The sequence below is a fragment of the Spea bombifrons genome, chromosome 1 (assembly GCF_027358695.1).
Source record: "Spea bombifrons isolate aSpeBom1 chromosome 1, aSpeBom1.2.pri, whole genome shotgun sequence".
In the NCBI taxonomy this organism is placed as follows: domain Eukaryota; kingdom Metazoa; phylum Chordata; class Amphibia; order Anura; family Pelobatidae; genus Spea; species Spea bombifrons.
In genome coordinates this window covers 89915115-90048527 of record NC_071087.1, presented here as the reverse complement: position 1 = coordinate 90048527, position 133413 = coordinate 89915115, and the positions used below count along the sequence as shown (strand labels likewise).

Genomic DNA, 133413 nt, shown 5'->3' with positions numbered 1-133413 from the left:
AGCTGTGAACTATTTTCATATTAAATCATTCTTAAGCACAATCTTTATACACTACTGTTCAAATGTTTGGGGTCACTTAAAAACGTCCTTGTTTTTGAAAGAAAAGCTAATTTTTAATGACAAAGCCTGTACATGTACGGGCATGTACGGGCTCAAAATGCATTGTTTTCAATGGGTTTAGGGGCCGCCCATTGTCTTTAAAGGGTTAAAATAACATGACATACAGTCAAGACATTGTTAATGTAATTCCATGAACCAACAAGAGAGTATGTATGTCCTTGCTGATGCCTCCCTCCTCTCATTTAATTTGCCTGCATCCAGTGAATGGAATAGCACTTGCCACTTACTGCTCCATTCAAACTGAACAGTCCTTTCCCAAATGTTTAAACCCTCTCTATTTGTGCCCTCCATGTTTCAGGTGTCCTAAACAGGATATTTCTTTTTGGGAGGATTTGGATAGTGGACAGGTGGGATCAGAGGCAGCAGTGGGCAGTCTGTATGAAAAAGGGGCCCAGAGCTTTAGTCACCATCCCACCTTACCCAGTGTCACCTTGTGGAGCTCTGCTGCAGCATTGTGAGGGGGCCAAATGGGAGTTGTGATGGAGGTCTGTACTGCAACCACATGGGCCACCATTGTCTTTACAGCTCCATGGACCGGTTAGTGATGATCAGAGGATCTCCTCAACTGGGTCATGATCCAGTGCCTAAAAATTAGGACATCTCAGGACACTTCTGAGGTATAAGTGTGCAACAGAAAAAGAGCAAGGTTTGGTGACGGGTGCATAGTGGAAGGGTCATTGAGTGAAAGATATCTGCATATTGGAGAGAGTAAACACTAAGAGTGCCTCTTGCCTTAGCCAGCTTCTGCATCCCAGAATGACATATCAAGCTGTGTGGGGTGTGGGAAAAGTGAACTCCAAGCAAGCGTCCTCAAAATGTGGAAAACTGCACATATGAATACTGTGTATTCTAAGTTTTCTGTGTGTTTTTTTAATTTATATTTTTTTCTCAGATGACGACATGTAAAGACAATTTTAAGACACTGTGTTAAACAACAAAAAATTACAACACTGTAAGCTGCTACAGCACTACTGGAATCTGATTTGTGTTATCCTCTTGAACATTGACCATGGGGAAGGGGCTGTAGTTTCTACCTCAGCTGTGTTTTTTTTATAATTTTTTTTCCATCTCACAAGAATGTATATTAAAATACTTATAAAGTACTTTAATATGCATTCTTCATTAGGAAGGCTCCCAGGGACAATACACCATTCCTTTAATAACATTAGGGAATCATATGCTTTTCAAAATCGTATCTCTTTCTTCTTGAGCAAAAAATACCTCGATTTCCACTTTCCAGTGGATTACTGCTTAATGCTTAACAATATAAGAAACAAGGGTCTAGTGCAACCCCTTCTCAACCAAGAGGGCATGGCAACAATCCCCCTTCCCCTACAGCGTGCAGTGGGTTAGAGTGCTATATTATATTAAGATATTAAGAAAACGTAATATTGATTTTTTAACATAAAATAATCTTTTCATTAAATTCTTTTCAGAATGTTTTTATTTTCTATGGCAACAAGGACATCACGGACATCAGAGCAAGATTTTTAGTGATTGAAGAAATATTTCTGGGAAAGGTTTAGGTATTCAACAGTACTATAAATGTTTATAGAGCATTTATTTATTAAATGTGTTATATACAGCAGGGTATGTGCAACAGTGCCTTTGTCATAGCAACATTTTTGCACAGATTTGCATGATTGACATGCTAGTTTTTCAGCATTCAAAAGTCAGATATGTCAGGACAAATGTTTTTCGTTATTTTGTTTTTTAATCAAAGTAGCATTAAGCGGTTTTTCATTGAATGCCCCATCTAAAAAGCTATTTTAAGAGTTTGAATGAAAATAGAAGTTTAGCCTACCTGCCACTGATAACTTTCTCCTTCTTCTCCCTCTGTGATCCTGTGTGCAGAACTGGCAACAACAGCACACACCTGGAATTTACATGTTTTGCGCGTGTTAGCATGAGACTAAAAACAAGGGTGGTCAGTTGAGATGACTCTTAACTTGATTTGACTTTATAAATAGACCCTAAAATAATTCTACTAATTCTACTAACAGGTCCCATTAACAAGACAATATTTTAGAGTATAATATAACCTCATAGCCCCTTCAGCTGGCATATTATGAAGCTACATAAGAATACTAACAACTTTTCAGGTGTATAAATTGAGACATCTCTGTTGAGGATGTGTCCAGAGCCAGGAGTGGGCAATGGCAAAAGACACCTTTTGGCCATGTGGGAGCTGCAGTTGTGCAACACCACAAACCTCTATTGATTTTACAGTGGGGAAACTATGAGGAGTCACTATCCGACATACGTTTTAATCACCACCAGACACCCTAGGCATACCACCCCCTCCGTCCCCCTTTAGGTACGCTACTGTTATACACATATAAAAAAAATTCAAACTTTTACACTATCCAAGATCTAAATTTGTTATGTCATCATATTAGCACTGCCAACTTAAGTGCTTGGATAAAGACGATCATAAAGAATAAAACATCAACATATATGACATTTATTCTGAAAAGTAAAAGGGTACATTAGAAAGTGCATGCATGTAAGATGGCGGGTTCCCTATTGACTCACAAGCATGTAATGATTTTTTGTTGCTAGCTGTAGAATTCCTTTTAACTATTATCTTTTTGGTAGTGTCTATTATATTAATCTTTACAAACTGGTATGAGGTTTGGTGCCTCCGTGTGGTACTTTGTAAGATTACAAGTAAACACAATTGGTTTTCTTTAGGCCTTGAGCCATATTTATTAGGTTCCAAGCATGGGTTAGTGGTACGCTGGCACAACACAAACCAAAAACAAAAACATATCTCTTATTTGAGTACTAAACAGGGCCAAGCCTTCCTTTTTCTTCTTTGCTTGTTCAATTCCAAGCTATGACAATTACTCAGCTAGTCTAAGAACTTGAACACAACATTGCATTTAGACACAAAAATATATATAGTATATTTTACAACCTGCAGCCTCCAGCCAGCATCTGCAGAGAGTTTACTCCTCTCAGGTGAACCAAACTTAATAATTTCAGAGCTTCCTCTTTTAAAATCCCTGACCATGTCCTTCTAGTAAATGGTAGATTAACCCTATGTTTACCAATGGCCTTTTTAACCTGTTAATAACATAGTTGTTATGCACAACTTTCGCTTTATACCTATACAATCTGTCACAATCGCATATACTAATGTATTATGACTATATTGACGATCTGATCTCTATCTGGTGAGGTAGAAAATAGGCTGTAAGTCAAAACTTACATTACTGCGAAATTTAACAAACCTGACATTTTGTCATCTGAGACATCTTCAAACCCCTAAGGAACAGTTTATAAGACTAAAGAGAAATTGTTCTTCTAAGATGAGCTATCAGAAGCAAGTTCAGGATTTGAACCTGAGTTTACATGAGTGAGGCTATCCTATGCCATGTATTAATAAAGCTAAAAAGCAGTTGATCTTATGAGTCGAGATGTCAAAGTGCAGAATACATAAAAAGACCAAAGAGGGCCTACTCTTTGCAACCATATTTAGTAAAGAATATGATCACATTTTCCAGATTATCCATAGCAATCTTTCAACCTATTGTAGAAAAGGGCTGCCACTTCTTTAGTAGAAGAACTAGGACCCTGGGAGGCATTTTATCCCCTTGTATTTATAATAATAAAAAGCAAAAAACAATATGTAGGTCTGAAGGAATGCATGAGAAAACATTTGAGTTCCATCTGAAATGATGAGAACTGAAATGCTATGTCTCCAGCAGGTGGAGACCTACATCATGCAAACCGAAAACCAGAAGGATCAGAATGGGATGTGGGGCACTATATACTGAACAGTAGGGTCCTAGCTTAGATATACATTGAAAAAATATTTACCTTTAGGATATTTGCATTATGAACCTTTCCTTATGCTATAATACATGTTTACCGGTTAATATCCAAAAGGGATATCTCATATAACAGCTAATCAGCTATTTGGTGGTTAAACATAGCATGATGAAACATGCTAAAGGTGATTTCATGTGTTAACTTGTGCCACCTGATGGAGCTGTGTGAAGCTGCCCCCCCCCTACAATTGGGACAAATAAAACAAAATTATCGTTTAGAGTGCTCAATACGCAATTAAATAATTAATTTGTTTAAGAAAGATCTGTCAAGTATGGCCTAAAATATAGAAAATACCCTTGTTAATCATCCAGGGGAATCAGGCATAAAAAGGTTCAAAAACATTAACAATTTGTTTCAAAAAGGGCAAAACATGTCCTTTATAATTTACTGGAAAATAACTGTAATAAGTCTAGACCATTAATGCATTTAATTTTGCTGGTCTTTGAACCCCTTCCAGTTTCTTAATGTCTTTTTTATGAACTGGTGCCCAAAACTGTAGTGCATAATAAAGGTCCAGTCGTACAAAGGTGATTTTATCTTCTAGTCCTAAGAATTTGAAAATGGAACATTTTTTCTTGCTTATCCTACTTCTCCAAATGGCATGACGAACAATCGATTTTTAGCAAGCAATGCATCTGTTAACTCTCAGTTTGCTCAACTTTGTCTACAGAGAACGAATACTGTATTTCAAATGTATTACCATGTATTATTTTGTATCTGAATGAGTTTGAGCTACCACATTCAGTGCCCTGCTTGAGTTCTTTGCATCTCTACATTTCTAACTATACACCAAATTATTTTATTGTATTGATCCAGAGAAGATATTCCAAAGATATTTATGACATCTTTTAGGAGACCAAATTTCATAGAGTCAGCCGTATGGGTTGTACAGCTGTGTGTCTCCAGCCAGTGGACCAGATCTGCTGCACATCAACAGTCTCTTTAGACTATTATAAAGTACATTACTTTGGCATAAAACCATGTTGACTCCTACTGATGGAAGTTATTTTAAACGGTCCTTAATTTATAAAGACACGGAGGCTCCCATTATGCTTATCTCTTTTCTTTATTCCCTCAGCAGCAAAGAAAGAGAAAAAATGTTAACAAACAAAAAATGTAAATGTACAAATACACCAATCACAACATATATATCTATAGCCAATGAGGGACCTCCAAGGATACCCCTCCTCTTCCTATATACTCGTATATATCCTGAACAGCTTCCTCTTTTCTTTGCTGCTCCCTCAGAGATAAGTACTCCAATTTTATTCTGTGGTTGCCGATCTGTTTTTTGCATTCTAGCTTTTTCCCTCCGCCCTGGTGATGGGGCGGGTGGGCTATCACAATTTCCCGTTTACTGCGTCTTTCTATGCGATTCCTGCTATTTAAAAGGTCCTTTTTCGTCCTTACCGTTCTGCGTTTTCCGCCATCTGCCGCTCTGCTTCGTCCCTCTGCGGCCTTCCCTTCTTTCCCTTTAGCTTTCACGCATGCGCGTCTTACGTCTGATGCGCGGCGGCCATCTTTAATCAGGTACGCATTAGGGCTGAAACAACTAATCGATAAAATCGATAATAATCGATAATTAAAATCATTGACCACGATTTTCATTATCGATTAGTTGAATCGATTTTTATCGATTATAAAAAGAGTTTTTTTCAGAGCAAATGCTCTGAAAAACTCCTCTCCTTATATAATCCGACCTCAAACAGAGATAGGATTATAACACCGGAATCCAGATCCCCCGCAACGCTGCAGGGGACCTGGATTCCCCTCACCATCGGCCGGTGGGTGTCCGTGCGATATGCACAGACAACTTCCGCCTCTCCCCTCCACTTCCATACACCCCTCTGACCCCCCCCCCATACACCACTCTGCCTCTCTCCCTGGTATTTTGTGAACCTCCGTTGCTGACAGGCACTTTCACTGCAGCTTCATAGAAGCCTCACTGTAAGTGAAGGGCAGTAACATTTGTTAAAATGTTTTCTCTTTCTTTGCTGCTGAGGGAATAAAGAAAAGAGATAAGCATAATGGCAGCCTCCGTGTCTTTATAAATCATGACTTTACGTCATAAATTAGTAAAATCTGGCAATTATGTTACTCACCCAGGAGTTTAATGTAGATATAAGAGCATATGCAGCTAGTAATTTGCAACTGTATTTTAGAACACAGCAAAAGCGGATTTAAGACCATTTGTTAATAAAAAAAACAGGCTTGAAACAAACATAACATAACATAACCCATGCTGTATCAATACATTTTCTTATCAAAGTTGCAAATGAAGCTGTGTGTTAATGGACATTTACACAGACACACTTAGATATGCAGGTTGTAAGATATTCCTGTCTCTTTTATAATAAAACATATCTCACACTTATTCTGCTTGGTAACAGCCAGAGCTGCCCCTATGTAATATTATGATATTTCACTATGATACTTTTTAAAAAACGTCTCATGTGCGAGCAGGGCTCTCTCCACCTGATGTATCGGTTTGTCTTAGTCTGTCAATTCTTGTCTTGTCATATCCCTTGAATTTATGTATTGTATTAAGCGCTGCGTAAACTGTTGGCGCTATATAAATAAAAGATAATAATAATAATAATACGTGAGAAAACCTCAGGTATAAATACCGTAATCTGCCCTCTTTCAAGCCCCCATTTGAAGGTTATACGTATGTGGCCAGTATTCCCAATGAACATGAATCAATGTTCTTAAATTATCTGCTTGTTGTCTGCTACCTGTCTTTCGGCAGTGACAGCAAGCTGCATGTTCTTGATGTTCTGTACAAGATAAGACAATGAACTTGAACTTGACATGTTGGCAAGTACTTTACTCAATATTTTTGTCAGTGTAAATCCGTGGAGCTGGAAGAACGTACTGTGCTCCAGCCAACCATCTACCTAACAGCAAAATATGCAATCTGGACCCATGGTATTGCAAACTGGATGAATACTTTAAATTAGAGATGTGTTCCAGTGTATTATAGGAGCTGTGAATTAACAGAAGCTGGGATGACTTTGGATACCTACATATGGCTAAACTCTATTAATGCCAAAATCCTTAGTAACATTCCAGCAGTGAATTATTTATTAGTCCTATTCAGTTGGTAACAGATTATCTTGACAATAACTTTGCCTATGTACTTATTCATAGACTTATCTTTAAGTGATGATCTTACTCAGTATCTTACGCTTCTGTCTCTCTGTTCTTCCAAAATACATTTTGAGTGCCAAAATTAATTCGACAAACAAATACTTTGACTAATTCTATAGACTCGTAACTGTGTGAACAATACAATGTATGAATAGGACTAGACGCGGGGAAGGCACTTGTAGACAGTTTAGATAACTGCTGATCCAGGTGGGTACCGTTCTGCTGTAAATCCGGGGGCACATTTCCCTACTGAGTGACCAGGCTTCCTGTTTCATCACTACTTCATGGGCCAATTTGGGAGATTAAAGATACCCCGGGTAACTGACCCATATACACTATGCAGCGTACAGGTATATGATGTCATATCCTAGCACACATCATTGAGAACAGCAGCAGCAAAGGTAAGTGGGTGGGGGCTGAGTGGCTGCCTGGGTCAGGCCTAGAACAGCACCTTTTCAACATATTTCACTGTTGATACCCTAGTAAAAGGGCCTGGCCTTTGTTGACGCTGCATTCATTTCTGGAAGCGGAAATTGGTGCTAAGTGAATTGTCACTTTAATGGAAAGCCATTTTGAGTAACCACCCACTTAGGAATGCACAAATACAAAAATGGCTTATGTGCTTAAGCTAAAAAACAAAACAAGAATTAAACAAAATGAGCTGATAAAGGATACAAACATATGAATGTCATCGTCAGTCCAGAAGCCTGCATCCTCCTCTGCTAGCTGGTAGCCGCTCGTCTGGGGGGAGGGGCTGTTTTTATTACTCCTACTAACACACACTTACATGTGCACGTGAATACAACTTTATTCCAGTATGAGTGGTGGAGATATGTATATATGTATGTTATTGGTTTCCCTAAGTTTATTTGTTCTGTCCCTGGGTTATCTCTCTACCTCTCTGCATTTCTCACCTCCAGACCTATTATTTACGACACCCCACTCAACCACCCCCCTTCTCTTATACCATCACTTGTTTTAAGTTGTAACCTCTATCATGTTGATTAGTATTGCTTCAGACCTGATGAAGGGAGGATAACTCTCGAAAGCTTGTCTTTTTAATATTATGTTAGTCCAATAAAAAAGGTATCACCGCATACTCTGCAATACTCTATTTTTTGACATCGTATATATACACATATATATATATACACACACACATACATACAGGTTTTATCGTGGGCCTGTTTTCTTACATTATTTTACAGACTGACAGACATATACATAAATTACTACATTATCATTAGCATTTATTTATAGTTACACAGTGCTTCTTACAGCACACACTTAAAGACTATAGTAAGCTGAGAATTAACTGACTGACCAAAAATATGTGGACACCTGACCGTCACACCTATATGAGCTTACTGGACATCCCATTCCAAAACAATAGGCAAAAAATGGAGTTGCTCCTTCCCCATTTTGCAGCTTTAACAGCCTCCCATTCTTCTGGGAAGGCTCCAAGAAGATTTTGTGGGTGTGTGAGAATTTATGTCCATTGGACAAATTAAATTTTGTGAGTTCAGGGATTGGAGGAGAAGGCCTGGCTTGCAATAGGAGTTGCAATTCGTCACAAAGGCGTACAATGGAGTTAAGGTCAGGGGTCTGTGCTGGCCTCCCAAGTTCTTCTATGCCAAAATCCTCTATACCAAAGATCTTTATGGCCCTTGCTTTGTGCACAGGGGCACAGTCATGCTGGAACAGGAAAAGACCTTCCCCAAACTGGTCCACCAAAATTGGAAGCATACAATTGTCTAAAATTACCTATCAATGATGGGACCTAGCCCAAACACAGACCATTATCCCTCCACCAGCAAACATTACAGTAGACACGATGCATTCCAGAGAACACCTTTCCACTGAGTCCAACTGGTGCTCCAGAGTGCTTTATAACACTCCAGCTGACACTTGGCATTGTGCAAAGTGATCTTTGGCTTGTGTGCAGCTGTTCCACCATGGAAACCCATTTCATGAAGCTCCCGACACACAATACTTGTGCTGATGTTGCTTCCAGGTGCAATTTGTAGCTCTGTAGTGAGTCGGCCCTGCCCTGTGTATGTGGCACAGAAATATTGGCCGTGCAGCTGGAATAACACCAGGATTGGGGAAAATTTGGGGGAAGGGAGTATAACAAAAATTCGAGGACTGACAGATTCTCTTGTCTAAAGGAGCTTGAGACAAGTCTGCTTTCTTTACCTCTTTTGGCCTGTGCCAGTTTACATTCAAACCGTTTGAGAGGAAAAACGCTCTGGCTAGGTTACAGCAACTAGTGCGTTGCTTACTCGAGGGGGGCTCAGATTTAAGCTTGTGCCTGTCTTGATAAAATTCCAATCTACAGCCACTCTTGGGATGAGCACCTGACATACATAGGGAATGTGCTGGACTGGATCTAGGCAGCAGGTCTAACCATCTGCTTGGCTGAGCGTTTACAATAGTGTGCCAAAACGTAGTCAGTATGAGTGATCGCCATATTAAGAGGTTGTGGGGTACGATGACAGTAGTGGCGGCATGATGATTATAGTGTGTGTATTATGAGAGTCTGAACACTAGTAAATTCCCATAAATACCGTCTACATGTAATTTCCAGGGCTGTTTTTTGGTCTAGTCCCACCCAAAATAACTTAATCTGCTGTCTGCTTGACATGAGCTCCTGTGTCCTTGCCTATAAGCATTAGTTGGCAAACTCTGCAAATAAGTAAGTTCTAATATTATGATATTAATAAAAATTTAAATAAAAATACACCTGAGATGCTTGAATGTATACAGCTATAATATTCAGGATCCGGAATGATTAAATACTTGTTTTCCTTCTTGATTTATTAGCTTCCTGTGTTGACTCATGCATGGTATCTCATTATATATATTCTTTTCTATTTATTGTGGTAGCATTTTATTTGGCAATTAACTAATGTATATCTGGAAACATAGTTGATGGCATATGACATACCTGTATTCCATTTCCAGGGCAAAAAAATGTTTATATATGTGTGCAAATTACTACTTTAGGATGGTTAAACCTTTTCTTCCATTAATTACTGTTATTTTACAACCTAAACATGGCAAGGGGATACCTCATTTCTATGTGGATATTTATCATTTATCTACGGAAATACTTTTAAGTGGACACTAGATGGCGGTAGCGATCCACAGGCCTTTTCAAATTAAGTTTTATTTTCGCAGTTTCCATCAGAATGTATTTTTCTTTACCTATTTGATAACAATGAGAACAAACATTCATATCAAATTCAATCATGGTTATAAAGAGGAGTACCATATAAGGAGAAAAAAAAGAGTCACGGCAATATAAACGCATGGAGTTATTCCGCTTGTGTTTTGAGAAGGATATCGGTTTTCATCAGTGAAGTTCCAGTCAATTAAAAAATTCATTGCACCTGATCTGGTTCAGTATGAGACAAAGTGGGTCAGTTTTGTAAGAGATTACAAAAAAAAACCCCCTAATATTTCTAAACTGTATTTTTGCCTTTATTTTCACCCATATCTCATAGAATGTGACTGGACATATTCACTAAATAGTTTACTTTCATTCAAAATCCCAAAATGCAGCAAACCATGACTAATCAGAAAATGAGCAAACACAATATGTATATCTTTATTATGCACAAACATTATTATTATCATCAACATTGATATTAAAAAAAGTCAAGAAAAAGAAGTTCATAAAATGCCAACAGTTATTCATAGCATGCAAAGATTAAGCTATTATTCTGGATGGCAATTCTAATGTATTTTTATTTTGCTATGATGATATGACCACCTTTCAAAGTTTTCACCAGCATTGCTCTATGTCAACCTGGGTAATATTTAATGCAGCTAGGGACTGGAATTTTATTAATGTGATGAACTTTGAAGATATAAAAGGTCTCCCTAGCCACCATATGCAATTTAATATGTATGGCAGCTCTATCCTTTAATTGATTGCTTTCATAGCCTTGAAAGCGTATGAGGGGTTCGTGCATCCCTATCCTAGGCTTCCAGCTAAATCTTACACACACTGTAGTTGTTGCTAGCCAGCTTTAGCTATGGCCCATTTGAGGGTTCAAGGAAGATCAACCACAAAGCACCCATTGCCACAGGTGTATACAATCTTGCGCCTAGCAATGTAGTCTGCATTTACAAACATTTCAGAAAAATGGGTTGTTCTGCAGTGCTCAGTTAATTCAAGAGTGGTACTGTGATAGGATGCGATAAGTCAGTTTGTGATATTTCATCCTTGCTAGATATTCCACGGTCAACTGTATGCGGTATTTATGAAAAGTGGAAGCTTTTAGGAACAGCCATGAAGCGGAAGACCGCGTAAAGTCACAGATAGGTCCCCGAGTGCTGAGGCGCATGGTGTGTAAACGTTGCCAACACTCTGCTGATTCCATTGCTGAAGAGTTTCAGACTTCCACTGGAATTAATATCAGCACAAAAACTGTGTGGTGGGAGCTTCAGGGATAGGGGTTTCCATAGCCGAGCAGCTGCATGCAACCCTTACATCACCAAGTGGTATAAAGCATGACACCACTGGACTTTGGAGCAGTGGAAATGTGTTCTGTGAAGTGATGAATCACGTATCTTACTTCAAGTGAGGAAAAACATTAATGCTTTAGCATACAGGACATTTTGGACAATGCTCTGCTTCCAACTTTGTAATAATAGTCTGGGGATAGTCTTTTTTATTCCAGCATGACTGTGCTCCAGTGTACAAAGCAAGGTCTATAAAGACATGGTTGGATGAGTTTGGTGTTGAAGAGTTTGACTGGTCCTCACAGAGCCCTGACCTCAACCCCATCAAACACCTTTGGGGTGTCAGTGTCTGATCTAACAAGTGCTCTACTGGATGAATTGGTGGGAATTCCCACATAGACTCTCTCTCCAAAATCTTGTGGAGAAGCTGTTATAGCTACAAAGGGGGGACCAACTACAATACTTAATGTATATATGTATATATTTGCCCAAACCTGATCCGTTTATGTTATTGCAAAACATAAAAGGCATGTCTTTCTGTATTACATACAGAAATCCCTGTAAATGGTGTCCATGGAAATGAAATGGCTGGTGGTAGCTTTGTTTGTTTGTATGATAAATAATCATATTGCACTCAAACAATCGTAAACTAGCACTACCATAGCAGTACATGAACTGAGAATGAACTGCATTATATGCCCATGGAGCCAGATAAACATTACCTCTTATATGTGAGTGATTGCCACTAGCCAATACCTCTCTGTGCTAGAACAGAAATCTATCGATAATGACACATCACTAATGCAGGGTGGACTATGTGATGTTGTATATAGCAATAATCACCCAACGTTCTAAAATCTCAATTACCTGTTATAATGGAAAAGCTGCACTTATCTGCTCTGGATGCAGCTCTAACCTTCTCATTACATTCACCTTTGCTTTTTTTTTTTTAGCTTCGTTTGTTGCATATGCTGTATTACTTTAGGACTTTGCCTCGTGCGTGCATCCTCCCTCTCACTCCAATTTATGTCTGGATTGTTAGCTGAGATTCCATTCCTAACCTATGGCAGGCAGATTTGCTTTAATTTGGTGCTGAATGGATAACAAAAAAGGTTGTGCCCTATTAGTGAATAGAGAAAATGTTTCAGGGAAATGAAAAATATCAATATTTGCCAGCTAGAAACAGATGAAATACAAACACATAGAAGAAAGCCCTGCGCTCAAACTCCCATCGCTCTTGGGCGGCAGTAATGGCTATAATATTCATCAGCCCAAAATACATAGAATAAACACCAAAAAAATAGCTACCTATGCTTATTTAGACAAAGGCTAGGTTTCCACTTGGGTTTTTGTCCGGCGTTTTTTTCTTGATGAAAAACGCCAGGAAAACTGCCAAGAAAACTGCCACTGCATTTACCTGCGTTTTGGCGTTTTTTCTGCAGTTTTTTCTGGCGTTTTAGCCTTTCTGTGGAAATTGCTTTTTTTGACCTTAGGCAGTTTTTCCAGCCTTTACAAGTTAGAAGTTTCACCCAGCTAAAAGGGATTAGGATAAATGGCAAGTATCTGCCCTCTCCTGATGTCATTTACTTGGTAGACCCTTTTGTCTCTTTTCTGTGGTTTGTAAGGCATGCTTTATTCCGAATGTCTGCTCCTCTGGGAAGATTGGCCCCAAATGATGGTGCAAATTGTTTGCTGTTGCTTTTGGCACGCAGGATCCAGTTGATGCGTTGGGTATGTTTGTTTGTAATGGCATGTTTGTTCCAAATGGTATAAAATTCAATATGAACCAGTCCAGGACTTTGTTTTGTGTGAAACTGTTGGTTTTCAGCCTATTTCTCGTAGGACACACAGATACTGGGTCCATCCTCTGCATTGTAACTGTGGAAAAAACGCCATAAAAAACGCCAAGGCAATAAACCCACATGGCTTTTTCATGGCGTTTTTTCTCTCCCATAGACTTCTATTGGAGAAAAAAAGCCGAGATTTCTTGCAAAAAACGCCAGAGTGTCAACATGCTGCAGTTTTGAAAAACTGCCACACAGCCCAAAAAAGCAGAAAAACGCCAAAGAGGACTGAAAAAACGCCAAACAGAAAAACGCCAAGTGGAAATGGCATTTTGCGATTTCCTATTGAATTACAGCTAACATCTGGCTGCAGCCGTTTTTCACAAAAAAACGCCAGGTGGCGCTATTGGCGTTTTTATAGGCGTTTTTAGCAAAAAAAAAAACAAATGGAAATCTAGCCAAATGGAGGTTTTTAGTTTCACTCCAATGGCCATTTAAGGTGGGAGCTCGCCTGCCACGTCACGGCAAACCCCTTAGGCGAGTCCTACACTGAACAATTCACCTTGCTGCTTTGAGCTAAAGGTAAAATCTCTGATGAGACAGAGAGAGGTATTCTCTAAACCCCTACACATTTATTAGCCCTTAATAGGGACCACATGGGGTGGGCGGCATTTTTATATATTGCAATGAACTTGAGACAATGTGGATTATAAGCATGATACCCCTTCACATGTCTTGAAATAGGATATCAATAGTGCCACACGTGTACTAGAATACCTCTTCTAAATGGACATATGGTTTTGTTACTGTATAGTGCTATCACAGCTAATTAGGTCAATTACATATGCAGTGCCGCAGTGTATAAACTGTTTAATAGTGAAAGTTTGCCCGGTTGTATTACTTATGTAATTGTTTTGATGTTTTAATGAACTGGCAATATTTGGAATGTCCACATGAAAACACCCAGCAGTAGGTTGAAGCCAAGTCATGGTTTTTGCTTAAATTACAGGCATGTCTTGCAGTTATAGATGCTGGAGAGAAAAAGATTTCATTTAGATAGGGATCCAACTGTAAGCTGGAATGAATGGGATGCCAGCCTATGTCATAGGTACCAATGAAACATATTCGTTCAGATTGTTTGCTAGCATATTTGTTGGTAGCATATACAGAAAGCCCTGAAGCTATCATTGCAAGCGCAGCATGACTAGAGATTGGAACAACCGGTTGTTTTTCTATTTTCTATGCTGTTGTCACCCATGTAAGCCACTGGAACAATCTATATGTGCAGCAAATATCTGTTAATATTTTATATACTGCCAGTCTTAGGAACAGGGACATTAGAAGTTACCCACTAATTAATGATATGAGGTTTTGACAGTGATTTAGGGTTCTGTACAGTCTGCTGGTGCAGTGTATGACAGTAATGAGCTGAACTATGAGCTCTAATACATGTCTGTGGAAAACTGTCACATTATAGTAAAGGGTTATTTGCATACCTGGGAACTCTCTGGGTTTGAACCAGAGAACTCCGGGAGAAGCACCGCTTCTCCAGTTCTCCAGTTCTCCAGTTTAGAAATACCCAATGTTTTTATGTATGCAAGTTATAGGGCAATAAATACAACTAGTGCATTGCTAGACTATATGGATTATATTCCGGCACAATCATGCTGGAATAGAAAAGGGTCTTCCCCAAACTGTTCCCACAAAGTTGGAAGCATAGCATTGTCCAAAATCTCTTGGTATGTCCCCTTAAGCATATCAAAACATTTTGGACAATGTTTCCAACTTTCTGGGAACAGTTTGGGGTTTGTCCCGGTGCACAAAGCAAAGTACATCAAGACATGATTTGGTGTGCAATGACTTGACTGGCCCACACAGAGCCCTGACATTAACCCCATGAAACACCTTTGTGATGAACTGGAAAGAAGATATATAGCTGCAAAGGGAGGACCAACTACATTTTGATATCTGTGATAAGTCCTTAAATTAACCCCCCATATTTTTCAAAAATAGACAACCCAGGATATTCAACTTGTGGTATTTTAGCACTTTGCATCCACCCATTTACCACCAACATTTGTCAAAGATGTACAATTTCTGGTGATTATTTTTCACACAGATTACAATTCAGCATCTCCACTGCAGACCATCAGCATCTCCACTACATTATTCTCATTCAAACATTCAAAAAACTGGAAGTGTAGTGGCTCAATGCAACGTGCTCTATTCCAACCTAGACTGCTGAGGCCTGGAGCCTATACCGATTACCTCTACCCAAACCCTTTAAATAAAGACAGACACCTATATGTCGATAAGGCATTGGCCACAGCTTTATTTCCTATGCCAGCATGAACAACCAACACAAACATTAACCAACAACCCGCTAGCTGCAGTTGCCAAGAGTCTTAGTCCAGCAGGTTCCATGAGCTGCCCGCTGGACCCGCCTCTCCAAGCCCAGTTTGGGCACCTCTTCAGGTAACAGAACTTCAACGCTGGCCAATAGGGGAACTCTTCTGCTGCTGTGCTTACAAATAACGAGAAAATAAGAAAACAGCAACAACAACAAAATATACAATACATCTGGGTGGGTGGGAGTTAACCGGTCCAGAGAGGATCCAGGCAGGAAAAAAGTAGAACCCTACCCGCACCCCCTTTATGAACCCTTTAAATCCTGAAACAATGTTGCAGACACCAATCACTAAACAGCTGGCATCCTTTAAACCGGCCCAGGCCCCTTTCCTTATTGTCCAGAGATGCTGGCTCCTGCTAACAGAGGATTGACCAGACTGTAATCAGGCATAATTTTCCCTGTAAACACAAAATGTGGAAAGGCGCACTATAATATGGATAATCATTTTACTAAAACAACTACATTCATAAACATCAAAAGAAATAAAATACGGATTTCAATGAAAAATCTAAAAAGAATAAATGAATCTCTAAATATATTCCCTAAAATTCCTGTTAATAAGGGCTCTATGTATCCATTATACTAATATAAAAGAAGAGAGCGCTCTCTCTAAGTATAAAAGACAACAATACCTATGATTCTGTTTTTGATTAGTTGCAATATCAAACATTGTGCTGTAGATTTGTCCCAAAGAATCAACACGCCTTTATGAAAAATAAAGATGTTGAAAGATGGAAGACGTTGAGAAATACAAATATAAAGAGGTGGAAGACGACCGTGGCTTATGTGTAATACGAAAGAAGGATCCAAGATTAGGGGGATGGTTAAATGAGGGATCTCTGATGTCGAGTAGTAGTCAATCTTAGCAATGTTTAATCCAGCACACTGGCCCAACATACGATCAGCTCTCCCATGTTATAAGCCACAGTGCTTTTTGCTTAAGCAATCTCAGCTGGCGTGTGATAGTAGATCTCAGTAGACACATTGTTGCAGAGCAACACGCTGGCTCAATTTACAAACAGCTCTCAGAGGTTACCACCATGATACATCGATACTTCAAACTTTCACAAAAGCAATTGAAGCAGATAATGAAATGTAACGCAATATTTGGCCATACCGTGCGACGGAATCTCCAATACATTTTTCCCTTTCTGTTTATTTTTTGCAGTTAAATGGCTCAATTGTGCACCACTTCCTCTGTTAACCTCTTGATCTTCAAAAGATAACTACACAGCACTCAGAAACTATGGGACATCTCCTAAGGTGATATCACAGTAATTATACAGCACTAAAATATGTTATGATACCAGAATCAACAAAATGTTAATACCGTATTTGCTCGATTATAAGACGACCCTGATTATAAGACGACCCCCCAAAATCTGAATATTAACTTATGAAAAAAAAGAAAAAGCCTGAATATAAGACGACCCTGTAGGAAAAAAAGTTTTACCAGTAAATGTTAGTTCATGTAAACTATGTGAACAATTGTTTGTTAATAAAAGCTATGATTGAGAAAAATATTTTGTTTTTATTTCCTTTTTTTTTTCAACCTGCCCCCCCAGTTATGCACATCTGCCCCCAGGCTTGCCACTCTGCCCCAGAAATGCCTTATACCCCATATATGCCACTGTGCCCCATGATATGCCTTTTAACCCTCTAAATGCCACTGTGCCCCATGATACGCCTTTTAACCCTCTATATGCCACTGTGCCCCATGATATGCCTTTTGAACCCCTATGTGCCACTCAGCCTCCAGAAATGCCTTATACCCCTATATGCCACTCTGGCATTTAGGGGGTTAAAAGGCATATTATGGGGCAGAGTGGCATATAGGGAGGTAAAAGGCATTTCAGGAGGCAGAGTGGCATTAAAGGGGTTATAAGGCATTTCACAGAGCACTCTGCCTCCAGAAATGCCTTACACCCCCCATTTAACACTCCCCCTCCCTCCTCCAAACTTACTGGTGCTTCTGAGTTGGGGGGGGCGAATACCACAGGAGGATCCAGGTCCCCTGCATCTGAGCCCCCGGTGCTTAGTCCGGGCAGCATGTAGAGCTCCACGCGAATCGCGTAGAGCTCTACACGCTGCCCGGACTAAGCACCGGGGACTCAGAAGCACCGGTAAGTTGGGGGGGGGGCATAACACAGGAGGATGCAGGTCCCCTGGATCCTCCTGTGTTATGCCCCCCCTCCAACTTACTGGTGCCTCTGAGTCCCCAGTGCTTAGTCCGGGCAGCGTGTAGAGCTCTACGCGATTGTATTGTGTAGAGCTCTACGCAATTGTAGCGTGTAGAGCTCTACGCGATTATATCATGTAGAGCTCTACACGCAGCCCGGACTAAGCACCGGGGACTCAGATGCACCGGTAAGTTGCGGGGGGGGGTGAACACAGGAGGATCCAGGTCCCCTGTATCACTGCGGGGCATCTGGTTCTTAGTCTCATAATCAGACCTATTTGAGGTCTGATTATAAGACAACCCTGATTATAAGACGAGGGGTATTTTTCAGAGCATTTGCTCTGGAAAAAACCTCGTCTTATAATCGAGCAAATACGGTATATAAAATTATAATCAAATTTCCAAATTATTGAATTTAAATCACACTTTGGTTAGTGAATTGTTACATGCATATTACAGAGTCTCTAACGTATCATTTAAACCCCCTGTCAATAACAAATCAAATTTATAGATCAATCAAAGATAGAAATCTAATGTTATCACTCAGAAGGAGCACTTTCAACACCCATAACTTTTTTAAATAACGTATGTTGGATCATTGTCTTGGTTTTCTTTGAAATGGCCAATTAAACTCATATTTAAACTATTCTTTATAATATTGTTTTGATATTCACGGAAACACACCTTTAACCCCTCCGTGACAATAGACATACCGGACATGTCACGGAAAAGAATCCCATTTACTTGTCTAGCATGCTATGCAGTTAAATGAGCTTAGAATGCAATCAACAATCGCTTCCTTGTTGCTGAAATGACTCGGTAATGAGGCTTTCAGCAATACCACAAAAAAATGGACAGGGGCACCAGGTGGTCACTTCTGCTGGTCAGAAACACAGACACTCCTGGGACCTCTGAGCTCACAAGTACTGCAATAAAAAATATTAAACATTTAAAAACAGTTAAAGAATAAATAAACATTTAATAAAATGTAAAAACTCCAGTTACCTTTATGATATCACCGTGATAGTATAAAGGAAATCATCCAATTCCAAGAAAATATGAAAAAAAAAAAATTACAAAAAAATAAAATGTCAAAATAGTTTACTCCTAGAGATATACATTCTTATTGCCCCAAAGCACAAAAAATAGGGTAAAATAGTGTGGAATGTTAAGGGGGTGTCTTATGCCCTTTTATTATTTACTATTTTTACTCATTGCCCTTTAACTTGCAAAAAACACATAAAACACATAAAACTAGTTAGCAGTTTTTTCATTAGCTTTTGTAAATTAGTAAAAGATATTTCAAATAAATATCAGAAATAAAAGTAAATTTTCACCATGTTTTATTATCATTTTTAAAAAAACATCATATGATCAAAATAATGGTATCTAAAGGAACCTCTTTTTGTACTGGAAAAAAAAAATTATATACCATATATATATAATTAGTGCAAGTGCAGTAAATCATCAAGAAGAAAGTTGCAGCTAAACATGAGCACCACAGAAATGTTAAAACAGCCATAGTCATGAAGGGTACAAAATTTCAAAAACAGCCCAATCATGAAGGGGTAAGTGCTCTAGATATCTTCCCCACATAATGTAAACCGCATGGACATATTACAGCATATACCACAAATTCTGTGCAACACTAAAGAATACATTTTGGTGTGAGAAATATTACCATTATCTTTTGGCTATAATTATTGTGATTTCAGATTGTATATATAACAACATGTAAGATATATAGTATGCTGACACGGACAAGTTCCTCTCCTTTTATTTCCAATTATTTTATTTTCAGTTGGATTCCCTAAATACATTTTACTAGTTTCAGAAATTTCTTTTAGCTTACTCTGGGCTGAAATATTCTTAAGATTTATTCCTTTTGAATAAATAATCTCTGGTCTATTAGGTAAAATAAATTGTAAATAAGGATCCGCTCTCAGAACATCCCCATGATGATTCAAAATACGTTAAGATCTTCCTATGTGAAGTAGAGAAAGAGGCAATAAAAAAGGCCTTTATTAAATTATTTCTGCAGACCCAATTTCTTAGACTGCACAGTATAATTTCTATTTGCTTATCTGGCCCATTCATGTGCTTTATTGATAATATCCTCATTATAACCTATATCCTTAAATTTCTTGTTTCGTACTTTTGATTCTTCTTCAAAATGGTCTACATTGGTGTAGTTTCTCCACAATCTTAAAAAGGTTTTGTACCGTGTTTCCTCAGTCTTAGAAACCGTCCAAAGGGATTGGTCTTTATCCATAAGGATTTTCTTATACTCTGTTTGACTGATCTTAAGATCTAGAAATACCAATAGTGTTCTCCTTAATATTGATAGTAAACCTTAAACCAAAGGGGTTAAAATTAACCAAATATTCAAAATATCATCAATACAATTCTTATAGAGGACCAAGTTTGCCCTCCAAGGGTTTTCAGACCAGATGAAATGGCTTTTTTCAGGATATTCCCTACTATGCAGCAGCATTGTTTTGTACCCATCATGTAACAGGTAAAGCTCTTGTCCTCTTGAACTAAATGTTTATGACATACCCGGTAGTCATGAATTACATGAATTACATCTCCCAAACCCACCCATTCTTCACACAAGAAACAACCAAAATGCTATTCCACTCCCTTGTGATATCCCGCCTGGATTATTGCAACTCACTAATAACTGGTCTCCTCTCCCGTCTTTCACCACTCCTATCTGTCTTCAACACTGTAGCTAGAATAATATTTCTCTGTCACTGTTCCTCATTTGCTGTTCCTCTTTGCCAATCGCTCCACTGGCTCCCCATATCCTTCAATTCCAAATTCAAACTCCTTTCCCTGAGCCCTTAAGAACTCTGCACCCCTTATATCTCTTATCCACATAAACCCCTATCTGCCCTCCTCGTTCCTCTCATGACCTTCGTCTCTCTTCTACCATCATTACCTCTTCCCACTCCCACATTCAGGATTTCACCCGTGTTGTACACCTTCTCTGGAATTCCCTTCCCCGTTCTGTCAGACTTTCTCCCTCATATGCACATTTCAAAAGCTCTTTGAAAACCCACCTCTTTCTAGAAGGGTACAAGATTTCCTCATAACTCAGACAGCATACTGTCTAAGACATCTGAACATCAAACAGCATCTGCAGATCATCCTGACTGAATCAACTCATCCCTATCCTAGCAGTCTTCCTCAACCGACTAGATTGTAAGCTCACAAGAGCAGAGCCCTCTTCTGCTTTTTTTTACCAGGTTTTAATTGTTATTTTAAATGTATCCTACCAGCTCTGATTGTAAATAGCTATGGAATCTTCTGGCACTATATAATTAAATGTAATGAATAGATCTAATCTGGTGGCCATCTGTATTGGCATACAGAGTTTATTGGGCATATTAACTCAGAAGTGGAGTTGTCAATCACAAAACAATTTGCAGATTCACTAAACTTTAACTGCAACTTTGTGATTAAGTGTGAGTTGAATAAAAATGTGAGCTGACCTAAAAATGTTCTCACCCCAAACTAATAACGTACTTTTTATATTACTATTTATACCAACTGCAATATATAAAAATATAAATTCAAATAAAAAAATGAAATGAGGGACTACCAGACCCTCTATTAACCAAGAGTGGCTAGACCGTTGCTTTTCCTTTATGGAGTGAGGCAAGGGTCATAAAAGTACCTTGGGGTGGCGCAGTACCCAATCTACCTCCTTTCATTCCACATGTTCTCCTCCAGGGATGAATGGAGCAAAAATGAATATAATTACCCTATGGAAGGCATCCCTTACCCTAATCTCTGTCAACTGAGGTGAGTTGCTTATACGAAACAGAATGCACAAGTCTTGTTTTTGTTAATTTAATATGTTGCTTCATTTCCTTATAACAAGATACAATAGATTTGATCAGGATGTCAGTTTTAACAGCTTAGCTAATGCACAAAAAAAAGAAAGAAAACAACACAGCGCCAAACCTATTCACCGGCTGCAATGTAAACCTATGTAACCCCTCGTTACACCTTCAAAGATATACCAAAAAAACTAAAAAGTGATTCATGCGCTTATAGTGATCAAAATAAAAATATTGAACCTGTTTCTGAAAGCAAATTCCGTTTGATAAACCGGCTCATAAAAGGAGAGAAAATAAAACAAGAAGAAACATATAGTGTAGTATTAATAGTTGATGCAGCTAGGTGATTCTGGCCAGAAAAAGTGGAAAATATGATATTAAATCTGTTTTTAGATTTCAGTTAGTTTAGGCTGCGTCATTAAATTTAAACATCTACTTGTTATCTTCTGTGTTTTATGAAATGTTTTGTATAAGGTTGTATGTTATATGAGAATTTAAACTTGTTAACTATTTATGCAACTACTTATTTTGTATAGTGCTAATATAATCATACAGTTGGTATGATTTGTAAGGTTAACCCTTATTGCAGTTCACCATAATATAGAGCTATTGTTTGTTAGGTTACAAATTAACACAATCCGTTTGTTCTTATGTCGGTATTTTTTTGGGCAGGCTATTAGGTGTTGTTTTAGTTGATTTTGTATGATGCCTATTTGCACATTGATAGAATCAGGGGTGGGCTGGCCTATAAGGAGCAGGAGGCAATTAGCCCCACCCTGGCCTCTCCAAAATTCTTTAAAAAAGGCAGGTCCGCTTTGGACTGGCCCACTCGCGGAGGCAGAAACCCAAAGGAGTCACGTAATATAATGTTACTTGATCCCCTTAGTGCGGCAGGTTGCAGAAAAAAGCCTTCCAGAATGTAAAAGGGTGGAGGTGGAGGGAGAACGTGAGAGAGTGAGTTAGGGAAGGAGTATGTAGATAACTTTATGTTAGAGTGTATGTGTGTGTGTTAGCATGGATGTGTATGTGGAAGTATCAGCATGAGTGTGTGCATGTGTGTGTTAGCGGAAGTGTGTGTTAGAATGAGTTTGTATAAATAAGTGTATCTGTCAGCATGTATGTGTTAGCATAAGTGTATATGTGTAAATGTGTATTAACATTAGTGTGTATGTGTGTTTCGTTTGTGTAAGTATGTTTTGGTGCAAAGGAGTATGTGTAAATATGTTTGCTAGTGTGTATGTTAGTTACTGGTGGGGGGATAATGGGCTGATTACCAGCCCAAGACCAAATTGGAGTGTGTGTTAGTATGAGTTTGAATGTATACATATATCTGTTCATATTTATGTGTTAGCATGAGTGTGTATGTGTATATGTGTATCAGGATAAGTGTGTATGTGTGTGTGTAATTCTGTCTCATCTGCATACTTTCCAGAGGAAATCCAAAGTGTAAAGATGTGAGAGCAATGGTTGCACCAAATGTGGTTCCAGAAATGTTTGTATAAAACATGGGTTACCCAAAAAAACAATATTATTGGTCATGAGTTTCAACGTCAGGTAGATTTCATTCAAGATTTGAATAAGGTGATTGTAATGCAATGATGTTGATATTCGGATTTTACACCAGTATTCAAGTTAATTATATCTCAGGTATGAGAAATACCAGCACTGGCTGTAGTTGGTTGGTATAGATATTTTGACATCACAGAATAAATTGCGCCAGGGAATCTTGTGAATAACAAGCCCAGTGTTCATAGCTCCTCAATAGTTTTCTGTATTGGCTTTTGGATACTGATTTACTATAAATATTGAAGTACTTTGGTGGCTAAATGACCAGGTAGACTTTAGTGAAAGAGGCCACTTCATACTACATTAAGGTTTTTGGGTTGGGAATAGAGTCCAAGTAAATTGTCTGTGGTTGGTCTGAAACGTGTGATGTTACCAAAGTCAGTGCCAATTATATAATAGAAATCCTGATCAAGAGGTCAGATGTGCAACAGGGCATCATCTGCAAAGACATGCATCTCTTTACCTACCTATGCTGTATGATAATGCTTTCAAAACAAGCATTTTGTGCCAGGATTCTGAGGAGAATAAAAGAACTGGGGAGCGATGTTCCAGAAAAAAATGGGTCAGTGAAGACTATCACAGCATCTTGGGAGAAGTGCATAGTGTTTTTATTCATTTTATTAAGAGCCTACTGATTTATTGGTGATATAGAAGTAGTAAATGGAGCCATGTTTAAACAAAATGAATAATAATTCACTATAAGTGAAAAATGTAATATTTTTGTCAATATTTTTATATACTATTAAACAGATTGGCCTGTAGGATGATGGAAATGATGTTTTCTCATCATTTTTTTAGTTTATTCAATATGTTCCCTCTCAGCTCATTGCGCCAATTTCCGTAAAGTTATTGCTCATGTCATACTTTTTACTAACTTTTTAATTTTGACAATTTATCCAAGTATTTTCTTTGGAGTATTTTTAAGTCGGTATGCAAAAATATGTCAGAAAGGAAGATAACAGATATCCTGTCATGGTTGAAATAATTGCTTTTTGGAACAGGCCTTCTGACTTTTTGAGACGGTTTTCAAATTAGCATTTTCTGTTGCAACCCATGTTGGAAATGATTGAGTTTATTTACAAAAATAGCTTTTTGTTACATGTTGTGTTATACATATTTTTGAGGTACATTTGACTTTTCTTTAACTCTGAAAAACAGTTAGTTATTTCATTAGTTAGACATATGTAGCTATACTTTTCTGAAATAATTGGCCCATTCTAGTAAGTCCAAGCATAAATTGTCAACAAAATATAAAATGATCATATAAATTTCACAAATTTGGAGCTATGCACATCCATGAGTATATACTATATACTGTATCTGTAAGAGTTTAGAATGCGTCTATATAGATTTATGTCTTTATTAAGTGCTTGCTAAAATAATTTGAACATTTGTTTGGGTATTGTCTCCAAGGTTTCAAATGAGTTAAGTTAGTCTTCATTGGCTTTCTCCCTGAAGTAAAGAAACCTCAGCTGCGGGATGACTATGTTAACCTGTTATAGAGGCTGATGAATCGCCCATCAAAAATTTCATCACGCAGGGAATGGCATATAATATAACATAGGAAACTCGGAAAAACAACAAGGGTCGCGGGAAGCTGCCAAATTTTAAATTAAAGTATGAGAAGAATTATAGCACAAGGCAGCTTATACCTGCTTCCTAAAGACTGTAACTATATGACCTTATAGTGAGGTGGCAAAATTGTTATTACTTATATGACATGTGAGCCAAAGTGCTCTGATTTAATTCCGTATTTAAAATGGCTAAGGTTAAGTTCACACTTTTTTATCACATGGTGAAAAACTGTGGCGGTGACCTTTTCCTTATGCAGATTTAAACAATGGCCTGTGTTAATCCATGGCTTCTGCTACAGTAGACAAAAATGTGGATTCAGGGGAAAAACTAGTTAACCAATGGATTTGCTGAACTTGCAGAAACTGGTATGGCTGATTTTCCACAGGTTCCAGGTTTCTATTTTGGGTCAATCACACTCACAGATATCATGGGTATAGTAAGTTTTGCCACATCCAGAAGAAATCACATGAATCCTTAGCACATTTTTAAAGATATTTAAGTCCTTTATACGTCACCATTGCCATACTATCCCTAAAAAGAACCTGGTGCAAAACAATTTCACGTTTCTGTGTTGCCCAAAGTGTAACCTTGCCTAAGCTTACATTTTATTACATTGAGGCTCCTGTAGCCATTTTGACTGGCTTGCAAGCATTTTGTAGTAGGGTATACATATATATATATATATATATATATATATATGTATATGTATATATATATATATATGTATGTATATATATATACACCCTAGTGCTATATTTGTTCCCAAACTATATAATTATATATATAAACTATTATTCCAGGATCATCCTGACATGAGCAGGGTAAAAAAATATCTTTTTTTTAATTAATAGTCTATACAGCATGTTGCAGTGTAAGGATTATATATGCAATTTTATTGTCTATAGTTAATAATTATAGTGATATGTCTATAAAACAGTGTACTTCAAGCGAGAAGTTAAAAGTGATAAATAAAGTGATATCATGTGCCGTCATCATCAGTTTCTGCTGATAGGACTTACTGCTGAGCTAGCTTTTACTGAGCTAATATATATATATTGCTTTTCGCTTTAAGAGCTAAAATAGTAACTCCCAAATCTACTGTAGTAGCTTCTGTTATATGCCCATTAATCACGTGTGTCTATAATTTAGCAATTTAAATATTTATATAAATGTGTAAATGCAAATGTGTTTGTATATATGCATGTATGTATGTATTATGTGAGCATAGATGTGTAATTGTGTATGTGATCATGAATGTGTAATTGTGTGTGTTATTATAGACACATACATGATCACACACAGTTACACATCCATGCTCACACACACACACAATTACACATCCATGCTCACACACACACACAATTACACATCCATGCTCACATAACGCAATTACACATCCATGCGCACATATATACATATATATATATATATATATATATATACACACACAGGGCCGGCCTTAGGGGTGTGCGACCTGTGCGGCCGCACAGGGCGCCATGGCAACAGGAGCACCTGGCTGGGGCTTAAATTAAAACATCTGGGTTTTTTTTTTTCTTTACTTTATTTAACATCCTCCATGTTAAATAAAGTGTTAACAAAAAAACCCCCCTGTGTTTTAATTTAAGTCCCGGGCAGGGGCGCCGTGTGGTCGCTCGTGAAGTTTTCAGCAACCGTTCGGCGCCCCTCACTCTCTGTGACTTCGTCGCGGTGCCGGCGTTTCATGCTGAGCACCGGAATTATTCTGGCGCTCAGCTGTGAAGCGCACACCGCGACAGAGCGAGAAGACGGACGCCTCCCGCTCCCACCGCAGGACTCCGGCAACAAGGTAAGCAAGGATAGGGAGAGGGGGTAGATAATGAGAAGGGGCAGGGGGTGGCAGTGAGAAGGGGCATGGAGGGCAGTGAGAAGGGGCAGGGGGGTAGATAGTGAGAAGGAGCAGAGGGGGAAGGCAGTGAGAAGGGGCAGAGGTGGTAGATAGTGAGAAGGGGCAGAGTTGGGAGATTTTTTTCCTTTCTTTTTTGGGGGGATGGGGGCGCCAGAGGAGTAGTCCGCACAGGGCGTCAGAACACTTAAGGCCGGCTCTGTATACACATTTACATTTCCCACCCCTTCTTACCTCTCACCGCTCCTGGAGCTTGCTGTCCGGCTGCTCACACACTGTGCGAGTAGCCTCGGTTTCACTGCGGGGTCACATGAAGTCACGTGACACCGATAGGCTCCTGTTTCCCCATGTCCGTTCAAAATAGTTTAGAAAGGGCCCTTCCGTCCTGGTTTAGAAAGTGCAGATGTACTTTGATAAACCATACAATAATTACACATATTGCTGTCATTTATAATCCCTAGCAAAAAAATATTAGGAATGTAGGTGCGACTGATTAAATTACTTGAGCACTTTAACCCCAAAAGACTATAAAGCAAAAAGCATTGTTTTGCATCCGAAAGCCTGATTATTCCCTACCCTTATAGGCTCCAGGAAAAAAAATCTAAAAGCACGGCAATATGCTTAACTATTTCTGAGGAAAAAACGGCAAACAATAATACATTTATTGTAATACTTAATGTAATAATACTTAACTTATTAACAAAATGTATCCATAAAATATGTGAAATGGTAGAAGTGTTGCTCAATTAGAATTATTTATATAATTCTGATTTACTATTATTATGGCTGTTAAAAATAATAATGGTGCAATTTGCAAGCATGTTTAAGCAAAAGCCTAGGCTCAGGGCTTGTTTATTAGCCAACCACCCAATGCTGCATGAGCCATGAGGAGGGTAGAGGCTTTTAATGAACACTTCCCTATTGGTGAATTCTAAATAATTAAAATGTCTACATAACATTCTTGCAAACTCTGTGTCGAGCAAAGGCTGATCCTGGAAGCAAGGATGGCGGCATGGGGCAAAGATAGCATTGCAGCTTCCACTGTATGCAAGGTGCATTGAGACCGGCTGAGGCTTCATGCAGGGTAAGTGTAAGGGTAATTTGTTTTATGTTATGTTAGTGTGTGTCTGGGTACGTGTGTGTCTGGGTCTTTGCGTGTGTGTCTGAGTATGTTAATGTGGATGTTTGGGTCTGTGTGTGTATGTTAGTGAGTGTGTCTGGATATGTTAGTGTGTGACTCAGTATGTAAGCATGGGTGTTGGTGTCTTGGTGTGTTTGGAGTGTGTGGGTATATTAGTGTGTTTGGGTGTGAAAGTGTAAGTGTCTGCTTGTGTGTTTGTTATTGTCTAGTTGTGTTAGTGTGTTGAGGTATGTTTGAGTGTTTTGGTATATTACTGTGTGTGTTTGTATGTTAGTGTCTGTGTGGTTATGTTAGTTTGTATTTATGTGTGCGTCTTGGTATGTTAGTGTTTGTCCTGTTTTGCAAGCGCGAGTTTATAGGATGTGTGTTGATGTGGGTTCTTGTGTTAGTGTGAGTTAGTATGAGTGCCTGTATGCATGTGTGTTAATGTGAGTGTCTGAGTGTGTGCTACTATAAATGTTAGTATCTCCATCATACCTCTATTAGTGATTTAAAACATAGAAGAGCTGCCATTTAGGTGTAAATGTGATTACAGGAAAGACCCTTTTTTAATAATAAAAAAATCACTTAATACAGAGCCTTGCTGTTATACATGGCTATGTGTCTGGTTGTGTGTATTAGTGTAAGTGTGTGCATATGTGTGAGTGGTGGTATTAGTGTGAATGTCTGAGTATGTTAGGTGTGGGTGTCTGTGTTCATGTGTTTTATTGTCTGGGTGTGTTTGTGTCTGGGTGTGTCTGTAAGTGTGAGTGTCTTGGTTGGCATGTTCGTGTCTGGTTGTGTTAGTATTAGTTTCTGATGGTGTGTGATAGTGTAAGTGTTCCTCCCGAGATAAGGCTTTGGGTCCACTAATGCTGTTGGGTAGATGTACCTCACAGTGTTTCACTGGTTTGTTTTATATTTTCTCAGCATGCTCTATTTCATGTTTTGTTTATGAGAAGTGCCGCTGCTAAAGTTGATACCTTTTGTTTGGCCAATAAATAAAACAATTTTAGGGTTCTTCTAGCATAGGGGATGAAAAATCAAGTTATTAAATATGAGAATAAAATATTATCCCATCCTGTGTGTGACATTTTCAGTTTTTTTCTCTCTCCCCCAACATGTTATTTAGGCTTTAATCCTGAATTTTGGTTCACAGGATAGTTTTGGGAATTCAGGTCTTATGTTTCATTTTAATTAGTTGCAGCAATACGACTTATACAATGTCCCTCTGCTGACAAATTCTGTTTGGTGGTTATACAACTGATATGTTTGCTATTTGTTAGATATGTTTTCTTTATTATCAAGTGTGTGATTAAAGAAATGAAAGTATAATATAATATTTGCATCCAGAATTCTTGACTTTCTTTCAGTATGCTAGTAAAATTGTACGATCGACAATCAGTATTTTAAAATAAATATAGATGAAACACAGAATGCCAAGAAAGCTGAGGAACGAAATGTGCTATCTAGAGGGGATCAGATAGTGTTAAGCACATTAATCTAAACGACAGAACTGCTCGACACCATTCAGCTCTGAAGAAGAAGCACTAATTAGGGTTACTGATAGTTGTGTGGCGCACTGTTTGTAATACTGTATTATGTGTACCTAAGTTCAGCATCTCTGTTCCTATCTAATCATTTAGAAGATGAAAGGGTTTAGCAAACGCTTACTGCAAGAGATATGTCAAACCAATAAATGTCATTGTATTTTCTCGTTCAAGACCAGATGGATAATGAATGGTAAGACCTCTTTGCAATCATTCAAGATATTGTTGTATTGGCCCAACAAAATATGGAATCTTCAGTCAAAGTTGATACCTTAAAGCATATTTAAGTTACATAAACTTTCAGGACTTCTGAGGTCCTGCAGGTTTCTGTAACTTTTATTTTATTATAGACTGGTAGTTATTGTCTAGCGAAGTAAAGACGCTTTAATTACATTTTCCCCCAAACAAATCTGCTTGAGCAGAAATGCCAAGCTCAGGGCACGACATGTCCACTGAGAATACATATAAATCAAAATGGAGTGCCTCAATTCGATGCACAGTGTGGGAGCACTACCAGCACTATTAGCTTTGTCCAACAGATGGCACTCTTCCTCCAGCCTTCTAAAATATCTATATTTACTGGGAGATTATTGAGCCTAACTTCCTCAGCTAACTAAAATTGGTCTATTTACTCAAAAGTTGAGTGGTTTGTCAGGTTAAGGGTTATCTCTACTGACCAGATGGTTGCATGCTTTATGCCCATCTAACGCTTGTTGTCAAAAACCACGGGACTTGAATCGGCTGCCCTGAACATGGCAGTCCATGCACCTACTGGTCATGACGCCAGGAGGATCTGTGGTTGTCTGGATTCCTGTCTCCCCTATGTCCCTGTCCAGTTGGACTAGTTTCCTGTGTTTGCCCTTTGTACCTGGTCTGATTGGGATTATCTAGATTTCGACCTTTGGCTATGATTATTCCTTTATTCAGTACCGTAGTGTTGTTCCCTCTGCATAAGACCTTGACTTGTCTGGCCTCATTTTCCAGTTTACCAGCCCACCTGCTGCCATCTGCCAATCTATAAATATGGGTACCAGAAAATTAAATGTATAACTTTCATGCAACTTATGCTTTCATTCAGTTACTCTGAAACGCAAATGCACAATGGTAGCACTCAACAATTCTTAGTGTAGAACTTGCAGTTAAGAAAGGCAGAACTGGTCCTGCAAGGCATTGCTTTGTTATTAACCCTTCTCATGTTTTATCTCTGGAAGTCCAAATAGTTATGTTATGCACGACTTGTTATACCTTGTTTACCCGTTGTACATTTCTGCAGAATACAATTACTGTCCACCCAAAGGGTGCACAACCTGTGGGAAAGAATCAACTTCCTTACCTTTTCAGGGCCCATCCAGCATTGTCAAACAATGCCATTTATTACTAATTGTCTGCTCACAAGGTGGAAATTCCCCCCCAAAAAAACAACAAATAAATAGGTGGCCAACAAAAAAAAACATAAATCCATTCTATGGATTGCATCTTCCTTCAAATGACCCCATTTCAGATTGAGGGACCCTATTCAATTCTACGGGGCCCCGCGTTATCCATATTCCAAACAGCAGTGGCTGCTTGTGCAACAACACAACATGTATGAACACAACTGGACAAATGAAATGCACACTAAAACTATCCCTGTGCTGTTTACCTGAAGCCACATCACTGCGTAGCTGTCAGATCAACTAACCCTTTCAAATTGGTTGCCATACAAAAAAGAGGATGAGATGCTTACCAGGGACAAACAGCTGCTTCATAGCCTCTCCTACGGTGCACGCCTGCTTGGGAACATCTCAAATGTTAGCTCTCTTGTGCCATTACAGAGGAATAATCTCCATCTACATATGTCTGATCTCACCCAAAAGGGCAGTCCAGAATGAAAATGTGAGGAAAATTTCCTCTGCACAAGGGAACCAAAAACCCCAGACGTACTTTTCAGCCTTTTGGGCCTCGTCAGTGGAGTACGGTTGGTACCTTTCAAATTGGTAAATTCAATTTCATGAAATGAGTGAATATTTAGAACTGTACACTCTGAAAATGCATAAAATCCAAGCACACAAAAGCTTAATCACGTATATATATATGTGTGGTATTATCAGAGGACATGCTGCAATTACAGCTAAATTCCTCAAAGGAAGGAGATTCTAGGAAAAATCGGGGGGTCATATGAGAAGGGTTGCATTGACATCATATAATACATAGTTAATGCTGTGAGATAAAATGTTTCATTTCATACCAGCTCATCTATAATTGACTGTTTCATGAATAATCCATCTTCTTATGTGTTATGGAACGAGAAGTATTATGCTAAACTAAGTGATCAATATCCATTGATATTTTGCATGTTAATTCTTTGCAATTCTCTGCAATGTAATGTAGGAATCATTTTTTTTTATGTAGGAATAATTTGCCATTTTGTTGTAACACTACTGTACAGGACTATGTTGGAATATGTGCTATTTAAAAAAAAATCATATAGGACAGTGGAATCTTTAATAATACTAACAACAATGATGTGCCCCAGTGGACAAATGTCCACCAGTGCCTCCTCCAGCCCAGTCATACCTAAAACAGGGCAATGAAGATCTGTGAAGCACTGTGAAACATTGGGAAGTGTGCAGACCACAAAGGGGCACTTTTGGAGAGGTCTATGCTGGCGACTGCACCCATATTTACCATCATTGTAGCCTAAGATCGCTCCAGGAGCCTGTTGAGGAAGCACAAGGGATGGCTGCTCTAGGTCCATAAGATAAGACTAGGCCCCTTTGCCCCATGTTAAGGATGGACTAATATTTAACTGACTGGAGCCTGTTAATCTTTTTGGTTAGTACCCTTTAACCCTAGAGCATCCACTGCATATTCAGATACTGTATTAAAAGCGGAGTTAACTGCAAAATATTTACTTAGTTTCACTTAAAGTTATTCAGGCAATTATTATCCACAGTTTTCCCATAAGATTACTTTATCTCTAGTGCTGCCTTCCTTAATGGTGAAATAAGACTTAGGTAATTTTTCCAAGTGTTTTATGTTTTTTTGAAAGCATTATTTTTCCCTTTTTTTTAACTCTTGTTCAGAATGTAAAAATAAAAACAAGAAAAAAAACACCTCCACCCATAAATCATTAAGTTCTCATGTGGGAAGTCTTCAAATAGAACAAAAAAAGTCTAATGAACATAAAATCTCTTTCACTGACCTCTTTAAAAATGTAATCAATTTCAGATTCCATCTAACAGTTTGCTAAGCTTCTCTTATAAGTCCATTTTAGTGCAGACAAGTAATTAATTTCTCACCCTCATTCTCCACTACCCTCAAACTGCTGAAATTTCAATTTCGGAGACACACATTAAATGCAAATTTCCTTGATAAAAGTTGAAAATACTAGCAAAAGGACACAGCAGAGATAATTCAAAATCATTTTAGTTTTTTTTTTATTAATGCACATTAAGGGGCTTAGATGTGAAAACCTCCATTTAATGCCATAGGAGGGATACGAGGGCAAGTGCGGTTCTGGATTTTAAAAGAGTCCAAGGTCACATTTTTCATACTGGCTTACAATTCACAGAAGAAAAAAAAAAGAAATACAGGTTGAATCCTACAAAACGACAAACAAATCTTATTAGGAGTAATGAAAATCTGTCATTTACTCTTGCTTGGTGTCCACACAGCACATGGCATCTGTCCTTGACACAATCGTTGCATTGATACCCAAAGTTCTAGATTAAGTTTTACACGGCCAAGACTGTGTTTCCTAGGATTCTGCAGTCCTGTTTGTCCTCTGGTACTCTTCCAGTTCAGTTTTTCTGTTCATGGCTATCTGCAGTTCTTGCTTAATAACCTGAATCTGTATTTCCAGCTCTGTTAGTTCCTGCATCACTGAGATCCTAGATATATTCAGAGACTCAGTTTTGCCGTTGGTGGTTAGTAATTTTGGAGTCTCCCTCCTTAATTGGGGCAGAGGCAAATCTTGCTGGTGTCGGAAAGTTAATTCATTGTGTGCATCTTTGATGATGTATTTTCTTCTGTTACAGCTTTGGTTGGGTATATTCCACACACGAGGTTGATTGTTTCCGGCATTGCACCTTCAAAATAAAACACGGTATACTTTTAAAACAAGCGTCTAAGATTACATGGCTAACCAATAGTACCAAAACTATTGATGGCCTGAAATGGATTTATAGTTTTAGAATACCCTCCCATCCATTATCTGTTCGATGTTTAACACAAGTATATTATAGATAAAACTAAAGGAATATCTTTTGAAAAGAGCTCTTGGTTGAAACAGAACTCAAACTCTATGCACAAAGAGATCTGCAGGTGCCCATCTGCCTTACTGTGCCTGCAAGATGTCCATTCCCATGCAGACTGTAAGCTCTCTGGGATAGATAGCCTTTACACATTGTCCTTGTACACTATAAATCTAAATAGCATGTTTGAAAAGTAAATGGTGCGCTTAATTGGGAAGTAATTGTGCATTGCATTTGACAGATCTGAAGAGTTGTTGGAACTGCAATTAACCTATAGTTTGACATACAGATATTTAATAATAATGTAATGTTTCAAGCAAGGAAGCAATACATATTATTTGGATTATTTGGAGAACAAGAACAGATACCTTTTGTCGTATAATCATATTTAGGCAGCAGGGATGTAATTTCATCAAACTAAACTTGAAAATGTGTGATTTCATTTTGTATGACTTCCCCTAATACATTAATAAACATTACTTTACCTTTTCTCCACTTTCTTCGTTTTTTGCTGAAATTTCTCCTCATTGAATGATGTGTTTAAAGCTCTGTGCAGACGCTGCATTTAAAGAAGAACAAAAACATTATTAGATTGCAAGGGGTACTTGTGAGTTGTCATCTGGCTACTTGCATTTCCTCTTGGTGACAGCATAAGCACAACAATGCAAACCAACTACAGCTCCACAAACACTTACTAATGCTTAACTCCACACTCATAACTATTAACCCCTTAATGACAAAGCCCTTACATGTACGGGCTCAAAATGCATTGTTTGCAATGGGTTTAGGGCCCGCCCATTGTCCTTAAGGGGTTAAACCAAATAAAAAACACAACTCTTGCAGCAGGTTACTAATTAGAGCGGACGCTTTATGCACTATGAATTTTAACTTTTAAACATAAAATATAAGGGAAGATAAGAACCATTTAGCCCATCTAGTCTAATTTTTCGGGATGTAAAAGAAGTCAAAACTTAACCGGTCCTTGGTCTCATCTTAGGGTCAGGACAGCCATATACTATACGATGTATGTTTAAATTCTTTTAGTGTATTAGTCTCCACCACTTCTGCTGGAAGGCTGATCCACTTATATATGAAAAACTTCCTTACATTTCATCTAAGCCTCTGGCCTTCTAGTTATATATTATGAGCCGTGAACTCTTGCAGAGTATTTTGCAGAGACATTCTAGAGCAGTGGTGTACAAATGCAGACCTCAGAAGCTGCCCACAGGCCAAGAACTCTGTTTTTGTATCCAACAATTGTAGCCTGTTTGTGGCCCTTGAAGCCTGGAGTTGTACATCACTGCTGTAGAGCATGGCAGCCTGTAGGGATTGTTAGGTCCTCTGGGTATCACTCACAATCTCCAGGTGATGCGGTGCTTCCCTGAGTCTCCAGGCAGGGGCGTGGTGTTTGGTCACGATTACTCCCCAATCCTATTCCCCACCAATTTAAGGTTTAGCTAGCATCAAATATAGAGCTAGCTCTGCCCCATCACGAAGCTCAATGTACTCAGCCAAAGACAGAGAGCTCCAGGTAGCCTATGGGTTGGCAGATCTTGATTTTGTTCAGTTTTTTGTTTGTTACTCCCCTTCTTCACCTTGGAATGACATTGTGTCTTTTTTACAGCATACAAAAGCATTTTAGTTTGGGTTTTAATCAAAATAGAAGAATATAAAGGTGTTAAGCATCATCTCATCACCATTAACACTATACTGTATGTAAGTATATATTTCTCTAAATCTTTTTAGCCAAGATAGCAGTCTAGTAAGCTGAATTACAAAGGCTTGTTTGTTGTTACTAAAGAAGCATTTACACCCAATTACCATGCACATTTCTCCAGAACAATAATGGTTTTTGTGTTATTACAGAACAATTTGAACTCGCATCTTTACCAATCAATAAGCAGTATAAGAGAATAAAATGTAGCACTGCATGATATAGGTAACAAAAATAAAGGGTAACGATGATTCAATGGCTGGCGTTAATTGTCCATTTATAAACAGAAAGTGAAGCCATGAAAGCTTTTGACAATAGATTAGGAGGAAAAGTAAACATTAGCCAAAAGCTTAGAAAAAGAGATCAATGCACAATGGAAATGTGATGTTTTATAGGCTTTGTATATTTTAAATGGTAGCTGTGTGGTCCCTCTAGAGACTTGTTAGGCTGGACACATTTTCATCCGCAATAGGAGTGCTTGCCTGCCACTGATTGGTTGCTTTAAGCAGCCAATGAGTGGCAGTTGTCAGACCACTGAAAATTAGGGCAGCTGCAGGGCTTCAGCTTCTGTCTCTGGTAAGCGCTTGATTTATATATGTATTTGTTTTTGAAGACTACATATTAAAGTACTCGCAGAGTACTATAATATATCGTTTTCAGTGGGGATGTCAGGGACAGAAACCAGCATGTACACGAACAAAGAAAAGCAATCCCAGCACTCTAAACAGCTTCCAATGTTTAGGATACTTTATTTAGAGAAAGCAAAAAAAAAAAAAGCAACGTTTCAGCCACACAGGAGTTTGGCCGAAACATTGCTTTTTTTGCTTTCTCTAAATAAAGTATCCTAAACATTGGAATGTTTCCTTTTCTTTGTTTGTATACTTCAAGATGGTTTATGCTGTCCCTTTTTTCCTGCTAGCACCCAGCTTCCTGGGAGTTGAGTGCAGAACCATTTTTTTCTTTTTTAACCAGTATGTAAGCACACTTTATATTGTAATTAAAAATATCCTGATGCTATTTGCAATGGAGCAACGATTCCATAACCCAGTAGGAATACACCCCCAAAAAAGAGGGACACCGCAAAGAAATGACAGCTTAAACCTTTTGTCCTTCTTCATCCTTCTCATAAAGGATCTTGGTATTCGTATTCGTATTTCACAGTCAAAACTCAAATTAGTGTGCATAAAACTGCAATTGTGTTTAAAAATGTATTTTTTTAATAAAATACATTATTCTTCTAAACATGGTTTGTTAATACCCCGGAATGAAATAATAATAGAATAATATTTTCAGATGATTGATGTATTGAAAGGTATGCTTTCTTTTAAAACCAATATTTCTGCAGAAAGGCAGCATGCAGACTAGCAATATGTAAATAAGGTATGAGAAGTTGTGGCACTTCCATATAAACAGATTAAACAGTTGCTTGAAATCCCCACTTGTCTAAGGGGTCCGATCGAGTTATGGAAGGGGAAGATTTTAAATAGAATTATAATTGTCTTTTCATCAGTCAAAATAAAAGCAGAGCCCAAAATGATTTAAATACGTACCTGGCTAGTATGAAGCCAATATTTCAGTTTAGATTTTTTTTTAATTCTTGGTAAGACCAATCTAAACACAATGTGTTCTCCAATGGTGGTAAGGAGAGATAAGCCAAATCCTACGCAGAGCATCACAAACAGCCCGGAGAAGTGTTTTATACCCATTTGAAGAGTCTGTGAAAATAATGTGCATGACAAATGAATTAATGTTCTAGAAATAACATTGCATTATTTTCAATAGTTTGTGGTTCGGCAACACTTTACTCACTTGAAAGTCAACTTGTTGAAGCCGAAGGCTTTCTCTGTGATGAGATGAATGACAGAAATAGTAGCTTTTCAATTTATAACCCAAACTATTGCAATTAATTGGAAATTAAATGATAGGAAAAGTTATAGGTAAAATGTAAATGTAAAACTGGAAATTTAACCCTATGTATCCAGTTGTTTCCCTGGCCTTTCAGTCTCTCCTTTTTATAGTACAAAGCTTTGTTGGATTTTTTTTTACTAATTAATGTGTACTGCTAATTTGGCATTCTCACTGTTAATAGTCTTGGATCCAAATTATCCTTCCAGACTGAATTTGTTAAAATGAGAGGGTAGGGTATTTCCTTGTCTCCAGTTCTTTAGCAATGCCAACGCAAACCGTTAGGACCCTCTTTACCTTTGGACAGTAGAGGTAGATGCCCCACGCCAATGTACATTACAGTAAGCCACATAGGCAGCACACACAGTACTGTTTAATTAAGGTGTAGCCACTGATTCTCTTGAGAGGAAGATCTAGAGACAAAATCCCATGAGTATACGCTCCACAGCCCCTCTTCAGACATTTCTACTGAGTGGTGAGCCATAATCTAAGGCCTGGAAGAAGCTACTGTGCTTGGGACATATGCATGAGAAAGTCTTAGAAGATAAAGGTCTCAATAGTTATGGTATTAATTTGGTCCATCAGAGTTCAATCAGAGGCAGGTATGCCCTGACTCCCAATTGTACAGTAAAATCTCGGGTATAACACGCACAATTTACCCCTTGTTCAACCATCTGGAAAAAGGGGGGCACATATTACACCCATGCCTAGGACTTTTATGGCTCTGGCTACCTAGAGCCCTCCCTTGCAGCATGCCGGCAGGAAGACCAGCTAATGTCAGTGGGGGGCCGCTGACTTTGTGTGTTCCTGACATGTCATGGGCGTTTCCGCAGACGTCAGTGGGCATTTTGGCTGACGTCGTTGGACACACAGATGTTTAACTAAGAAATGGACGAGGAGTGAGGAGACTTAGAGAACCGTAGAAGTGGCACGCCCAGGCATGATTATAACCGCGTATAGAGTGCATATTTGTTGAAATAGGCTGCACAATTGCCCCCATGAGACTGATTGTGCTGCGTTAACTCCATGATCACCCACAAATGTGGAGCCCATGTCACTATTAATGATGTGCACCTATAGAACACCAACATTAATGGAGTTAATAATAACAATAATACTACTACTAATAATATTGTTGTCAGTCAGGCTGCTGCACAACCAAAAGTTGGCTGGTGATGATCTGAGAGAGAGAGTGGATTCATCAAGGTCATACAAGTAAAAAAGAAACACATACACATTATTAGTAAATATATATATTTGTGACGGAAGCCTCCATCACTGGGACCACTGGAGAAGCCTGACCGCCAGCCTCCTCCCTATTGACTATGGGCCCTGGGTTTGTAAAGGCTTCTGTGGCTACCCCCAGCAGTATCATCTCATCACTGGCTAAAGGGATTATCTCCAGCAGACAGCCAGGATCTGCCACCAGGGAGTGACCACCATTGTTTCAGTTTAATGTTGTATAAATCAGTCCCCCCCCCCATTGTATTGTTAATCCCTTTACTTCCCTTGTTGTCTCTGGGAGGCAGATTAAGGGGGCCGTTTGTGTCCCAATATCTTGTTTTATGTTAATGTGTGTTTTGCTGGATATATCCAGCTCTGTGTGTGAGAAATAAATCGTTTGGTTTTACCCTACACTGAGTCTCGGCTAGTGACTGGGGAACCGGGGAAAGTGTGTTGTCCCAGGCTAAGGGAGCACAAGACAGCGGAGGTAGTCGGTCGGACTAGCCAGCTCTGTGACAATATTATTATTTAACTGATCATTGTCTGATAAGTGTTTAATGACACTGTAGGTTGCACTGATCAATGAATATTCAATGTATAAAAATAGATAATGCCTCATTGGAGTTAAGGTAAGACATACCTTTTTCTTCTTTTTGTGGCGGCGGTGATTACATATGGCCAACATTCAGGCATAATAGCGGGGACAGTTATCTTCAGTTTACTACAATGATATTCTGACATGTGGTTGTTATATTATGTAGTCTCAGAGCCAGTACTTTATGAGTGTTGGTGACTGATACCATTGGACATTATGATGTTACAGGTATCCTCTCCTAAACGATGGTGGCTTTACAAGAGAATATTTATTTTATCTTATTTTTACTATTTTGTTTGGAGTATACTGTGAAATAAAGAAGACATTTATGTTGAACTAAATATATATAATTATATACACACAAATATATATATAATCTAACAATAGGAAAGTTAGAAATTGGCCCAGCCTCCAGGGTCAACCAGCACAAGTAAGGGTTAAATATACTTTTCATCCCACACTGGATTCACTTTATCTTCTATAGTCATACAAATCTAATTTCTGCTTATAAGAAAATGTGCAATGGATATAGGATGTCAAAGTATTTCCTAATCTCAGAGAAGAGATTAAGTGGCATTGATCTAAAAAGTAGACCCGTTATAGTCATTAGCCGAAGTTGTAGTTTAGAATATCACATTAAATAGGCTGCAGGATGGATGGATGGAAATATTCTCCAAATATATAATTCAATCCAGCTTTATCATCATATGAATAATCTTGGTACACTAGGGAGACAGACTCAATTTGTCTGTCAAGCCCTCACGGGATATTACTTTACATTGTAAAAAAAAAATAACATTCCCAATTTTAGTTTTTTTTTTTTTTAAATAGCACATTTTTCTAGATCGCTACTGTCTACCATAAATATGTATAATATCAGACTTCAGGGAGAACATAAAATATGGTATTTTGGCCGCTATGGATTCACACTATTTGTAATTTAATCTACATCTTTTCAAGTAGTTCTAACTTGGTGCTGTTTCTTACAGCTCTTTTTCTTCTCAAATAAATTAGAGGATTGATTTATAAAAAAAAAGTGGGGGCAGGGGGCATTGAAACTGAAAACATGCCTACAATGTACAATGACATCATCGTATTGATAGTGTTTGCTCAAAAACATTAACAAATGTAATGTTGGCATTATACAAAGAAACATACTTATTAGCAAGAAAATAACACAAAATTAGCAATTCAGCATGCTAATTATACACGTACAATAATAATAATTACAGGCTGGCTAAAGGACTGGTCACTGTGACAGCAGAGAAGGCGAGAGCCCCCCCAAATTTAAGCTATTGTGAATGTTGCAAGGGAGTGATCAGTCTTTTTGCTGTATTCGTTTCCGCCAGATCTTTCTATTTTATATTGATGTTTCAGAGCAGTAAACAGAGAAAGCATTTTTCAATTGTATTTTTGCACACAAAGTGTTCTCACAAATATATGCGAGGGAAAATTGGCCCATACATCACTTTTTATAATAGTACATGCAGTTTCAAATACATTATGTTCTAGGCAATCAGAGGCAATCAGGGTCTCATTACAGACCTTGTGCTGCTAAAACGGGGCACTATAAAAACCAGTTGAAACTGAATTTTAACAAAATTTATAAAACAGAAAATGCTATGTTCACAGGTGATTTATTTCAATAACGTACGTAAGAAGATTATAACCAGCATTTAATGCTACATTTATATGTGTCATAAGAAACAAATATGTTTCATAAAGTCATAAATCCAAAAATAACGATTATCTAATATATAAATCTAAAAAAAAAATATGAGCCAAACCACTACTGAGTTATATCTAGGAATACGGTTTCAAATGAAAGCACAACTTGTCCTGGAAAAAAAACCCCAATAATTTCTTTGAAATTACATATAAAAACATACATACAAGGCCGCCATCAGGAATTTTGGGGCCAAGTACAAACGTATGTGTTGGGACCCTCCCCCATCAGTGTTGTTCGCTGAGACCATTTCTTTATTCCCAGTCACTAATTAATTTTTCTTATCCCAGCCTCTCTTCCCAGTGTATATACCCCTCTCCCCTCCTTCACCATCAGCTTCTGTACATATCCGCCTTCCTCTAGTGTCCATACCCATCTGCCCCTTTTCTCCCTATGGACCTATTTTCCCTCTATTGTCCAGCCCCTGTGCCGAATTCACCCTGTGCCCATCACTCCTGTGCCAATACCTCCCTGTCCCCATCACCCCACTACCTAACTTTCATGCCTGCTGTGGGCCTGGTGTGTAGAGCAGGGCCCAGCAGCAGGAAGTGAGGGGTAATCCATGCGCCATTTTGAGTTTTATCTTGTGCTTCCTGCTGCCGGCAGTGTTAAAACAGCATGAAATGAAAGAAATAAATTGAGCTATCTATGTATGAGCACTTGTGTTGACCTCTGGACCTCACTTTATGCTTGGATCTTATGAAACATCACGTCTTTAATGGCGTATAGGCTTTCAGTACACAAATAAAATTGATAATACAATGAGATACAAGGAAAGGAACTATCATTATTCTACAAAACATTTTATTCCCCAAGCAAAACATATTTTCTTTTCAGCTGTGGAATTTTGCTACAGGCACTTTTGTGAGCTCCCCCATTGCTTCCAAATCCGCCCTCCTGTTCATTTAGCATATAACCATTACTAATGACTAGGGGTTCCTTTGTTAGGATTTAGCCTTTTCATTTTAAGTGGCCTCATTTGGAACATTTTCTTCAAATGCAAGTGAGTTGGCTCTAAGAATGATTGTAATACAATTCTAAGCATAACCAGGAATAATAACTACAAAAGATGCTATGATTATTATTATGAATTATAAGTAGGCTAGGATGGCGACTTTCATTATTCACCGGACGGGTACATTTTTAGAAATACCATGTCCAACTCAACTCATTTACAATCACTGCTTTGTAGAGTTATTCTGAATTGAACACACATATATTGATGGTATGGTAGCAAATATATATATATATATATATATATATATATATATGTATATATATATGTATATATACAGTACGTACATATACTCTAGCTGTCATATGCATCTTCATACATATGACAGATCTCATACACAGGGGGCTTCATCTCAATCATCCCTATGCATATGCTCTCTTTATTTGCCCTTTATTTCAGTGGGAGCAGCCTCAAGGTGATTTAAAATGCATTCTTCTTTGGTGGGCTTGTACGGCACAACATTTTTATAAATACCTATTTTTGTATGCAACTATGCCAATTACTGTAATTCTTTCAAGTACACTTTGCAAATAAGGGAATATTTTCTTTCTGTCTTGAATTTTTCTCCGTTTTCCTAATCCACCATATCCGGGAACATCCCAGGCAGCCTACCTGAACGCTCTCCTTCTTTTGAGGGAGTGGCTTTGTGAAGGGGTGGGGCTAGCTGCACATTTGGGTGGGGCTAGGTTTGCTACTTATATGAGATGGAACTACCATAGTGTATGAGGAGTCAGAGGGAAGTGGTTGGAAAAATGCAGAAGGCGGCCATAGCCATAGATAGCTCCACTGCCTGGAGAAATGAAGCAGGGTTCCACCAGATGGCTCAAACCCAGAGAATTCCCAGGCATGTGACCCACATTAAACGGTTGCCTGAATCAATTAAAAACAACAACTTAACAACGGAAAAATAATCCTTAAGAGGAAAACAGTTGTTATATAACTTGTTACTTTTAAACTTTCTATAAAAAATGGATGCTGCCACTAGGTACCAGGAAAAAACAGAATGATAGAACACTGGCCGGTTTTGCTTTTGTACCTTTAAATATGATGTACTTGCATTTAATACTAGATATTAAATACTTAAATAATAATATCAATTATTTATAAATGTCAGACTTATTCTATTTCATTTCTATTGCCCTGAGATTTCTGTGTGTGCAGAATCATTTATTCCATAAGATTCTTCTTTTTCTTTTGCAGAAGCAATATTTTATTAAATATCTAATCCTATTCCCTTTATGATTCAGCATGTTTTTGACAACAGACATCAATTGAGTATGTTAATTGATATTGATGATATCCTTCTATATGTACATAACAGTACAGCAGAAGATTTATCGAATACAATACAATCACATATAAAAAAATAATAAAAGAAAATATTTGCCGCTTAACCCTACACCAGTCGCAGGTGAACCAATGTGACTTCCCACACAAAAACATAAACCATAAAACAAAATATATATTAAACTTATACAATATATATATATATATATATTTTCATTTATTTTTTATGTTGGATCATGCCACTATTATTCACACAGAAGATCCACAACACTTTTTTTGAGGAGCCTTTTCAACAAAGCTATATGTGACTGCAAAATTTATATTTTCTACTTTTCATAACGCTTATTTTGAGGGGCTTCTTTTTCAACAAATATATGAGAGTGCAATAATTAAAGACGCGGTACACCTTTATTATGGAACACTACACAATAACTATTGAGAAATTGAAGCTTCAACTTCTCCATACTGATTAGGAAATTGACTTCCACTTTGAATAGAGCAATTATAAGGTTATGGTGTAAAAAACCCTTTTTTTAGAGGGGAAGAGGACGTCACCAAAAGCGCCAACTGAAGGTAATATGTCTCACCTCTGTGACAGCAAAACTTCTTTTTCCACATGGTACAACTTTATACCACTTGTCATGTAGCGTGTCCATGAATCCACTTGACTTATACTGACTGATCAATTCAGAGATGTTCGATGTCAGTGGGGAGTTTGGTGGGAGACCGATCCCGTAACCTAAACAGAAAAAGAATTGTGATTTTGATTGGATACTGAAATACATGTATAGTAACATAAATACGCATTAATATAAAAACACTATGCTAAGAACTGATTGCTCCAAACTAAGCTCTTTGTGCTAGATCTGCCCTTCAGTAACAATGCCCATTTCTCAATATTGAACTCCAAATGAGTTAATGACTTTCCAGGTCATTTTACACAAGCTGCAATCTTTGAGGTTTTGTCACTAAACCAAATTGACTACAATCACAAAACATCTCAGATTGGTGAGATATAACTCAAAATAAATAAAGACTGTTTACATTTGTTCTCATGGATTTGGGGACCATAATATTTGAAGAATTGGAAGGAAGGGACCATAAATCCAATTTCATTAAAACGATTTATAAAGCTGGGAATTCTCTAAGTGCAAAATTATCCCTTATGATCTCAGTGTATTCACAAAAATGTTTGAAGAAAAAACTCAGCTGAGTGACCCTCAACTCATGAAAATGTCAAGGAAACCAAATAATGAATTTGACGAGCACTCACCACATATGCACATCTGCAAAATGAAAGATGAACCTTGGGTTTCTCAGAGATAAATAACTCTCCCCTTGGCCTACTCAATTGTTCAACTAATATAATACTATAAAGAAAAAAAACATGCGTCTTTGGTCACACCAGCTGCGTCTACCCTCTGGTGTCGCAACCAGCAAAATGAAAACACATATAAAAAGTGTATTGTACACTTACAGAGGAAGCCCAACGGAGGGTGAAACGAATAGTGTGAGCAGAGAGGTGCCTGGCAGATATTGTTTATATTGTATGGGGACTTTTCAGCTGTGAGTCATCGTACCATCGTACATAGTACCATCCAAAAAAGGTTTGAGATCAACTCACCATAAAAAGACAGCCACTTAATAGCCTGCAAAAGCATCTGAAGTTTTAGCTTATTGTAAGATTACAGGTGAAAAATCTATCTACATATCAGTCTGATCCTGTCACAAAGGTGGCCCTAAACCTTAGGGCATGCTATTTTTGGGAAGACCACTAGGCTATAGTATTATACCCCTGTGCTTTGCCTCAGGAGCTTCTAAGACGCAGTAGTGGATGTCTGCACAGTATGAATGAGCTACAAGAGGTCATTGTCTCTACAAACCAATCAAGAGCCCTTGTGTACAACGGAAGCCAACTACTCAATGAGGAAGTTGGCCCTTAGTGAAGTGACCAAGGCTACCAGTTCTGTACCTACCACACTAGGCCTAGGGTGGCTAGTGCAATAACACTGACAAGAAGACAAGGAAACATCATAGATAATCCATATATTTCCTAATGACTGTGAGTGCATTATAAAGAAGGAATGTTATACCTGAACTATTGAGTTGGGGAGATTGGTACAGCATAGAAAATATTTGATATTAATTTACAATTTTTAGTGATGTCACATGGGTAACTGACAAGAGCTTTGACTATTTCCTCCTCATTTCTCGCTGTCTATAAGATAAGACATCTCCTACCTTAATCATGTGTGCACATGATTTTGTATGCTCTATAAACCTAAACTGCCACGGGTGACAGGTTAACTTTATAGCGGTACAAGAAATACGTATGGCATTCACTCTACACAAATGCAGCCTCCAGTTCTACGGTGGAACAATGTATAAAGTCTTGCAAAATATGAATGAAAATTATTAATTAAGCCTATTTTTGTTTGTTTGCTTGACTTTTGATAAATTAGCCCATGTTATCAGACGGAATACAGAGGCATTCTATCCACGGCATTACATTTAGATTCCTCAGTACAATACAATCAATATGCGAATGATTAAAGGTCACCATTTTAAATGAAATAGGGAAAAACGTTAAATCAATGACGATCATTGCAGATAATATATATTTTACTATAATTACTTTAGCTGCTTCATTATTCTTATTAATAAGAAACAGCAAGAATGATATATAATCTATGTCCCTATATAATGTATTTCTCCCACTGATATGAAATTATTTAAATAGTTATGAAAGAGAATATATGCATTTTATATGTGAACTGCGTAGACCATTTTGCTTACAAAATGTGGCAGCTACGCTGGACAATGCACAAAAAATTGAGAGATTTGGGAAGTATACATATATATATATGTATAGGTTTGAGCTCACTTGTGCCATTATATATATATTTTAAAAATAGTATGTTGTTTTCAATGATTTGACTATTGCAAGGAATATTCCTAAAGGTAACTATATATTTATTTAATACTAAGTATTATTTTTAATGTATTATTCATTAACAGCAAAGATAATACAAAATCCTTTTTTTTTTACCAAAACTAGAAAAAAAAATCCAAAATAGGTTTAGTTGTTATGCAGAGAAAATCAATAACTCCCAAGTTAATTTATTTTGTTTAAACAGTTTCAGTGCAAACACACACAATAAGAGAAATTACTTTAATGTACATTTTATTTCCTCTGTTTATTCTCCTGGCTGAATTTTATAGAAACGTATTATTAAAAATAAAATTGTGTCTCAAGATAAACACTAAAACATAGATTCTGTCACGGATAAGAGCAACTTGGCCTGTACAGTCTGCCCTTAGTTCTACCTGCGGTAAGACCTCAACTTGTAATATGTTAAGCAAATAAACAGTAGATGTGGCATGTTTTCCTGTAAATGCACTTTTAAGAAGTGTTTTCAGTTTCTACTGTTATATCCTTGCAACGGCTGCTTTTGGGTGATATGGAAATTACATATTACTGGCAAAAATTATGAATGCAGTAACATTTTATTTAATCAAAGGATTAAACGCACAATGCAAGAAAGTTTGAGAACAGAGAGCCCAAATCTGAAATGTCAGTTAAATCTCAACGGCACAAGGAAACCAACAAACCCAGCTGTACATCTTGGCATTCATAGCCCTTGTCAGAAAGGTGTGGTCATCACCCCTTTGGGATCAAGTGAGCAAGGAGGTCTAAGTCTAGACTGACTTTTGTACCCAAAGACATGACCAAAGGATGAAGTTACATCCAAAAAGGTTTGAGAACTCAACCGAGAACAGACAGCGTCTCTAGCTAATAGGCTGCCCTACAGGATTGCCTGAGGTTTCAGCTCACTTGTGCGCATTAAACATTAGGGATTAAGGATTTACACATTAGGAATACCAACTGCACCCCAATGACATGGCCCATGAAGGCTGAAATGTACATCTGGGGTTGTTCCCACGTGCAAATGGAACCTGTCTCACATTTAGGTTCTGGACTGCCCATGTGAGCAGGATTGGACTGATATGTTGATGGAGATTTTTCTTCTGTAGTTTGCACTAGTGAGCTAAAACTCACCGTGAGAGGACAGGTTGTAGAGCAAACTAGGAAAGTATTCTTAAAACATGTCCTTTTGTGTTCATAAAAAATATACTGAGCAAATGACTTCAACATTAAAAGCTAAAGGGTAAAGAATGTGTTGTATTAAAAACATTGTGAGTTGAATACAGGGAGATGGGCAAGAAGGGTCAAATGGGCAGCATCTGAACTGGAACCCCCAGTGGAATATTGGGATAGGCACCTTTGCTAGCACAGACCTATCTTCTCCTGCTCCCCTTACGGGAACATACAGAGCAATGCGGTATTATGCAGAACAGTAGGAGAAGAGTGATGGTTGTCAGCTGACGCTAAGAACTCCCTGGTCTCCAAGGCACTTATTGCTTCCAACCCATGGGTAAAGGTCAACAATTTTTAGATCCTCGCTAAATCCTCTTAAAACAAGTTCATATTCATAATTCCCACGTTTTATAAGCAGCTACTGTATCATCATATATCAACTCCCACGGTGCATGAAGAAATACAATGCTAGTTAATGAACTGACTGCTAATTAAATGTCAATTATATTGAAAATTATTCTTCATGAATGTTCTGTTTCTGTGAGTAATTGACCTTTACTATGTATGTTTTACTATTACACTTTTAACAAGTACATTTAATCAATATTAATGTAACTTTAATTTTCTGCTTACAAAAATGAATGTTTTGTTAGAAGTACTTCCATTATGTATAGGCACAGTGCTGAATTTTGATTTTGTTGGTGAAAAAGCAATATAAATTAAATATCGAGCATTATGTAGTAGCAATAATCATGCTACACACTTCACATTCAGCAATAATCGTTTCCGTATAAATCTCCAGATGTTACTAAAGTATTCTCTCGCGTGATATACTGATCAAAAATAATATCTGGACCAACCATACCTTCAATTGCAAATGGTTTGCCAACTGTGAGTAGCTTGCATTCTGCATCTATGGACACCTCGTAATCCAGAAGGGCTTTATCCATGATAAATGCATCCAGTGTTTCTGGGTCATTTCTGTGTAATAATAAAGTATTAATAAATAAAATCCGGAAAGGAAAAAAAAAACTTAATAAAATTAATTCATAAAATCCGGAAAGGAAAAAAAAGACATGGATTTTAGGTCAATAAGATGAAAACTATTTCAGAAGCAACAGTAACACTATATCAAACTTGCAACAACTTAACTATTAAAATTGACCTGTGTTACGAATCTTCAGATAGGGTACCATTAAGTTACTGCTGGGGATCAAAGCTGTGGCATTAACCTGGTTGCGTTTAGACATTTCCATGTCTTTCGCTTGGCTCTTTCCTGCCATGTTATAAAATGCACATAGCGTAAATGTGTCTGTCACTTTTTTCCTTATGCACCTAATTCTTTCCTAGTTTTGGTTACTGTCTAGCATTGCCAGTAGATTGCTACTTTCCTTTATTGTGCAATTTTGGCCTAAGAAAACAAAACATTCTCTGTATAAATCAGTATATATATATATATATATATATATATATATATATATATATATATATATATATAGCCACATCAAATAAAGAAACATCCACTTGAGCATTATAAATCAGAAATGCTTGTCATTTCACCAATTATTCTGTCAATGTGTAAAAAATCAGTACAAAACTGTAAATTTCAAAATATTATTAATCATAAATCAATTGCTGGGTGCTGAAAAGTTACGAATAAAAATGACTAATATGTGTATACAAACGAACTATGTTGCATTTGAATAACCAATATTTTAACTGATAGCATCCAAATATTGCCTTTATTTAAGTGAGAAAGAAGGAAAGATTTATGGATATGGCAATATATATCACTTCTGCTCAATACGCCAGTCTGTAGTCTGCAGTATTTCTGCACTGTAGTGTGTTAGGGTCTTTTTGATTTTATAGTGGGGTCTTTTACCTTTTAGTATCATGTCTGTACTTTGCTTAAGCCTCTTGTGTATAGAACAAAAAACATTCCCTAGCATGCACCTTCTTTTTTATTTTGTATCTTTGAAGTCATCGTAATTCTTTTTACGGCTGCCGCAGAATCCAGGAATATACGCAAGTTAGACGTTCTTTTACAGAAGCTTGGTTACAAAAAAAATTATTAAAAATAATTTTAAACTGTTAAAAGGATAAAGAGCTAGCAAAGCTAAGAGAGGCTTTTTAATTGTCATGAGATTTATGTAAAGATTGTTTTTTTCACTTGATGGATTTAGAGCTTTAATGCAGGGTATCAAGGCTTTAAACTACTACAAAGACTTAAGACTCTTATAACTTCTAAGCTTGCATACGCAGGTTTAGCCCAACACTAATTCCAGAAGCTAATGTTATGATGTCATGCTTACCCAGAAACATAATAACAGAAAAAGTTAAAATGATTATTTCTTCACAGACTCATAATGGCAAAAAAAATAATGGGAAGGGCTATTTACTTTAGATATGCTACTCCATCAGAAGTAGAAGGTGTGTTGTAGCGTCTCATATATTCATGCATCTCAGGAAAGCTCTTTTTCACATAATCTTCTGCGCTACTTTCACGAACCGTTCCAAATCGAAATCCCTGGGAAGGATGATGCAGCTAAAAAACAAAGATTGCTCAATTATTGTTTTGTTCCATTTTGCGTTATTCATAGCATGCATCTGACAAGGCAGAACAACTTTATAAACGTTATATAAAATGTTATAAAAAAAAAAATAGACTTGTGCAAATGGACCAAAAACGATTCGGACAAGTTTTCCATTTTGTTTTGGGTCCATTTGCGTTTGGACAACAAATTCTGTTTACCTCCCTTTCAGTTCGGCTGAAATTTCGGAAACAAAATTAACAAAAAGTTATCACTCACCCTTATTCACTGTCTCACACACACTCTTATGCTCTCTCACCCTCTCTAACATTCTCTCAGACTCTCACTCAATCTGTCGCAATGTCTCTCTACCTTCTCCGCTAACAGCTTCCATGTGAGGTGAACAAAACAGAGTGTGTGAAAGAGCGTGTGAAAGAGCGTGAGAGAGTGTGTGTGATATGTATATTATTATAATACATTATTAACATTTTAAAAGGTAAATTATATGACCAAAAGTATGTGGACACATCTATATGAATTTGTTGGCCATCCAATTTCAAAACCATGGACATTGATATGGAGTTACCCTGCCTCTTTGCGTTTATAACAGCATCCACCCTCATGGCAAAGCTTTCTCCAAGATCTTCTGAGATCAGGTTAAACATTACACTTGTCTTTATAGACCTTGTGCACAGAGTCACAGTCTTACTGGAACAGGAAAATGCCTCCCCCAAACTGGTGTCATGAAGTTGGAAGAATATAACTGTCTAAAATGTCTTTCTATGCTGTAGCATTAACATCACCCTTCACTGAAGTTAAGGGGCCTAGCCCAAACCCTGAGAAGATAGCCACAGACCATAATCCATTCTCTACCAAACTTTACAGAACACACAACGCATTCCAGTAGGTAGTTTTCTCCTGGTATCCACAAAACCCAGATTCATCCATGAGACTTCCATGAGAATGATTCATCACTCCAGAGAACACGTTTCCGCTGCTGAAGAGTCCAGTGGCAGTGTGCTTTTCATCACTCCAGCTGATGCCTGGCATTATGCATAGTGATCTTTGGCTTATAAGCAGCTGTTCAGCAATGGAAACCCATTTATTAAAGCTCTTGATACACGGTACTTGTCCTGATGTTGCTTCCAGAACTTTATAACAAGCCATACTACAGAGGACAAGTGATTTTTACACATTACTTGCTTCATCACACTGCAGCACTGGCTGAACTGTTGTAACTTCTAGATGCGTCCACTTAATGATAATTGCACTGGACCAGAGCAAATCTAGCAAATTTTACTGAGCTCTTCAGTACAAATTCGTGTGCCAGTGTTTGTCTATGGAGATGGTTGTGTATGTGCTTAACCCCTCAAGGACAATGGGTGGGCCCTAAACCCACTGAAAACAATGCATTTTGAGCCCGTACATGTACGGGCTTTATCATTAAGGGGTTAATTCTATACCCCTGCTAGCAATAGGCATGGCCGAAACACCTAAACTCATTAATTAGGGCTGTCCCAATACTTTTGGTCATATGGTGTATATGGTGTCTAATCAGACATGTAAATATGTGCTTTGATGTAATTATCTGCAACATGGTTGATATTTTTTCAAAATAGGCCAAAACAAAGACTCACTGATTACAGAACGCTGTAATCACTAGTCAGTAAGGTCAATATTACGGTTAACTTTTCACACATATTTTGTGATACAAAAGTTGGAACTGTTTTTTGCAAAACCAACTTCAATTCCTCTTTCAACTCTGCAATCATAACACTATTAAAAAGGACATTCAAGTGAATAAAATGATTACAAAGGACACTGGAGTCCAATTTACATGTTAAAGCGTGCAAATCCATGCATACATTATTGTAGCTGCTCTCCTTCATTCAGCTCATGCTTTTCTTTCTCCACTTTGGGTTTATCTAAGCAGCTTTGGTAGTTTTAACTACAATCTTTGCAGTATATTCACTTAGGTGGAACTTTACTGGACAGTTGCAATTTGAAGTTACTGATTTCACTATGTATTATTAAAATCCAATATGCACATTGCATTGTTACATCCCTATGACAGTGCCCAGGGTTTATGTCAGTGTGAATTAGACAGAAGAAATTAGACATAAGGTGCGGAGGGGTTTGTGAGCCAGTCATCAAGATGACATCAGTAGTCAAGTTTTAGTTACTGTCAGGTGGGGGGGGGGTGCGGAGCGTGGCGCAGGCACCACTACACAAAGTCCAGCAACGCAGTACAAAGAGGGCAAATCCAAGAGAATAGTCGGGGTCACAGTCCAAAGGTCAAGGCAGGCAGCAGACAGCATAAACGTGGGACGAAAGCCAAAAACTCAGGATACCAGGGATTCAAGTAATAGAGAGAGGTTATACGCAACACTGAAGCTTAACAAAAAAGCACTGGTGTAGAGGCTTGTGGGGATTATATAGGGGCAGGTAATGAGATATCCACCCCCTAGCACCTGATCCCCTCCCACACTAAGTGCCTGTTCCCCTCCCTGCTGCTACACCTGAGTGGAGGGAGACAGAGCAGTGTCTACCTCCTCCCCCTCCCTCTGGTGGCTGTTGGAGAGGGAGTAGACCTCCTGCCTGACGGTTCCCACGACGAGGAGGCCGGCCGACGGGGATCGTGGTCCGGGGCGACGGACCCCGCAGCGAGGTAGGTGGTCCCCGCCGGGTCTGACAGTTACAAGGTTGATCATTTGCTTCATATATTTTATTACAGTTTTTTTTTTACTTAAAATAGTTGCAGTGCTCAACACTGTGGCCTTTAAGACACACCTCTTTGTTTGTGTCTTTATTTTAACATAAGTTAATTATTTGAAGGATTAGTATACCATCAAGAACATATCTTGATCCAATTAGTCAACATTGATTTGTGAAAGACAGGTCTTCTCAAACCAACTTATTAGAATTTTACGAAGAAGTTAGTAAAAATATAGATCTGGGCATGGCCGTAGATGTGATTTATCTGGACTTTGCTAAGGCATTTGATACAGTTCCACATAAAAGGTTACTCTACAAAATAATAGAAATAGGCTTAGGGGCAAATGTCTGTAATCGGAAAATTAGCTAAAAGATAGAATGCAGAGAGTTGTTGTGAATGGATGTTTCTCAGACTGTACGCAGGTATTAAGTGGAGTGCTTCGGGGGTCTGTCCTGGGTCCTCCTCTTTTTAATTTGTTTATAAATGATCTCCCAAGCTGCATTCAGAGCCAAGTCACAGTTTTTGCTGATGACACAAAATTAGGCCGGGTAATTCAGACTAATCTTGATGTTTCTTCTTTGCAGGAGAACTTAGATAGAGTTGGGGACTGGGCGTGCAAGTGGCAGATGAGGTTCAATATAGAGAAACAAAGTTATGCATTATGGTAGAAATAATAAAAAATGCAACCTATTCTTTAAATATATCCATGGGGAAAACTACAAATGAGAAGGATTTAGGAATAATGGTAGATAACAGACTTGACAATAGTGCGCAATGCCGGCAAGCAGCTGCAAGGGCCAATTAGGTTTTGGCATGCATAAAATGAGCTATCGATTCACGGGAGGAGAATGTCGTTTTGCCTCTTTACAGGTCAATGGTAAGACCTCACCTCAAATATACTGTACAATTCTGGGAACCGGTCCTTAAAAAGGACATTATGGAACTAGAAAAAGTGCAAAGGATGGCTACAAAATTAATAAGGGGATTGGAAGGTACTAGTTATAATGAGAGACTAAAAAAGTTGAAATTATATACACTGGAAAAATGGCACCTTAGAGGGGATACGATAATATTATATAAATATATGCAGGGTCAATATAAAGAGCTCTTCAGTGACCTGTTCATTAACAGAAATGTACAAAGAACAAGAGGTCACCCTCTGAGACTGGAATAGACGACAAAGGAAGGGATTCTTTACAGTGAGGACAATAAAGGTACGGAATTCACTGCCAAGGGAGGTGGTGTTATCAAATACCGTATTTGCTCGATTATAAGACGACCCTGATTATAAGACGACCCCCCAAAATCTGAATATTAACTTAGGAAAAAAGAAAAAGCCTGAATATAAGACGACCCTAAAGGAAAAAAGTTTTACCAGTAAATGTTAATTCATGTAAACTATTTTTTTTAATAAAAGCTATGATTGAGAAAAATATATTTTTTTTGTTTTTATTTCTTGTATTTTCCAACCTGCCCCCAGTTACGCACATCTGCCCCCAGGCTTGCCACACCAATATGGCACTGTGGCCCATGATATGCCTTTTAACCCTCTATATGCCACTGTGCCCCATGGTATGCCTTTTGACCCCCTATGTGCCACTCTGCCTCCAGAAATGCCTTATACCCCTATATCCCATTCTGGCATTTAGGGGGTTAAAATGCATATTATGGGGCAGAGTGGCATATAGGGAGGTATAAGGCATTCCAGGAGGCAGAGTGGCATTAAGGGAGTTAAAAGGCATTATATAGAGCACTCTGCCTCCAGAAATGCCTTATACCCCTATATGCCACTCTGGCATTTAGGGGGTTAAAAGGCATATTATGGGGCAGAGTGGCATATAGGGAGGTATAAGGCATTTCAGGAGGCAGAGTGCACTATTAAATGCCCCCTTAACACCACTCTGCCTCCTGAAATGCCTTATACCTCCCTATATGCCACTCTGCCCCATAATATGCCTTTTAACCCCCTAAGTGCCAGAGTGGCATATAGGGGTGTAAGGCATTCCAGAAATGCCCTACACACACACACACACACACACACACACACACACACACACACACACACACACACACTTACTTACTTACTTACTTACCGGTGCTTCCAATTTCCTGCTGTATTGCCGGGGCAGCGGGTTGACGTCTCATTCCGCGGCAGCCGGAAGGAGGTGGAGTTGGCAGCGGGGGTTTGTATGCGTCCGTCGCAAATACCTTCCCCGGCTGTCAGGGATCAGGAACTCTGGAACTCTGATCTCTGACAGTCGGGGAAGGTATTTGCGACGGACGCATACAAACCCCCGCTGCCAACTTCACCTCCGGAAGCACCGGTAAGTGTGTGGGGAGGGGGGGGGGGCGACGACAGGAGGATCCAGGTCCCCTGCAGCGGTGCGGGGGATCTGGATCTTAGTCTCCTAATCAGACCTCTATTTGAGGTCTGATTAGAAGACGACCCCGATTATAAGACGAGGGGTATTTTTCAGAGCATTTAAAGGAAATTCGATTGCCTTTTGGAGTCAAGAAGGAATTTTTCTCCAGTGATGGCAGAATTTGAAGTAGCTTAATCAAGAGTAGGAACGTTAGGTAGAAGGGTTGAACTTGATGGACTTAGGTCTTTTTTCAACCTTATGTTCTATGTAACTATGTATGTAATGACCATATTGACATTGCACCAGGGCATCAGGGAGCCAAGGACTAACAGAGGGATTTTAGCCCCAAAGACAAACGGTCCTTTCTAAACAGGGACACATGGGAGGCATCCGTCTACACATATTATACACCTTTATAAGATTTATACTCGGAACATCCAAGGTCGTTTTTCATCTCCAAACGACTCCTTAAGCAAAGATTATATATGTATACAACAAATGTTTTATACGTATTTCTAATAAAACAAGTGTTTGGGGGTATTTAAAGGGATATACACTAAAAGTTGTTTGCTGTATTTAATAAGGAGAGAGCCCACACTAATCCACTTTTTTTCACGAAGATTAAATATGTGCCAGCATTGCACCGACAGTAATTAGCCCCTGTGTCAATCTCACCCCACTTATGCTAAGACAGCGCTGCCGAACCTGCTTGTTAATTTAGTGCAGTCAAGAATAAAATGCTAGTGATACAAACTGGAAGAAAAATAAGGGGTATGTTCAGTGTTGATAGCTTTTGACAGTAGCAAATTTATCATACAAGCATCATACAAACTAACTTTTACTGGCACATTGATTCAAATTAAATATTCCTGCGGCAGTAAATTGTTTACAGCACTTAAAGATTGCTATCTAAAATGGCACAGATAACAGGGTGAACAAAGGCTCCTTTAATTAGGTATATTTGTTAATTAAAAGGTTCCCATACCGGGGTGAAAATGGATGTGATGTCAGGGCGAGATAGGACCTGGTCCAGGAGGCAAGCGCCCTAGTTACCTCTCTGCATAATATTAATTTGAGATGGTAGCCTATTTTTTTAGCATTTACAGGCTTTAAAACAGACATAGCTTCATTGTCAACAACACAATGTCATAGTTTGCCTCATGAGTATTTCATGGAACTGACTGCAAGTTTACAAAATGTAAGACGAAAGAAAACACAAAAAAAGAAAAAGGGAGATCACCCTCCTAGTCACTTGCTTCTGCCCTCTCACAACCGGCAGCTTCATTCAGTCCCTCAAAACTTCTCAAAAATTTGCTGACATAAAAGCCATGTTGGTCATGTCTACTTTAAGTGTAATACTCAAATCTGTCTTGTGATGAAAGGATTTGTTCTTTCTTCACTCTCGCACCCCCCCCTAAAAAGGAGCTAACTTGGTCGGGTATGCCCAAAAAGAAGTTAGTTGGGTCATCAGTAGTGGTAACAAGGTGGAATTTAGGGTTCTCAGTAATGTGTACCATCAGGGAGCGGTAGGCCGGCAGTGGATCTCTAGAGAGAGGTGAATGATATATTGTTAGTGTTTTTTAGAAATTCTGGTAGTCCACTCAAGTCTAGAAGGAATTTCAGCTCTATGATGTCTCTATACGCATCAGACATAATTCCCCAAAATGTTTCTGTCTTCATATAATCCAGAGGACATGGATTATTCTGCCCTATAAATCCAAGTTATTAAAATGTGATGTCATTTTTCTAACAATGTGCAGTCTAATAGAAAAACCTTTGAAGGTTGCATTTGACGTACTTCGAAGTTCCTTCATGTGATTTGCTTTACGATTTTTTTCATTAACCTAGGCCTTTTTCTACCCTTCTGATTGCATTTCTGATTTCAGATACCATTTTCCTCCATTGGTTTAATTTGTTTTTTTTAAAAAAAAAATTCTTCCAGTTTGATGTTATTGGACTTTCCTAACCTATTAAGACCATATAATGCAATGTTATCAAGGAAGAACCATTTTGGTCTTAGATTAATCATGAGGGTTAGCAACATAACACATTTGTAATAATTTCTTCAGTGCTCCTTCATGTCCTTTGCTTGCGTCCATTAAATTGTTCCCAATGCTTCTGCTGCTAGCACTCATAAAAGTTCTAGAATTACACTCTATACCAAAGTATTAGATTTTGAACTAGGAATGATTCAAAGTAATTTTATATCATAGTAAAACTAGAAAGGTGATTGATGGCGATGTATAAACTTCAAAAACTTGCATGCTGGAAACCACAGGTAATTTTACTTTTGACTTAAGGTCATTAGAAAAAGTTAAACTCTTCAAAACAACCTCATCCACAGGAGGTTATTTTCGTTAGATAGCATCAAATATATTATTTCTCCAGGAGCTTCTTTCCTCACTATAAAAGAAGGAATTATATAGACATTTATTTTTTTTACTCTATTGATAGGAAGGGCCAAATTAATTTTCAAAAAATATTTTTCAAAAACATTTTCAAGAAATGTTGAAAAATATCTCATTAGTGTGAGTTCAGGAAAGCATGTGCCAAAACACATGGATCTAAATAGTATAAGCACTGTGATCTATGGAATATTATATTGTTACTAAAAAACATAGGCACAAAGACACTAAACTGATGTAAGCAGAGCTGGCACTTACATGGGTCCCAGTGGCAATTTGCCGCTAGAATACATGTTCTTTCAGGCGTCAGTATGCGTTCAGTCTGCTGTAGACATTCGGATTCATACAAATTCAAATTTCAGCGAAATTTGCCAATTTCGTTAATTCGTATGTAGGAACACAAGGAGTGACCTCCATAAACGAAAACTAAGCAGAGCTCTCACACTTACTCTCTCTAACACTCTTACTCAATGTCTCTCTACCTTCTCCGCTGACTGCTTCCGTGTCCTGTCTCCTTTTCTGCGGCTCAGCTTCTTTTCTTGCCTCTTCATCTTTCTTTGTCCAACCAAAGAAACCAGGCTTCCTGAAGTGCTTCCACAAAAAGGGATGGAGCCACTCCGCACACCCTCTGTCCCGATTGGAGGAATAGGGGAGAGGCTGTACCCATGTGACGTGCTCCAAGAGGCCAGAATATTGCCCATTGATTTGCAGAGAAGGAGAAACGTTTGAGCACCTCTCTTTCTTTATGATTCCGTCTGCATTATTATGGCTTCTTGGGAGTACTTCTGCAAAAGAGCGGAGCCACAGCACGCACCATAGGGACAGCCTTTCCCCCATTCCTCCAATCAGGGGAGAGGGTGTGTGTGGAGGCCCCGGAAGGCATGGTTTACCGAGCGGATCTCGAGTAAAGGGGACAATTAAATAAGGAAGAACAAGAAGAGGCAAAAGAATAAACGGAGCTGCAGAAGTGCATGGAAGTCGTCGGCAGAGAAGAAAGCGAGACATGAGCGTGTGAGAGAGAGTAAATGAGAGTCTGACACAGTGTGAGAGCGTGAGTGACAACAAAAGTTGTTTCCAAATGGAGAAAGCCCTCCAAATTTTGTCTAAAGAGAAAAGGCAGGAAACAAAAGATTGTTGTTTGAAAAAGAATGGACCAAAAATAAAACTAAAAATTTGTTAAAATCGTCTTTGGTCCATGTGCAGGGCTGGTGCAACATAATTTTGCCGCCCCCTGGCTCCACCCCGACAAGCCCCTCCTTGTGCCGTGCTTACTGAATGACTGCGGCTTGCGGCTGCAGCCTGCGCGGCTGCCTGCCTCCCATCAAGTGGCTACGGCCGCGCTTCTAATGACCTACTTTGCCTATAGGTGGGGCCGGCCCTGTCCATGTGGACAAGTCTAGTGTGCTGTATGCACACTGAACACTGTCATTAGCTTTACAGGCGAACTGAATTACATTATTATCTAACTCAATTGCGTTAGAGTGTGAGCTTTTTCAGGGGGCAGCATCTCATTCCTGGACCCTGGGCAGCACAATGTCTTTGTCAGGACTACCCGTACAATGGCACTTACCGCAGGAGTTATTCTGCCCAGTCCCCCGATACAAGTAACAGAGAACCAGGACTTAGAGGATCCCAACAGCAAGGAGGCCTAGTACGGGCAGGTAGATATAGGTACTGAGTAGACAGGTGAAGGAATCTCCAGACGAGTCAACTGGTACACAGAGCAGGTAGTCACACAAGCCAGGGGGTCGAGACACGGAGCGGGTAGTCAGACGAGCCAAACTGGTACACAAATCACCGAGCAGAGGTACAGAAACGCAATCCAAAAGCGTAATCAGGCAGGCAGAAGGTCAAAATAACGAAGATCAGGAGTTCAGCAATATACGAGGTATAGGACCACAACAGGGTGCAGGAGAAACGGATTTCCGGGTTTTAAAAGCCGGCGCCAACCTAAAACCCCGCCTACAACCTGACATCACGGCCGAGCCCTCAGCCGTCCATCACCACCCCGATGCCAGTCACGCGGCATAGCCGCGCCCCAGAGTTCCTTCGGTAGCCACCAGAAGAGGAGGTAAGTATGGAGGCCGGGGAGACCTCAGACTCAGACGCCGTGCCGGCGGCGGATATTGCAGCCGCCGGCACCGGTGCTCCGGGGAGGGATCTTGAACTCCCGGTTACCGCGGACGGTAGCCCGTCCTCTGGTACCGGGAACCGAGGGGTCGAGAACCCGACGTCCGCGAGCAGCGATCCGCCCGCCGGAGCCGGGTGCCAGGTTATCGGGCGCCCGACATCTGCGAGCGGCGGTCCGCCCACCAACGCCGGGAGTCGGATTAGTGCCAGTCTTAGGCTGGCTCTGGCTAAAGGCATTCGTAATAAGTTTTCAACATTAACATTATCCTACTATAGGAGAAAACATATATTTCTTTCTTCAGTGGGTGGTATGGAAACAAATAGCATATTGGAAATTGTTTCTCATTGAAAGGCTACAGCTTAATTTTATTCCTAGAAGAATCACTCAGAAAATCTAGCTTTAAAACCCAATTTAACTAACTCATTTTTAGACATTTCCCTACACGGTACATCCAAACTTCAGTATGTTTCTGATGCATTCATAAATTAGTAAGCCAATATACATATCCCAATTTAATTGATACCGGTTTCATGGAACACAGTAACCAATCTCTCATCCTATTGCATCGTATGAGGATGACTATGCAAGAGATTGAAGAGACAATTAAGGAGCAAACTCAAAGTGAGGAGAAAAAAATTAGTTAACACAAATTATAGGTTTCTGATTTTGGAATCTGGTGTTCATTATGTTAATTTGCTCCAGAAAGAGAAAGCAAGGGATATCTGATTTACGTGCTCTGGAGGTAAATTACAGCATTAAAGATGTTTTCTTCTGATTCTTACTTGTGCATATTTTAATTCTGTAAGGAATGGTATAATTGCCAATATTGACTTAAAGTAATGAATCTTCCTTTGCTAAAAACACAAAAACAAAATATAAGACCAAGTGATTACTTACAAGACTACTGTTAGCGAACACATAAAAAGAAATTCATGATTTCTTTTAGCCAACATAATGTAGAAAGTGATTATTAATTACAGTGGGCATTTAAACGTGCTGGATATGTATATATCCACCATTATTTTGTAGTCTCCCCGGTCAGAAGGGAACCAGAATCACTGGCTTCAAATTGATAAATTAAATTTAAAATAATTTAAATACCCTGATGACTATGCAAGAGGGATCCTTGGATCTAACAGAGATCCTGCTTGAAGCTGCGATGAATCCCTAAGTAAAAATGTATGCATATTTGAAAATTAATGCATTTGGACTATCGCTATATTTAGGGTTAATTTTAAACACAGATATATATTTTTCTGCAGTTGCACCTATCCTGTGGCAGAAATCTGTAACATAATTGAAAAGCATGTCTGAAAGATATTCCAATTACGGCTTGTAGAAAGTTTGATATTTGTCTGTGAATGCCAAGAAAAGATCAAAATCCTACAGTTGAAAAATTCACAAAAAAATCATTACTCTCTTGCAAGTTCCACTTATAAATTTAAAGGAGGTAGAATATGCAGAACCTCAGGATTGCTCAGCAACGGGGAATTTGCCATTTCTCTTACTCGCATTTCACAAGTTTACATTGACTTAACCAATGTCTTGTAACAACTAAATGTTGTGACAAAATCCCCATAGCGCTTCAGAACTGCAATCGTTTTTTTTAAATCAATATACAAATACATATATTTTCAGTAACATTCACATGGCCAAATACAATATTATGGTTTTCAGACTCAGGGCTCCTTAAGCATACCATCCAAGTGTCCTGGTTTCTGTGGGACAGTCACAAAGTTCGAGCACTGCCTCATTGTCCCGCATAGCTGCTCCACTATCCTGTTTTTGCACAAGGCCTGTGCCTCTAGGGAGCCCAATGTGACCCATGCAACCCTTTCCTGTTTCCTCATACCAGTCAATGGTGTATGTGTACATGCATGTGTACTTTTGTGTGCATACATGTGTACTTGTGTGTGTGTGAGCACGCATGTGTACTTGTGTGTGTGAGCATGGATGTGTACTTGTGTAATTGTGTGTATTTATGTAATCATGTGTGTACTTGTGTGTGCATACATATGTAATTGTGTGTGAGCATGGATGTGTACTTGTGTGTGTGTGAGCATGTATGTGTAGGTATAGTTGAAGTTGGGGGGCCCGGTGCAATTTTCGCACCAGGGCCCTGTGGTTTCTCCATTCAGGATGTGTCCTGAATGGAGATCTGTGTTGTAACTCCACAGACCTGTATTGATATTACAGCTCCTTTGTCTGGTTAGTGGTGTCAGAATTTCCACAGCTGGCCCATGATCCCCACTGCCCATGGAAGTTATGGCTCTGGTCTGTTCAAACAGGACATAGTGTTATTACATATATAGTATCACACATGATTTTGTAGTACTGACTCATAAGCACAATTGATTTTATATTGTATGGTTAGATGTACCTTAGGATCATGTATTCCAGAAAGCTCCTCATAAATCTTTTCTCCTACCATGACGGCTGCAAGGTTAGCTGTGTATGTTGATAAACAAAACAGACAAAAGATTGCCCAAAGATTCATTAGAAACCTTCCGGTCCAACATTTGGGTGTTTTGATGGCTGCTGTCCTGCCAAATAATATGGCATAGCATACATTTAGAGCAGAGGAGAAGGAGAACACTTTGCTTCTGTTCCTGCCCTTGGGTGTCATCCCAAAGGGACTTTTCCATTCATAAAGTGTTAGGAATATTGCCGTAATGTGAAGCGATACAAATATCCCAAGCCACATTGTCCAATGAAGTGGCCACATAAAAGCTCCAATTGGAGCGGCAGTATCTTTGGTCCTTACTAAAATACCCAGACTGGTTGAAAAGAATGGGCTGGTGAAATCAATAACCTGACTTCTTGCTGTATTGATACTGAATGATGTGACAGCCATATGGGCAGCACCACTTAAGAGGTCACCTACTAGTCCTGTCCAGTGACCATTTTTCCACGCCCCGTATTTTCCATCACCAACAATGTATAGGTCAAAGTCAAAGTTCATATCTTCTGCTAGTTTCTCCAAAAGGTCGATACAGTAGCCATAGCAGCACTTTTTTAATTCAATTGGCACTGTGTCGTTATCTCCTTGCAAGCTTTCAAAGAGGTTATCTAGAACACCCGAGTCATTTGTCATGGGATCTAAGCACAACTGTCCTGCTGGACACTGGCCATCATCATCAACATTTCTTGTAAACACAAAAGGAGGTTCAATAAGAGTCACAACCCTGAGGTGTAATCGTGTAGGTTGTTGATACTGATTTTTGTGTCTCTGTGTCTGATCTGGCCACAGTCCATAATCCATAATAATTTTTCCCCCTTGCCAGCTCCCAAGACGTGTCCACATTGGATTTCCAAGAGGATCGTGTTGTAAATTCCAAATAAAGTAATGATTTTCTGAGTTGATAACTGCAGAATCTTTAACCTTGATGTGTCCGCTCAGACCACTAAATGATGTGCTAGATAAAAACCTGTTTGAAATATAAAAGAATATATAACAGTAAATATTATTAAAACACAATCTTTGTATATCTCTTATTTTCACTTTCTATTATCTATCTATATCTTAGGTTTACATAAAAATTTTGTATTCATTAAGACAATCAGAATATTTTCACTGGTAATTGGAATATTGACTCCTTTATAACCTCATGGACATTAGTCCACAAAACGTCCAGTTTAACGAGTATCGCTGCTGACAAAGCCAGAAGGACTGGAGAGCAGAGACTCGGGAAGGTCTGTCCAGACTTGGCTTGGATCTCTGATAACCAAACCATTTATAATTTGTGTGGGAACACTAAACATGGAAAAATTGAATCATGTTCTTTTAATAAATGTAGTAAAAGTATCAAAGCTTCAACCTTTAGGTTATTAAAAATGCATTGGACTTGAAGAGGTAAACAGACGGCTGCAAACATATGTTAGGTCACTTTTTATTTCTTCACAAAGTGTCATTCCACTTCATCTCTTTAATATTATATCTTAACTGTACTGTAATATTCAAATATTCAAGTTAAAATTTGAACACTTACGGGGATAGGTTAAATTATTAAACTGTTATTAAATTATTACGAAATGAGTTATTTGCATTCATCTAAATTTTAAGAAGAATAAAAAAACCTTCAAATTAAAATAAAAAAATGAATTAATATTTCTAATAATTGTGAGATTTCTTTTCAACAATAATTTGAAAAATACTGCCACAACCAGAAATGTTATTGCTACAACAATAATGCCTTGATGTTATTAAATATACTGTTTATATAGTAAAAGAAATAGACATGTTTTAACAAAATGCATTAGGTGAACAGAAAAAAAAACCTAAATCAAATCAATATTTGGTGTGACCACCCTTTGCCTCCAAAACGGCCCAGTTGCTCTGCTCTCTTCATGTAATCCCAACAAGACTAAATGATGTTGAGATCAGGGCTCTGTAGGGGACCATAACCATCAGGACTCCTTGTTGGAAAGTGTCTGCCTGTACTTCTCAGCATTGAGGAGACCATTAATTCTGACTAAATCCCCAACTCCATTTGCAGAAATGCACCCCTATATTTGCAAGGAATTTCCACCATGCATTAGTATCGCCTGCAAATTGCCTGCCTTCTTCTACTAGCCTTGCTGCTAATATTTAAACATTTTACCAGAGCAACTGCTGCCATTTTTCTGAATCCCAGTTCCTGTGTTTTCGTGAATAGTTTAGTCGATTAGCCCTGTTTCCAGATCGGAGGCATGGCTTTTTGGCCACAAGTCTTCCATGAAGACCAATTCTGGCCAGACTTCTCAGGACAGTAGATAGGTGTACCAGGGCCCTACTGTTGAGCTGGTGGTACTGCTGGACCTCTTTTGATTGCCAAGGGAAGTAAGCATAATGTGTCATTGATTTGCAGCGCTAAGTTTCCTTGGCTGATCTCTGCATCTACAGTCCTCAACATTTCTTTGTGCTCCTTAACAAGAGCTTGGATACAACATCTGGAAACCCCTGTCTGCCTTGAAATGTATGCCTGGTTGAGACCTTGCTGATGCAGTATAACTACCTTGTGCCTTGTTGCTGTGCTTAGTCCTGTCATGGTGTATGACTTTTGACATTAAACTTCAGCAATCTCACCTTGTTACTGAGTTTGGCTGTTCCTCACCCAGTTGTATTCCTCCTACACAGCTGTTTCTAGTTTAGTTAATCATTGCGTTAAAACCTACATATCACATTAATGATAATCACCACCTGTTTGGTATAATTATTTAATCCTACATCTAACTACAGTGGATATAAAAAGTCTACACACCCCTGTTAAAATGCCAGGTTCTTGTGATTTTAAAGAATGAGACAAAGATAAATCATGTCAGGACTTTTTCCACCTTTAATGTGACCTATAACGTGAACAATTCAATTGCAAAACAAGCTGAGCTACAAGTGACAACAATCTCCCGTATTCTTCATATGAATGGGCTATGGGGTAGGGTGGCAAGACGGAAGCCTTTTCTTACAAAGAAAAACATCCGAGGCTCGCTGAAGTTTGCAAAAACAAACATCAAGTCCCCCAAAAACACGTGGGAAAATGTGTTATGGTCTGATGAAACCAAGGTTGAACTTTTTGGCCATAATTCCAAAAGGTATGTTTGGGGCAAAAACAACACCCAATACCCACAGTGAAGCATGGTGGTGGCAGCATCATGCTTTGGCCTGTTTTTCTTCAGCTGAAACCAGGGCCTTAGTCAGGGTGGAGGGAATTATGAACAGCTCCAAATACCAGGCAATTTGGGCACAAAACCTTCAGGCGTCCGTTAGGAAGCTGAAGATGAAGAGCAAGTTCACCTTTCAGCACAAGAACAACCCAAAGCGCAAATCCACAAAAGCATGGCTTCACCAGAAGAAGATTAATGTTTTGGAATGGCCCAGCCAGAGCCCAGACCTGAATACAATTGAACATCTGTGAGGTGATCTGAAGAGGGCTGTGGACAGGAGATGTCCTCGCAATCTGACAGATTTGGAGCGCTTTTGCAAAGAAGAGTGGGCATATATTGCCACGTCAAGATGTGCCATGCTAATAGACTCCTACCCCCAAAAAGACTGATTGCTGTAATAAAATCAAAAGGTGCTTCAACAAAGTATTAGTTTAAGGGTGTGCACACTTATGCAACCAGGTTATTGTGAGGTTTTTTTATCCCCCCCTCAAAGATTTCAGCTTGTTTTGCAATTGAATTGTTCACATTATAGGTCACATTAAAGGTGGAAAAAGTTCTGACATGATTTATCTTTGTCTCATTCTTTAAAAAAAGAACCCGGCATTTTAACAGGGGTGTGTAGACTTTTTATATCCACTGTATATGCATACAAATTCCCTGCCTTTGTGCAAGTGTACCTGGAGGCATTGATGCTATTTTGAAGGTGGTCATACCAAATATTGATTTGATTTCTATTTTCTTTCTGATTTCTTGCTTACTCACTTTGTTAAATGATAAAAGTAAACTGTTAACATATTTATTTTTGAAAGCATTCCTACTTACAGCATTTTTTCACACCTGTCTAATAAAAGCGACAGCTTTGATTGACAAACTGTTTAATTTTTGCTGTTTTTATTTTGTACTTGTAACCAGTTAAACTGGCCAGACCTGGTCAGATGAAGACTACTGTTTAGTAAGCCTCCCAAATAGGAGTAGGTTTTATTTGCTTGATTTTGTTTCAATAAAAGCCATTCAATTTTATAAATATGGTTTTATAATAGCCTAATCCAGCTTTTTTTGACAAAAATATCATATATGTGAATATCTTTAATATATCCTTCTGTCAAAGTTTTTTTCTCTAAAAGGTTCTATTAAAACTGAAATACACATTTGTTTTCAGGACCAAAAATCCACTATTCGATCATTCACAAACAGTGATTAAATGAGAAGCCATACCTTGATAAATACTGCCCAGAAGTGAGGTTCATGGTGTCTCTGTTCATACAGTTGGTCGTACTGGGAATAAGTGCTAGTTCTGGCTGGTCCATAGAAGCCGTGGCGACGGCTCTTGCAATTAGCTCCATTGCATCCTGTACATAGTGCTCAAAGAAGGACTCTCTTGTTTTACCATGAGCTATAAGTCCCAGCGGCAATCCTTCAGTTCTTAATTCATCAACGCTTTGCGAGTCTCCAAAAACCCAATGAAATTCTGGTAACACAATTCCATAATGGGTAGCCATTTCAAAAATTTGTCTTGTGTCTTCCATGTCGCAACCAAACATAACAATGGTGGATGTGGTGTCCTTTATGCTTTCCAAGTTTAATTGCAAGTAGCTCATCATGTAATTGCTTAAAGTCAGATTTACGGTTATGTTTATAATTAATCCAAGGTGAAATCTCGAATTATTTTGAGCCAGTGTGAGAAAATCTGTTATATTCCAGTCGTCCTGACAAATCAATAAACTGTAATTGTACCAGCTGTTCATGGTCAAGATGGAAAAGGTGACTTCCGCATTCGACGTTAATGAGTTTTCAAGACTAAGCTGTAGGTGAAGTGGATTCTGCATAAAGAAAAAATATATTATTAAAATGAGCCATTTTAAAGTTATATAAAGAACATAACTTTACTTTACAATCAAAGACTAATATATTCAGTGCATTAGAGGGTCACTTAAGGATATACGTTCACCAGCGAGAATTTGCATATAAGATAATAAAAAACACACACTGTATTTTCAGTTTGTTGGTTTATTACAATATTTTATCAGACATTTAAACATAAATAATACGAGCAAACCTGAAAACTTTTCGGGTCTGACCCAGAGTCTCTAGGTGAATAGATGCTTCCCTGGGTCTCCGGGTTTACTCTTTCTCAGGGCCACTCCTTTCTACACTTTCCCTTCTACTCAAGACTCATCTCTATATAAGAGTATCCCTGCCTACATTACCAGCTACCCTTAGCCTCCTCATGAAACAACACCCCCAGATGAGGAAGAGCTTTGGTTAGCCTGCCCTGGGAAGTTTCTAGGTATGAATGCGGAAAACTGCACTTGAATTCACACCTAAGCCCCGACGTTTAATTTCTAAACAGTTATTAAACGGTTGCAAATATTTAAGAGCATCCAAAAGTTTGCTATTTGGAAGAAGATATCCAGGTATTCTTGGGTATCTTATGTCAAGATAACTAAATGTATATTGGCATTGCATTTTTTATGCTCCAATGGTTAAGTGTGTTCTCTCAAGAAAATGTATTGCATTTTATACATTAAAGAAAGGGGTTATCCAATGCTTGATCATTCACTTACCAGCACTCACCATCAACAAACTAACAATTTTCAGTAAAAAATAGACTAGAGAATTTTTGTACTTTTCTGATTGACTCTATAAGGACCTCATTAATCAGCGAAACACAAGGCTAACAGTCCAAAGTAACATGAGCCATCTTGTGTTAGATCATAGGGCAGACATTAGTTGACATTAAAATGAAAGCGGTCACTATTACCGTATAACAGAAAAGGAGGCTATCTATCAAAGTATTTAACTTTTACGTTAAACATCAATCAAAACCACGTTGGCCAGAATTCAAAATTATCAGAACTGTGTTCATTCTCGTACTGACTGTTAGAAGCAACGTGGCCTCCATTTTTCTGTTTTCTCCTACAGTTTACCTTTAATGTTTAAATAGATTGAATTAATAGTGATTTTAAAAGAATGAAAGGAAGTCATGTATTTTTTATTTTATTTTTTTGCATTACTGTTCCAAATCTTGTCCATATCTCTACAGCCATCTGTCTGCCAACAACATTCTACTGATTCAATTGAATGCTTTAAAACTATTATTGCAATATAGGCATATATTGTATGCTTCCTTTTCTCACTATGAAAGAGAAACGGTGTCTGACCATGCAGACTCACTGTCCTCCTACCTCCCAATCCCAACTGCTGAAATAAATTGTTTAAAAAGGTTTCTTCGTGTAGAGGGCAGCCTACTCCTACGTCCTTGGGTGGAAGTCTTGTGTGATCAAGAGTACATACAAAACGCTCATTAAAACTGATGTCACATTTATGGTGACCAATGCTGCCCACACAGTTAAAGAGACAGCATGGTGCCTACTGAGCTATTGTATGATAAACTGGCTAGCGTGCACACCAGTAGGAGATCAAGACATCACTAGTCCCCCACCACGCTATAAAACCATATTCCTGCAAAAATATACTTAATATGTTTATTTTTGTATAACATTTTTTTTTAAAAAAACTCGCTGATAAATTTTGGTGTGCTGGAGGTCCCATCATCATACCTGGAAACTTCTGGGCTCCGGCTACCCGGAGCCTTCCTTTGTGAGATGCGGCCAGGACTGCCCACTGACATTAGGGGGTGGTCCCATGTCGTCGGTGGGAGTTCCCACTGACGTCAGTAGGAGGTCCCTTGGCATCAGTGGGATGTCCCGCCGATGTCAGTGGGGAAACACCCCCATTTAAAGGGAAAATGGGCGGGGAACGGGGTGTGTCAAGAACCCGCGACCTGGAGGATTCTGGTCTTGACCCGGAGAAGCGGTGCTTCACCCGGCAATCTATAAGCATGTACAACCACATCTAAATTTTAAGAAAATTATTTAGTTTTAGTTAATGTTGCTGCTTTGTTTGGAATATATGGGGATATATAGGGTATTTTTTTGATGTGTAACAAAAAGAGCTGCAGAACCAAGATCAAGGTAAACATGAGGAATTCCAAAGTATGTTTATTTGTCCTTTGAGAATAATTAGTCCTGCTTTTCTCTTAAAAATAGAGACACATTCCTTGACTTGAAACCTATAATGTATAAGACTGAAAATCAGGGCAGTTGGGTGTTTAATCCAACAGGGAAAAATCACAATGGCAATTCCCCTTTATTTTATCAGCTGTATTTCATAAATGCTATGCACTATTAAAAAAAAACACACACACAAAAATAAAGCAGAAAAGATGTGCCCTGCACCCAGAAGGTTACTTTTCATTGAGGGCTTGTGCTGTTGTAATTTATCACTATGGCTAAGACAGCAGATCTCTCAGGGGTCCTAATACCACGGCTCAGTGAGCGCAAACATAAAGAAATTGGAAAGTATTTTATTTCACACTCCGTAGTTACAATAAACTTTACTGAACATGGTCTGTGCATCTAACCTCTTGACTGCCAGAAGGCATGTTCAGTTCTCCTTTGAAAACATACAAATGTTATCCTTGTTTTTTTCTCTGTTCTATATAAAACATTGATATTAGCTTACAAACAAATAACCGATCAACTGGGGCATAGGAGCACTAGACACAATTAGTGAAGCAGTGGGAACAGTTGGCATGCTTCGCATTTGCATTAGTAAATTAAATCTAGGCCTCCATCAAGGGTTTGCTAAACAATGAAAAATGTCTCAGTAACTAACTAAAACCCAGATAGCCATACCTGGGAACTCTCCGGGTTTCACCGGGAGATTGCCGGTGAGCGCTGCTCCTCTGGTTCTCTGGGTCAAGACCCGAATCCTCCGGGTCGCGGGAGCGCGGTGTTGACACGCCCCGCTCCCCACTCATTTTTTCCTTGCAATGGGGGTGTTTCCCGCTGCCGTCACCGGGAACCCCCCCAACATCAGCGGGAACTCCCCCGACGTCAGTGGGCAGTCCTGGCCTCGTCCCGCAAGGGAAGGCCGGAGCCAAAAAGTTCCCAGGTATGCACTCAACTCATTCCTACTGAAAGGATACTTGAGTCATTTTAGGCAGGTCTGTTCCATAAACTGTGAGTGCTTGCATGGTGGCTAAAAATGAGTGTTTATAACAGACAACTTGCAAATTCACTAAAACTCACATTAGCAAAATTATAAACAATTTGCATGCAGGAGATGCAAGTGTATGCAAGTTAAAAAAAAAGCAAGCAACACGCAAATGTATTCACCTGTCCTTCCTGTCACCCCAACCACCACAAGTTAAGAGAAAGCCCCCCTACTAACCAAGGGGATGCGTTGACAGTTGTAGCCGAGGTAACTAAATAACCCTGTGGGTATATTACCCTATAATAACTAAACTCGAAACGAATTGTCCGACGTGTTTTCTCACACACGGCAAATTTCCGTAACAACCGCTTCTGTCCCTCCGTTTTTCAGTCTCTTCAGTCTCTAACATTGCTTTATATGTGACTTCCTTTCAAATAAATAAGTTCCATGTCTTCCCCACCACATTTACTTTTCTTCTTATTTCTTTCTGTATTTGGTTAGAAAGTTGTATCACAATGCATTATGGGTGTTTTATTGCTGACAACTCTGCTTCATAAAGACTTTTAGTACCATTAAACTAATTTACTACAATTACCTGTAGATTGTGATTTTTTTTAACTAACCGGTTATAGTTTTACTAATGCGTAAATCCAACTCATAGATCATTACATATCGTAAAAGTTATCTGCATTTAGACTATCCTTGTCATCGATGTATCTTGGCTGGCTATAACCCTAGTCCTTGGCAGCACCCCTTCTGCCCTTAGACTTATATGAATTGTACAAAATTTTGTTCTTACAAATTGCAAAATTTTGTTTGAACGTACAAAAATGTCCAACGAAACAAACTAAAACAAAGCATAAAGGCTGTCCTTGAAGTACACACCGTGGCTATGCCCTATTGCAGAAGTAGTCCAAGAGGTCAGAATGATGCAGATGAATCAACAGAGAAAGAAATTCTTCTTTTTCACCGCTGATCCGTCTGCATGATTCTGGACTTGTGCGATACTGCTGCGGAATATGACCCTATATAAAACGATAAATAATATTTCTGCAACAGGACGAAAGAACAAGAAGAGGCAAGACAAGAAGAGAAACTGCAGAAAAGAATGGTTGGCGGAGAAGGTAGGGAGACATTGACAGAGAGACAGTGAGAGACTGTGAGAGATTTAATGAGGATATGTGACCATGAATGTCCAACAAATTGACCAAAAATGAAATGCAAAATTTGCCCAAATTAGTTTGGGTCAATGAGTATAGTCCATGGTGTTTATGGGCCACTTACAAGGGAGCTCTCTGATCTCCCCCATCAGCCCAGGGCAATCTGGCCCCAAGTATATAATAGAGAAGCTAAACATAAAACTGCCACCCTAGGCTTAGGCCAGAATACACCACTGGTCTTTGATGTAACAAAATGGAACACCAGGTTTGTGTTTGTTATTGTTAACCCTTTCAGTCCCATGGTTTTTTTGGTACCTCAAGTCCCGGAGCAATTTTGCCATTTTCGCGGTATGTCAGTTCAACTATTATTCCCCTTTCCTGCAAATAGTGTACCCATGTAAACTATATATCGTTTTTTCAAGGAGAGAATGGCTTTCTTTTGATATCATAGTTAGATAATTAGCTGAAGATTTAGGATGAGAAATTTAGTAAAAACTAGTGAAAATTAAAAACACCTAATATTTTATATATTTTCCCCTCTGAAGTGATGGAAAATCCCCTCCAAGATTATCAATTTAGGTGTCCTGATTTCAGAAGTACCTTTTTTTTATATAGAATTTCCATACTTTCCCAGCACCTATAAGGAACATACTATAATGTGTACATTATTCCTTACAAAGCTGTAGAATTTTTACATTAGGTATGATGGGATTGCAACTCTAATTTTAAACAAATAAACCAAAAATACCCACAAAAGTATATATATTTCTGTAAAGCTGACAAACCAGACTATCATACCAGGGGTATTTGGGCACTCTTCATGCAGCTATTTGCCCACTAATCACTGTCCAAGGTGGCTGCAGAAATTATTTCCTGCGCTTTTTTTCACCAACACTTCTGTGTTAGATTTTTTTGCACAGGGTATGTGTTACTGCAGAGAAACCCGGCCAACATTGTTTAGCTGCATCTCCTGATTGCGGAAATACCCCACATCCTTAGTGTTTTTATTCTTTCTAGAGGGCCATATCCATCCCTTACATATAGTACCCTATAAGGTAGTATTTTTTATACTTATGGCTTAACGGGTTTAGGGGTTGTGAGTGGGGGCAGGGGGTTATACCTTTTAGATGTTGTGTTAGGGCAATGAGATGTAAGGGTTTTTTAATTTTTTTATTATTATTATCTTTTTAATATATTTTTTTTATTTTTGTATTTTATTTTTTGTATTTTTTGGTAATTGCAGCATGTAAGTGCAGTATGGTTAGAGGTCTTCTTAGGGACCTCTTGAACATGTTATTAATGCCAGTGATGTCACAATTACATCACTTAGCTCACTTTATTGTTAATTTTTTTAATATTATTTATTGTATTATTTTAGTGATTTTTTTATTGTTAAAAAAAATCACTAACACTTTTTTTGCTTTTTTCTTTTGTGTCAGTATGTGAGAACAGTGAGAAACACGATCCTCCCTGCGATCTCCCTGCACGAATCCCACTGTGATCTCTATGCAAGTCCCCACAGACTTGCATAGAGATCACAGTGTCTGTGATCAGTACCTCATCGGAGAAATGGGATATCCCAGCGGGGTCTAGACAGACCCTGCAGAGTCGTCCGATGACCTTCCGGGTGACGTCAGCAAACTGTAACAGAGGGGAGCCCAGGTCACTGCAAGAATGTCAGGACGTACCGTTACGTCCATAGGGGTTTCTTGAGATGCGTTTTATGGGCGTACCAGTACGTCAATAAGGGACTGAAGGGGTTAATCTATATTAATTACATTTTTAGTTAAAGGAAGTATCAATGTCATAGCTCCATGATTTAGTATGGATGAATGGTACACGTAGAACTGACTTTCCAAAAACAAAATGGACCAGGTAACCCAATTTCAGCATGTCACTTCACTTCAATAGTGTTTTAGGACATTCCCTTTACCTACTTTGCATGGATTGACACTGTTACCCATCAGCTTCAGCCCTTGCCTGACGTAGTATGTAAAATATGTCCAAAATGACCACTGTCAACCTTGCACATAAATGGTAAGGACAAAATGGATACAGTACACATCATAATTTATTAAGTTAAATGAACCACATTGCAACCAGTACTATTTCAAATTTGCATGCTATTAATGAATTACCAAAGCTTAATTAACCATGCATTCTGCTAACAGCTAGCTGTCTTAGAATATAATTTTAGCATGGATCTCTTTCGCTTACTTTATCTAAACCGCGAAGAAAAGACCGGAATGAATAATTGCCAGAATGAAAAAGTTGCTGATGTTGTACTCTGAAACTTTAAAATACTTTTCAATTTGCATATCATGTCAATTGAAATGTCAGAGTGAAAATCCCACTTTCCCTATAAATATTATACCTACTAATATTTCATATTTACAGTTCTCTTGCAAAACCTTAAAGTTGAGCTGATGACTGATTCACAGAGTCACAAGCACTAATCAATCTTGCTACAGCCATATTTTAAATAAGCGAACAAATAACTCTACCGAACAAATAAAATAATTTTAATTTATTTTAGGACGTGTTAATTATTTTTTAATTTATTTTTTTATTATTATTTACCAGGTAGTGAATTGTCCCTTTTAAGTAATAGTCTAGCCATTTTAATGCATATGAGAATTGCATGGTCCCTTTAAATGTTTGTGGTCTCACCCTTGCAAATGTTCAGACCCCCGTGCACATGTGCAAAAATCACTCATACTGATTTTAGTGGGTGTGCTTTCCTGCCATTGATTGGCTGTTTTCTTGCCATTGGCTGTTTGAGGCAGCCAATCAGTGGCAAGAATTGTTGGACCATAGAGGAGAAGCACATCTAAGTTTCTACCCCAGGTACCCCAGGTAACTCTCACCTGATGTTATAAGGATGCACATTAAAGGTGTTGTTCCACCTAGACACATTTTATATTACTCATGTATAAACTTATTCCTGTTTTAAAATAATATACTATTAATCTGTAGTTTTTTTTGTTCTTTCAGCTATGATAGATACTTTAGTGAATTACAACACTTAGAGTAACTTTAATTGAACATTTAACTGTAAAAGTTATTAAGCAAATATACAACATTGAATCAGGGATAAAATATATATTATCAGTTGCTGTGGTGGTATTACAATAAACTCACAGTTCATTGGAACCCCAACATACCTAAATGTCTATATAAGAAATCAAACAATTATAGAAATATTTATGAATATTTAAATATATTACTGTAAGTACGGTAACGTTAGTCATTTTGATATGATGCTTGGTTTGTATAATTTTTTCGGTTTTCATTTGAGGAAAATGAAACTTGGAAACAGTTGGATGAATCCATCTAGAATGCAAACTATCATGAGAGCAATATATCTGCAATGTTATTCATTTATGAACTATGTAACAGTTTGTGATGCTCCTTAATGGACCATGGAGAAATGTATTGTGTATACTAAGAAATGGTGTGTTTCCAAAAGCATAAATATTTTGTGATGTGGCTTAGACATCTAAGTTAAACGGCCGTAGAGATTTCAGAAGTTGATAAATTATAAACCATGGATTTGCAGCACCCCCTACAATATAATATTATAGTCATTATTTTTTAATGATAAAAATTGAGAAGCTCTGGAAAAATGTAATATTTATTTGATCACCCGCGACAGGAACCAACAAATGTTTCTACTAAATGTCCCACACTTTATTCACTATTCTTTGTCTTGTCTTGGAAAATAAGTCCCAATATATCTAAGCTAGAGATGCATTATACAGAGTATACAGATTTGAATCTTACTGCATAATAATGTATATTGCCATTTTGGTACCAGGGCAGTGAAGACTAAAGAGGTATGTTATTGAAGAAGGGGACCTCTCAGTTCTTGAAAACATATGGTGCTCTCCATCTTATTCTCTGAACTTTGGTACACTAAAAGTGATCACAAATGTATTTTAACAAACCAAGTATGTAATAATAATAATTATGATCTCATATTTATATAGAGCAAACAATTTATGCAGCACTTCTTACAATACATATATTCAGGGTATGTGACTTTACTAGAATTAACAGACTAAGACAAACCGATACATTCGTTAGAGAGGGCCAATTTAGAGGGAATGGGGTGAGAAGAAACAAGGTATGGAGAAAGGGGAGAAGGAGCGTAATAGCTGAAGGTTGCAGAGGTATGAGGCAGGTGATACTGGAACCCAAAGTTGAAGAGATGTTGATATCTTGCCAGAAAAGCTGACAGAAAAGGAATGGTTAGACAGATAAGAGCAGATCCAGGAGAGAACTGTATATTGTAGTGAGTGAAAGAGAAGGTGGAGATCCATGAGTATTAGAAAGAAAAGTGACCTTTTGCTTTGGCAGATAGCAAGTTGTTCTGTTAGGGCCATTTCATTACACTGAAGGGGTCTGAAACCAGACTGTAGAAGGTTAAGGAGGGAATTAGAGGAGGGAAAGTTATTAAGGCACAATCAGTTCAAGTAACTCGGAGGTAAAAGGAAGAAGAAATAAACGGCGGTAGTTAGTCAGAAAGATGGGATCTAAGTTTTAGAATAGGTGTAATTAGAGCATGCTTGAAGGTTGTAGGTACAGTTCCAGAGGATATTGAAAGATTACGTAGGTGGTCAGTGATGGACTAATGGAGAGGGAGATGTGATGGTATAGGGTCAAGTAAACAGGTTGTTGGGTGAGAGAAAGAAATCATGGCTAGCTCTTCTTCAGCTGCAAGGAAAAGGGCAGTGATAACACCAAACACTCAATAGACATTTTAAAAACTAACATTTACTTTTAGAACTTACATTCACTAAAATAAAATGCGTAATGGAAGACCACAGAGGACAGCTTCTCTTAAACGCAAGTTTTTTATTTTTTCATTTGAAGCAAACAGATGCAAATGAAAAAGGAGAAGCATCCAGTCAGAGAGATGGATGTTATAAAATGGCTTCTCAAGCCTTGTGAACATTTTCCACTCAAAGGAGCACAACTGGACACACAGCCTAACGAGAACTGGTTCAATCAAGCACTCACAATCACTTTTAGGGGTGCTAGTCCAAGTCACCCATTTTAGGGGTGCTATTTTATCTGAATGTGAATCAATTAGATTTGACTAAAGACCTTTTTTGCATTGCGATACACTACTCTTTATAGACCAGTTACACAAGATCAGCTCTGCTGTTGTCGTGAGTCACGTAAGTTCAGTGTTTTGCCAGCAATATTTACAGTTTTCCATCTGGGAATAAAGCCATTATTCAGTATGCAATTAATATAACTTCCCAAAATGCTATTGCAGTCACTTAATTTAGCAAAATAAATGCTCTTATAACAAAAAAATCTGGGGATGACTATAACATATAATTCATTTAGTAGATCTGTTTTTCTGTGTAAGGTATTACTAATGATATTTTTACTGCAATGAAGGACACTCCATTTGATTTACAGTTATTACAGCATATTACGGTAGCTCTGGCAAATGCTATTTATTAACATTAGATAAAGGGGACAGCAGCATTTTAGAGCCAAAACATATCTTACAAACCCATATTTCCGTAATCAAAATTAACATAAAACTTCCTGCTCAGTGCGCCAACTGAATCCAAGTTAATTTGATTGATGTGTATTAAGGTCTCCCAATTAATTTAGAAATAATGATTAATATTGCATATGTATCAATTCAACTTGCTATAGATTGTTTCAAAGCATTTGCAGGTGATGTATTATCCATGTACAGTATATACTTTACCGTATTTTTGAAAGGCTTCATGAATAGTATCAATTCTTTAAGTAATATCTTTTTTTTCTCCCTGGCAGTAAACGTTAACTTTCACTCTGTTAGTGATACTTCTTTGAATAAATTTAAAGGGACACTCCAGCCACCATATGTATGAGTGATGTAATAAACAAATAAGACATTAGGGGGTTTATTTAATCACTTTTTCTAATCTGAAATGTTACCATTTTTAATAAACGAACCTATGACATGGTAATGCATATTAAAATAAGCAATGTACACATATTAAAAATCTACTTTATGTGTGTAACACTTTAGAAGCCATCTTAACCTACTGTCTGCATGATTTTGATGATCGTTCCTATGCATGAATTAATTGTTCACTTTTGATCATTTGTTAATTATTGGTGGTTTGTTCAGTCTTTTGTAAATGGTCCTAGTTTGGACAGAGACTTTAGCTTCCTTGAGGCACAATTTTAGACTAGAGATCTCTAAACAAAAGTATGCATACTCAAAACCTGCACATTCGTTTTGATAAATTAATTTAGTTAAAATTGCTGAGTTGCTCATGGTTGTTGATTGGATTGAAGCAGCTTTTGTAAGGTTTGGGTGAGGACAGGGTTAACCCCCCTGCTACCAAAACCACACCCACACGAACCCAGACAGACATACACACACACACAAACCTAGACAGACATACACACACAAACCCAGACACATACATAAACCCACAAAACCCAGACATACACACACAAACCCCATCAAACAAACCCAAACAGACACACACACACACACACATATAGACATACACACAAACCCCACACACACACCCAGACAGGCACACAAACCCAGACACACACATAGCCAGACACATACACAAACCCACAAAAACCAAAACATACACACACAAACCCGTCAAACAAACCCAAACAGACATGCACACAAACTCCACTCCCCCCAGCCATACACACAAACCCAGACACACATGCAATCATACACAGACACACACACAAATCCAGGCAGGCGTACAAACCCAGGCAGACAAACATACACATATGTACCCATATACACACAAATCCAGACAGACACACAGCCAAAGACACACATATACCCATATACATACATACTCTGACATGCTAACCCAGGCACACACAACCCAGACAGGCACATATAAACATTCTCAAACATGCTAACATACCCAGACACATATTCTAACATACCCACACATGCTAACATAGCCAGACACAAACACAAATCCAGGCAGAATCCAAAAACTTGCTTATCCCTGCCTCAGCTTGCCTTCCATGCAGCTCACTGCATATATATGCTCACAATGTTTTCACAATACAACTATGTCTATCATATCTGTCTGTGTCAGTGAATTGTAGTGAGCAAAACATATTCAGTTTGGTGGACCTCTCAATTTGTATAAAAATGCATGGTAAAAAAGATTTAGATTATTGGCCAAAAAAATGTTTACCATGGCATTTGGGGATGGCATCTAATCAGTTGAATGACAGAAAGAGAACATTTATATACAATAAGCTATTAATGCATAATACAGTTGAAAAACTTCTAAGGTTAACCTTGTTCTCATAGCTGACTGAGAACTCCAATAATGTGCAGAAAAAGTAAAATCATTACTGACAATACATCTGCATATTCTGGTCACCTTGATAACTGGTATTCATTTTTCAAATGTATTCAAAATACTATGACCCTATCATATCCATATGGTTCCCAAAGTAAACTTGCAATAAAATAAATATAATATTTATTTTTCCTTTGCCACTGGGGGATGTAATGGATGGTTGCCAGTTAATAATGGGGCGGGGGCTGGATGCCAAGGGGCTTTAGGGAACATGAGAAAGAGAACAAGAGAAAAGTGGAAGAACATAAGAAAGAGGGAAGGGTAGAAAGAAGGAAAGAAAGAAAGAAGTATAGAAACAGTGAAAGAAAACAAAACAAAAAAAAGTGTTCATGAATCTTTTAGAGAGATGGCAGTGAGTTTTAATTGCTTCCCTAGCTTTTTATGGCATTCTTCATGTTGTTTTATGTACTAGGAATCTTTTCATTACAGCATTTTATAATGGCAGGAATTCAAATAGTTTTCCGATTTGAAATGGTTCTGTACTTTGGAAAACAGGGCCCCAGATTACAAACCAATCTGTACTAGAGATTCATTCAACTGTATTGGAGTTTGTGCAAAAGTTTCGTTGGATATAAAAACCTTATAAAGTGGAATTTAGATTTTAAGTTTTATAGCCATTCTAAAAACATTAGTAACGTTTCATAGACTGTTTCAACACGTATGTATATTTTCATTTAAAGCTTTCAGATGTTGTCCTTTCTTATTACTTTCTCCTTAAGTGAACCGCCTAGAACCGAGATAGGACTTTATTGACCCTGATTTCAAGAAAACATTACACTGCAAAAAAACTACATTTCCATTAGAAAGATTTCTAATTTCTAAGCCAAAACATGCTATAGTGTAATATAATGTAAGCACAAGAATTTCTCTATCTACAAACTAATACTCTTATGTTTCAAAGATGCATACATCATCTTTATACCATATGGCACAAATACTAAAGATGCTTTATTTGTTCTCATTATGTTTGATAGCATATTTTAATTTTCACGCTATGCAATTCTAATTAAATGCAAATACCTCAACAGGGATTAACTTATTTTTCAGGGGGAAAAAAAGACGTATTGTGTTTATGTAGCTACTGTTTGCTCTACAAAGCCTCAGTCTATCCAACAATAGGAAAAAGCTGCTTAGGGTAATTTAAATATAAAATGATATTAACATAACAAGACAATTGTAAAATTGTAATGTTCTTAATATGAGTTTGCCGATGTTCTTTAGATTAAATAGTCGAACATTAGAAGTAATCTAACCTCCCACCCATACAAAAGCCCGGGAAAGACCCTATTAGCGTGAAAAATTATAGGCCAATATCATTGATTAATCTAGATATAAAAATCTTCTCTAAAATACTAGCTGAAAGATTAAAGAAGGAGCTACCCGATCTCATCCACCCAGACCAAGCAGGCTTTATTACAGGAAGAAACGGAGAAGATAACACCCGAAAAATTCTTAATCTTATTTATGAGACACGTTATAGATCAACCCCAACAATATTTCTGGCCTTGGATGCAGAGAAGGCTTTCGATCGGGTTAGCTGGTCATTTCTAGAAGAATCTTTAAGAACCTTTGGCATAGTGGGCTCTTTCTTTAACAACACAATGGCTCTATATAACTCTCCCCAAGCTAAAGTTTCTGGAAGATACTTGGACTCTAATTATTTTGATATAAAAAATGGAACCCGACAAGGGTGTCCACTAGCACCATTACTGTACACATTAACAATAGAACCATTTGCCGCAATGGTGCGTATGTCTAATGAGATTGAGGGAATAACAGTAAACTTCCAGAAATACAAAATCACATTATACGCAGATGACGTCCTTTTAACCCTAACATCCCCTCTTACTTCAATTCCTGCTCTGCTCAAAATTATTACGGAATATGGTTCCTATTCAAATTATAAGATTAATATATCTAAAACACAAATAATAACTGCTAATCTCGAAGAGGACCAATTAAGGTATCTAAAAGACAATTTAGCTTTCGATTGGGGCAAAAACTATATAGACTATCTTGGCATCAAACTCATGATAGATTTTGACAGAATCATAAATACTAATTATGGAAATTTAGCTAATGATTTAAAAAAACAAGTTATGGAGTGGGCTAAAATAGAGCTATCATGGATGGGTAGAATAAATGTCCTGAAAGCCTATGTATTACCAAAACTAATCTATTTATTTAGAACAATTCCATTACAGATTCAAATTTCTACTATACGCACATTCGATAAAATCTTTTCAGAATTTGTATGGTACAACAAGAAATCTAGAATTTCGTTACAGATATTGAAAAGAAGGATAACTTATGATGGATTAAATTATCCAAATCTGTTAGAAATATATGAGTCGTGCATGTTTTCCCACCTTTATGCTTGGAAAACAAAAAAAGGAAAAAACCTAGGGTGGTACAATTATGAGAAGTGGTCTTGTAATGATATAGAACCCTTGATGCTATACTGGGTATCTCCAGCAAAATTAAAAAAATTAAATATTGTAAATCCTATTGTACTGGGGATTCTTAAAATATCTTCAAGAATTAGAAGAAAATTTATAGCAGATACTTCAATTTCTTCCTCTACTCCTTTGAAAACCCTACAATTAGAAATTAGTGATATAAATGTTAAATCTTGGTTGGAGGTGGGAATAAAAAAGATAATAGATATTATGCCTTCAGAATATTTAATGGGATTTGAAGATCTTCAACTTAAATACGGGTTGACGAGTAAAGAAAATTTTACGTATTTGAGGCTAAAAAGCTACCTGAATTCTAAACAAGTTGTTCCACATATAGTAACAGATAGACTATTAGAAGCAGATTATAAGACCAAACTTCTTTCAAAAATTACAATTATGTTAGACAAAGAAAAAATGCTAGATAAGTCCAGTACTATAGTCAAATGGGAATCCGAATTAGGAAAGATCATAGATCAACAATTATGGTTTACTGCTTGGTCTTCTACACGAAAAGCAATACACTGTATCAGTCTTCAGGAATTATATTTCAAGATCCTTCACCGATGGTATCTAGTTCCTTCTAAGCTCCATAAAATGTATAAAACCACATCTGACCGATGTTGGAGATGCCATAAATTGAAAGGAACTCTGATACACATTTGGTGGGACTGTGAGAAACTTGGGATACTCAAACAAAAAACAGGAAACCTTTTAAAAGAATTGTTTGGTTTAGAAATTGTTCTTTCTCCATTAACATTTCTTTTTCATTTAGAATCTCCCTATAAATTAAAAACCCAAAGAGATCTAAGTATTAACATCTTACTGGCAGTTAAGATATGTATAGCCAGGGAGTGGAAGCAACCAAATAATTTGATATGGAATAATATCATTACACAAATAAACTATCAATGTAAAATGGAGAAATATTTCTTCATAATGTCAAAAAATTTGTCACTCTATGAGAAAATATGGGCTCCATGGATATCTCTGCAAACAAACTAAATTAGATGTGGAGACTGACTACAAGCTCTAGCCTATTATCCTCACTCCAATTATCCCCTCGCTTCATTTAACAACATTTCATGTGATGACCCCTTTTAGGCGAGACACATGATTACAAATAAATCCTCCTACCAATGACTTGATCGAGAAGTATGACGTATGAATGATGAATGAATGGAAGCAGTTCATAACAGGAATAACAATTAGATTTGGATCATTGTAATGCAAATCTGATGTAATTAATATATGTTGGTGATATCACTGTTGTGATTTACTATGTAACTTGCTAATAAAATTAAAAAAAAAAAAAAAAGTAATCTAACCTCCTAAGAAATGTATCGATATTATGCTGTCCTCTGCAAAACAATGCTATTATAACAGTGGGGGGTACATTGTTGTAGAGGTAATTTGCTTGGTCTATAACTGCGCTGGTGCTCACAAAAGCAGGAGTGTCCAAGTACAGCTCCTAAAGCTTGGCAGAGTATTCCTAGAGATATGGTTTATTGAGGGTATTTGTGATCTGTAAGATATCGCTGTACTATTCCAAGAGTTCCAAACCATGCATTTAGCAGCTGACAATGCAACGCCATCCTGCATGTCTTTTGCTGAATAAGCATAAAAACAAAACCAGCACAGTAGGCAGCAAATGTCTACAGAAATAGGCATCTGTTCGCAGTCTCATATGAACATCAATGAATATTTTTTAAAAATGAATTCCGTTTCTCAGCATTAGTCAGGCATAACATTCGTACGTCCGAACAGTGGTTCCACAAGTAGTATGAGGAATCAGTAGGTTTGTGTAGAAGACTGGGCTAAGATAACTGCGTTTGAGCACATACAAATGGCAAATATAAAGTTTCCTGAAAATATTATAACTCTATATCTTTGAAAACAAATTTTTTATGTAATACTAATAACAAAATTGGTGGGAGATTCTCTTTAACTGACCAAGCAGATGTCTAGACCAGCCCATAGCACCTTCTCCTAATCTTCACCATGGAGTATTAAATACAACACTCAAGAAGGAAGATCCCTTGCTCTCTGTGCCGTGGGTTGTAGGACTTAGGGGAGGGGGATGGTGTAATTAAATTGACACAGGTTTCTCAAATACATTTTATATCATAATAGTACAAGGAGAGGGGGCTAGGATATGATGAACAGCTGCAATATCTAAAAGATGTTAGGCTAACATGCTAAATGTAAATATTTTGATTATTGTTATCAATGTATTGGCTGGTTGCCTAACCCATGATACCCCCTCTTACTAAGAAAAAAATGCTTACATGTTGGAACAACACATATATGATGGCATTTCCTTTCCAACATTCCTAGTATCATGTTAAAAAGACAGACCAGATCCACCTTCTATGTTGTTATAGATGTACAAAATAAGTAAAAGTAAAAAATGTTTAATACATAAATCAACATTTGTTGTAAAACATAAAAAACATAAAAATACTAGATATTTGTAAATTAATGTAAGCTTTTATGTGTGTAATTGTGCCCGTATACAGTAAGTGAACTATAATGTATGGCTGTAACTATAAATGAGTGAGCAAGAGGGCAAATGAATGAGTGATTCATCAGCATTCATGGGAACTGTGTTTGACACAGGGTCTCTGGGGCACTCTTCTCTTTGTCCATGGAGGGAGGTCGGTGTTTAGCTGTGCCCACTCCCTGTGTAATTTCCCTCCCACTCAATACTGTTTTGGGCTAGCCCTACCTTATGTGTAGCACACGTAGCTAGCTCCACCAACAAATTCAATGAGCCCCACACAAAAAGGAAGACCTCCTTGTAGCCTTCCCTGGGAAGTTCCCAGTTAAGGTCATCACCTCCTCTACACTCACTGTATAAAAAGAGGAACATGTTTACGCTGACAGGGTCAGCAATATGTGTCAACACCAGTTCAATGGCAAAGAGTATGGCAAACAGAAGTCTACGAAGAAAACAAAATCAAATGCATCAAATATTTTTCCCAAAACAAATGCATCTGTGCATAATGCTGATTGTAGATCCATGAAGCTCCTGTGGGGACAGGGAGGGATTAATGTCTTTGAGGAGGATTAGTTCCTGATGACAAATCCCTTTTTCACAAATATAAGAAGGAGGTTAGCTGCACTCATGTCAAATCTCAAACACCTGCCTGGAAAGACACACAAAAAATAACAGATCTAGAGGTGAAGAATGACACTTAAAGGTCATTTCAGCAGATGCAAGTTTGATTTATTAAGCAGTCAAGGATTCAGTCACTACAAGTCTTGATGAAAGGTCACATTTTGTCAGTTTTGCAAATGCTACCTGCATGTATTGAAAATGATCTTGCCCCTTGAGTTCTTGAGTTGTATGCAAAGATATATCTGTATAAAAATATTCTGAAACCAACAGTGCAATAGATAAATCTAGGCCAGTTTGAATATACTGTAATACAATGTCACACAACCCTTTTCATCATGTGCTCTAAATATGCACTGCGCAATATGATGGCGCTATAAATATCAATAAATAAAAATAATATATCAATCAGTGCAATCCTGCTATATAACTTTCGACAAAATCGTATAGTGTTCCATACCTATTATTTGGAGCAACACATTTCAAAGTTTATAACACATCACAAACAAACAACACTGTTAATCACAATGTTGTTTAGAGCACTATATGTGTATGAGATCTCATTAAAGGTTCTCATTTATGGTTTTACTACATAAGCTTGTTTATATTTGCTCCTTTAATGCCCACCTCCCTGGGGTCTGCAAATGTAAAATAAGAGGTTTGGAACAGTTCAATAATGTAAAAGTTGTGACAGCACAAAAAGGCTCCCTTCTGTTGAGTTGGACAATAGTGGTTTCTCTTTAAGTTCTGTCTAGCTGCCACTGAGGTGCCATCAAGTTCATCTTGGCTGCTGTCAAATTGGTCGTCAAGTTGGTCACATTACTCTATCAAGCAAGTTTGTAACTGGAGTAGACGGTTAAATTGGTGGTTGAGTTTGGCAGACCCATTGAGTTCTAGGTCAACTTCTTCCAGAAGAATCAAAATAATTTTATAAAGTTTGCAACCAACTTCAACCGTTGAATTGACTCACCTGAGTTAGCCTGAGCAACCTGAGTGTGAGCTCATTGGTTTTCAGAGGCGTTTATTCACTAAAGGGAGAGATGGCAGGAGAGTCATGGTTTCAGCTCTCAAACTTCACTATACATTATAAAGGCGCACCACTTGCAGATTTTCCAATAATGAAAGCTGACCTGGCCCTGCATAATGTATAATTCCATGGATGAGGAGACTTTTAAAAAATCTCCCTGATTTAACTATATACATTATACAGGAACAGTCAAGTTCTTCCTGACGCAGAAGCTTGCTGAGTTTAATGTATAGTGAAGTCATTGAGTTGAAACCGTAGCTCCCCTGTCAACTCTCCCTTTAGTGAATAGATCCTATACTGACCATACCCCCCTATGAGAGTCAATGCATGAGACTTGCTGGGGTGTTTTTTGTGCGTTCCAGCAAAACAATATTGTTTTCACTACCGATACACTGCAGTAGAACACTATTAATAATTGTATGTTGTCTTACCTAATATGATCAGTAGATGGCAGACTACACCTACCATTAATCAGCAATTTAGGAAAGTCACAACTTTTCATTAGACGTCATTATAGCCTTCCTTTCGCAGACCACTCACAGATCCATTAAATATGTCATATAAAAGCTCTCTCTGCAGTCTAATATTCAAATTAAATAGACATTATAAATGTTTAAAAATGCATATGGTTCCAAAATTCATTATTTTACTGAGTGAATCTAAAATCGCATTTAATCCCATCGTGCCAGACAAAAAAGAGAATTCTTGCGGTCAATGCTTCGTGTGGGATTCTAGTGAGCATTATTTCAAAACACAGCTCTGCTCCTGAAGTAGGTATGTTTTTTCAGGGACAGGAATAACTATCCTCCCACACTAGTTTTCAAAATATATTGTTCTCCAGGGCAGTGCAGTTACTCGAAAATTGGGTTACATTAATCTCTTTTACTGGCTGCATACATTATTTAATCCCCAGTGTATTTAAGTTAATAAAAGATCGTTAAAGAAAACTTTACACAAAAGAGAAATTATATCATATTTTGGGTTTTCTGTGAAGGACATATGCACCTCTGTGTGTCGGAAGATAATTTGCTTTAGGATGAGTACTTTTTTAGTATAATGACATTTTTAATGAATTCATAATAGCGAAAGTTCCTGATTTGGTACTCGCAATCTCAGCAGAGGGACCTGTTTCCCACTGCCACCAATTACGGTTTTGGTAACTGCAAATGCAATTTTGTCACAAAACCAGCACAGAACATGCAAAGAGTGACCAAGGGCAATCATTTCTTAAGGAAAATGCCATCAAGGTGGTTAAGGTGGCAGCAAGTTACCTCTAGTTGGCGTTCTGCACTGTATGAGACTCTGTTCTATGAGTTCAAATCATGCCACTCATGGAAATACAAACAACCCTTATAACTGCAAATTCTAACATAACATACTGTAACATTTCTCAGGTAATTGGTAGGTGCATCTTTAGTCATTTATAAAAGAATATGACCTGTATATAAACATTTGCTGCAATTTTAGTATTAAATTGTAATAGTAATAGAGTACTTACGATACAAACTAGACGTGTGCAACTGGGCCAAAAACAATTCGGACAAATTTTTTGGTTCGTCTTTGGACAACGAATTCTGTTTCCTGCCCATTTGTTTCGGACGAAAATCGGGGCACAATTTACATTCGCAAATAAAAAATTTTGTCCGGTGCTTCGCTTCCTCACACTCTCCCAGACTCACACTCATTTTCATTCACTCTCTCATGCGCTCTGAATATCTCCCTAACTTCTCTGCTGACCACTTCCGCTTCTGTGTCTTGCAGCTCCACTTCTGTGTCTCACATCTTCTTCTTCTGTATCTTCTTGTTCTCCTCTTTTCTTTTCTCTCTCCTTTTTTTGCATCTCCATGGACTTAACCTCCTGACAATCTTCCACCTCCATTCGGGGGAGAGGACTTCACCAGAAGCTACGCCATTTTGGCTTAATTTCACAGAAGGTTATCTTAGAGGAAAATGGTGGAGGTTCCGGGGATGTTTTTTCCTTCGATCTGCCGATTTTATAACTAGAAGATGCAAGACTCAAAAGCGAAGCTGCGAGACACGGAAGTGGTTGGCAGAGAAAGTAAGGAGACATTCAGAGAGCATGAGAGAGTGAGCCAAAATGAGAGTGGGAGTTAAAGAGCCCAAGAGCATTCTAATATTTTTGCTTTATTTTCAAACGTTTTGTGGGGGGCTTGACCTCATATTAGGCGTTTCATACAATTTGACAAAAATCCAAACTCATATTATACAGTGCCTAAGATTTTATAGTAGTAACTTTTTTTTATGAAGTCAGAAGTAAGGAAGGTATTGCGGAGTGGGCGGCTAGTGGTATTACCTTGGGATAGGCCCAGGGTAACGTCAAAAGGTAAATATGCCAATGTGGGGCAGTGTCCTGGATCAGGCCTGGGTAAGCTCACAGCCTAAATATACCACTGCCCATCTATCTAATCAGAGTGAAAGGTACTGAAGGAGAAATACAGAGATAAGGAAAGACAGAAGACTGGCAAAGAATTATAAATGTATTTCTTTCCTTTGCTGTATAGTTTATCCTTGGAATTTTCACATTTTGTTCTACAATATGACAATTACTGTGTATCTAAGGGCACCAGAAATTCGAGCACATTTGATCTATGAGAAACTACGTAAGGATGAATAACAAATCAGACCAAAGAGCGTATCTTGCAAAGCAGATAAAAATCATATACAGTTGTAAAACTCGATGACAGTTAGATGTGGGCTTTAGGCAAAGCTGAAGGATTCTCCATTGAATTGATTTATTCAAACTCTGTAAAACATCAGACTATTTTTTACTGGCATTGCTCATTGCAGTTGATGGAGAACAATTAATTAAATGCTGACACTGAATATTCTGTTCAGTAAAACTCCTGCTTTCTTTGCATAAATCTATCACTACATTTGAATGCACTGCAAAACCCTCCCTGCTTCTAAGGCTCTCTGAGCTCACATACTGCCAGCTTTATGAGATTGCCTCCAAATCAAAGGTGTTCGATTTAAATCAAGAGAACCATCTTTCTCTTTATTATGTTTTCCTTGCTTGGCATCTCATATAGCTTTACCCCTGTATTTCTATAATTTAGGTGCCAAGCAAATACACGGGGGCACACTCTTTCTCTCAATTAATTCCATTTAGCATTTTAGAATGCCATCAGGGAGGGACAGCACAGCAGAGACAGAACAAGCTGTAAAACGTCTTTTTAAAAGAGACCTCAGTTTAATTAATATGAGGTTACACATATTTTTTTTTAGAATTTCTAAAGCAAATACATTTTTAAATGCTACAACTTTGAAACATTTATACATGTTTTTCTCCTCCGTCTCCTCTCAGTGTTCCTTGTATTATATTGATCTACTAAGAGGCAAACCTGAAACTGAACAATAGGGTTAAGCTATTATGCTTCTCCTCTTCTGGTACTTACTGGCTTTTTTTTCAGGGATTCTAGGGTAAAAAGGGGCTGTCCATATGCGGACTTCGTGCTCACAGAGAAATTCCAAATGGACCTCATTGAATTGGTCCATGGAGAAAAATTTTTTAATCTTGAAGAGAAACCCTAGACCTTCTGAGAGGGAACTCAACAATGTATTTTCCATTATTGGTCAAGGTTAAGCTGCAATCACCATGATGGCTGAAAAATTGAAAAAGTGGCACATACCCACTCACGTATTGTACCAACCAAATATAAGCTACTACTGACTCTTCTTCCTACCTCCTTTTCATCCCCATTCATTCGTCCTGGAAGATGGGCCCCTTTCAACATTCTCACACATTGGTACCACACACATTATGTTACCGAGCTCAACTGCTAGTTCAAACTGTCTGCACCTACTGTATCCTGATTTATGTAAATATTTGTAATAAATATATACTATAGAACAAAAAAGCAAGATATCAAATTCGCTGTCATTTATCGATACAATTTTTGACCTAGATGAAGTAGAAAGGTAAAGCTATTATAAATGACTCTGTGTCACTATTTGAACATAATAACAATATTCTTTCTTATTTTGTCCCTGTCATTTCTTGATATAAATGCTATAACTGTTTATTATTTGGATAGCATTTTCTTGTTCCATAAAATAGAGGTATGACCTGGTCTAGTTACTAAGCAACCTATTATTAATAACCTTACTGTGCAAAAAAATATTTGGGTTCTTTGTCAAGTATTGTTCAACTATTGTACTCAATAGAAACCCTGTATAAACGAGAACAATACAATGCTCCAGACCTGTCAGATTGACCCAACTCGTATTTAGTCATGGACAACTGTAGGTCAGTTTTTCTAGAGCTACAGCAGAAAAGGCAGGCAAGGTGAAAATTCTTCATATTCTCACCCAGGGTTGCTAGGAACTATCAAATAAAACAATTTATACCCCAAATGAGATTTTTGACATGTAAGAATTATCCTCCCGTCCGCTGTGTCTGCAGTACCCCTGTCTTGATTATGCAGCTATAGCATATAGAGACAGCTCTGGTAGTAACAGCGTTGCTCACATATTGATAGTCGAAAACAATGAAATATATAAGAATATATTCCTTTCCTTTACTTTTCTTCATACAAATGTAATTAGTGATCACAGACATTTTTCCTTTGCTTTTAATTTTATGTACGTATATACATGACCTAAAGATTTGCAGCAAAACCACTGTTCAATTATAGCATTTTATGTGAGAAGTTAGCGAGCGCATCATTGTCAACATTTCTTTATTCAAGTGGTATAAAGGTTGTTAGTAATGTTATAAAAAATAAAAGGAAAAGTTAATTCACTGGTGCTGGTGAGTAAATGAAGCCATCTATCACCGGTAGTTATTACAATCACTATTTTCAGGGCAAATTTCATTTTTATGCTGGCGCTTAACCAAGCCGGCTTTTATTCCGGCAAAATGATATCCGCTGCATTGATACTCATTATAACGAATTCCCTAGGCATTAACAAGATGAAGCAAGCAATGAATTTCAGATATAAGTGGAACTTAGCGCTGTTTACCATGCCATGGACTTGTTAGGAGTCATTTAAATTAAATATACTTGTTCTGCAAATAATGAAAACAGAAACGTCTTCTAGACATAAAACAAGATAAAATGTAACTTTATGTTTTAAGTCGCTTAGCTGAATATCTGCTGATATAGAATGTTTTCTCAACGCATCAGATCGGCCTAGTCAAATCCACAAAATACTGTTTGTATTAAACAATTCCTTGCAGACTGCTGTGTTAAGTGGCGACGTTTCCCACAACAGAAAACTTAGCAGAACCATTTGAGTTTTAATTAATCAATACGTCCAACGTTAAGCTAATTGCTGTAAGAAAAAAAAAGCTGCCAAGTCTTGTGAATGGTAGGTAAGAAAATATGAACTAGTATGCATGGTATAAACTCTTTATCCAACATGTAAAATATGGATCATGTGTAATATAGTTGAATGTAACTTAGATTATAAATACAGCGGGCCGCTGTACTTTCCTATACTCAAATTTATTATTTTTATGTTTCCGAATAAACATTTAGATCATAATTTTCTATTGGAATCCATTATGTCTATTTTCCTCCTTTCCTGGTGGCCTCTACTGAAGACAGGAAGTAAACTTTTTGCACATGCTTAGTAGCATCCCCCAGCAGCCAATCAAATGTATCCTGTGCGTGTGTTCAGACGGCATACATGTGATTGGCTGGGGCTAAACCCCTTGACTTAAAAGAACGACAGCAAAATGAAACTGGAAAAAAAATAATTTAACACGAAAATTGGGCTAGAGTGTTTTAAGGAGAGCAGAAAACAAATTGCAACAACAACAAAAATCAGAACAAAGGTAGCCTGAGGATAAAACAACAAAATAATGATAATTGCTATTTTCCTCAATGCATTGTAAAACTTTTAGTTCCTTTGTTTTGACAGTTGTTTGTTAATTTTCTTTTTTCACTTATAAAATCATAATTAGTATAATCATTTTGCCTCGCCTGTGTGCTGCAGTCTCGCTGTTGCTTTACCTCTTCCTGGAGGAAGGGTGGATGGTCAGGCTCAAAACGTTCTAATTGGTACTCAGTTGTGGAAACTTTAGAAACAAAATACATTTCCTAGAATATGTTCATGAGCCAAAGGAAAGTGGCGTGTTTTTCTACCATTTCATTTTCATATTTAAACATTTCCATAATACCACATAATAAACACATACTTATTTTACATCATTAATTTAAAATTACCGATCTGGGTCCCCTTCAGGGCCCATTGTTATGCAAAGAATTACTCCTTAGTGCTTTCTGGGATAGATAAATAGATAGACCGTATATATATGCTTTCTGGTACAGATAGACAGATGGATTGGTAGACCGTATATATATATATATATATATATATATATATATATATATATATATATATATATACATATATATATATATATATATATATATATATATATATAAAATAATAATAATAATAATAAATATATATATATATATATATATATATATATATATTAAATTTAAATATGGGCCGTAGCAATTATTTGTGTCCTCTGTTAAGGCAACAAATCCAATAACCTATGAAATTATGCCACTGCCACAATGCAATACTGGAACCTTAAGCTGCTTGGCTAAGCCATTATCTCTACAAGTATACAATGACATTCTGTGCTTCTGTGGTGAGGATGGGGCTTTGTAGCTAATGATTTATCATTCCTTAACTTAACATTGATTTAAATTATTCTTGTGCAAAATATTGTTATAAGAGTGTAATAAGTAAGTAGGCAGTCATTCATGATTTAACTGTATATTATAAAGGGGACATCTTACCCTATTTTGCAGAATCTCATTGGGTTTAATCCTCCTATCTGGTTCACTGGCACTTTATAAAGAATGTAATACAAAATGGAGCAAATTATCTTGGAGAGCTTTTGATTCAATAGGGTTAGCCCTTCATAATGCATAGTGACGTTGGTAAACTATAAGAAAGTATTATAACTCATCAATAAACGCATGGTTTAGTGAATAAAACTCCATCGTTTTGGCATAGGTATGGCATGATTCTTACAAGCCTGGAATTGTACACTATAATCCTAAACCCCCAAAATGCATTATCATATATTTGCACATCGAATAGCAGCAGTAATCAGAATGAAAGAATAACATTTAACTGTATCGGAGCATTATATAATGCACAAGCTAGCATTTTTAAAACGTTTTGGCAGAAAATATATCTAAAAAGCTGGGGACATGGGAGCATGTTAACATTTAGTGATTTAATAAGTACTGGAATTTTCAAAGGTAGAGGCACATGAATTTCTAATAAGGGCATGTGTTAATCATCCATTTACTGTTATCATACAATAATTAATAATTCTAACTGTCTCAGTGACTATTAAATTCTGATCTTAAAAAAAAAGCATTTTTGAATTATTCTTTATTTGCACTGGCAAACAAAACTGATCTCATAGATTGATCGCTTTATTATCAAAAACGATCAATCGAGAAAGATTGGTTATGGATGTCAGAATCTTCTCCAAATTAGTGGATTTAAATATAATTGCTGATGGATGGGTCATGCTCAGATAATATAACTGCATCAGGGATGTGTTAGTGTACATGAACGATATTGTTAATCTTGCTAGTTCACCCATAATAGAAAAGAAAAATGTCTGATTCTCAACATTCATAGCATGACTTTAAGTTGAAGCCATGCATGCATATGATACATATTAAATACATTTTTTGTAGCGTTGATGCATATTAAGATGGGTTCCTTAAAATTTCCGTAGTCTTGTAGATGCATAGGGGAATACTCCTTCTCGAAAAACACTCCGGGCAGGAGGCTATTATTATTTTTATAATCGATTAGTTGGCCAATTATTTTTTCTATTAATCGATTAACCGGATAAAAATGTTTTCATTTATATAAAATATTTTTTTATTAAAAATGCATTTCTTGTTTTTATTTCCCAACCTGCCCCCCTACTTATGCATATTTGAGCCCAGGCTTGCCACACTGCCTCCCAGATATGCCACATACCCCCAGATATGCCACACTGTCTCCCAGATATGCCACTCCGCCCTCCCCACATATGCTTTATACCCTCTGATATACATTATACCCAGCGGGGGGGAGTCAATTTTTGTTTAGTAACCACTTCCAAGATTTTGTACTAAAAAATAAAAAACTCACACACACTCAGGCAGTGTCTCTCTCTCACATACAGACTCAGGCAGTCACTTTCTCACACACACACAGACTCAGGCAGTCTCACACAGACTCAGACAGTCTCTCCATCTCACACACACACAGACTTAGGCAGTCTCTCTCTCACACACACACATACTCAGGCAGCCTCTCTCTCACACACACACAGACAGTCTCTCTCTCACACACACACAGACTCAGGCAGTCTCTCTCTCACACACACACAGGCAGTCTCTCTCGCACACAGACTCAGGCAGTCTCACACAGACTCAGACAGTCTCTCTCTCTCACACACACACACACAGACTCAGAGATTCTCTCTCACACAAACACAGGCAGTCTCTCTCACACACACAGACAGTCTCTCTCACACACACACACAGACTCAGGCAGTCTCTCTCTCACACAGACTCAGGCAGTCTCTCTCTCTCACACACAGGCAGTCTCTCTCACACACAGACTCAGGCAGTCTCACACAGACTCAGGCAGTCTCTCTCTCACACACACACAGACTCAGGCAGTCTCTCCCTCTCTCACACACACAGACTCAGGCAGTCTCTCTCTCTCACACACACACACAAACAGACTCTCTCACATACACGGAGACTCAGACAGTCTCTCTCAAACACACAGAGACTCAGGCAGTCTCACACAGACTGAGGCAGTCTCTCTCTCTCTCACACACAGACTCAGGCAGTCTCTCTCACACACAGGCATTCTCTCTCTCACACACACACACACAGACTCAGGCAGTCTCTCTCACACACACAGACTCAGGCAGTCTCTCTCACACACACAGACTCAGACAGTCTCTCTTTCACACACACACAGTCTCTCTCACACACAGACTCAGGCAGTCTCACACAGACTCAGGCAGTCTCTCTCTCACACACACATGCACAGACTCAGGCAGTCTCTCACACACACAGACTCAAGCAGTCTCTCTCTCTCACACACACACACACACACAGACTCAGGCAGTTTCTCTCTCACACACACACACAGACTCAGGCAGTCTCTCTCTCTCACACACACACAGACTCAGGCAGTCTCTCCCTCTCACACACACACACAGACTCAGGCAGTCTCTCTCTCTCTCACACACACACAGACTCTCTCACATACACGGAGACTCAGACAGTCTCTCTCACACACACAGAGACTCAGGCAGTCTCACACAGACTGAGGCAGTCTCTCTCTCTCACACACAGACTCAGGCAGTCTCTCTCACACACAGGCATTCTCTCTCTCTCACACACACACACACACAGACTCAGGCAGTCTCTCTCACACACACAGACTCAGGCAGTCTCTCTCACACACACAGACTCAGACAGTCTCTCTTTCACACACACACAGTCTCTCTCACACACACAGACTCAGGCAGTCTCACACAGACTCAGGCAGTCTCTCTCTCACACACACATGCACAGACTCAGGCAGTCTCTCACACACACAAACTCAGGCAGTCTCTCTCTCTCTCACACACACACACACAGACTCAGGCAGTTTCTCTCTCACACACACACACAGACTCAGGCAGTCTCTCTCTCACAAACACACGCAGGCAGTATCTCTCACACAGACTCAGGTAGTCTCACACAGACTCAGGCAGTCTCTCTCTCTCACACACATACACACAGACTCAGGCAGTCTCTCTCTCTCTCTCTCTCACACACACACACAGACGCAGGCAGTCTCTCTCTCACACACAGACTCAGGCAGTCTTTCTCACACACACAGAGGCTCAGGCAGTCTCTCTCATACACACAGAGACTCAGGCAGTCTCTCTCACACAGATACAGGCAGTCTATCGTACACTCACACAGGCAGTCTCTCTCACATACACACAGACTCAGGCAGTCTCACACACAGACTCAGGCAGTCTCACACACACACAGACTCAGGTAGTCTCTCTCACACACAGACTCAGGCAGTCTCTCTCTCTCACACACGCATACAGAGACTCAGGCAGTCTCTCTCACACACGCACACAGAGACTCAGGCAGTCTCTCTCACACACACACACAGACTCAGGCAGTCTCTCTCTGTCACACAAGCACACAGAGACTCAGGCAGTCTCTCTCGCACACAGAGACTCAGGCAGTCTCTCTCACACAAAAAGACTCAGGCAGTCTCTCTCACACACAATAGAAGTCTGGAAAAAGTATGCACTGGTGCTTTTTAGATAATTGATTGTGAATTGTTTATGTGACAAATGCTATTAATAAAACAAAGAGCCACTAAACATTTTTGTAAATCTACTTCTTGAAAACAAGGTGAAAACTGCAAGAAACAATTTGACTCAAATTGGTATATGCCGTTTTCACCTTTTTTTCAAAAAGTATTTTTTTACAAATCTATGATGCCTCCTTTGATGTTTTATTAATAGCATTTGTCACATTAAAAAAATCTCAAGCAATCATCTAAAAAGCACCAGTGCATACTTTTAATTACCATTAATTAATCCTATTAATTAACTCTGTCCCCAGTTTCCCAGTCACTAAATAGCTTCCCATATTCCCATGTTTAGTGACAAAGATGCCTATGGGGAAACTGGGGACAGAGTTTGCCTTTGCCCCCAGTCTCCCATAGCCATGTTTGTCCCATCCTCCCACTGCCAAGCATTCCCCCAGTTACTTCAACTTACCTGACCGAAGACCCCTATGCTGGATTCCCGCTGTCAAACATCTGTGTGATGCAGACAACCCCCGCTGCTGCCGGCAGCTCCACCCACCCTCCTCACTGAACGGGGCTGGCACCGCCCACAAAGGTCATTGAGCAGCGCTGGTGCCGCCCACGAAAGTTATTGAGCGGCGCCGGCTGACTCACTTCTATTTCGAATCGACAGGGGTGGCATTTTAAGAAGCCGTCCCCGTTGATCCTAAACCCAATTATAGGCTAATAGGGTAATTAAGAAACGGTTTGCGCGAACTGATCATTTTTTTAAGAAACAGTTCGCGCGAACCGGTGCGAACCAGCTGAATCCCACCACTGCTTATACCCCCAGATATGCCATAGTGCCCTCATAGATTCACGGACTCATTCAGAGAATATTTCAGAGACTCATTCAGAGACTCGTTCGCAGCACACTGACACAATACTTTTATAAATACAGGATTAATCTTCACTGCCCCCAGGATTTAGATTCCCTTTAGTTTGCCCCCCTTACCTCTAACTGCACCTTAAGTTTTTCCTTCACTGTAGCAGCCGTGATATCATGTGATAAGCTCTGGTCAAGGTTCATGAGTGTGAATCATATATATTGTTGAATAATAAAATAACCTGCAACTTTTATATGTAGATATAAAAAAAGTGACACAAATATACAATATTTAATTCATATTTCTGTGTATTTTGAGATATTTATGCAGTATGCTTGTTGCAATAATACATTTTTAAGAAGTGCTCTTGATTTATTACCTGTGTTTGACTGGTTTAATGAGACTATGTCTTTGATTAATTGGTGGAAGTGGGCTGTGAGGGCTAATTTCAAAGTCTACGGTTTTGCTTTACTTTGTATGCAAAGCTCTTTTTTTATTAGACTGAAGCCATGTTTGCCAGAACTTAAACTAAAATGTTATTTTGATGTTTATTACTTATGTATGTCTGTCTTTTTTAACAGCAATGATAAGGTGTGAGGTCGAAACGTTGTTGCTGTCTTCCTTTAATAAATCTGCCTGAGTTGGAACCCTTGAGTGCCTGGAGCCTTTTTTTTTTTTTTAACAGCAATCTCATAAATTTATATTTAGAAGATCAAATAATATGGTGGCTTATTTGGTTCTTTATACTGAAACTACATGTATCAAATTCAAAAGTAAATGAAAAATCATATTTTCATGGAACAGTTTTTAAGTTGGCAGTTATACATGACTGATCATTGTTGACCTTATTTGCATTTGCCTACCCAGAATTCCTTGTGGTTGTGGCAGGACCATGGGATTTCTGGTAGATGTGGATGTTTCATAATGCTTCTACTACCATATATATATATATATATATATATATATATATATATATATATATATAGTATTTTTTAATGTTCTTCATATAGTCAAGGTCACCACTGTATAAATAGCAAAGTCCCTAGTGCTGAATACATTATAGCAAGTATAGTAGCCAACCTAATGCTAAATACAATCTTTCTATTATTTTTCAATTGAATCAAGCACAGAAGTATAGTATTTAAAGGGGTGATGTTTCAAGAATCAAATGCAGTTATAAAGATCTCAAGATCATTCTTGTAGCATACTTTTCTTCCCTTTGCAATAAGGTATCATGACTTAAAAGTAGCCACTGAATTTGCAGTCAACATTTCCGCAGGTTGTGTTTTCCAGTATTTCAATGTTATAGTGTATATAATTAATTCTCAGCTCAAATGGCTTTTCCAAGAACTTTAAATTTAGCTTCCTGCCCTTGGTTTAGTGAATTAAAAGATTAGAGGCTACCCTACTGAACCTATTTGTATACAGTAATAAAATCATGCCTTTTCCTGATGCATTCTAGGAAATTCGCATTTGATTTCGCTAACCTGTTTTATATCATCAGCTTTTCACGTCTTGAGTGAAAAAAGGTTTATATTGTCACTATGTATACAAATAATATTAAATATGTCCATAGTTTAGCATCATGTTCAATATACACCTAATTTCTACAAATTATTAGCCCTTGAGGACTGAGCTGTTTTTGACATTTTTGTACCCTTCACGACAATGGTTGTAATAACATTTCTTCAGTGTGTTTGTCTTTTTGTAATTCTCTTCTTTCTCATTTAGTGTACCTACACAAATCATATATATATTTCTTTAGGACAAGAAATAGTATACCGGTAAGTTGGGGGGGCATAACACAGGATGATCCAGGTCCCCTGCATCTGAGTCTTAGTCCGGGCAGCGATTCGCGTAGAGCTCCACACGCTGCCCGGATTAAGCACCGGGGACTCAGAAGCACCGGTAAGCTGGGGGGTGGGCATACACAGGAGGATCCAGGTCCCCTGCATCGCTGCAGGGGATCTGGATCTTAGTCTCATAGTCAGACCTATTTGAGGTCTGATTATACGACGACCCCGATTATAAGACGAGGGGGATTTTTCAGAGCATTTGCTCTGAAAAAAACCTCGTCTTATAATCGAGCAAATACGGTATAATCGAGCAAATACGGTAGTTTTTGTGACAAGTTAAAAAAGAAAACGAATTGGTAAAATGTTTATAGTCAAAAGACAAATCTACCGTATTTGCTCGATTATAAGACGAGGTTTTTTCCAGAGCAAATGCTCTGAAAAATACCCCTCGTCTTATAATCGGGGTCGTCTTCTCAGACCCCCCAAAAAATGTCTGCTGGGGCCACGCTGCTTACCGGTCGCGAGCAGCGTCTCTTCTGTTAGAAGCAGGAGGACAGGAAGCTTGCAGCGTCCTCACAGAGCTCTATCTCCCCCTCCCTCCTCTGGGGGCGGGGCCAGAGAAGTTGCTCTACAGCCGGTCCCCTGCAGAAGTCTTCGAGTGAGAGATCTGCAGTTCAGGTAAGGGGGTGGGGGAGGGTTTTTGGGTAAGTATGTGTGATTAATGTGTGTTTAATGTGTGAAGTATGTGTGATTAATGGAATGAATGAGTATTTAAATGTGTTTGTGTGTGATAGCATGGATGTGTAAGGGGGGTGGGGGTTGTAGCATGGCATAGGGAGGCTGTAATCCCACTACTATCATCCCCAGGTTCCAGCATGTACTGGCTGCCTTGGCTTGATAGGAGTGTGATTGCTGTTAGCAGTTTGATATATATATATATATATATATATATATATATATATATATATCAAACTGCTAACAGCAATCACACTCCTATCAAGCCAAGGCAGCCAGTACATGCTGGGTTAAAAGGCATATCATGGGGCTGAGTGGCATATAGGGGGTTAAAATGCATTTCTGGACCTCCAGAAATGCATTTTAACCCCCTATATGCCACTCAGCCCCATGATATGCCTATATACCTCCAGAAATGCATTTTAACCCCCTATATGCCACTCAGCCCCATGATATGCCTTTTAACCCCCTATATGCCAGAGTGGCATATAGGGGTATAAGGCATATCATGGGGCAGAGTGGCAAATAGGGGGGTATAAAGCATTTCTGGGGGCAGAGTGGCATAACTGGGGGGAGCAGGTTGGCAAATAAAAGGAAATTTAAAAAATATATTTTTCTCAATCATAGCTTTTATTAAACATGAAAAAATAATTTACATGAATTAATATTTACTGGTAAAACTTTTTTCCTATAGGGTCGTCTTATATTCAGGCTTTTTGTTTTTTTCCTAAATTAATATTTTGATTTTGGGGGGTCGTCTTATAATCGGGGTCGTCTTATAATCGAGCAAATACGGTATGTTCCAATATACAAGTACCATGGAAATAGTACAGTAAGGCAGAGGCTGTGTAAATGCATCACCCCAGGAGTAATTATTTCTGAGGACTTGAAGGCAGCAGCCAGAGGCATAATTAGAAGCCACAGGGCCCTGGTGCGAAAATTGCCCAGGGGACCCCCAACTTCAACAATTTGTCTGTGCCATCATTGCCCCGAAACAACTTGTCGGTTCCTTATTTGCCCCTTGCCCCCCAGCATACACTCTGGCACACATATGTAAACACACTTACACTAATTACACACACTTACTCATAATCACTAACATGCATGTACACATTCATTCTAACACTCTATTTCACCCTTCTTACAAATACATGCTCATACACAAACACCTACACATCCATGTACACACACAATTACACATTCAAGCTCACACACACATAATTACACATTCAAGCTCACACACACATAATTACACATCCATACTCATACACACAGTTACACATCTATACTCACACACAATTACACATCCATACTCACAAACACATAATTACACATCAATGCTCACACACACACACACAATTACACATCCATGCTCACACACACATAATTACACATCCATAATCACAAACACATAATTACACATCAATGCTCACACACAAATTACACATCCATGCTCACACACACATAATTACACATCCATACTCACACACAAATACATAATTACACATCCATGCTCACACACACAATTACACACCCATGCTCACACACACACACACACAATTACACATCCATGCTCACACACACACAATTACACATTCATGCTCACACACAGACATTACACATCTATGCTCACACACACACACAATTACACTTTTATGCTCATAGACATAATTACACATCCATGTTCACACACAATTACACATCCATGTTCCTGTACAAGGAGACAGGAACAAGGGGCCACATGAATTACACTGGGCTTCCTAGAGGCACGGGCGCTGTCACAGTTGCGACCGCTGTAGTTATGCCAGTGGCAACCGGCAATACAATAAAGTATCAGAAAAAGTAAGCAGGACTCTGGATTGTTTAGCAGGAAATTAGGTGGTTCTGCCTTTTTACAGATCTCTAGGTCAGACCTAGGGCACAATTCTGGGGACCCCATCTTCAAAAGGATATTGACATATTAAACAGAGTTCAGAAAAGGGCTACTAAAATGCTGGATGGTTTACAGGAAACAAATAATATCCAGAAAGACTAAGAGATCTCAATAGAGTGGCAAGAAAAAGTAAATTAACCTTTTGAAATTACTTGGTTTTCTACATTAAATCACAAGTATAGACAGAATTTCCTTAAGCTAATAACACACAATGCTAGGTTTTCACGACCTTATTGAACACACCCACTAAACCCTCAGTGCTACTGGAAAAAAGTAAGTGAACATTTAATAACTGGTCTAGCCTCCTTTGGCAGCAATTTGAAGACCATTCTTCCTCAGAGAATTGCTTAAGCTCAGCCATATTCATGGTTTAAAGGGCTCTCTTGAGTTCATTCCACAGAATCTCTAATTGGTTAAGATCTGGGCTCACACTGGGCCACACCAAAAGATGGATTTTTTTTAATCCATTCTGTTATAGATTTTCTTCAATGTTTACTTAATTGTCCTGCTGCATCACTCAAAGTCTATTGGGCTTCAGCTGGTGGACAGCCACCCTGACATCATCCTGTATTATACCTTGAAAAACTTCGAAATTCATTGTCTCCTCGATGATGGCATGTTGTCCAGGAAATAATGATGCTCACTCCACCATTCATCACCGTTGGAATGATGCTTTTATGTGTTTTTACAGTGCTCTTTTTACACAATATGCAGTCCTGTGTGTCCTCCCCGAATAATTACATTATAGTTTCATCAGTCCACAAAATGTTTTCCCAGCAGACTTCTGGGCATCTGTGGACAGATTGATGGTAGATCTTCTGAGATTTCCTTTTTGTGAGGCATGGTTCACATCAACAGATGCTTCTTGAGAATAGCAAAATGGTTGAGTGTTTTTTTTTACGTCAAAGTAGCAATGAAACATACCTCCAATCCGGTTTCATTGATTTTACTCCAGGTTTGCTTGACTTCAATTAGCTTTTTAAGTGATTAGTCTAAGGGTTCACAGAATATTTCCAACCCACACTATGATTGTCTGAATGATGTATTCAATATGGATAAGGACAATACAATAATTTCTGTGTTATTAAAACAGATTGTGTTTGTTCATTATTGTAACTTAGATGAAGATCATATCCTATATTTTTAAACAAATTTATACATAATTGTTGGTGATTCCAAAGGGTTCACATACTTTTTATTGCCACTGTGCATAGTAGCTTGGAAGGCAGAAGGGAGTAGTGAGATGTGATAGACACATTTAAATACTTAAGGGGTTCAACAAAGTATAAAAGCAAAGTTAAAGAAGAAGACATGTTAAAACAAGAGGTCATAATCGAAAACCAAGATGTGATATTAGTAAGGAGGTTTTATTTTACAGAGAGGGTAGTACAAATAGTGGAACAACCTCCCACCAGAAGTGATCGAGTACAGTAAGGGAATTGATACATGCATGGGATAGGCAGAAAACGATCTTGAATCTAAGATAAGACCAAGAACTAATTAAGGTCTGACTCTGCATCAAGAAAAAGGGCAGACTATATGGGCAGAATGGTTCTTATTAAACTCTATATTTTTATGATAGGGTTAATTTCTGGGGATGTGAATTCTAGCCAACTGACATTTGATGATTAAGTGTCTCAAATAATGTTACTTTACTACTATCACTTTATTGGTAGAAATGCCATTTGACAAGAATTGGTCACATTATAACCAATTTTTACTGAGTTCAAAAATGTTTTACTTTGCTGAAAATATCAGTCCTTTGTCTAACCTCTTTTCTCTGCCCTTAACATGGCATTGAATATATTTGAGAGGCAATAAGGTAGTTTTCGCTACGGTTTTTGAGTGCCAGCGCAGTTTACTAAACAAAGGTTTTGAAGTACTCTCATGAGAGATTAATGTTACATTTTGTTAACATGCTTTGGATTGTAAAATACCAAAGCAAAGACAATGTTTAGATAAGCTTTAAAATAAAAACTCAACAAAAGAACAATTCTAGAAGTAGCAGTCATGTTTCTCAGTAAGTACCTCTTCTCCATATCTCTTTTCTAATGAAAGTAATTTGGACTGCTTTTTCTCATAATGCAAAACATCTATAGCGTAACATTTTATGTAGTTTTTATTGCTTTGCTGCAGCATAATGCATTTTGATGCACTATTAATCATAGCTCTACTGTATATTGTTATCTTACCAGGGACTTACAAAAAGAAAACAAGTGTGGTTTTTGGTGAGTGGGTAGATTCCCAGGGTCACATAATCTGACTCTTTAGTAGAGTATATCTTGTCCATGACATTTATCATACATCAACAATAAAATATGCTAGGAGAATTGCAAGCAAAAAAGACATTAAAAAAGGCTTTTGAACAGCATGTCCCAATTGCTGATCTTACCCTGGGTAATGGTGCTTTATTGAGAATATCTTTACCTGTTATGACAAATCAAGGTTTTCAAATCAAGAATAAGGTCAGAAACATTTGGTTGGCGCCATTACAGAAATGCTGCAGTAGAACTCTTATGATGGGGTACCGTTTGCACCCCTTAGAACCTACTGGTATATCCTTAAAAGCTATGCCAATATGCCCCTTAGGGTGTACAGGTACATCCTGACTTTGTTGCAGCAGCAGGAACAACTCACTGCAGCTATGCAGGACAGCTATTGACAGCCAGAACTCTCCCCTGCTTGCAGAAGCCGAATGATATTGTGTAATGGAGCTCTGTGGGAGCGGCACTACACCGTTATACGAGAAGGGGCATTTCCTTCCAGCCAGTGTCACTGTTGACAGCCACGAGAGGTTTACTGGAGAACAGGAGATACTCTGATTTCTCCCCTAGTGGCTGATCACAATACGTGCAAGGCTTGCTGAGGACAGTCTGATCAACACAGACAGGTCAGAGGGAGGAGAGAGACATAAAGCTAAGAATATATAATTTTTAAAAAGTACCCCAATCTCTGTTACCTACCACTACAAGTAAAGACTTAGCAATATATCAGCACCACAAAACAACTTAAGCTAGTAGTATTAATAAATGTGTAATATAGGGTAATATGTAAAGTAAGAATGTGACCATCTTGAACATATCACAGATACGTATGTTGGGTATTACTATATTCAGGGGATGTTGTGTAACATAAATTGGGTCATTGTTCAGCTGTTGCACCTACTGTGTAGAGGAAAAATTGCAATTTTCTTTCAGTATTTTAGTATAGTTTACATATCATTACTAATTGGTGTGTTTTATGTTTATCTATAAATGTAAAAGAAGACCCTACTTGTCCTGAACAAAACAATGTATAATTTGTTTGGGAACATCAAACTCGGAAAAGGAGAATCATGGATTAACAAACATATGGTAAAAATCACAAAAAAACTCTGGGTATTAGGGTTTAACAAAACTCTGGTCCTGAATAAATTAAAGGATTAATATTTGAATAGACTCAGGGTCAGATCATGTAGAACATTCAGAGGTATATCTATGACCTATTACCATTTATTCCCACGGCACAGCCGATATCTGGAATTCTATAGTTAATCATTCCATTAACATTTTGTTAAAAAAATAAAAGGACACAACATTTAAAGGAGATGTATTCTGCTTAGAACAGATGTATATATATAATCAGGAAATGCTTTTGTCTTTATAGCCTGTGAGAACCGGTGATGGACGGGAATCATCTGTCTATAAAATAAAATCATTCTCTCACAGTATTGTACAGCTAGGAACAGTATTGTCCAGACCATTCAACGACATTTACCCAACCACGGTTTTACCTATTCCCATGTATAAGCTAGAAATCTCACATGGTACAGAACTCACCTTGCCACTTTTCATAACAAAAATTGAGCAGAATAATTTGACATGACCTAAATCTGTACCGACTCAATTTACATAATGCGGCACCTTGTAAAATGCATTCCTGATTGATTAGCATGCCAAAGTTATAGATCAACATATCTACATCAGGAGGTTGTTGAGTTTCATTATCAAAAACATGCACTATCCTTCTACATGCGCACTATATTGTTTTATGATTTAATCCCTCATGTTGGAATAGGTCAAAGTGACCCTGGGAAACGGAAACGTATTATCTCCCTGACATAAACAGGGGATGTTTGGTACCTATGTGAAAAATAATGGTAATAAAATATGGAATCAAATTAAAACAAGACGCACCATTGCACTACTGTACCAAATATTATATGCAGCAAAGTTTGAAGGAAAGGTTTACAACTTAATCATTAAAAGCTCCAAACTCTCCTCCCATGTGACACTAAATGGGTGGTCTCCAGGTTGAAGAAGTCACCAAACAGGTGGTCTCCGCGAGGTAAAGAAGTCACTGAGGGAACTTTAAATTCCTTTTAAATTTCTTTTTCACAAGGTCATATTTATATATATTTCATATTTATATAGGGCCATCGTCATATCTGGGAACTCTCCGGGTCAAACCCGGAGAGTTCCCAGATATGACGATGGCCCTATATAAATATTCCCGGGTGAGCGCTGCTCTTCCGCTTCTCCGGGTCAAGACCCGAATCCTCCAGGACGCGGGAGGGGAGTGTTGACACGCCCCGCTCCCGCCCATTTTTTCATCAACGGGACCGACCATTTTTCCATCAGCGGGACCGCCCACCAACATCAGCGGGGCCTACTTGTTTTTCTTACATTATTGCATCTAAATGAAACATATCTATTAAAATACACCATTACACAGGAGAGGAGTTCCAACTGCATAAACAGAGAAGTGCAGAGAGTGTTACTCATAATAAGCACCTATCCATAATCTCTATCCCGTTATTAATATATGTTTGCCTTGAGCAAAGTGACATAACACCAGTGGGAACGCAAAAGTACAGCTGGCATTATGTCAGTCAAACCTAGAGATTGTCTAACGCTCTGTGTGGATTATTATTACCAGATCCTGTATTCTCTGCGCTGACCAATATAGGGATACTATTAATATAACATGGAAATCCATTAATTGCTTTAAGGTATATTAAATATAAAAATACATTGTAGTCTACTATTACATTATATAATTTTCTATATTTTTCTCGGTCTTAAACCCTTAGGTGTATCTGTGTTCCTAAAACCCTTCACAAACCCTGAAAAGAAGATACGTGAGATAAGCGCACTGCAAGAGTACGCGGCTCCAGTCCATGGATGAGCAAACACGACGTGCCATTGGAACACAGAAGTGATGGTTACTGATGTTTACTTAGCACTTATCTAATTTAACAGGGGAAAGGGTATGGACCATTTCATTTGATTTGAAAGGACAAAATTAGCTTTTCTTTCAAAAACTAAGAATGGTAGTGTAGACATTTTTGATACCCTTCCCCCTGTTATATTAGATAATTGCTAAGTAGTTCTGCTTCAAGCTTCTTTTAACACAGACAAGTATCCTTGCCAAATGCATCTCTCAACTTTGCACAAACTTCCCAATATAGGAAGCATTACAGCCATAAATAATTCAGTGATAACATTCTGATCCACAGTCGGTAGAATATTTAAATCCTGTGCCCTATTTATAGACTCGATATGCCCATAAAGTATTGTTAATATGATATGCCTTTAAATTGCAGACTCTTATGCAGACAGATCGCAGCCTTTCGCGTTTGAAGGTATGGCATGCTGTAATAATAATAATATGTAGAAATGGATGGATTCGGTTAAATGTTGGAGTTATGGTATCCATTTCTAAATTTAGGCAACATAATTTAGGATATCTTTACCTCCTGGCAAGTAATGTCTTTCACAAGGACCATTAGTAGAACCAGTTGGTTGCCACCATAACGAAGTCACAATGAAATCTTTATGTTGGACTACTAACACTGTAAGTGCTGGGGGTAGAAACACATTATCCTCCATGAGACGCCTAGGACAAGTTAGGCTATTCACAGACCCCTTTTATGCCGAACCATGCATCGCATAACAACATTTTGTGGTAAAAGCACAAAATCAATCAACAAAACATATTTTCCCTCCATCTTTTTCCTCAAAAAAACAAATAGTAAAAGTGACAGAAATTAAATTGTTCTCTAAAATGTTTATGAAAATGTAGGAAAAATTAGATCTTTTGTGTCATTAAATGCAATAAATATATGTTTGTAAAAATGTTTTATTTTATATACATTGGGGGTGTTTTACAGTAGGGGGTTATTGTGAGGTCATAACCCCTAGGCCTTTTAGATTTTTTTGTTTCACTTCTTATCCTGGCAACAAGCAGCCATAAACACTAAAGTTCAAATGTTTGGGGTCACTTAGACATTTCCTTGATTTGTAGTTCTACCACCGCTGCAAGGGATTCTGGGTAGGCATATGCTTAACAATGATCATCTTTTTTTTGCTTCTAGATGCACATATATATTTCGTGACCTGGGACCATATAACCACACAGTCTTGTGTTTGAAACACCACACACGTTTGCATGCCTGATGAAATCTCAGTCCTTTTATTAACTTCTTCAAGACAAAGCTCACAATGCATTGTCATTAATGGGTTTAAGGACAGGGTTAGGTCTGGCAAATAAAACAATTTAAATAAAGAAGACAAAAGGTTTAGATGACTATAGTTTGGCGGCTTATCCCCTGCCAACAAAACCAGACGTTTTGGAGAGAAATGCAGCCTCACTCACTGCTTCTTTCCTCTCTCTCTCTCTCTGAATCCCTGCGTGATGCTGAATAGCCGTGTATATATATATATATATATATATATATATATATATATATATATATATATACTAGCTAATAAAGCCTATTATTCTTACATATCAAAAAACTCTTTATAAACAACATTTGGGGTATAAACTATTTTACTTGAGAGTTCCAAGCAACCCTAAAAGGTATGAACAATATTCATCTTGACTACCTTTTCAGCTGTAGCTCTAGAAAAACTGACATACAGTTGTCGTGACTAAATATGTGTTGGGGAAAATATATTCCATTCTTAGTTAAAGTGTGACCCTGAATAGGTCTAGGCAGGGGCGTAACTAGAGTATTTGGCCCCTGGGGTGGATCCTGTATGTGGCCCTCCCTACCCACCAAAAAAATACAGGCCCACGTTAGGTAGTTGTCGTGGCACCCCACTGATGAGTGGCACCCGGTGCGGACCACCCCCCTCGCCCCCTTTAGGTACGCTACTGGGTCTAGGGCGTGACACTTGTTATTAAGCAGTGAAGTTTTACATTGAAGGTAAGTGGGTATTTTGCCTTTAATTTAAAAAGCTGTTAAAGCCGTTACCGAGCTCTTCCGTTTGAAAACAATGCAATGGCCTACTGCGTTACTCAGTTACCCAAGTCTGTCTTATTATATATATATATATATATATATATATATATATATAATATGTGTGTATATATATAGGCATCTGACTTTAACAGAAGTCTTGGAGCAGCCAATAAGTGTCATGAAAGCTCTCCATTGAAATCAAGACGAACGCCTGCTGCACAGGAAATAAACGGCCACAGCGTTCGCCGAGCCTATAAAGAATAGCATGGTGTTAAACATCAAAAACACCCAATCCTAAACCAACATAGCCATACTGATACCGTACATTATTCTGTTTCAGTGAAATGTATTTCCCAGAACTCAGTTGTGGGCTGTGAACATCTCAATCACATATAATAGTTTACTGACGCAAAAGGCTTTGGTTCAGGAGAACAACATGTACTTTTTCTCTAGGCCACTGACTTCTCCACATGATCCTTGCCACAATCTAATTATTCTTGCTCAAGCAGTCCATCTCGTTCTATCTCATTCCCCCAAAGTCCTGATAAACTGAAAACTTGCAAGAAGAAAGGCCTTCTTTTCCTTCTGTACCAGTAAATCTTAATATTATTCCCAATTTGACTGTTATTGTTCATTTTCCCTTTAACAGCGCAACAGAATCGGCTGCCGTTCTATAAAAAAAGTAATGTAATGTAAAACATATATTTAAAGCACATGTAGATCATGCATTTCACATTTTTATTGGAGTACATAAAACACACATTATGCAAATAATAAAAAACAAATCAGGACCGATGTGAAAATAATTGATTTTGAAATTATGTTCATAAAAAAAGTTGTCCTAGCATGTATATAGTTATTTCCCCTTTAAATATTCCACGTTTGTATTTACTTTGTAGCCTTGCATGTGTTTTTATTTTATGGCAATATTAACCAGTTGGCTTCTGTAGATGTTTATTAGCTTGCAATTAAACCATTCTTTAATTAGCCTTTTTTTTCTCAAGGTGAGGGTTTCTTTCTGTAGACTAAGCTTCTGATATATTGTTAGATCTTTCTTCCCACAGATTTATGTATTATATTCTTTAAACCGTTGTTTAAGAGTAAGTAGCAAGGTCTTCGAACATTTCAAATCCATGCCTTCACTATGCATTTTGAAGCGCCAATGGCGGTGAGGTTCCAATCCTAGAATTTTGACATAGTGCCACCTGTCCCTTTTTACAAGGTGGGCTTACCAAGGTTTACCCTTAGACGCATATAATTAAGGTGAGTTGAAGCTCCCGCTTTACTGAATAAATTCCCATGTAGGGAAGTCCAGCCCTTTTCAAAGGTGAAGCTATGCAAGTAGATCAATCATGAAAGCACAGTTAAGTCACATAGATGAAATGGTAAATTGCTCTTCATCTAATTTGCAACTAACTGGGGTGTGTTCAATAAGCTTCTAGCTGGATAAACCTTTTGGTTTGGCCCGTTATAATGCATAACACAGTTATTGTTCTCATGATTTTCATAATTACCCCTCCCCACTAAGTTGACTCTTCCATATTGTTAAGTTTCTGATTCCTGTTGATTGGTAGAGGCAGCCTTCACTGAGGATATACTTTATACTAATTTAGCCCATTCTTGCCACAAATCTCTGTTTCCCCGAGACAAAATACTACCTTATTTTAAAACCAAGTATATTTCCAAAACAAGCCAATTCACCAACAAACTGCACACTTCTCTGTGCCTACTTTTCATGCTTTGCTGTGGACCCGGTGTGTACAGCAGGACACAGCAGAAGGAAGTGTGAGGTAATACGCGTGATGTCATGTTACCTCGCACATCCTGCTGCTGGTACAGCTCTATACACTGCATGAGCGACACAGGATGATGGTATGTATTGTCTGTACCCCACTCCATGTTTAACACGGCAAGTCACAGACATTGGAGGAAGGTTGCAACAAGCCTATGCATACATAACCAGCCCATAACACCAGAATCTAACAATATAATTGATTGTTGTTCGATGCAGTAGGATACGGATCATACGTAAGAACTATATTTTATGACTGCTGTACCGAAGAATTGATAGCTACTATTTTTATCTGGCCGCCAATCCCTTTTATATTTAGGAATTAAATAGAACTGTGTTGAATTTCCAAGCCCATTTAATATGTGTGGTTGTTTCAACTGATCGTTTAATTGCTGTATGAAGACAAAAGACATTTTTTTTGGCCGCCTCTAGAGCACCTAAATCATTAATGCAATTTTGGAAAGTACTTTAATAGTAATATTTTAGGTAAGAATTATGCGTCGTGGGAGGGAAGCCATTTCTACAAATGCCTGGTGCAATTAAAGCTTGAATGATGTTTATTGTAATCAACATCCTCCTGTCCTTATGCAAACTATAACCCATGCATTGTTTCATTGTAGAGAAATATCATGTTGTAAGATTATTTAAAGTGGGTTTTTTTTTTTACCAATGAGACCGATAAAAAAGCACTGGTGAATTTTGTGGCTATCAGCTGTTCAGCAGCAACATCTAGACAACGTAAAATATAATAACCCACATATATCTTGTCTTGTCTTTTATTACATCATTTTATACCTTGATATATTACCACCACCTTGACACTAGCACTGTTAATAGCAATGCATTTTATTATAATGTATAGGTTTATTGTTATGTTACTAGTTACAAAGAAAATGATTCTATCTATAGGAAATGTGTTTTAAACTGATTACAAATACATAAATATTTTTACAGGCTCTCATATCTGGTTAAACCGGGAGCGATACATTTTCTTTATACTTTTCTGCCGCTGTACAGGAGCACCGTGCCCAGAAAGTCCAAAAGAGTTCATAACGTATCTTCCACGTGTTCTGTTTTAAGTGGGAATGTCCAGGTTTTTAGACACAGTCTAAAGCTTTCGGAGGCAGTGGTGATCAGGGAGATTAGAGGATCACTCACTGAGCTGTAAAATTAATTAAAGTTTTGGCTTTTGCAGCACAGACCTGAATCGCAGCACCCATGTGGCTACCTATCAGTGTATTGAAGCAGTGTCCCAATATGATGTCATATCCTGGCGTTCTGTGTCAATACTTCACAAGGTTGCTAAATAACTATAGTCAGTTGTTGGTCCTGCTTCAGCCCCCCACTAAATATGCTGCCACCCACCTCTAACTGTGTCTGCCCCACCTCTGACCATATCCTCAACAAAGGTACCCTTTTTTGGGCACCTGAAATGCTGGGGTTATGTCATACCAGGAAATGCAAGATAAAATTGCTTCTCCAGTATGATAGAAAGCAGAATTGTCATTTAAAACATCATATGCGGAGATAGGCAAAGTGTCCATACAAGAACACCAGTGTCTGTGGTAAGGTCCATAGAACATCTTTAAATTGTCCACCACAGACCCCAGTAGATGTCCACCATGAGCATTGTTGGTGCCTACCCTCGGTCATAAGCTATGAAACATTTGATTCCAAATACCCCAAGTAACTCAATTTTCAAAGCAAATATCTTCAATGTCAAACACTTTATTGCCATGCACCTCCTTATTTACCATATTTTACTAATTAAAGGACCATTACAGCCTTTTCTTTATGTTATATGCATATTGGCCCCCCTTTTGTTTCCTGCACATGCTTAACTGCACTACAATTCTAGTAGCTCCTATTGAGATCAGTCGAAGTAGCAGTAGCCTATCATGTTTGCTATCTTTGCTATCTGAACACCAATGTTAAACTAGCACACGTGTGATTGGCTGCTACTACTCCTGTTGATTTAAATTGGCACTCAGCTCCCAGTGACTTTAATGGGTGTGCTACTGAGGATGTGAATGAAGTGTACTAAAGTATGCTTCCTGTTTACACATTTTGGTTTCAACAGAGGCAGCCGAGGAGGTAAACGAGAGACCATTTTTGTATTCCAATAATTAAGGAATGTGTGCATTGATTTGCATCAGTGATGTACACTGATGGTTATGAAATTATGAATGTACAAAGTTGTTCTCAAAGGTCATCTTATGTGAAACCTAAAACATTTTTTTTGGTCATAGCTGATGATGCTATAACCCAGCAACTCAATGACTTCCTGCTTGGGAAGAACATTGATCCTCCCAGCTACCATACACTTATTATGTTTGTATATGTATATATGTATTCATATGTATACATATGAATACATATATACATATGTGTATTCATATGTATACAAAAATTAGCATGCATGGATGCACTATTATCTTTGTGGCGTTGCTTTCCATTTTGTTCCTGTGGAATGTATTTAGATTTCTCAAGTCAGGCATGACAGAGACATTACTCATAATCTACAGGGAATGAAACCAACTTTGCAAATGTTTGCTAAACAGCTTTATTCCTAAAGCGGAAATTAATGGATGACTTGACACTCATCGCATCGAAAAAGGCAGATTCTGGAAATGTATACATATTAACACACAGATCCCTCCTGGGTGGTGATAAATATTTACATTTCCTTTCTGAAGACTTCCTGACCTTTACCGTCTTTGATGACAGCCTATTTTCTTAATCATTCTCTATAATATTGCATACACTTCTATTTGTGTTTTCTTTCTTCTTTTTTTCCTGACCATTTTCACATAGTGGGTTTTTTTCCCCCACCAATTAATCATTACCAATTACCAATTAGTGAAGGAACCTCTACTTAAACTAATGCCTAACATTTTGAGATGCTTTTTATAAATGCCAATGTCTTCGAGTACAAGCATCCCTAGTTCCTGAAAAATGTTCTGTCTATCTCCAAAGGTCCACATTAAGATGTCCAGGCGTGCCTACAAACATTCAAACTGTTGCACCATCAATCCCCAAGTCAGTTCCCTATTTATGTAAAATTACCATTTTATGGGTTTTTGCTCCAGCTAAGGTAATAAAATCACACCGGATTTAACAGTCCCATAGGCCCTAATAAAACAGACTCCTTGGTACATTGGGAGCAATATTCTTTTTTTTTTTTAGGAGTTTTCAAACTTTTAATTGGCATAAATGTTGTGAACAAATAAAGATTTAACTCAATAAGCCATGGCGCCGGATGAACTTTAAGTATAAGTGTTACTTAATTAAACTCTGTTAAATAGTGCCAGTAAGTCAAGGTTTTAGGGTCTCCTGCCGGGTGCCCTAAGAGTAATTAAAAGGTGCCGTTAATGAGAGAAGGATGCTACTGTATCATGACAATATAGATGCTGAACTTTAATGACAGCGGGTTGTTTACACTTGTGACTTTTATTACAACGCATTATGCAGAAATGATGAGAATCACAAAGCATTGCCTACTTTATGCTACTGGCACCTGTTTTCAAAACACTTTCCTTAACCCCTTAAGGACAATGGGCGGTCCCTAAACTCATTGAAAACAATGCATTTTGAGCCCGTACATGTACTGGCTTTGTCATTAAGGGGTTAAGCACCATACAGCTGCTTGATACAGAAGACTGAAAGCACACGCTGTAGATAAAACTTAATTAGCCATCGCCAGCCAGATGAAATCAATTCCTCCAGCATCATATAAAACCTTTTCTGGACAAGTGCTGGGAAATAAACTGATTTATCAGGGAGACATTTGTAAACTTTTTTTTTTTTTTTTTTTTTTTCTTCTTCCAAAAACAGTAAAAACTTTCCAAGCTAGGCAAATGACATCAGGCAGCTTTTAAATCACGTTCAAAGTGATGATGAAACAAAAAGTGTATCGCCTCCTTATTTCGTTTCATTTGGTTCTTTCTTTGGCAACCGTTACATTTCTCCTATTGTAAAGTGTGACAAGATGATTTTTAAAGTGTGATAGATGATACATAGTGTATATATATATATATATATACATAAATATTTATAAAAGCACTAAGTAAATGGCAATTATATATATATATATATGTGTGTGAGTCAGTGTGTGTGTTAAAACATATGTAGGGATGTGCACTATAAATCTGTGTGTGTATGGGTATATATATATATTTTTAAATATATATATATATATATATATATATGCTGTATATATATATATATATATAAACATACATATAGAAATACTATGTATCATCTATACTTATTGTTGACTTGAATCTTACATTGCATGACAGCAGAAATGTGACAGTTTTGTATCATAATCACATTGAATCTGAATTGTCCACACTGCCTGGTGTCATTTTCCTTAACTTGGTGTTTTGCAACATATCGAAATCCACTTTTCCTTTTCATACATATGTATACAGTAGTGTATATCTTTCAACCAAGAGTTTACAGTGTGGTTAGAAGAAAAGACTTGCCAAGGTCACACAGCTATAACTGAAGGGTCAGGGCAGACCTAATGGGTGAACTCTGTATGGGGTCCAATTTAATATTATATATATATATATATATATATATATATATATATATATATATATATTTAAATATATGCAGTATTTTCAAGATGGATCGAAACATATATCAGTGTCAACCATTGAGAGTACAGGAATGCTGACATACAATGTAAGGAGTCCATATGTTCATGTGGCATATCGCTGCTCTCATTGCCTGTTTGGGCTATATTTATATATTTATTTGGTCCACATGACTATACCGCCTACATACTAAAAGTCTGTTATCTCACCAGGCAGGCATTTAAAGAGTTAAAGTATTGCGACTTTACTAATAGCGCTGTATGATTATATTATAGCGTTATGATGTGATCGCATTAGATCGCTTATTTTATGTTAGCGCTCGCACATGGTTTGATGACATAAAATGATTCCTCACCTCACTTTTTCTGGTAAAGTCGCTTCGCACAACGCTAACAACCGGTATGTGCAGGGTGGACGAGATGAGCTCCAGCTCCAGCATCTCGCCCTTGGTTTGGGGGAACGCCAGGATGGCGCTAACCCCCTGGACCACCACGGTATGGCAGACACTCTGAAGGAAGGACACGGGGTCGCTACTCCAAGAGGTGCTGGTTGAGGAGGAAAATGGGAGGATGGGCAGATCTCCTAGCCCGGCTTCTATAGCCATCACCACCTCCAGGGAGAGATTGTAGGGTAAAAGCCCCGGCACCCGATTGAGATTATCCACTGCCAAAAGTAGGGCATCTCTGGGAAACAGCAACTCATCTCCACCTCGGTAGCCAATAAAACTCCGTGGGCTATGGCTCCACTTTCTCCCCACCTTAGGTCCATCCGAGCCGCTCTTATCTTCATCCCTTGGTCGCCCATCCATCCCTTCAACCTCATCCGCATCTTGGCCACCGTTTGAGACCAGCTTCTGAAGCCTGGGGTCATTTTCGGTCCAGGCACGGGAGTTCTGGCTCGGAATGCCTCTGGTTCTCCAGGGCTGAAGCTGGACAGCGCCGATTCTTACCGTGTGCCCGATCCTTTTGAGGATCTGACAAGGCTGAGGGTGTGAGGATGAGCCAGGGACCCTGGCTAGCACCAGAGCACAGGGAATCAGCAGGCAGACCCTGCTCAGCGCCAGGCACCACCAACTCAGTTTCAACATCACTGGCATCGAAGAGAAAGGAGGAGGGCGAGAATGACCGGCTTTAGTGGAACAGTCAAGCCTGAGGTCCTGAAGCAGAAGACAAGTCTTCACCAGCAGAGCGCACAGGATTCCAATAACCTCATCCTCTCCCCAAAAGTTCTGAGCTTCTCTCTCGCTGGACGCCTCAGCAGCTCCAACAAACATGAGCAAATGAAAGCAAGAGTAAGAAGGGGCTGAAAATAAAAGAATTGTACCACTTCAAGGGGCTCTCTCTCCGCCTTTAGCCTCCGCTGAACACATTACAACAGTGCAGATGGCGATCGCAGCAAACTTCTCCTTTAAACGCCGGTTTTAGGAGCCGCACGAGTAAGGATCGCTACAGGAGTAAGGAGCGCGCACGATCTCTTGCATCTCTGTCATATCTTTTATTTTATTTTTTTAAAGCTTAAAAACAAGATGAATGGCAATCGATGCTCTTCCTAGTAAGACACGCACAGCGCATTAAAGTAATCGGATGTCTCCTTTTAGTAAACAGGTGTAAGAATCTTCCTTGACAGTCCAAAAGTTGCGCGCTGCCAGGAGCTTTCGCAGTTAGCTACGGCCGGTCGCTTGGCTGCGCTAAAATCCCACGGAAAAGCAGAGGAATCCCATGCTAGGAGGCGCTCCCTCCCTCCACCTGCTTCTGCAACGCAATGGTCACTGGGATTTGTAGTCCGTCGCGTTCAACTATGTACACTTAGGAAGAGCAGCAAAACTACATTACCCACAATGCTCCTAGAAAAGCCATCATCTCTCATCTTGCTGCAGTAACCAGCCTGAGTAGAGCTGGTGTCTCCTGATTTCTTCAGATCACTATGAATCAGTATTCCTTCACATAAGTTGACTACAAATTCTCCTTCACTCCCGAACTACATTTTTATATAGTGGTTTAGTCCAGGAGTAATTTTGTATTGTTATTTGTATTATATTGCTTTTAACATATATTATTATTATTATCTTTTATTTATATAGCGCCAACAGTTTATGCAGAGCTTAATACAATACATATATTCAAGGGGTCTGACAAGACGAGAATTGACAGACAAACCGATACATTAGGTGGAGAGAGCCCTGCTCGCAAGCTTACAATTATTTTCTTTTGCATAATAATATCGCTCTTACCTTGGAGTACCATGGATTGCAGGACCATGTCCCAGATACTCCTTAAGACGTTAAGACACCCGTCAGGGGTGTGATCAAGGGCGCGGTAGGCCAGTGATGGATGAAAGGTTTAGTCGAGCAAAAGTTGAGGATAATAAAGAAAACAAGCAGAAGAGAGAGAATAAAGAAATAATGAATGTAGAAATACGAGAAGAGAAACAGAGTAGAAGAGAAGGAGAAAGAGACAGAGAAGAAAATGACTGGGGAGAGAGAAATGACATGAGAAGAAAGAAAGAGAGAAGAGTGAGACAATAAAGAAAAGGGAGAGGAGAAAAATGAGAGGAAAGTGAGAAGGTGGGAAGGAGAAAAAGCTTAGAGAAGATATTTTAGAGTGGAGAGAGACGAAAGAAACAAGAAAGGACGGAAGAGAGAAAAAGAGAAAAGGCGTAACCGCCGACCCATTGTTTCAATGGACATAAAGCAGTGAATTTGGGACTTGCTTCTTTGTTTCGGGACTGTCCAGGTGCAACTGTACTCTTACTTTGCAAAGTATTTTTTCTTCCCAAACGCCAGGACGCTTCACTCATTTAAATATTTTGACCGTTTTAGACAACCGCACTAAACTAGCCACAAAAGAAACAAGCGGTATATTATTGAGGACATATTTTTCATCAAAGAATGTAATGAATACACTTGAAGTATATCAGGCAACAATTGCTCCATTAGAGAGAGAGGCATTCAGCTCCAAACTGGCTGAATTATATATAATTTGAATATAAAATAGCCATTGTTTGTACCAGGTGGTAATAGTCACAATTTTCTCGAAACAAAAGAATACATGTACATTCAGAATGATTTTATTTTCACAGAAAGGTTTAAAAAAATAAAAAAAATAAAAATTTTTAGTTTAAAGCTTTTTGAAATGTAAAACTCTTTGCAATATATTAAATAACCATGTTACTTTGCAGTATTATTTCCTGCGCATTGGGCTCTACCGTCATGATGCAGGGAAGGCTATTTCCATATAGTGATGTGCTTTATCCTGTTTTGTCGTGATAACTAAACCGCTGTCTGTCATAAGTCTTTGACTACTATTTCAATTTTAATTAACTCAAATAGGTCAGCCATTCAAGCTGTAAAAATGAAATGCATCCAATCAATATCAATATAGTTAAAATCATTATAAAGAGAAAAGCAAATAATTGGATGAGGGGACTGGCGTCTTTGCATACCTATATTAAAAAATACTTACTAGGACATTTTGGTGATGGGGACTATAAAAATCGGAGGTCTTGTCACTATAGCAACCAGTGAAATGTTCCTGTGTTTTGGTCCATTTCTTTTGGTTGCTCTGATTGTAAGACATCTATTCAAAGTCTAGAGGCACTTTTATATGTAATCCCTGGAGGACGCGCTTGGCTGGCCCTGTATAATGTATAGCTATATCAGTGAAATTCCTCAACTTTCATCACTAAATTGAGTTATGCACTTAGCAGGGCTAACTCAGCCCTTCTTACTGGTGAAACATGTCAATGTTGGCCAAGGGAGGGCCGGCACCTTCTGGCAAGGAGGCGATGGCTCATCGCACCACCCCGGTAACTAACATGCACTAGCACAGGTATTTACACTCATGCTAACACATACATGCTCATACTAACACACGTACAATAACACAAACATATACACTTCCATACTAACACACTTTTACATGTTAACACACCGTAAGCTGACAAGGAAACTATCTTACATCAGCCAAATAATGCAGGTTCGACAAGTTTCCTGTTGACGTGGGATGTACACTGTAGTCCGCTTTGAGATTCCCTTTGACTATTGGATTGATATCTGAAAGACGGGTAGAGGTGCAGAAAGTATAACCCCAGATTCTGTATGAATAGTCTGTCCCTTTGATATATCTATTCCCGAAATATTATCTGGAAGGTTTGAAATTAGTATCTCAACCTTGAATATCTAACTTTTCCCTATTAGCGTTCAGCTTTATACGCTGGTGCACGTCACCATCCAAGCCTTCTACCATGACACATCCCTTTGTATATTTTGTATTTTGTGAGTTTCCTTGGAATAATGATATCTGTACATGTCTCAGTCTGTCTGGGCCCTTCCAGTACACCCTATTGTCCCATTAAAGTCAAAGCCCCATATGCTGTCAGGCCCGTAATGTGGAGGACCCTGAAAAGCAATGTTGTTAATGCGGTCTGGGGCATTTTCCAATAGTTTAGTTCTTATCCATGGTTGAAAATGCTCAGCGTCTGGCCCTGCCCATATATCCCTGAACATATATAACCCAATTGTGGGATCAGATAATGGATTTTGAATAACCCTGTTAACACACACTATTTCTCTTGAACTTTGGGTACCCTTAGCCCATATGTGGCAGGGCTTCTTGTCACTTAATGCAGAAGGAGCTTCTTAAACCAGTACTACAGAATCCCTAGTCGGATATAACAAAGAAAATGAGTTGGCGGTATCAAGTTTATCTGCAACCATACTATGGGGTTGAAGCAGATACTCCCCAGTCCTATTGCTTCACAACTGATTAACATGACTCCATCACATAGGAGCCAAACCAACAAACCTTCCCCAGGGTTTTGTTAGAACTTGCAAATAAATAGGGTTTATTGTTCAAAAGGTATAAAAACAAATCTCTCTGGTAGGTTCACTAAGCGTGGAGAAGCCGTTTCAGCATGAACCAATGTCTACAGTTAAGCGTACAGGTTACTGGACACCCAGTAACTTGTTCCGGGAGTGCTTCGAATGAATAACTGCACAACAGGTTGTGTTATACTCTCCAGATAAGGCGGTGATAGCACGTGCCTATCAGAATGGACAGTGGGACACAGTCCAGCAATCGCTGTCCGCAAACACTGTGCCTGTGTGCAAATGGAATAGACACTTGTGCAAAAAAACAAGGAAAGCAAGGAGGAATATGAAAGCATTAACTAAAGACAAACAGCTGCATGAGCACTAAACAACCATAGAAGAGCCAACTCCCATCACACACACACTAATACATACACACTCATGCAAACACATACACACTCACGCTAACGTACATATATACATATATACTCACATAATCATTCACCCACTTAGTTTGCCTGGAACTGTGAGAGCATCCACACTTTTACCACAGGTCACATTACATCGCCTTCGAGAGTTTGAAGAATTGTGGTCTGGCCGCTGGGGCATTTGTCCCCTTGCCTGATTGCCCCTGGTGGTGGCCTTTTATAATGAAGTGAGCAAGTCAAATTCACAATACTCCTGCCAACTCTCCTTTTAGTTTAGGGAATAGTGAATTCCTCAGTAAAGGTTGCATTGGATTACTACTATAAACCCAAGTAGTGTAGTAACAAGTAGTAACAAGTAGGAACAAGCTTCCTGTGCTCTGTGTGGATTATTTTAGTATTTTTTTTACAATTTCAGCTAAAAGCACTTTCAAATATAATGCAGCAGCATAGTGGCAACTACAAAAATACTTTATATTAATATTTAAGTGCAAGAAAAAAAAACATACTAAATATTTTATCATGAGACTATGAGAATCAAGATAATAATGTGATGTGATACTTTTCCGTTTCCATATTCTGAGCTGTAAAACATAGGATTTGGAAAGGTGACAAGAAACGTGTAAATAAACAATGATTTTGGCAGTTGTGAGAATTAACCTTGATGACTTCTTGTTCTACTGCAAAGATACAAAGACATGTTTTTCTATGGGTATAATGGATTTCTACACATAATTTAGATTTGACTTTATTTAAATATTATTTAAAAAACACAAAAAATAAAGAACTAGCATACATTTTACTTTTAAAGTGGGTTTAGTATATACTATGTGGTCAGAACTATTGGGACACTTGACCATTACACCAACAGGGACTTTGATGACATTGCATTCTAAATACATAGACATTAATATGTAGCTGTTCCCCCTTTGCAGATTTTGGAGTGTTTCTGTGAGATTGTCTTCCAATTCATCCAGTAGAGCGTTTGTGAGTTCAGGCATTCATGTTGGACGAGCAGCCCTGGTTCTCAATCACTGTTCCATTTCATCCCGAAGGTGCTCAATGGGCTTGAAGTCAGAGCTCTGTGCTGATCAGTCAAGTTCTTCCACACCAAACTCATCCAACCATGTCTTTGTAGACCTTGCTTTGTGTACTGGGGCACAGTCATTTTGGAACAAAAAAGGGCCTTCTCCAAACTGTTCCTACAAAGTTGGAAGCATAGCATTGTCCAAAGTGTCTTGGTATGCTGAGGAAGATATATGCACAGTATACTACATAAGCATATGCAATGATATTAACAATATATATATAACAATATATATTGTATTACAAAGTAGTATTATGGTTCTTATGATCTGTATGACTATTCCTCCCCGTTACCTGCCCCTTGTTGTTCAGCTGTCAGTCTTTCCCACAGCTAGGGTAACATATTCCCTTACCTTTAAAAACAAATATCTCCATAACAGTTACACTGATTGAAAAATGAAATGCAAGCTATACACTCTTTCCATATAGAAATTCAATTATGTTATGCGGAGGTTCCCTTTCATCCAGCTGCAAAGCTCAAACGATTGGTATCGTCTGTTTTATTGTTTTATTTATTTTTACAAGATTCACAAATACTAATTATACATTATTTTCCGCCTGCATGCAGCAATATTATTTTTGGTTGGAGCGAAACATGTAGTACTGCTGAACAAACAAAAAAAAAAATATTCAGAATTCACAATAATGGAGTTGTGTATATGTGAGATTACTGTATCCATGACCTGAATTTCCTCACAATACACCATCTCATCTTGGTATTGTTAGAACAAAGAATATTGCCCTAGGCTTACAAAGAGTGGATTATCCATTTGTTTAATGCAAGCAGCTAGCACGAAACATAGCCCCAGGTGAGTTTACAGTAAGTCTATCATTTTACTGAATTTAGCCTCTCAGAATACATCTTCCTACTTTTATCAGAGATAGTCTAGTGGTTTCAATTCAAATACAATTAGGGTTTACATATTACTACTTTTTTGTTATTACCTTCTTTCAATTTCAGTTGAGCAGTTCTATTAAAGCTTGGCCACGTACAGAGATGTATACAGGTAGAGAGGTGAGTATTTTTATTTATTTAGTTGTATTTATTTGAAGAATCTTTGTAGCTATTTCTATGACCTCACATTTTTCCTTTTGACCATATCAAACCGGTGAATGTTTCAATTTACAATTACAATTTGCATACTGAACAGTATGAAAACATAGATTAGACCTTCAGAATGTTAAGGTGTCTTATCTTCTAAAAGCAAGCCCTTGGTGGATGGTCTGAAAACCATATGTTATGCTATGAAGTCGCTTAATATAATGTATTCAATCATACCGGACTAAGATGAAACGCTGGGAAATTACTGCGTAAACAGAAACCTGTTTTTTTAAATTTATTGTGGAATTAACATTAACTCTACATATAACCATGAAAACCGACAATTACTACATTTAACCCTTTGCGTGGAATAATCTGCTTTGGAGGCTGTGGGAAATGGACTCCAAAATGCAATTTACATGTAAATATCCCTGCAATTGTAGTTTCAATATACTGTGTAGATCTTAAGTCCATTACTTGCCAACTAGGTAGGCTACCTGGAGCTCTTCTTCTTCCAAGGAAGTGGCTTCATAATTGGGTGGAGCTAGCCCCAGACAGCCTTTAGTAGGAATAAACTGGGCGGGGAGTAGGGAAAAGTAGGTGGGGTTACGCAAAACATGGTCAAGCAGCTGTGTAACCAAATACCATTCTCCAGCCAAAAGAATGAAGAACATGACCCAGAGACCCAGGGCTTCATTTAAGCCAAACTCAAAACATTTGCCAATTTCTTAAGTGAAATATAAAAAATCTTTCAAGACAAGCCTAAATGACATTGTACTACAAAGATTGATTTACAGTAAAAGAAAAATTAGGCTTGTATTTAAACATTTTCGTATTTTATGATCATAAATTATTTATGATGAATATCAAGCCAATGTATGAAATGTATCCATTAGTGAATATAAATCTGAAATAAGGATATGTACTGAATTATTTTTGATCCAATAAACCAGTACCCGATTATCTGCTATTTTTTGGCTCAGTAAACATTACTATATTCTAAATTCTGATTATGCTTTCAAATGTTGGTTCCTATTGTACACAGTTTTAGTACCTATAAGATAAACTATCAAGCTTTAAGCACACCTTAACAAATGTATGAATGATCTGTTGGCCCCCATGAGAGGAACAGTAAGTTAAGTGAAGGCAAAATGAATGGGAGGAATAATCATTCCAATATTAATTAATTATGGCTTTTTATGTTGTATACTGTTTTCTATACATATATACAAGGGCACTTTAAGGACAGCTGCAGGATACAAGTGGCCACATGTTATGGCTTTTTATGCTCACACAGTGTGCCGGCCGGCATATTGATCAGGTGGCCATACTCTGTAGCACACGATCTGCCACTGGAATGGTTGAATGGGTGTGTTTGAAGGGATGTTGGCCAGGGGCACTCCAGGGTTTGTTTGGTGTGGGAGAGGGCCAGTCTAGGGCTGCATATTAATTGCTCAATCTGTAAAGACTATTAATTAGGTATAAGGCATAATATTTGGGAAAAGTGTTTTAGGGTTTCTTCCCTTAATGAAACTGTTCCATGTGCCCATTCCTTTCCCCAAAATCATTCTTTTTAACTAAGTTCATAAACTTTGCAAGACTAAAACAGGCATACTCCTTCTGTACAGCTTGACTGCTTAGGGCTTAGGCCCATAGCCACCCAAAACCTTAACCTGGCACTGCCCTTAACCTCCCCAATAAATACACAATACAACATTGTGGGTAAGGGCATAGGCCACAGCTTTATTTAAAAAATCATGAATCAGCACATCATAACCTTAAATATCCTGCCAGCTATCGGGTTTACCGACAGGCAGATATCCCAAGAAATTACCAAGAGCTCTCGTTCTGGGTACCGTCAGACTCCACAGAACTCGTCTCCCCAAGCCTTCTCCGGACGCTGGATATTCCAACGAAAAGGGCTGGCCATGACTCCCCGGCTGTGACTACAAGAAAAACAGAAAGAAAAAACAACACCAGCAAAGGAAGATACATCACATGAACAAAGTACACAGGGTTGGAGGGAAGCTTGTTAAGAGTGTCAGGACGACAAGGTAAGACCCCTTCATTCCTCCCCTATACCTCCGCAACAATGTTGCACAAACTTTATAAAGCAGGATAAAATTAATTTTTGACCCCAGGCATGGCCAGCAGTCATGTTCCCCCTTCCTGGCTGGCCAGGGGGCTTCTTTCCTCTAAGTACAGCCCTTTTGTGTTGCAGTCATAATATCTCTGCAGCTCTCCTGGACCATACAATCTCCGCACCACATCTAAGTACCTTCTTCATGCTCAGCATGCTCCTTGGTTCCCCCAAATCTCTTGGTTCTTTCTACCGCTTTTCCTTGCATGCTTTACGTGAGATTAAATAGGTGGATTAGCAGATCTGAACGGGGGATCAGCATTCAGACCATCTTCATGGCATTAAGTGATCACCACTTCACAGGACAGTGAGACAGAGCCCCAAAATATGTATGAATCAAGACAGCTGTCATTTTCCTTTATAGAACAGCATCTTTAATAGATACATAATAAATACAGTTGGGAATACATACCTTGATCACTTACTTAACCCACGTTTCCAATGATAATTACTAAATCAGTATATGGCTAGAAATATTTATTGAAACTGCTTTTGCTGTAGTTCTGGGTCCAGATGAGTAGTTGCGTTCAAGTACAATATCATTTGGAACGTTAACAAACAAAAAATCTTGCAGAGGACTGTAAAATGACACAATTAACAGTAACAGTAATGTCACAATTAACATTATGATTTGCCGTATGTTGTTTAAAGAACAATAGACTTTGCGTTCATAGAAATGACAAGAGTTAGTATGGCCAATTTTTCTAGAGAGCTTTATTTATTGATTTTTTTGCCTGCTCTTAATGTATTGCAGAATGCCCCATCTGTTCAACTGCATTACATGCCGACCAGATATTTGGAATGAAATCAGATTTTTTTTTTAGAGTTCTGTAAATATATATACATTATCTTAAAGATAGGTACAGATTGTGACAGATAGTAAATGGACTAGGAGATAAACAGATGATAGATATTACTTTTTATTACTTGTTGCCAGATGTCTGTGTGTGCTAGGTATCTTTCCCACAGTGTCCAGAACAGTACTCGTGCATTAAGAGATTTTTATGTCACTCTTTTTTTTTCCAAAATGTATTTTAAAATAAACAGTATGTGTGTATTAGAAGCCAACTTTAAATTTAGCAGTCTATTTAGCCTCTTTATCTTAGGGTTATTCTTCCCCTGTTGTTGAAATATATAGTAAAACAGGTTCTCCTTGAACATTAAATACACTGTATATACAATAATGTAGTTTAACATTAACAAAAAAACAAATTTTGTTTTGCTCAAATTAATGTCCTTGGGGTTGACCTAAAGTAAAGTATATCAAGATTTAGTTTGCTACTCCATAGTATAAAGGATGGGGGAATGATAAAACTCCCTTTATTTTACAATTTATTCTTTGATTTTTTTTAAAAAAAAGGCTCAACAGAGGAAAGGAAAACAAAAAAAATGCTATCCAAGAGAAATGAAACTAGAAACTCAGAATTGTAGTTAAGTCATGTTACCAAACGTTACAATAAAAAAATTATAAGGCAAAGCCTAATCGCTATTTATATTGACTTTTTTTGTTTCTCCTTTCTGTAATGAGATGTTTTAGAGTCGATGTTTGGCCGGTGGAAATATGGATTTCCCTTTATAATGTGTTCTCTCGGTATAGCAGTGATAAGCTTTGAGGACATATTGAAGACAGATCATAATGGACATTATCCTGCTTGGACATGCATCTCACATGCAAAGAGTTCTTACTTCTGGTTCAGATATGGAAATTACAAAAAACAAAAAGAGCAGAAACCATAGAATCGCACTGGGTTATATGACCCTTAAAGCTCTAAAGAAAAAATATTTCTAATCTCCATTAAATAACAATGTATTTCTCTTTTTTCCAATGCACCTTTTTTCTTAATTGAGTTTTGGCCCAAGATCAAGCTAAAACTAGTCCAACACTGTATTCATTTAATATTGTCTTTTTCGAGATGAAGTGTCTGTACTAATGCTTAAAGTTTGGCACTGTTGCATTGCCAAAGCCGTTAATATTAGGAGAGTGAGACCCAGCGGTTACTCTGTTGCATTGAGTTTCAGTGCAATGGCAGTGCAATCATAGATGTACAAAGTGTGTTAAAATAGGAGGGTGGCACTGGCCTAACACAAAATATTGTGCCCCCTTGCCCATTGCAAGCTGTGTTACAGGACTCTCTTTTCTTGTATCTACCCTATTGTGGATATGAGTTTGTCATTCCACACACATGTGCAGTTGGAACGCAATTATTTGCACTTATAGGTCTACAAATCTCTTATAGGTCTACAAAAGTGCCAAATTTATCACATAAATTATCCACTTATATGATAACAAACATATTGCACATGACTGGTAATGAATAGTTAACACGATTCATTAGCAGCACATGTCATTAGTGCCAACATTGAAGGATCCACTTGTGCCAGAAGGCTTTGGGGACAACTTAAGACCTGAGGCCTCTTACATGTTGTGCCCTGGTGGGTATAATTTCCCCTGTCAGTGTTTATAGTGTTATTGGCAATGTGTCAGAGTGAGTCATAAACGTGACAGCAAATAGCTGAAATGTTTTAGGACATTGATGTGGAAAATGATGGTTACACAGTGTTAACTGTAATAATGTTTCTTTACCTCTTCCTTACTCACACATACTTAACAACACACTCACGCCATCATACTGTTCATTGTGTGTGACGCCGACATCTCAATCTCCTACTATTAGGTGGGAAAGTCTCTTTAATACAGATGCGTATGCACATTACGCATAGGTTACGTGACCTGTTAAATGGCAGTCATGTTAAATTCCAAGACTTGACACAGTCCCAAAACAAGACTGCCAGGTTCACAGTATTTCCTCATGGTCACATTAGACTAAGCTGGTCAATACATATAGCCACCATGGCCTACGTGTAGTTTATAACATCCTACACGCACAATGAACTTCACCAAATAAAAACATAGACTATAACTTTTTATTGTCGTACACATTATTTCACGGGTTGTCTTGGTATTTACTTGTACATAGACTAGCTATTCAGGTGTTACTGAACAAGGCAGGTTGGTCCGCTTTTTGCATTTAATCAGTGTAGGCTAATGATATCTTTGGTCCACACCAGCAAACCTGTTTAACATATCTGTTGATAATCTGTTTATTTCAGCAGAGAAAAAATTCAGATTAAAGTACAGTATATAAATAAGAGCACACAGATATTATTTTTCTCTTTAATTGTAGTTGATGTCACATTCACAGTAAGCCGCCCCTATTTTGTTGATTCAGCACTGAAAAGGATATTATTCTCTTGATGTATTATAGTAATCTACAGCTACCTTAAAGTACGTATACTAAGCATCAATTATTGGTGCTTTTTATACACTATTTGTGCACTCTTAAGTAGCATAACGGGTGCCACATTGGGTATCGCTTGTTACGAGTGTGATCTTTCTAATACCTCTGAGTGCAAATCCTTGAAGACTCTAAATTGAAAAGATTAGTTTGCTGCAGTTTATTATGTGTACAGTAATTGCTTTAAAATGTATGTACATACAGTATTGTGCAAAGCGTTTAAAGCAGGTGCAAAAAAATGCTGTAAAGAAATAATGCTTTCAAAAATAGACATGTTAATAGTTTAGAATTATCTTTTAACAAAATGCAAAGTGAGTGAACGGAAGAAAAAACTAAATTACCATTTGGTGTGACCACTCCTTGCTTTCAAAACAGCATCAATTCTAGATACAAAGTCAGGGATTTTGTAGGCATATAATGAGGTGTATGATTAAATAATTATACCAAACAGGTGCTAATGATTATCAATTTAATATGTAGGTTGAAATGTAATCAATAACTGAAACAGAAACAGCTGTGTAGGAGCAATAAAACTTGATGAGGAACAGCCAAACTGATGACAAATTCATACACTATGGCAAGCTTGAGCACAACAACAAGACACAATGTAGTTATACTGCATCAGCAAGGTCCCTCCCAGGCTGACATTTCAAGACAGACAAGGGATTCCACATGTGTTGTCCAAGCTCTTTGAAAGAAACACAAAGAAACGAGCAATGCAGAGGACCGTAGAAACAGTGGTCAAAAAAGGATACTTTGTGCAGCAGTTAACATATCATGCTAACCTCCCTTTGGCAATCAGAAGATGTCCAGCAGTGCCAGAAAATGGCAGCAGGTGCTCTGGCCCGATGAGTCAAAATTTGAAATATGTGTGTTTGCCGAAGTGCTTGAGAGTACAAGAATTAGTGTTTGTAGGTAACAATGAAGCTTGGTGGAGGTTCCTTGCAAGTTTGCAGTTGGGGATTTGGTCAGGATTAATGGTCTCCCTAAATGATGCAAAGTACAGCCAGATATGTATCCATCATACAATAGCATTAGGGAGGCATCTGATTGATCCCAAATTTATTTCACAGCATGACAAGGACTCCAAATATACAGCCAAAGTCATTAACAATTCTCTATGGTGTAAAGAAGAACAAGGAGTTTTGGAAGTGATGGTATGGCCCTCAGAGCCCTGGTCTCAACATCATCGAGTCTGAGGAAAGAGAAGCAATTGAGGCTGCCTAAATCCACAGAAGTGGTTAGTTCTTAGATCTTACCTGCTAAGTTCTTAAAATAACTGTGTACAAGTGCACCTAGAAGAATTCATGCTGTTTTTAGGGGAAAGAATGGTCACGCCAAATATTGATTTGATTTAGATTATTTTTCTGTTCACTTGCTCTGCATTTTGTTACTGTACATGCTAATAACTTTTTAACGTTATAACGAAATTAACGTTCTATTTTTTAAAGCATTCTTACTTTACAGAATTGTTTCACATTTGCCTAAAACTAAAAAAAATGCACAATACTATATATATATATATATATATATATATATATGAGAGGAAGAGAGAGAGTGATAATAAACATACATTTATTATTACATAGTGTTATAATGATGTTAAATCCTGTGTAGCTGAGCCTACAAAATAATTAATTTTCGACTACACAGGTTGGCTCCCACCGAGCAGAATACGGTATGCAGTTCAGCGCTGGACAATTAATCCAGTAACAGGAACACAAGGAACCAGAGGTAACAGGGTCCTGTGCTTCAAGAAGCTCTATTAGGAGTCAACAGATACCAACAAATGAGTTTCAGTTCCTTGCTGTTGCGTTTAAAAATAAAATAATTAGTATTATAAATTATGGTCCAAATTTCTGAGGTGATGTTAACAATACTGTTGAAATAATAAACTTCAAGACCTGTCCTAATAATTGGTCGCATTGTATATGAGAAATATAATGAAAGATATTAAGGGAATTATGAATAAAAAAAATAATCATTAAATGCTAGAAGTAGAAGCTAAATATACTGCAACATAAATAGCGGCAAGACATTTGGCACTATACCTTTAGGAATGTTGTATGTCTGTCGTTAAAAGTCCAATGAAAAAATAAATATATTCCTTTAACCTCTTAAGCACCAATGCTTTTTCTACACTACAGGATAGCAGCATTTTTTTGTGTTTTGTTAAGTTTCTCTTCAACCGTAATGTCTCTCTTTAGTGAATGTATTGTATGTTGTTTTTTCAGCACAATTAGAGCTTTCTTTTGAAATCATATTCGGACAAAGAAATGGCAAAAATGGGAAAAAAACTACTTTTTTTTACATGTTTTACGTGTACATAAATTACACACAGCTAGGGACAATGGGGAAGAAATACCTCAAATATATTCATTATTTTCCCTGATCCATAAACCATATATAACCATATATGATTTTCATCTATTTTGGCAATTATATCACTTTTTTAAAACTAAATTTTTTCAAACTTTTTACAAACGCTAACTTTAATAGTAGCCACAGATATCACAACCACCCCATAAAAACCATATGTTTTTTGTGATTTATTCCCGTAGTCCTTAGTCGGGTTAAACATAATATGCAGCTCTGTATACGGTAATGTAGTTTAGCTTCCAGGAAAAGCAAGATATAGGTTTAAAACAGTGATAGAATTGAAACATGCATGGGATATGGATATAAAAAAATAACATAGCATTTGATGATAGACCATTCAGCCCATCTAGTCTGCCCATTTTTCCTGATGTAAAGACTCAGACCTTAATTGGCCCTTGATCTGTTCTTAGATTTAGGATAACCCTATACATGTTTAAACTCCCTTACTGTAGTAGTGTCTATTACTTCTGTTGGGAGGCTTTTTTATTCACCTACCCCCTGTCAGAAAAGTAAACATTTGCATTATCTATTACTTCTGTTGGGAGGCTTTTCTATTCACCTACCACCCTATCTGTCACGCCCCGCTACGGAGCTCGTCTCCCGAGTACCCGTGCCTAGCGGGTACTCGGCACTTACCACAGCCACCTCTGGGTGTTCACGAAGACTCCTCCTCCTGTGCAGGTCCTCTTCGTTTGCCAGGAGGAAGATAGAGGACACGCGCGCTCCCCACGCCCCCCTCTTATTCCTTTGCCTCCATGGCGACGGAAGGACGCACAGTGCTGGGGGCGGGGCGGTTGAACGCGTCAGGTTTAAAACTAAGCACTGACTTACATTCAGTGCTCAGTTATGGTGTTTGCTGAGCTCACTGCTGTGAGCAGTATATTTCTTAAACCTCCATTGCAGTCCTGCTATTCTGGTTACTCTGCATAGTTACCTGGCGTACCTGTTCCTCTGAAGACCTGGTTACCTAAACGGCGCTCATCATTTTTCCAAAGTTTGTTTTCGCCCTATCGTCTAAGTGGCTCTCTGCATCTTTACCTGGCGTACCTGTTTCTCTGAAACACCTGGTTACCTTAACGGCGCTCATCCACCTGTCCTGTTCTGTTGCTGAATAAACCTGATATTGAACACCATTCTCTGCATCCTGGGTTCCTTCTCAGTTACCAACGTTACACTATCAGAAAACATTTGCATTAAAACATAAGACGAGTAACAAATAAAGTTTAAGATTTTTACATCAAGAGAAAATGGGCAGAGTAGATAAGCCGTCAAATTCTGTTTCCTTCAATGATCCATTAGTGAAGGCTGTCTTTTAGTCCTGTTGTTAGCCCATATCAGACACTGTAGCATACATCTTGGCCTCTGCCTACAATGTTTTAGCACACTTTGCATGAGCCTTTAGTGCTGGAGGTTGTTTAATACCTTGTAGGTTCTCTGTTCGCCAAACACATTTCCCTGCCCGTGATATACTTACCTTCAGTCATCTCCAGCACTGGCTCAGTGAATGCTGTGGGCAGAAGTCCATTCAGGACGACTGCAGCTTCCCCGCGCCCCCCTCTTATTCCTTTGCCTCCATGGCGACGGAAGGACGCACAGTGCTGGACGACTCCAGCTTCTACCTCAGGTAAGTGTCTTTTTTTGGTTTGAAGAATGCATATTAAAGCACTCACATAGTACTTTAATATGAATCCTTGTTTAGTGGGGGTGTCAAGGACATTAAACTGTCCTTTTAACTTAAATAGTTTTTTTTCTGGAAATATATTGTTATATTAATCTATGTGGTGTTTTTATTTTGATTGATTGAAAAAGTCAGTAAAAATGAAATATATCAAATGAAAAAACACCAGCAGATACTTAATCTTTATAAAACTTTTAGAATTGCTCTAATTACCGTGAAAATATAACCAAACAATGTTATGTGCCACAGAAAGTAATGTTTTGGTACCTTGAGAGCCTTAAAGGCAACTCTGCTGTACACTAAATGTGTAGTGTCATTTTGTCAATTGGCATTTATCATGCTCCATTCTTGTGTTGTTTGGGGTGCTTTTAAGATTTTGCTAGGTCAGCGCAAATGTATAACAACACAACAGAATATTTTCATGAGAGAAGAACATTGGTTAAAGAAACCCTGTTGTAACAGTCGTTATTAATAGTGAACATTAGCTATTATTATAGTTTCCATCTAGATAATGCTTACTCAGGTAACATTCCCTATTTAATGCAGGTATCATACTGTCTTCTTTGGCGTAAGTCTGCCAGCATGAATGAATGAACTGTCAAACACTGATTAATGGTAAAACCTGCGGAGGTGAACCTGACCATGAGATTATCCTGAGATCATGCTTCCAGCTGCTCCTGTTAATGCAACATAAAAAAAATCCCCATAAGTCTACATATTGATTTCTTTACAAATATCTACACAACATAAAATGTTCAAAAATGTTTCAGCATTCCTGAATTTATTTATTATGCTCTAACCACTATATACCATGCCAATATAAAATAAATAGTGTAGATTAAGAGGATGTAAGAGGTTTTGTATTCAGATAGAAACAAATCTTTTTCAATCTGATATGACTGCTCTCTACAGAGAGAGATAAAGAAAGGATTATACATGTTTTTCTATAAATTATTTGAGAAATAAAAGCAGATAGGATGTGTTAATTTGATGCACGCAATATGTAGAAGTATGTGACAATTTGGGGTTTTAATTGTAAAATTGAACACTAGTCCTATTTTAAAGTACGGTGGGCATTTATTTTTTTTATTATTTTATTATAATACAAAATACAAAAAACATTACAATTGTTTTAATTGTGTTTACTAAAATTGCAGGTAATCAATTACTCAATTAAACAAAAAATTGGTTAATTGGGAGAATCCCTGCTCAAAACACCCAGAAGAAATCAATGTGAAAATACAGTATTTGCTCGATTATAAGACGACCCCCCAAAATCTGAATATTAATTTATGAAAAAAAGAAAAAGCCTGAATATAAGACGACCCTATAGGAAAAAAGTTTTACCAGTAAATGTTAATTCATGTAAACTATGTAAACTATTTTTTTTTATAAATAAAAGCAATGATTGAGAAAACTATTTTTTTTTTATTTTCTTTTTTTCCAACCTGCCCCCCAGTTATGTACATCTGCCCCCAGGCTTGCCACTCTGCCCCAGAAATGCCTTATACTCCCTATATGCCACTGTGCCCCATGATATGCCTTTTAACCCTCTAAATACCACTGTGCCCCGTATTATGCCTTTTAACCCTCTATATGCCACTGTGCCCCCATGATATGCCCTTTGACCCCCTATGTGCCACACTGCCTCCAGAAATGCCTTATACCCCTATATGCCACTCTGGCATTTAGGGGGTTAAAAGGCATATTATGGGGCAGAGTGGCATATAGGGGGTATAAGGCATTTCAGGAGGCAGAGTGGCATATATAGGGTTAAAAGGCATTTCTGGAGGCAGAGTGGCATTAAGGGGGTTAAAAGGCATTTCATAGAGCACTCTGCCTAGAGAAATGCCTTATGCCCCCATTTAACACCACCCTCCGTCCTCCTCCCTTCTCCAAACTTCCTGGTACTTCTGAGTCCCCGGTGCGTAGCCGGGGGAATGTGTAAAGGTCTACGCGCTTCGACTTATGCTGCAGCTGGAATGGCGGGGGTTGTCTGCGTCCATCGCGAAGACTTTCCCCGACTGTCAGAGATCACAAGGAACTCTGATCTCTG

General features: G+C 38.2%; 1 protein-coding gene across 1 annotated transcript; it reads right to left on the bottom strand.

Moving 5' to 3' along the window:
• Positions 1-32883: 32883 nt before the first annotated feature.
• Positions 32884-116341, bottom strand: GRIN3A (glutamate ionotropic receptor NMDA type subunit 3A). Its single transcript, XM_053465859.1, has 9 exons — positions 114860-116341; positions 66293-66897; positions 61818-62865; positions 49691-49836; positions 48157-48272; positions 43780-43931; positions 36991-37155; positions 34212-34285; positions 32884-33561 (listed from the first exon to the last, which is right to left on the bottom strand). Exons 1-9 carry the CDS (start codon positions 115775-115777, stop codon positions 33231-33233), a joined length of 3555 nt encoding a protein of 1184 aa, XP_053321834.1. The 5' UTR covers positions 115778-116341; the 3' UTR covers positions 32884-33230.
• Between the last annotated feature and the right edge of the window lie 17072 nt (positions 116342-133413).

Excerpts from the sequence above, each read along its gene's own strand:
- GRIN3A (XM_053465859.1), bottom strand. The coding sequence starts at position 115,777 with ATGTTTGTTGGAGCTGCTGAGGCGTCCAGCGAGAGAGAAGCTCAGAAC. Across the intron at positions 49,837-61,817 it reads CTGGAATACATGATCCTAAG|CTGCATCATCCTTCCCAGGG; the intron begins GTACATCTAACC and ends TTTGTTTTTTAG. Across the intron at positions 37,156-43,779 it reads GAAGTTTTGCTGTCACAGAG|ACTCTTCAAATGGGTATAAA; the intron begins GTGAGACATATT and ends TTATTTTCACAG.